A 144179-nucleotide genomic window follows, 5' to 3' on the forward strand; every position below is an offset into this window, starting at 1 on the left:
AAAATTTTACCACTAAATAAACATATAAATAAATAAATGGGCTACGTGGGGGTGGGAATCTTCTAGCAAGTGAGATCATGCTTGGCATTTGCAGGAAAAACTTGATGTCAGAAGCATCAGTGTGAAAAACATCACTCCTCCCTCCAGAAGAATTCAGGCTGCTTGGAGCTATAGATGTGGCCAAAAGAGGGCCCAGCTCTGAGGTCATTAAGTTACTGAGCACTTTTGATGGCTCACCAGGACTAGATGTAGGCCTTACCTCAGATATAAGCCCAACCCCTCCATATCCAGAACAGGAAGACCTCACAAGTTGGGACGTCATTGAGAGACAGTAGAAAACGTACCAATTTCATTGTGAGGATCAAAGAGCACACCCCGCCCACCCCCGCACCCCGCCCTGGTGTGGATGGTCTCTTTGTGAAAGCATTTGGTGAACGTTTCTGGAGCTGGCCACCCAAGCTGAGATCTCTGATGGTTTATTTTCCAAGGACCTCTCTCGGGTGGCCACTTTCATTCCCACCACCTGAATTCTCTTTCTGCAGCCCGGGCTACAGTGGAAACTGCGTGGGCTTTCCCACTAGAACACTGACCTTGCTGTGAAGCTCTCTCTGTCCGCACAGACAGGACGCCTCTCTCACGGGCACAGAGATCCGGAAAACTCACGGGCCGTCTCCACTGCAGTCATCTGGACACCCAGGCAAACAGGACACACAGGGGAGCATGAGCAGGTACGCTGAAGACTCTGGAAAGCAGGGCTGGCTCCAGACGAAATTTCTGGAAATCGAAGTGGCAAAGTGGAGGACTGCGGCAGCCAGGAACTGAGAAGTCCCGGAGGATTCGGAAGCAGAGGGAGGGAAGCTGTAGAATAGATGAGACCCACTGGAAGAGGCGGGCGAGAGGGCGTCCTTAAGAGATGACCATGGGAAGGTGGTCACAGCCAAAGGGCCCTGGAGCCCACGCTGGAGCCCAAGTTCACCCCTTCAAGACCAGGCCGGCTCTGCTGCACTCAAGCTCGGCAACCAGCTTTTCATCACCCCCCTTTGCCTGCCCGGCCAATCCCCAACTCCGCTCCAGGTGTATCACAATGTGACCCCTGTGACCTCACGCTCCCCCACCCCCGACCCCACCCACCTGTTATTTCATGGAGACACATCCTCCTCTCGCTGTCCCTGTGTCAGAGGCACCCACCAGCTTCATTCCTTATGCCCTTGGAGCCCTTCCCTCTCACCTAGCCGCCTCCACTGGTCCAGTGGAGCCAGATGTCTCAAGTTTTCAGACAGCTCATGATTGAGGCTCATTCCCAGGATGCTGGGGTGACTGGGCCCCAGGAGCCAAGCAGAAAGGCTTCACAAAAACACTGAGTGGGAAGGAGTCAGAGACTTGTGGCTGTCTGCTGTCCCGATTCTGCCACTGGCATTTCCCCCCACCCCTTTGAGGCACTTTCCCGGCCCCGCCCATGAGTTCGGAGGGTGACAGTAAATCAGCCTTGACTATAGCTGTGAGGAGTAGGAACCAGGAGAAACTGAGCCCCCAGGTGCGCGCTGGGCTTTGGGGAGGCGCAGCCTGGGGGCTTGGGTGTGGGGAGGAGAGGCTCTGAGGGCTGGGCTCCAAATTTGAGGATCAGGGCAACAGTTCTTCCCCGACAGGAATCAAGTATTTTTTTAATACTTGATTCTGTTGGAGAGCAGCCTGGATGGAATTAACATGCCACCTGGGGAGGAAAATTGATCAATGTCACGAGTGCAAAAAAAAAAAAAGTGTAGTCATTTTGTTTGACAACTTCATTTGATTATCCCAAAAAATAATGCATTGGACGCACCGATAAAGTGAGTGCTAATAGGGTGTTATTTTTCATTATCAACATGGTAAAACATATTTTTCACAACCTATTAAAGTCTTACTAATTGTCATTTTCTTACATAAAAGTACCTCTCTAATTCCTATGTTACTTACAGCATTTTTATCTCTACTACTGCAAAGTTTTCCTGTTGATGGGCAATTGCACAATACTTTTTAAATAGTTAAATCAAGCAAATATTTGAATTTTTAAAATGACATTCATTGGGCCGGGCGCGGTGGCTCACGCCTGTAATCCTAGCACTCTGGAAGGCCAACGCGGGACGACAGTTTGAGCTCAGGAGTTCGAGATCAGCCTGAGCAAGAGCAAGACCCCATCTCCACTTAAAAAATAAACATAGAAAGAAATTAGCTGGACAACTAAAAATATATAGAAAAAATTAGCTGGGCATGGTGGTGCATGCCTGTAGTCCCAGGTACTCGGGAGGCTGAGGCAGAAGGATTGCTTGAGCCCAGGAGTCTGAGGTTGCTGTGAGCTAGGCTGATGCCATGGCACTCTAGCCCGAGCAACAGAGTGAGACTGTGTTTCAAAAAAAAAAAAAAAAAAGGCATTCACTTTTGTCTGTCTTACCATCACTTGAGTGATTGATGACTAAGATGGCAAAGCTATCAAGAGTTTTTAAATAACAACCTTGACCAAACAAGAATTAATTACATTTTTCCTACCCAGAATTCCATGTAAAGCCAAATATGGTGCCCATCCCTCCTGAAGATGTAACAGGAGCCTCCCAATCCAACCATATGATTTCACTCAAGAATCCATTTCTAGGGATCTCAAAATGAATCCAAAAATGAAAAGCTATATCAATTGTAGGCTTGTTACGGAAAGAAAAAAGTTCAACTATTCTTGACCCAGTTTAAGAATTTGTTTAATGTTTGACCATCTTTGACTAGGGGGAGAATTTTAAAAGCCAGTCAGAGTGGTGCATGCATGAAGTCCCAACTACTTGGGAGGCTTAGACAGGAGGATCACTTGATCCCAGTAGCTAAAAGCTTGTAGTGCATCTTGATCATGCCTGTGAGTAGCCACTGTAATCCAGACTGGGCAACACAGTGAAAGAGTCTGTCTCTTAAAAAAAATTTACAAAGGCCATAAAACATTTGTTTGAAAAAAATCTATCAATAAATAGCAATTAGTTTCCATTGTGAATCATTGTTGTTAAAATGTCCATTTCAATCAATATACATTGACTTACGGTTTTGATGGTGTTTTCTAATCTCCATAATGCAGAGAAAAGTAGCTTCGGCCCATGTTAAATGAGGCCTTGACTTTGGATCTTTACCTGGCTTCGTGTCCTTAGAAATCATAGAAGAGCAAGCCTAAGCTTTCCTAGCATTGCAACAAAATAGCTCAAAAGAGAACAAATAACTGAGTGTTTTAATACATAAATTATAAGATGTTAGCTAGCTGATGTTTTTTCATCATTTTATTAGCTTCCTTTTGTTTTATTTTTCTGAGAAATTCACACAATCGGGGTCTAAGTGCTTCCCAGTCATGAAATTGGACTACTGGGTACAAAAAGAAAATGTTAAGTGCTTCTGAAAACCAGTAGAATGAGGCAAATATAAAACATTCTCATTAGTTATTACCAAAAAAAATCAGGTAATGTATCATTTAATAAGATGATAATGAAAGAGTGTGTATATGCAAGGAAAGATTTTTCAGTAAATATTTTCCCTTAATTTTTTTTGGCGGGGGGAAGTGGTGTTTATTTTAGTATTTCTCAATAAGTTGAAAAACATTTTATTTTAAATTTAATGTAGTAATTACAAGTTATACATGGTTTCCTTGTGGGGCACTGCTTTGCCGACTCATGTTAGACTTAATAAAAGAGATTGAAAAGCGCTATTCTATCAAGCTACAAAGACATGTCTCCATAATCACTGCAGATGCCTTGAAAAAGTTCTTACACAGTTGTTGTTTGCAAATTTCTGAGAGTTATAGAAAGAAGTTGCCTTCTGGCATTGTTAGAAATGTAATAATTTCTACTAAGAAAACATCAAATTCAAGTAATATGAGAGACAGTAACATAAATTATGTAAAATGATAGGGAAAATGAGGTTTTGGTTACAATATTATAAAACAATAAGATGCTTAGAAATTTTTTCTATGATTCTCCAAAATAAAATGTTAAAAATAGCATTGATACTGAATGTGTTTACCTGTCTTCTTTATTTGCAAGAACAAAGAGCATATGATTCTCTCAATAAATGCAGAAAAAGTATTTGATAGAATACAGTGCACTTTTATGAGAAAACCCCTTAACAAAATAGGCATAGATGGGACATTCCTTAAAAGTATTAAGTCCATATATGAAAAACCCACAGTCAGTATCATACTGAATGGGGAAAAATTGAAAGCATTCCCGCTTAGAACTAGAACCAGACAAAGTTGCCCACTATCTCCACTTCTATTCAACATAGTGCTAGAAGTCCTTGCCAGAGCAATCAAACAAGAAAAGGAAATTAAGTGTGTCCGAATGGGGGCAGAAGAGGTCAAACTCTCACTCTTTGCTGATGATATGCTCTTACACCTAGAAAATCTCAAGGATTCAACCAAGAAACTCTTGGAATTGATAAATGAATTCAGTAAAGTCTCAGGATACAAAATTAATGCACACAAATCAGTGGTATTCTTATATGCCAATAACAGTCAGGCCAAAGTCAAATTAAAGATGTAACACCTTTCACAATAACATCAAAGAAAATTAAATATTTAGGAATATATCTAATGAAGGAGACGAGAGATATTTATAGGGCGAACTACAAAACATTGAGAAAATGCAGAGGATGTGCACAGATGGAAATCCCTACCATGCTCATGGATCAGTAGAATCAGTGTTGTTAAAATGTCCATCCTACCTAAAGTGATCTATAGAATTAATTCAATCCCTATCAAAATTCCACCATCATTCTTTATAGATTAAGAAAAAATAATTCTACACTTCATCTGGAACCAGAGAAGACCTTGTATAGCCAAAACAATCTTAAGCAAAAAGAACAAATTGGGAGGCATCAGTCTGCTAGACTTCAAACCTTACTACAAGGCTATAGTACCCAAACAGCATGGTGCTGGCACAAGAACAGAGATATAGACCTTTGCAATAGGACAGAGATTCCAGATATAAAACCATCCTTATATTGTCATCTAATCTTCTACAAAGCAGACAAAAGCATACATTGGGGAAAACAATCTCTATTCAATAAGTGGTGCTGGGAAAACTGGATATCCACATGTACAAGATTAAAAGTGGATTCCCACCTCTCACCTCTCACAAAAATCAACTCACATTAGATAACAGACTTAAACCTAAGGCATGAAACCTTAAGAATTCTGGGGAAGAAAATGTGGGGAAGACTCCTTCAGACATCGACCTAGGTAAAGGATTTATGAAAAAGAGCCCCCAAAGCAATCACAGCAGCAACAAAAATAAACAAATTGGATCTGATCAAATTAAAAAGCTTCTGCACAGCCAAGGAAACTGTCATTAGAGCAAATAGACAACCTATGGAATAGGAGAAAATATTTCCTTTCTATACATCCGATAAAGGGCTGATAACAAGAATCTATACAGAAGTTAAGAAAATCAACAAGGAAAAATCAAACAACCCCATCAATAAATGGGCAAAGGACAGGAACAGAAACTTTTCAAAAGAAGACAGAATAATGACCAACAAACATATAAAAAAAGTGCTCAGTATCTCTAATCATCAGGGAAATGCAAATCAAAACCACAATGAGATATCACTTATCACCAGTGAGAATGGCCTTTATCAAAAAGTCCCAAAACAATACATGTTGGTGTGGATGCAGAGAGACAGGAACACTCATACACTGCTGGTGGGACTGCAAACTAGTATAACCTCTGTGGAAAGCAATACGGAGATACCTCAAAGAGATACAAGTAGAACTACCATTGGATCCAGCAATCTCATTACTGGGCATCTATGCAAAAGAACAAAAGACATTCTATAAAAAAGACTTCTGCACTTGAATGTTTACAGCAGCACAATTCACAATTGCGAAGATGTGGAAACCACCCAAGTGCACATCAATACATGAGTGGGTTAATAAAATGTGATATACATATATATATATATATATATATATCATGGAGTTCCACTCAGCCACAAAAAACAATGGTGACCTAGCATCTCTTGTATTATCCTAGATAGAGCTGGAGCCCATCCTACTAAGTATTCCAAGAATGGAAAAACAAGCACCACATGTACTTACCATCAAATTGGTATGAACTGATCAACACTTAAGTGCATACATCATAACAACATTCATCGGTGTCGGGAAGATGGAAAGGGGAGGTGAGGATGGGTATATTCACACATATTGGGTGCGGTGCACACCGTCTAGGGTATGGACACACTTGAAGCTCTGACTCGGATGGGGCAAGGGCAATATATGTAACCTAAACATTTGTACCCCCGTAATATGCTGAAATTAAATAAATGAATAAATAAATAAAAACGAAAAACTCTGAGAGGAGAATGGAATGATAAATGCCTCTGGTAAACACAAAAGTACTATAGAACCCCAATTGGAACTGTTCACCCATGGCTGCTTGGACCAGGGAGGGATTTGTAGCAAATGTTCATGTAGATCTGAACTTGAGGAGCAAAAAGGATTTGGGGAAGCAAAGATCCATGGTGGGAGGGCAGGTACAGGTGACCTTTCCAGAAGGACAAACATGTGAACTTGGACAGGTGTGTGTGCACATACCATTAAGGAGCCCACTTTCTCTAGAGCCCAGGCTTCATGAGGGGCAAAAGCAAGGTGGCAGCCAGGGGGGCAATGCCTGTGCTTCGTGTGCAGCGGATGCAGCTCTCTGAACACTTTGGAGCCGGGGAAGCACAATCAGAGGGTGGAGACAGCAGAGCAGTGAAGACGTGACTGTCCAGATCAGACCTATCTAGGGAGGGGCCAGCAAGGTGGGGGCTGAGGAATAAAATGAGTTTTCTCTTTCATTGATTGCAAGATCATTGTGAGAACAGAAAGCAGGTTCTTACACTCTTGTGTCAAGGTACAAACCCATCACCACCTCCTTTTTGTCTATAAAAGTATAGAATCGGGGTGTTATGTAATCACATAAGGTGAGTAGAGATCATATCACAATGAAAAGTAGCTGCTGACATCTGGCAGTGGCGGTGATGACGGTGGCAGTGGTGATGGAGATGATGATCACGGTGGTGGTGATGGTGATGATGTTGGTACGGTGGTGGTGATGGTGATGATGTTGGTACGGTGGTGATGATGTTGGTGATGACGATGATGGTGATGGTCGGGACAGTGACGGTGATGGTGGGGATGATAATGTGATGTTAGTGGTGGTGATTGTGTTGCTGATGGTGCTGACGACGTCAGTGATGGTGATGATGGTGATATGATGCTTAATGTCAAAAGCTGAAGCTTGTTGGGGCAGAGTGTAAGCGCCAAGCCTGAGCAGGTGCTAGTGAAGAGATTCCTCTGTCTGCAGAGTCATGAAATCGGGACTCAGGTGAATCTTCTCAGTCACTTCACCTTAAATGGGAAACTGACCATCACAAATGAATCACGTGTTCTTGTCCACCACTGGAACAAAAGCAGGCATTCCCTGACATTCATGCCTCTGACCCCCAGAGGTGACCATGAACAAAGAGAGAGGTAGCGTGAGAAAGGGGAGAGGGGAGCAAGAGAGAGAGCAGAGAGGAATAGGGTAGAGGGGGAAGAGAGGAGAGAGGACAGAAATCTGACTTGTCCATAGGGGTTTCCACACATTCACTGTCACTTGCCTCGGAAAGTCCTTGTCATCCCAGATGGTCAGTTCTAGGTGCCCCTCCTTCCTGGGGAGGGCCAGTTTCATGCATTTCTGCTATAAGGTTGGGGAGGTGGGGGGGGGGGGGAGCTGCAATAATGGAGGCTGCTGCCCTCTCCTGGTGTCTGCTCTGAGCAGTGACGCCCTGCATGCCCAGGCGGCCCAGAGCAGGGAGGAGAGCCAGGGAGGGGGGGTCTGCAGAAGCCGGTACAGCGCTCGGGGTGTGTGTAGTTGCAAAGCTCCTTCCTTCAAGGCAGACCCTGTGCCAAACCCAGGAGCCACCTTCAGAACCTGCTGCCCACACAGCAAGGCAGGAACAGAAGGTGCCTGGGAGGGCTGGTCATCTGCGGGTGACGGCTGCCCTCTGCTGGTCACTGTGGTCAAGTGGCAGACACAGGTGGAACCTGACAGAGAGGCTGCAAACATGAGCAGCATTTACAGGGCAGGTGGCTGGGGGCCCAGGGACTGTCCTTTAGCTTGTGGTCTGTCTGGCACCTTCAAGGATTCTTTTAGTGGCACTTTCATCTTCACACGTGATATTTCAGCCCATCGTCCTCCCCGTTATTGTGGGGCGGGGGCTGCTTCCTCCCTCCTGACTTCCCCTGAGACGCCCTCCCTCTCTCAGGGCCCAGCGGCTCACCTTCCCCCCAACTCTGACTGAGCCCTGTCGTCCCCCCCAGACACCCTCCATGCAACTGGCTGCAGAGAGTGGCTTCCTGTAATCAGTGCTCTTTTAGGTTAAGAATTGCTGGGGCTTTTTTTCCAATATGATTGTTTCATAACAGAAAGCCCAAAGTGAAGGGTGCCCCACCCTTCCCTCTAACAGGCCAGATGCAGGGGCTCATGCCTATGATCCCAGCACTTCCAGAGCCTGAGGCAGGAGGATCACTAGAGCACAGGAGTTCAAGGGTGCAGTGAGCTATGATCACACCACTGCACTCCAGCCTGGGCCACACAGGGAGCCCCTGTCTCTAAAAACAAATGAACAAACAATCTGACCCCTGTAGGTTGGATCCCTGGGTTGGCATTTGAGATCCAGCTCCTATACCCGCAACTTCCCAGGACTCCCTGAGAACACACTCGGTACCTCCCCAAGGCTGAGTCCTGACAATCTGCTCGTCCTCAAGTCTCCGGCTCAGTAGCTGTCCTGCCACTTGCTCAGGCCTAGGCTGAAATTTTGAAGGTTTGCTCATTCCTCCCTCTGGGCCTCACCCCAGCCCTCAGCGGGCCCTGCCCCACCGCCACTCCCACCATCCTGAGCCCACCCTTGTGCCCCCCCCAGCACAGTGGCCCAGACCCCGTCCTCTCTTTCCTGATCACCCCCAGTACCCTCCTGACTGTTCTGTACCCGCCCATTCTCGCTGACTTAAAACCTCTTTCCTCACCGTGGCCGTGCCAGTCTTTTAATAATATAGAGGGTGTCGTGTCCCATCCCTCTCAAACCTTTCAAAGGCTTCTCATTGCACCTGGGATAAATATAAACGCTCTGTGAGGGAGCGTAAGGTCCGGCGTGGACTGATGTCTGCTCCCCCAGCAGGCCCAGCCTCCTTCCTCTCTGGCCCGCTGCTCTCTGACACTCCAGCACCTTCCATGGGTTAAGATCCTCTCCACTGTTCTTTGCCAGAAACAACGCCCTCCTCAGGTTTCAGCAGCTGGCTCCTTCTCTTCCTTCTGACTTTAGCTCAGATGTCACCTTCTCAAAGTGATCTTTCCTGATGACTCTTTCTAGGTAGGATATGCTTTGGCTCCAAGCCCCTGGAAGGCAATACCGTATTCGTCTCATCCTGCACAATGTGCCTGTGCCTTGCCAATCCCTGGAATGTGGAGGACACTCACACACACAGGGGATGAATGTGCCCTTGTGGGTGTGTCTGAGACCTTCCCAGCATGGGTGGCACATTTCCATGTGGACATCTTGCTGCCAGCGCCCCTGAGGCTGTGACGACTCTGAGACTGTTTGTCAGAACTGCCATTGCCAGCGGTTGGAGTTGAGATCACCTTTGGATCTTTTGAAAAATAACAAAGCCTTGGAAAGAAACATCACCATGCAACTGGGGAGAGATTAAAAGTGGCCCTGGGGAAAGTGGCCTGAAGCACAGGATGTCCCAGAGGCAGAGCCCTGGGACCCAGCCAGCAGAACCTTCACCACCATCACTGTTACCCTTTCTTGGGTGCTTCCCTGTGCCAAGCAGTTTGCCAAGGACTCCTACACATCAGCATTGTTTCCTTCCCGTATCCCCAAATAGGGAGGTATACGTTTGCTGAGAACATAATTCCTGCCGTAATAGGCACAGTGATCTCCACCCTTGAGGAGGGGACATGGCTTAATAAGCTCGGGGGACCTGAAGGGCCTGCGTTCAAATTCCACCCTGACACTTTTGTTGCAGGTTCCTCACCTGCAAAATACGTTTCACTGGAATTGTTGGAGGATTCGTTCATTCAGTCAGTCAACTAATTCTTCAGTGAGCTCTGTGCTAGGGGCTGGGACCACAGAGAGAGAAAGCAGACAGTGTGCGCTTGTAAGGAGCAAACGAAGCACACACAGGGGCCCAGAGCATGACTGGTAAACACCCCCTTCTTTCCTCCTGGGAGTCTCATAAAAAGAGGGTGCCGTGGAGTAGGCTGCACCCATTAAAATGTAAGTAACTCCAAGGTGATGCCACCCCAGGAAAAAGCCGCCATGTTCTGAGCTCCTGGCATCGTCAGAAGAATTGTGGTGCTAACCCAGAGACCCTGGAGAAAGACAACAACAGGCTCGGGGCAGACCAGGAGCTGCTGAATGAGGGTGAGCCGGGCTCATTAGAAGACCAGCAGTGGGCAACTCTGACTCCCGTGGAGGGACTGGTGCCTGGCCATTTGTCCAGGGGCATGCGTGCACACGCAGGCTCTTACAAGGCTGTAGGTTATGGAGCAAACCTGCTCTATACATATTTTCTGACATATTTCTCAAAGCACAAAACTCTTTATGTTCATGGTGAAATCTAAAAAAATCCTTGCAGAATGAGAATGACTTTACAGGATTTTGCAAACTATTGTACACAGCACAAATGTTGTATGGGCTAATATATGTTCCTAATTTTCAAAAATTCCTTAAATAAATACATTGAACTTATCATCTACACAAAAGCCTCCTCTTGGAGATACCAATGCACATTAGAGTATTCATTAAAACACATAAAATACCTACAGTAACAAGCCTGATGAATTGTCTTCAGACTTTCACAGATGATTTTCATGCTCTTATACTTTGCTTTTTGGGGGATGGGGCTAACACCTATCAGCAGCCTTCAGAGATAATGTTCTGCAAAACTACATTGGGAAACACTGATCGAGAAAAATGTTGCACTTTCTGTGCATTCTAGTATTAAGAAAATAAGTCAATACAGTCATCCCTTGGTACTCGTGGGGGATTGGTTCCGGGGCCTCCGTCCAATACCAAAATCCACAGATGCTCAAGTAAGCAAAACAAAAGGGCATGGTATTTGCATATAGCTTATGCATATCCTTGGAGTATACTTTAAATCACCTCTAGATTACCTATAATAACCTAATACAATGTAAACGCTACGTGTATAGTTGTTATACTTAAAACTAAAAAATTAAAACTAGAGCACACCTCTGCCTCAGCACTGAGAACCCCACACCCACCCCACAGGCAGGGTCCTGTCGGGTCAGGTGGCTGCGACACCACAGAAACACAGCTCACGGCTGCCGGCTAGCACAGGATGCTGGAGGAAAGGGCCAGGTCATCTCCCCGTGAAGTTTCAGGCCAGCAAATCACTCAGAGTAAGTGTGCCCAGCTTCACACCCTGTCTTGTTTCCTTGGAGCAGGTGACAGGGTGTGGGGAGGCACGCGCTGTGGCAGTCGAGATGATGCCAGGCAGATTCTGAGGAGGGAAGACTCGTTGCATTTCCAGACGGTGTCCCATCATGCGGGACCGCCAGGTCCCCAATCCTTACCCTGCCTGCACCTGCCCTGCGTCTCTGAGGCTGCAGGATGCATGAGGGAGAGCAGGGACACTCGTGGACTGTTCTACATGTCATGTCAAGCACTAACTAGAGTTTAGTGTAAGAACAATTAGAAGCCTCAGGAGGCTTTAGGTCAAGAACCCCAATCTGATTTGCCACAGTGGGCTGAACGGCACAGGAGAGGCAGCGTGGACCCCAGTCAAGATTCTCCAGAAATAGTTCAGTCAAGAGAACCCACACACCTTCTCATAGCTGTGCCAGTGTGCACGACACGCTGAAAAGACAGGTAAGCGGGTTATATAGGACTTCCAATTTTACTGGCGGGAGAAATATGAGTGATAAAGAGGAAACATGATAGATGATAGAAAGATAGGTAGATAGATACGATAGACAGGATATATGATAGATAGATAGATAGACTGATTGATTGATTGATTGATAATGCCAGCTACCATTCACAGAAGTGCCAGCCCCTTCACAAATGTCACCTCCTTTGCAATGGCTGACAGCCCCATGAAGCAGGGGGGCACACTACTGAGGCACGTTAGAGCATTATTTAAAATGCTCTTTCTCTGTTCCCCACTCTCCATGGCAGAGTGCGCTTCTGCACCAGGTCACTTTGGCCTCGGCCATGTGACTTGCTTTAGCCAGTGGAGTGTTAGCAGATGTGATGTAAACCAAAGGCTTAAAAGGCATGTGCTCCAATTCACAATAGCAAAGATGTGGAAACAACCCAAATGCCCATCAATACATGATTGGATTAGTAAACTGTGGTATATGTATACCATGGAATATTACTCAGCTATAAGGAATGATGAAGATACGACATCTCTATGGTTCTCCTGGAGAGAGTTGGAACCCATTATATTAAGTGAAGTATCCCAAGAATGGAAAAACAAGCATCACATGTACTCACCAGAAAATTGGTTTCCCTGAACATCACCTAAATACAAATCTGGGAACGACACCAATTGGACATCAGACTGAGGTGGGGGGTGGGGGAGGGGATGGGGGTATGCCTACACAATGAGTGCATTGCGCACCGTTTGGGGAGTGGTAACACTTGAAGGTGCTGACTCGGGAAAGGGGGGGGTGGGGAAAAAAATATGAAACTGTTGTTTTTAACTTGCATTGTTCACTTAATAATTTATCATGAATATTTCCCATATTATTTCATATCATTGTACAAGAAATAATAAAAAAAAAAAAAAAGCATGTGCTCAAGTTAGCTTTCTCTCCTGTGCCTCTGCTGCTACCGTAAAGCACGTGGAAAATGTAGGCCGTTGGCCCTGAAGAAGGATGAAAACTGCAGAGCAGAGACAGCCCAGGCGATCCCATCACAGGCCAGCTGACTCCCCGCTGAACTGCAGACGTGTGCAAAATAAATGTCTTTTCCATACGCCAGTGAGATCATGCAGTTGCTTAACATACTGCCTATTGCAGTCATGACGCATTGATACTGGGAATCATTGCTCTTCCTCTTTCACAAATGAGGAAACTGAAGCCCTGTCAGATTGAATAACATGTCTAGTGGTCACGCCGATGTCTCTGGTCAGAACCATGGAGAATGGTCGTGCCACTAACCAAGACTGGGACACAGGTTGAGGGGAAGGTCTGTGGGCCAAAACAATGATCCCAGCACTGGACCTGCTGGATTGGTGGTGCCTGCAGGATGTCCAGGGTCGGTACCCATGGGCAGCCGGATGCATAGCTTCACCGTTTGAAGCCTGAGCTTGGTTGAGAGGGTTCAAGACTATTAGTAGTCAACACTACTGCAGTAAGAGAGACACTGAGCTCAATGCCAAATACAAGGACGAGCGGGGGTTACAGCCAAGGTGCAGGCTGCGCTGGGGGTAATGGGTAGAACTTGCTATGCAGAGATATGAAAGGTAGAGACTTGTGGTTAAACTGACAGAGCAGGAAGGGTTCTCACTAAAGGCAGGACAGGGACGTAGGCATCAAAGGTGGGGAATGAGGAATGTGCTCGAAGGGCAAGGGCCATGTGCTGTCACAGGTGGGGGGATTCTGGCTACACTGACCTAACAGAATTCTTTCCCCAAATGGGGCAACACAGCAGCCCTATAAAGACAGGACCTGGGCCAAGCTTGAGGCCCTGTGGAGAAAAGGGCTCAGAGGAGCCCCACTGAGGTTCAGTCAAGGAGCATCTTTGCCACTGGATCCTGCTCCTCTGGGCCTGGAAGGAGGGGCAGTCAGGGCCACAAGAGAGGGCAGGGCTGCCCCGATGGCCTCGGGCTCCAGCTCCAGCATTCAGCGAGTCGGTTCAGCCTGATGCCAGGCAGGAACAGGAGTCACTCTCCCAGTCCCTGCACTTTAGTAAAGGAACTGAAATCTAAGGTTGTACAAACAGTGACAGGGAAGTCATAGCAGTGACCGCAACGTGGATTTGGAAAGGAAAGTCTGACCGCCCACAGATGCCAAGGGCGTTGCTCAACCCCACTCAGAGCCACCTGTTTCCTCGTGGCCAGGGCTCCTGCAGCTGAGGCCCCGGGAGACAGGAGGAGCACCCGGGAGTCCTCTCTCTGTCTCCTCCATGAGGCTGTGCTTCCTCTGTCAGTGGCCCTGCTCTGCTAAATGCACTGCTTGAGAAAATAAATGGTAACTTGCAATACAGACTGATGAGGGCTGTTTACACATTGGACCCTGAGCGGAAACTTCCAAAAGGGTTCTCATTCCCCCCATGAAGTGCAGAACAATCAGATCTCAGATACTGGGCGCTGCACTCTCTCACCCCTCCTACATGGGCTGCCAGCAGGTTTCGCTGCAAGGATCATAGTTTCATGATGATATGGCCTCAACCCCTACCAGAGCCCAAATGCTTTGCCAACATTGACACATGGTCTAGAAGCATCCCCGTGTTCCCATGGTGGGGGGTAGGGAGCCAGGAGAAGGGCAGAAGGTGGAGGGTGTGTGTAAGGGACTGCAGAGCTCGACCCCAGCCACCTCCAGGCATTCCAGAAAGGGAGGCAACTGATCTTTGCATTTCCAGATGCCACCAGGACCTGAGACTTGCTCAGTCTGAGTTACTACCATAGACACCCCAACTATTAATTGCTCAAAACCTGAAGGTTCAGATTCACAACTCTTGGCCAACTTGATCTGACCACTTGGAACTTTAGGTGATGCTTTATGTGCTCGGTCATTTACTTCTGATAGTGTTTTCAGTATTAACTTGTTACTGCTTATTCATTGTAGAGAACTTCTGTCACTACTCACCTAATTTCTCACTACCATTTCACATTATGAGACCAACAGTCACACATAGCCCAGAGAACACGGTTTTCTCTGTCTTTACCCACCACAAGGGAAACGTGCTCCCCTCCTGGGAAGCTGGGTCCTCCAGGGTGCAGGGGTGTTGGAGGCCCCATGCTCTGTCCTGGGTCCATTGTTTCTCTCTGGGTTCCTGTCAGCTTGCCCTTGAAACTGTAGGCTACAGGAATCAGGGCACAGGAGTTCTGACATTTCTAACCCTGTGTAAATATCACTGCTGAAGCCTGCTCATCTCTGACAGTTCTGACCCCAGACACTGTTGTGTACAAAGCAGTCACCTCTCCGGATGTGTTCCATGCAGACAAACATTTGCCCAGCATCACCCAAACAGCCGGAGCAGCTGGTCAGCCCATCCTAACCTTGCACTTCTTATCACACCACACTGGATATGGCTCTGGTAGCTCCTGGGAGCATCCTGCACTGGTATCTGTTCTACCGGGATTAGGGATGTCTCTACACCCAGAGAGCTGACCCCTCCTGCAGCATGTGACAGTGTCCTAACAGAGCATGATGACGACAGGCAGATTCATCACGCATAGCAGCATGTGTTAGCATGGGAGCCACCCCTCCCAGCACACTCCCACCCACCCTGTGCTCCAGCTATTTGGGTGACCCGCACCTCCTTCTTAATGACGAAGGACAGGAGGACTCCTTGCATTTCAGCTTGCCCCCTGCACAACATTCCCTCCTATGGCTAGAACTCCAGTGGCGCAGGGAAGGTGAGGCCACAACAGAGAACCAACTCCCACCCTTGGGAGGTGACCTTTCTGCCGAGAAGCATCTGGCCGGGGGCCACCCTCTCTTTCCCTGCTCTGTGGATCTCCATTTCTCTCCTCGCTAACTACGAAAGCATCAGGTGCAGCCTGTGTGAAGGCCTCCTCTCCCTCAGGGAGCAGCAAACGCCATCCCTGGACACCTGGTGTATCCAGGAGGCTGCCGACTCACAGTGAGTTAGATGGTCCCCAGGCCTTGGACCACAGGGTCCCCTCTCCTAATGCTGAACATGAACACTCATCAGTAATGTGGGTCCCGCCTGCCGGATTCCTGCTGTTCCAGCCCCACTCATCGCCTGACCCTGCAATCACAGCAGGGCTGGGCTCACACTGCCCGGCCATCGCTCCTACTACTCCCAGGGGAGTCCTTCTGGCTGCTGTTCATGGGCCCAGTGTTTCCGGCAAAGTCTGCTGCCTCCACCAGGTGGTCACTGCCACAGGGTCACCTCCACGTGGGGTTGAGGGAACAAAGGAGCCAGCTCTCTGCTCAGAACACCCTTGCACGCTCTCCACTCCTGGGCCCATATTCAAACCCCACTGCACCATCCTGAGCTGGGGGCTTTGTTAGCCCACAGGGTGCCCAGCTGACCAGGTCCTCTCAGTCTGGGGAGAGAGAACCAGCGAACACGCTCATGAAACCACCGGGGAAGCTCAAGAGCCACGCTGAGCAGCGGAGGCCAGACCCAGCCGCGCTCACACTGCAGGATTCCACTCATGGAAGTGCAGGGACAGGCAAGGAAGCAAGTCTACAGGGCAGGATGGGTGGGTTGCCAGGGCCGGGGTGGGCATGAGGCTCGACTGCAGGGGCAGGCGGACACTGTCTGGGGCAATGCACATGTTCTAGATCTTGGCAGAGTGGTAACACCGGTGTATGCATTTACTGAAATTCCTCAGTCTGGACACATAACACGAGGCATTTTATTGGATGTGAATCGTACCTAATACAAGGTGATTTTTTAAAATATACGGAGTTTCCCAAGCAGTGCACAGAGGACCAGGGCTGGCAGCCTGGCACCCAGAGGGGAGAAACGAGAGCGGCCCATGTGCTCATTCCTGGGCTGTGGGCTCCCTTCACTGCCCCCCACTGCCTGCTGGGGGAGGTCTCCCTGCACCCTTCCAGCCCAGCCCCCACCCACAGTGTACTGTGAGGTTCCAGGACACGCCCCCCTCCCAGAAGAGGCCTTTGCACTGGCTGTTCCCTCTGCCTGGAGCTCTGTTCCCTGGTCCAGGCAGGACCCTGTCCTTCCAGGTCTTCCCTCCCTGGCCAGTGTCCAGTGGCCCCATGTCTCTCTGCCCCCTTCTATTTCACTTCCAACAGAGCATCTATAACTCTCTGATCTTAAGAATTACTCACTGTCCCCCATCCCCATCCCCCACCCTAAAGTTGGGCTGAGCAATACCACAGCCACCAGAAACCTGTAGCCGTGGGGTGCTTGAAACGGGGCCAGTCCAAATTGACACGTGCTCTAAGTGCAAAAAATATACACGAAATTCCAAAGACATAGTGCAGACACCCACAAGGATGTTAATTATCTTAGTAGCAATTGTTCCTGTAATTGGAAATAATATTTTGGATATCTTAGGTTAAATAAAAATATTAGCAAAATTACTTTCACCTGTTTTTTTTTTTTTTTTTTTTTCCTTTACTTTTCGAATGTGTCTACTAGAGAATTGAAAACTGTTCCTGGGCGCGTGTCACATCTCTACTGGGCAGCAGCTCTGCAGTGTCAAGTCCGTGGCTTAGTTAGCCAGGCTCAGTCCCAGGTCCTGGACCGTCCGGAGGACCGACAAGAAGCTGGTAAAAGGTGTGTTTATTGAATAATATCAAGCTGTGAAAGATGAACCCAGAGACCTTTTCCCAAAGGTTAGTTTCCTTATGTTTGGCAAGCAAGTTCAGAGCAGGGTGTGGACTGGGTGCCTCTGAAGTCACATGTTGCCCTTAGGACTCCCACACCTTGACCAAGTGCTCAGAGATAACCCTGACCTTGGACAACTCCAGGAGGCCAACACTTCTCTTTTACCCTTTTCTGGGGAAACAGTGAGGAGGTCATGTTGCTTTCACTGTCACCTCTCTGGAGACCAGGGTGACACTAGCTTGGGAGCACTGGGGAGGAGGGCCGGACTGGGGGAGTGGCAGGAGTGAGGGCAGGAGCAGGCAGGTGGCGAGATGGAGGAGGAAGAGGAGGAGCGAGCCAGGGGGCAGGTGGGTGGGGAGGCCCCAGCAGGGTAAAAGGACCGCAGCCTGCAGGAAGGCGCTGAGGCCTCAGGATCACACCGGCAGCTCCTCTGCAGCCCCAGCTCCTCGCTGTGCATCTGAGCAGACCATGGCCAGCCCTCTGCGTGTCCCATTGCTCCTGCTGGCCATCCTGGCTGTGACCCTGGCCGTGACCCTGGCCAAGACCGTGGCCAAGGGCTCCAAACGGGTGGGCGGCATCGAGGAAGCAGATGTCAATGATGAGGAAGTGCAGCAGGCGCTGGACTTTGCCATCCGCAAATACAACGAGGAGAGCAATGACGTGTACTACAGCGGAGTGCGTCAGGTGGTGCGTGCCCGCCAGCAGGTGCGTGCTGCCCCCTCCCCACGGGGTCCTGAGTCCCAACTGGCTTTGCCCCCACAGAGAGCATTACCAGCAAATCAGCACAGGCACATTCAATTATCTCATGCTCAGGCTTATTCAGATTTCCCTGACTGTCCCACTGATGGCCTTTACACCCGGGGACACACCCAGGCTCTCATCACAGCCCCTGCCCTGTCTCCTCAGCCTCCTCTAACCTGCAGCCGCCCTCACGCTTCAGCAGCCAGTCTGTTTCCTGTCCTTGGCATTTTCCTGGCGTCCGGCCACTTGTGGTCTAGAGACGGTAGCTGAACCTGCTGCCCCCTCAAGGTTAGATTCAGGTCATACTGTGCGCACACAGGAGGCATGTCCTCCTCCCTGGATGCCTCAGCAGGTGCCACTCGGGGAGCCTGGCCTCCTGGTCCTGAAGGTACATGCTCCCTCCAAAAGTCAAGCCTTGGGAGCAGCCCCTAGGGTGAGCGTCCTTCACCCTGAGCCCGGCAGACCACCACCCACAGCCACGGGCAGCTGAGTCCCTGCTGGGGTGCAGAGGACCACGCCTGAACCCTGCCCGTGCCAGCCGCAGCCTGGGCGCAGCTAGACTCTGGCAGAGGAGGAGGGCAGTCAGCATGGAGAAGGGGCCAGGAGGGGGCGTCAGGGAGGGCTGCTGGGCCCGAGCTTGCCCTGCACCCATTGCACAGCTGCCCAGAGGGACAGAGCAGCACAGGGTGGCATGGCACGCCAGCGTGTAGACATCCTCCCACCTACTCTCAAAAATTCAGTGAGTCCAGACAGCCCCGCTTCTCCTCCTGCACCCTCAGCTGCTGTCCTCTCCCTTCAACATGAGGTGGACCCTCGGTGCTGTGGTCTCTGCTGGCCCGCGCCTCTCCCGGGTGGCTCTAACTTGGAGTGAAGCACAAGACCCTGTAGCTCATTGGTCCTGGGAGCCCATTTGACAGAGGGGCAGACTGATACGGGAGGAATCACGGATCCACAGGGCAAGGTCTAGAGCCCTGATCCCAGAGCCCCTCATCCCATGCTGCTCCACAGTTCTGACAAGGCGTGTCTGGGGAAGGCCCTGTGCAGGGACAGGGGTCAGCTCTATTCTGTAATCTAAATGTAAATCATGCAGGTGTACAACGCGCTTGAGGAATATTGCCAGCAAATCACACTTAAAACAGGGGCATTCGAGAGCAGTCTCTTACTGGCCTAAAATCTCCGTGCGTGTGAAGCATCTCATTTCCGACTGACCAACGAGGGAATACACAGATCTGGGTAAAACAGAGACAGTGGGATTCTGTCGGGCTGTGCGCCAGTGGCTGCAAGTCAGCTGAGACTGCGTCGTCGGATGACAGCCCTGCTAGAACGGATCAGCGCTTCCTGCCTCTGGGCCGCAGTGAGCAGGGTGTGATGAACCCTTGCTCGGCCACGGAGGCCTCACTGGTGCTTAGACCACGCCTGTGCTCCCGGTGCAGGCACCGATTGTCGGCCCCACCCAGGCTGGCTGCCCAGAGCTGCGCCTGCCCTTCCTGAGTGCAGTGAGGGCGTTAGTCCCCGGCTGCCACTTCCACTTTCCTGCTGCATGTGACACCTCGGTGGAGTTGCTCAGAGAAAATAAGTTAGAAGGGAACACCTGGGGTACAGCACCCCTGCCAGCTGGGAGGAGCAGGTGGCTTGTATGGCCTGCAGGTGACAGTGTGGCAGCTCAGGAATGCAGGTGTGAAGCCCCGGGCACACCCAGTAACTCAGCAACAGCGAACTACCTGTGTGTGTGTGAAACTGACGGCAGTGCTGTAGGTGAATCCTGCTCTTGCACACGTGTAGGTCGTGGCTGGGATGAACTACTTCTTTGATGTGAAGATCGGCCGGACCACGTGTGCCAAGTCCCAGCCCAACTTGGACAACTGTCCCTTCCATGAGCAGCAGCGGCTGAGGAGGGTATGTGCCTGATGCGGGTCAGGGGCCCGTAACGCCCTGCAGAGGGGGACGTGTGTGTTCCTGTGATCCCGCACCTGTTCAGGAGGGTGTGTGTGTACACACAGAGGTGCGTGTGTGCATGAGTGTTTGCCAGCACAGGGAGTGTGGGGAAATGCACACGTGTCCATGTGCACATGTTGGGGTGTGTGTGAGGAGGTGTGTGGGAGTGTGTGGGGGGAGTGTGGGGGTCCATGCACAGATGCCTGTGGGTGAGGGGTGCGTGTGAGTTTACATAGATGCACACCTGTGTGCATATGGGGAGGAGGGGGAGGGGTGTGAGCACATGCCTAATTTGAACTGCTAAGAGGGCTTTAGCTCGGGAATGGGGGTACTGAGAGCACAACCCTGCCTATTCTGGGGAGCTGCCTGCTGTGCTGGAGGAATCAGCCTCAGAGGTGGGTGCCAGGGAGGGAGAAGGGCTTTGTTCAGTGCCAGCCTCGGCCACCTGAACACAGCCATGGCCACCTGCCGACAGCCATGGCCAAGCTGAGCAGATTAGAGGAAATCAGAGGCCTGTAAGTGGCCCAAGCCCTCCGAAGCTGCCCCCACTCACACATCAGCTGCTCTAAGGACCTGGCTGGTTCTTGTGAGGTCTCTGCCCTGGGGACAGCCACACTCCCCTTGTCACCCACTCCCCTCCTGACACCCCGGCTCTTTGGGGGGGGCATTTCCCCTTTCCTGGGGTCTTCCCTCTTGGCCCTCTTAGTGCTGGCCCAGAGGCTGGAGGTGGAGGGAGCGTGGGGGCAACGAGCTGCCTCCCCCACTGCCACCCTCTGGGCTCCTGTGGCCTGGCACAGGCTGCTCCTTCCAGGGCTGTGCTAGGGCAGGACGGTGGGGGGTCCCGTGGGCCAGGTGGGGGACACGACGCCAGCTGGTGCTCTTGGAGCCCTGGAGGACCAAGGAGCAGTCACTGCACAGTCAGGCTGCAAGTCCTGGGACTCGGCAGGTGTGGGTGGGGGCCGAGTGTCTCACCCTCAAGCTTGCTCACCGCCACCCTGACATCCCATGGCTGGGCATCTTCCCTTTCAACTGTAACCTGCACTGATTACCCCTCTCTCTTCCCTTTTATAGGAAAGGCTCTGCTCTTTTGAGATCTACAGTGTTCCCTGGGAGGATTCAATGACCTTGGTGAAATCCAGCTGTCAGAAGGCCTAGGGGTCTGTGCCAGGCTGGGCTGCACCCACCCCCTCTTCCCCACACCTCACAGCTCCCTGTAGTTCTCCCTAGCCCGGGATGGAGGCCCTGCCCTGGCGCAGGTCTCCTCTGTGCACCAGCACCGGGAGGGAGGCAAATGGAGAAGGCTTCGGAGGCCTTTGTTGATCAGCCACGTGGCTCCACCTGTTCCTTTCTCCCTACCGCTTCTCAAATTCGCTGGTCGTGGTGCACACGCTCTGCTCCTCCCTCCTTTAATAAAAGAGTAGCATTGGCTCCATCTTGAGTTTTTTCCCATCTTGGGGATGTGCACATGAGGAGGGTTGTGGGCCGTGTGGCAGCTCACGCTGTAACCCCAGTGCTTTGGGAGGCTGAGGTGGGAGGATCGCTTGAGCCCAGGAGATGGAGGTTACAGTGAGCTGTGATCCTGTCACTGTTCGCCATCCAGCCTGCGTGACAGAGCAAGATCCTATCTCTAAAAGAAAAGAAAAACACGGCCCTCAGCAGCCCCTTTGTGAAAAGCTCCTTGTCCTGCTGGTTCTAGACAGCAAATCAGCACCTGGGAGCTGGTAAGCCCATCAGGGACTGAGCGGCCACTTCAGGGATATATGAGTCTCAGAGCAGGGACAAGAGCAGCAGGGCTGGAGCCCAGGTGCTCGGTTACAGCGGCCCCTGGTGAAGGGGTCCGTGGAGCAGGGTGCCCAGGCTGCTGGCCCTGTTCCTGCGGTGCTCCCCTAAAGGACGTCAGACGGGGAGGAGGCCCTCAGCGGAGCTGGCCAGGCAGTAGATCCCAGCCATGTCTGCAGAGTTGGTCAGACCCCAGGGACTGACTTTCTCCCATCACATTCCCTAGAGACTAATAAACAGTGATTGATGTCCACTTTTTTGCCCAGAAGAATTTAGGTCCCTACATGAAAAGAAAGACTAAAAGGATCTGTGTGTATGTGAAACTGGTTGTGGGAAACAGCACCCAGAATCACAGACGGGAAACATCCTAGAGTGAAGGCAGTGCCTGCTCTGGTCCAACCCGGGAGTCGTGCCCTGCACTGGGACGTCATGCCTTCCACGGGAGGTCACGCCCTACACTGGGACGTCATGCCTTCCACGGGGTGGTCATGCCGTACACTGGAAGGTCATGCCTTCCACGGGGAGGTCACGCCCTACACTGGGACCTCATGCCTTCCACGGGGTGGTCATGCCGTACACTGGAAGGTCATGCCTTACATGGGGAGGTCATGCCCTATACTGGGACCTCATGCCTTACACGGGGAGGTCATGCCGTGCACTGGGAGGTCGTGCCCTAAGCTAGAAGGTTGTGCCCTACACTGGGGGGTTGTGCCCTAAGCTGGGAGGTTTTACAGTTACACCCACCAGCCCTTTCTCTGGACTTGGATTTAAAGCCAGTCCTTACATCAAGCTCCATGTTAGGGATGGAGAAGTTAATACACAAATGGGACTGACGTGCTGTAGGTTCTTTTTCCAAGAAGTACATTTTGGTTCACAAAGACCACCACCTAGGAGTCAGCATAATTCCCTGGAACAGTGGCTGTTTCCCAGCCCTGAACAGGAGGTGACAGTCCTACGATGCACACAGGGCTCACCCCACAGTGTCCATCCATTGGCTGTTTCAGGGCAGAGGGGTGCAGCCCTCAGGGCTGGTCCCCCTGGGGCAGGTTCGCAAATACCTTGCATGCCCACAGCTGCAGGGACCAAGGTCTCTTGCGGCCACTGCTGTGAACACTGAAGTTGAAATGAGAAAGGGGAGTCCAGCAAACAGCCCCCAGCCTGGCCCCTCACGTGCTGCACCAGCAAAGCCAGCGCTGGGAAGGTCGGGCAGGAAGACGGGGGAACATGCGCTTCCCTCCACGTCCACCTTGCAGGCAAAGCCTCTCAGCCCTGCCTTTATTAACAAAAGTCTTTGGGGGGAGGGAAGAGAAGCACCGCCCAGAGGCCTGGACACGGGAGGTCTGAGTCTGGGCGTGACCCTGGGCGGGTGTCGGGGTGGACGGGGCCTCATGGACTTAGTGATCCAGGCTGCTGTGGGGATGAGGGGCCCCAGGCAGAGCAGCAGGTGCTCAGAAGCCCAGGGGAGGGGGTCAGGGGTGAAGGCCTCCCTGCAGGGAGCTGCCCAAGCTTTGCCTCAGTTTGACCCAGGCAACTACCGCACAGACACAGTGATTTCCTCTAAACCTGGCACTTTTCTGATACAATTCTCCCTTCCTTGGGGAAGCGGGGGCTGTGCTCATGGCTCCCCCCACCTTCTCCCTGACTGTCTGCTCCCCAGGTGGGTAACAGGGGGAAGAGGCTGAGGGTGAGCAGGTTCAAGTCCGGGACTAAGCCAAGGGCACTGACTGTGTCCTGAAGCTATGGGGTCTGTCGCGTCATGTAAAAGAGGATCCTGAGCAGGTCAAGTTTGGGAAATATTATACCCCTTTAAGAGTTCCTTTAGCAAAAATAATGCCACAAGTCAGTGGCAAAAGATTGAACCTGCAGAGGTTAGAAACCCCCTCACTTCAACACAGACGAATCACTGGCAGAGGAGGGATGAGGCCATGGGAGGACTGAGAAGTCAGCCAGTGTGGTCTTTCCAGGGCGGGTGACACTCACACAATGACCCAAGGGGGACCCAGGTGCTGTGGGGCCTGAGGCTTATATGATTTAGCGGACTCTCTGGATGAAAACTAGCAAGTACTACCAACACAAAACTAGGCACATAAGTTAATGTTTATTTAGGAAGAGAAAATAAATCACAGCCCATTACACATTTTAAAATGCTGATAAATACTACAAGCATCACAAAATCCAGAAAAATAACATTTATTCCAGCACAATCAGGCTACCTCAACTAAATCTGTTGTCAACAGACTCTGGTTCACCGGCTTGTTGCAGTAAGGGAATACTCACACCATGGGACCGGGAGCAACTCACAGAGGGAAAGAGGGTCATCATAGGACTGGGGAAGAGACTCTGAAGCAGTATTTTGCTGGACTCAGAGCACCCCAGGGCTGTGTGTAAACGAGCCAGTGTTGGGTCTGGACACACAATTGTGCTTAGTTTTGTTTTGGTAATACTGTGTCAGTTTTCATCCACAGTTGAGGTAGCCTGGTTGTGCTGGAACAAATGTTATTTTTCTGCACCTAACAGATGAACTTTAAAATGCATGAGGTAAAAGATGATCAATGCATTCATAGTTATAAGAGACTTAAATACTCCTCATTTAATACATGACAGAGCAAGTGCGCAGAAGATCAGTAAAGAAAGTTTATTTGAATAACAAGATCAAAATTTTTGACCTAATTAACATGTCTAGTACACTCTACACAACAAGCAGAACACATTATTGTCAAGTTAACATACAGTAATTATCATTAAGGTAGATGGTATTTTGAGGCGTGAAACAAATAGTAACTAATTTAAAGGAATAAAAGCCAATGCAAAGTGCATTCATGGAGCCTGGTGGAATTAAACTATTGATCATAACCAATATATCTGGAAAATTCTCAAATTGTGGAAAGGCACTGACACACCTGTAAATAACCAATGGGTCAGAGAGAAAGTCTCAAGTTAAATTAATAATTATTTTAAACATAATGAATGTTAAAATGATACATATCAAAATTTGTGGGACGCACCAAAAAATTTGCCTAGAGGGAAATTCATAGCATTGCATGTAGATATTAGAAAAGAATAATGATCTCACAGCAGTGGCCTCAAATATTTCCTACAGAATCTGGAGGGAGAAGAACAATTTGAATCCAAAGGAAACTGATGAAAAGAGCTAAAAACAATTAGGGCAGAAAGTAGCAAAATTAAAAATGAGAGAAAGAGAGAAAATCAATGAAATCAAAAACCTGTTTTATGAAAAGATCAGATGAGAATGAATAAGAACAAAGAAAGAGGGTATAGATTACCAATAGCAGAAGTAAAAAAGAAGTTATTCATACACGCTCTACTATTATCACAAGGATAATAATTTAATACTACAAACAATTCTACACACACAAAATTGATAGCGGAGATAAAAAAAAAAAATTCCTTCAGAGACTCAAGACATACTACCAAACCTCACTGAAGAAGAAACAGATAACTTGAATAGATCTATATCAATTAAGAAATTGAATTTGCAAATAAAATCTTCCAAAAAAAATCTAGTCAGCAAAAGTTTTGCTGACTTCTACAGTATTTGAAGACAAGATAATTCCAGTTGTACACAATATTTTTTAGAAAAATAAAAGGAAACACTTCCCAACTCATTTTATGAGGCCAGAATTATACTAATACGAAAACTAAAAAATGGTATTATAAGAAAACTATGGATTAATATCAGTTATGAACAAAGATGAGAAAACATTTTTAAAAATTACCACATGGAATTGAGCTATCTGTACATCTCTCTATCTGGGATGACACATTATGAACAAGAAAAACAAGGCTCGTTCACTACTCAAAATTCAAAGTAGTCTACTCTATTTCACAAATCTCAATAGATGCGGAAAAAGAATTCAATAAAATGCAACATCCAGTTCTGGTAAAATCTGTCAGCAAATTAGGAATAAAAGAGAATTTTCTTAACCCAATAAAGGACATTTTACAATCTACATACTTAATAGCAAGGATTGAGTATTTTTTTCCTAAGACTAGAATCAAGCCACTCCTATTCAGTATTGTATTAGAAGACGTGCACAGTGCAATAAGACAGGAATAAGAAATAAAAGGCATACATATTAGAAAGGAAGAAATGCAACTGACTCTATTTGTGATTAGCATAAAGGTTTTATCAAAAACCTGCCATATTTACAAAAAGCCTCTATAACTAATGATTAAAATTAACAATGTTTTAGTATCAAAGGTCAATATACAATTACAACATATACAATATGCAATTATACAATAATGTATCATAAATGAACAGTTAAAAATGTTTAATTTACTATTTGAAATTAAATAAAAAAATGAAGTACTTAGGAATAACTCAAACAAAAGAAGTGCAGGATCTGTATGCTATAAACTGCAAAATGTGGAGGAAAGAATTAAGAGAAGAGTTAAGTAAAAAGAGGGGCATAAAGTACCCATGGATTCAGAGTCTCAAAATTGCTAGGAAGCCAGCACTCCCATTTGTATTTGCAGATTCACTGCACCACATATGAAAATCCTAAAAGATTTCTATCATCAAGCTAATTCTAAAATATATAAAGGCAAAAGAACTACAAAAGCCAAAACACTTCTGAAACAGAACAAAGTTAGAAGACACAAACTACCCGATTACAAGGCTTGCTATTAAGCTACAGTATTCAACATAGTGTGGTTTTGGGAAAAGTCTAGACACATAGACCAACGGAATTAATAGAGATTCCCTAAACAAACTCAAAGAAATACATTCAACTGACTTTGATAAAGGTGAAAAGACAATTCAAGGAGAAAGAACAACAAACTCTTCAATAAGTGGCACTACATTAATCTGATCTCCCTATACAGGAAAGTGAACCTTGATACATATTTCACACCTTTTACAAAAATGGACTCAAAATAGACCACAGAACTAAGTGTGCAATATAAAAATATAAAATAACGTAATATATTATAGGAGAAAATAGACATGACTTTAGGCTTGTTGGTGAGTTTTTTAGCTAAAACACCAAAAGCATCAAAAATACACTGAAAAAGCAGATGTTATCAAATTTTAAAATGTTCACACTATGATAGATACTGTTAAGAAAACAAAAAGCTAAGACAAACTGGGAAAATATGAGAAAGTCACATGTGTTATAAAAGTTTTTGTCCAAAATATATTTTTAAAAGTCCTTAAAACTCAACAATATTTAACAAGCAATCCACCTTAAAATCAGCAAATTTGAGAGCATATATACCTCAAAATAAAATAGATAAATGGGAAAAAACACATGAAAACACTTTCAGTATTATTTATTAATAAGGAAATGCAAATTATAGCCACAATGGGATACGATTATACCCCATTACAGTAAAAACCCTGTAAATACTGAATGCTTGGAGGATGTAGAGCAACAAAGATTCTCATTCATTGCTGGTGGGAATGCAAAATGATATGGCCACTTACAAGGCAATTTGGCAGCATTTTACAAAGTAAAACATATTTCTATCTTAAGGTTCAACCATTACACTCCTACGTATTTACCAAAACATAAAGAAAAAAGTTCACATAAAATGCCATAGGCAACCATTTCAGCAGATTTATCCATAATTACTAATACCTGAAATCAACCAATAAAGATTTCATTCAACAGGGGGATGGATAAACAAACAGTTGTATCAATAACATGGAATACTACTCAGCAATAAAAAGGAACAAACAGTATGTTAATATTAGATCAAGTAGACTTCAGAGCAAAACACAAACACTAGAGATAAACAGGGACATTACATAAAAATGAAAAGGACCACAAATAAGGAAAACATAACATTATATTTTTAAATGGATACACCAAACATGGACTTTAAATACAAGAAGCAGAAACTGATAGAACTGAAAAGAGAAATAGATAAAAACACAATTTTAGCTGAGGACTTCACCACCCCACTCTAGTAATCTCCTAGACAGCAGATCAACACAGGAGTAGAAGTGAATAATGCAATCAACCCACATTACTTGATAGTTATAGAACAGTCCGCTCAATACCAGCAGAATAAACTTTTTTTCAATAATTGATGATGAATTTACCAAAATAGACCATAGTTTAGGTCATAAAATAAACACTAATATATTTAAAATAATGGAAAGCATACAAGTATAGTCACTGAAAATAATGGAATGCACACAGCAATTAATGAGAAAGACAAGAGGAACTCTCTGAGCACTTGAGAATTAAGCAATCCTCATCCAAGCCAGCCATGGGCTGAAGAAGAAGGCTCAAAGGGAAACAGAATACGTGAAACTCAATGAAAATGAAAATATAACATATGAAATTATGTGAATGCCACTTAACTAGTGCCCAGTAGGATATTTGTAGCACTAAGTACTTTACATTATAAAAAAAGGAAAAGCTCAAATCAGTAGTCTTAGCTCTTGTCTTCAGAAACGTAAAAAAGAAGAGCAACATAAACTGAAAATGAGAATGAGGATGAAACAGTAAATGTAAGAATAGTTACCAATGACATGAAAAAACAGGAAAGGAATAAGGAAAATCAATAAAACTGGAAGTTAGTTCTTCAAAAATTATAAACAAATCAAATCAACAAACTTCTAGCAAGAATGAGAAAGATTAAAAGAGAGAAGAAAGGGATCACTAATATCAGAGATAAACACTAAATATCACAGCAGACCCCTTTAATAATTTGTGAATACTACCAAAAAATGTGATGCTCATCAACTCAACTAGGTATAAGAAATGGAACAATTTCTGAAGAACCACAAATTACCCAAACTGAGCCAATATGAAATAGAGAGCCTCAGTAGCTCTGTAACTATAAAAGAAATAAATAGAATTTGTAATGAAACACCTCCCTCTCCCCCAAAATCTCTAGGCCTAGACGGTTTCACTGGAAATTTTTACCAAACATTCAAGGAATTAACATCAACATTACACAGACTCTTCTAGAAAATAGAAGAATAAGGTCACTTCCCAAATAGTTTTATGAAGCCAGTATCATTCTGACATCAAAACCAGATAAAGATAGTAAAAGAAAAAAAGAAAAAGAAATCAATAGACCAATATCGCTCATGGACTTAGAAATAAAATCTGCACCCCCAAATGTCAGCAAATTGAATCCATCAAGTATATAAAAAGAATTACACACAAGACCAAGTGAGATTTATTTAAGATATCATGCTTGGCTGGTTCAGCAATTCAAAACTCAAAACCAGCCACTGTTAGTGATCAATGCTAACATCACCAGTAACAGGACAAATTAGATTGTACGTCATATGCTAGGATACAAAGAGAAGACCACAGGATCACTTCTGTGACACTCTCTTAAAAAAACACACGATCTAAATCTAACTGATAATGAAACATCACAAAAACCCAACGTAGGGACATTCTGCACTACTGGACTTTACTTTCAAAGGATTCAAAGTCATGAAGGTCAAGGAAAGACTGAGGAACTGTTCCGGACTGAAAGAGTTTTCAGAGACAGTACAACTAAATGCATCCATGCATCCAAATGGGATCTGTTTGCTATAAAGGACATTGCAGACAAGTAATAAAACTGGAAAAGAATCTGAGGATTACATGATAGAATGTATTCGTGTTAACTTTCTGATCATGAAGGTTGTATTGCAGTTATGTAGAATGTCTTGACTTGTAAGAATACTCACTAAGATTATCAGGGTGATGGCATAACATCAGCAATTTACTCTCCAATGATGCAGGAGAAAATGTTCTTTGTACTAAAACTTGCACTTTTCTCTAATTTTAGGAGTCTTTCAAAAAGTTAATTAAAAATATACAAATGAATGGACGAATGAACAGAAAAAGTGAAAAGACTTATTAGGTAAACTTTATTTCTCCAGGAAAAAATAGCCATATAAATCAGTGCTTAAAATTAAAATTATGTAAGTTTAATGGCACTATAACAATTGTAATACCTCCAAACATTGACAATGACCACACTACTAGCATACAAAATGATATCTGTCTAAAGCTAAATTTTTTTTTTTTTTTTTTTTTTGAGACAGTCTCGCTCTGCTGCCCAGGCTAGAGTGCTATGGTGTCAGCCTAGCTCACAGCGACCTCAAACTCCTGAGCTCAAGTGATCCTCCTGCCTCAGTCTCCCAAGTAGCTGGGACTACAGGCATGTGCCACCACACCAGTCTGAGTTTTTCTATTTTTCGTAGAGATGGGGTCTCTCACTCAGGCTGGCCTTCAACTCCTGAGCTTAAGCAATTCTATCACCTTGGCCTCCCAGAGTGCTAGGATTATAGGCGTGGGCCACCATGCCTGGCCTTAAAGCTAAATCTATCAATCACTAGCTTTAGACAGGTACCATTATATCTGTCTAGTATAGTGAAATATCTGTCTGTATAGTGACAAAAATTGTAAAATAAAAATCGGCCATCACCTTTATCAAAAAATCCCAAAGCAACAAGTGCTGGCCAGGATGTGGAGAGATAGGAACACTCATACAACACTGCTGGTGGGACTGCAAATTAGTGCAACCTCTGTGGAAAAGAATTTGGAGATACCTCAAAGAGCTAAAAATAGAAATACCCTTTGCTCCAGCAATAGCACTATTAGGCATCTACCCAAAAGAACAAAAGACATTCTATAATAAAGACATCTGCACTCGAATGTTTATGGCAGCTCAATTCACTATTGGAAGGATGTGGAAACAACCCAAGTGCCCGTCAATTCATGAGTGGATTATTAAAATTTGGTATATGTATACAATGGAATATTACTCGATTATAAGAAACGACGGTGATCTAGCACCTCTTTTATTTTCCTGGATACAATTTGAGCCCATCCTCCGAAGTGAGGCATCAGAAGAATGGACAAATAGGCACCACGTGTACTCACTATCAAATTGGCACTGAGTGATCAACACTATGGTGCTCACATGGTAGTAATATTCTTCAGGGATTGGGAGCTTGGGGGTGGGTAAACTCACAACTAATGGACATGGTGACCATTGTACGGGGGAAAAGGCATGCCTCAAATTATGGTTTGGGTGTGGCCAAGTCATAACATGTAATCAAAATGTTTGTACCCCCATAATATCCTGAATTAAATTAAAAAAAATCAGCCATCAATTTACTCCAACCAAGTATTGCTGAAAATTTGGTTGTTTGGCTGCTTAAACACCTGACAGGCCAGGCATGGTGGCTCACGCCTGTAACCCTAGCACTCTGGGAGGCCGAGGCAGAAGAATTGCTTGAGCTCAGGAGTTTGAGACCAGCCTGAGCAAGAGTGAGACCCCATTCTCGCCCTGGACATAGATGATGAAGCCAATCAGAGACCACAAGGCAGAATAAATCTTTAACCACGGCATTAATGACTGACAATATAAAACTGAAAATTTTGAGCCACTGGCAATGGTTACTCCTTTGACATGAATCCAACTCATTGGCCATCACTGTTAAATTGCTCGTAATTTCTACTGCTTATAATTCAATATTTGATGTCACCCTCTTTATCATGTAAAGTTATAAAAATGGAAGAGCAAACAAAATTCTCAAATACATTTGTCTCAATTCCAAGGTAAATATTAGCTATAAGTTACTAGAGATTCTAAGAATATTTTAAGTTTTATAACTACTTTAAATGGTTTAAAATTATAAAATAGTAAATTATGAATTATTTATTCTAAAAGCTTAGTCCAGTTACATTATTAAAAAAAGAAAATGATGTTAAATCAGAAATTTAGATTTCAATCTTTACATACCTGTGACTGGTTATTTTCACTTTCTTCATGCCTTTCTTGCCCATCCTCCAATGTCACTTCTAGGTCTTCCTCTGCTAACAAATCCACACATTGAGTTAAAATGGACTACTTAGAAGAGTGAGGTAGAGCAGCAATAATCTAAGCTTCTGTTTGAGTGTGAACATACTGAAGTCATCTGAAATCCTCCCAAGTTTCCTCATCAACTCCAAAATCACCTTCCTAACTTCTTTCTTTCCTCCCTCCTTGCCCCCTCACAATCCTTCTTCCTTCACAACAGTCATCTCGAGATCTGTGGTCCTTATTCTACCCCTTCTACATTTTTTGATGTATTATTCCCACCGCATCTTTCCTCTTTATTTAGCAGTAGTATCTAAATTCTCTAATTTCTCCTTCCTCATCACTTGCCTCATTCCCCTCTGGCTACAAACAGGCTCAGACATAAAAAATAAATAAAGAATGCTTTCCCCTGATCCTGTAATGTCTTAAACTGTTATCCAATGGCTCCTCTTCCAGATTTCTCTAAAAGGAAGTCTATACCCAAGGACCACCGGCAGGAGCATCAACTCAAAACTTATTAGAAATGCAGAATCTGACTCAGAGTGTGCATTTTTAACAAGGTCCCCAGCTGACTGATGAAAGTTTGAGACGCTCTGGTCTACACTGAGTTTGCTTCCACATTCCTCTGCCTGAACTGACCCTTTTGGAATCTAGCCTCAAGTTCCTCCCTATCATGTGTCCCAAACTGAAACTGCATTACAAGTCATAATGTTTCTAATGTGCTGCTATCAGCCTCTGTCCTCCCTGATCTCTCCACAACTGACCCTACTCTCTTCTTCTTTCCAATGCTTTTATTTTGAGCTGTATAATTTTATCCTATGAAGTAACACCATTTCATACCACACTGAATTACACACATGCATGACTGACCAGATATGCTTCTATTCCTCTGTAGGAGAGAAAATGTAGTTCTGCAGGTTCAGGTGCCTCAATCCTTCATGCCTTCCCAACAGTGAGGGAGATGAGAAGAGTGAGCAATGTTTGCTATATTTCTCTGACACACTCTGGTATTGGAAGCTCACTTTCTATTCATCCCACCTTTCTAACACTTTGCTCTTCCTTTTTCTGAAGAATTATTTTAGTTGACCACCCTCCATTACATATGCCTGCTTCTTGATGCTGGATGGTATTTTTTGGATTTTAGAATATATCAGTGCACATGTTTTTATTTTTCTTTTTTTTTTTCTTTTTTTTTTTTTTTTTTTTTTTTTTTGAGACAGAGTCTCACTCTGTTGCCCAGGCTAGAGTGAGTGCCGTGGCGTCAGCCTAGCTCACAGCAACCTCAAACTCCTGAACTCAAGCGATCCTCCTGTCTCAGCCTCCCGAGTAGCTGGGACTACAGGCATGCACCACCATGCCCGGCTAATTTTTTCTATATATATGTTTTTTTAGCTGTCCATATAATTTCTTTCTATTTTTAGTAGAGATGGGGTCTCGCTCTTGCTCAGGCTGGTCTCGAACTCCTGAGCTCAAACAATCCGCCCACCTCGGCCTCCCAGAGTGCTAGGATTACAGGCGTGAGCCACCGCGCCCGGCCTAAATGACTTTCTTTTAATAAAATATGGTTCTTACCTTCTACTTGTCCATTGGCTGTATTTTCTTGTTTGTTAACTTCAAACCCACATAAATCACTACCATAATTCTGTGGAGGATTCGTGGAGATACTCTCTTAAAAGTAATATCAATAATGAGTTTTAATTAAAAAAATAACAATGAATTCCATCAAGATTTCCTAATCACATTCTTAAAAATATCTGAATTTCCTATTTTAAAATCAATTAGATTTAAAAATAAGAGAAGCATGTATTGAAAATCAAAACATTTCAATAGGGAACCTCACATATGTTATCTAGATCAAGCTTACCTTTTATCTATTTATGGCTATTGACTCTGGAAACCAAGAATGGATGAGAAAGGGAGTATATTCACAGACAAAATATTAATGGGTATGCACATTTCAACAAGGAAGTAACTTCAAAATACCTAACTGTGCTTTGCAATCCCCACCAAAAATAACAGAGTATTTAAAAAATATATTTAATATACTTACTGTAATAATTAGGTAATTAAATATTTAACATAATTTTAACTATAGAAATTTTTAGTGTTAAAATAAGATACTTAGCATGATAAGAAATATTAGAGTATGTCGAGTTCAGGATGAACAGCTCATTTAACAAGCTGTGCCATTTTGGAAACAAGGGCTTGCAAATATCTAAATATTTTTTAATAAAATTTTTACTAATAGTATGAATGGTTGAATAAACTGAAGTAGTAAGAAAAACATTTCTTTATGTCATATTTCAATAAAACCAAGCAAATGTTAGAGATGTATAAAGTAAAGCAAGCAAACATTAGAGATACGCAGAGTAAATCTTTCTCAATGAAAAAAAACTTCAAAAAAGAATAGCAAGCCTTAATAAATAGGGAAGAATAAGAATATTTATTCATGAGGCATCTGAAATGTGCTGGACACTTATTTGCACATTTTTTCCTATACTTAATAACAAAAATGAGTAGGATGGTAGTTATCCCACTTCCTGGTCATTCCAGGATGTTAAGGGTAAAATGAAGAGATGTGATCCACTGATCTCTCCGTCCAGAATGTCCTCCTAGACTTTTGCATGGCTGTCTCCTTCTCTAGTCATGTGAAAGTGGGCAGCTAAAATGTTACCACCCTCAGAAAGATCTTCTCTGACTACAGAATTCTACTCCCACTTCCATCCCCATCCTAACTACAAATTACCTCAATATTTTCTAAACAAACCGTTTCTGTTTTATTTATATGCAGAACTTATAGTGACCTATATGTCTTTGTTGTTTACTTGTTTTTCTGTTCCTACCCCTATAGCATATTCCCTCATATTGTATTTTCAATGTCTTCCTGCCCAGTATGTAGTTGGTACTCAATAACAGACTTTAATCAATGGCGAACCATTTAAAATCCCATCAGGAAGGTCTCAAGCATCAAATCACTATATTCCTATAGGACATCTTGAGTAATAGTCTGCCCAAACTTAACATAACCCAAATTAGGAATCCATATGCCTGTTATAACTTCCATTCTTTTCTTAGCACTACTGCCTTCTGTTTTGCAAAAAGTACTTTCAAGGTTTATTAAGTCAGTGAATATCAGTGTAAACATTTGGTCCTCCATTGGTATAAACACTCTCCAGTTTACAAAATGTTTTCACATTTCTTACCACATTTGTTCATTACACATTCTTAAGGAATAGATGTCAGTACCATGTTTCTGAAGAAGGTCCCTGATATCTGAATAGAATAAATCACTACTTTCAAGATTCCATGGCTAGTAAGTGACAGTACCAGGACACTAACATGTCTCCCACTCAGTGCTGGTGCCGCTGTGCAGCAGCTCTTCTCTTTCCACAGTTGTCACCTTAATGTACAGTGTCATTATTTTATACTTACACTAGTACAAACATGGGTGCCACAAAAATATCCAATGTGTTCTATTTTTTAAAATGAATTCTACTTACTAAAACAGCACTAAACCAAACTGTTACTATAGTCCTATATATTTACTGTTCCCATACCTTTCCTTCTCCTGAAATGTTGCTTGCAGATCTATACCTGACAACCCAATTACACTAACACCTTCAAGTTATGGATATTATCTTTTTATGTTCCAAGTTGGAAAACGCAATAGTCCAGATGGTTTCTCTCTGAATATCATTAGGACTTTTACACATCCAATGATTCATTTGACCACAGGTTGACCTCGAATAATTCTTTAGATTATAGATAAACATAACATCGGAACCCAAACTGATTCCTGTTCTAAGCCTTATTTTTTTGCACTATACTATAGTAGCTTCTTAAATGAATCCCACAAATGAGCAGAGTTGTACTATGTAATAATAATCACCTTTTTAATTATGAGCTGAAAATATAAGAAAATAATTTCTTATGGGCATATGCAGAGGTAAGAATGTAAAGTCAAGACATCTCCTTTTAGGTTTTAATATCATTTGATACTTATATTTTAAAATAACAACAACAATAGGCAGTACCTCCAAATCCTGAGGTGATTCTGCGTCTTCATTTTGTCCAGGTCCCAATGCAGACATCTTGCCTGTAACATGTTATTCACAGATACATTCATGGGAACATTTTTAATGTAAATTTTAAATTCTTATACAAGTCTATCACCATTCATTTTTCTTTCAATAAAATAAAATTAATAGCAAAAATAATTTCAAGGTTGAACTAGTTTTAGGAAGAAAAATTAGATGGTATAAAGAAAGACAGCAAAAGAAAAATATTTAAAAGAAATGGATAATATATTTGGGTCTACATACTTTCAATGTTTTTTTCATGATGGCATTTAAGGATCAAACACTGTCAGAGGTATTCACTAACTTACCACTTCTGTTATTTGTGTGCACACATATGAAATTTACATTATTTTTTTTGCTCTCTTGGAGCATTTTCAATAAAATAATACCAATACCATTTTCCTTTTGTCCGGATGCTGGCTTTGTTGCTTCATCCTTTTTTTTTTTTTTTTTTTTTTTTTTGAGACAGAGTGTTGCTTTGTTGCCCTGGCTAGAGTGAGTGCCGTGGCGTCAGCCTAGCTCACAGCAACCTCAAACTCCTGGGCTTAAGCAATCCTACTGCCTCAGCCTCCCGAGTAGCTGGGACTACAGGCATGCGCCACCATGCCCGGCTAATTTTTTGTATATATATATATTTTAGTTGTCCATATAATTTCTTTCTATTTTTAGTAGAGACGGGGTCTCACTCTTGCTCAGGCTGGTCTCGAACTCCTGACCTTGAGCGATCCACCCGCCTCGGCCTCCCAGAGTGCTAGGATTACAGGCGTGAGCCACCGCGCCCGGGCCCGTTGCTTCATCCTATTAAAAAAAAATCCCAACTTCAGAAAACATTGCACTTATTATTCCCTCACTCACTCACTCGCTCAGTCAGTCAGTAAGACAATAAACATTTACTGTGTCTGTCAAATCATAGGCACTATCCTGGGAGACGCTGAGAAGATTCAACAGGAGGTTGAGATGCATGAAATGTATGAGATATATGAAATCAGACAAACGAAAGAAAGACAGAAAAGAATAATTCACTGCTTCTACCATTAAAGTGAATAAAGGACAGTAAGAGTACAAAGGAGAGAGCAGTGAGTTCTACCTGGGAAGCACAGGAAATGCTGCAAAGATATACGGCCATATTATGAAAGACAGACAAAGAGATGGAAAAGGACATGAAGGGTTTTTAGACAGGGCAGTGTGAGAAAAAGGATGACTATTTGTAAAACGTACTTAAATATACTAAACTGGGTAGAATTAAATAATGAAAACCTACACAGAGCTCTGAAATTTTGAAAATGAAAACAAGAGGAGGAAAAAATATGATTCAATTTTTCAGTTATACCTTTTAATATTTGAATGATATGAGATACAATAGCATTAATATAAGAAAATATTTATTTTTTGAATATTATGGTAATATGCACTTTTAAATTGAACAAAAAAATTTAATTCTAAAATTCCAATTTAAGATGCTGCAAGAAGATTATTTTTAAAATTAATCTTAAAATTTTAAACTGTAGAGGAGAAATGCTTACGTGATGCAGAATTGTGAGATATTTCTAAGTACTACCATCATGTAAGAAAGACACATAAAATCCTCCACTAAATTTCACATGGTTTTCTTACTCCCATGTAAGCAACATACTCATAGCTCTAATTTCATATTTACATTATATAAGAAGGTAGTTAAAAATTGGGGATATCATCTATTATAAAGAACATAAAGCTATGATTATCCAAATTGAAGATTTAAGAATCTTCAAACACATCTACAATTGTCAATCAAGCCCCAATATTCCCATGAGGAGTGGAGAGAGGACTACAAAAGCAAGTCTACAGGATTTCTGAGTTTTACAGATGAACACACATTTATGTGCAAAGTATAACAACTATCAATACTGAACTTGATAATGCTTCCTGAGAATAATATAAAATGTCCCCAATGCTGGAGATATTTTTCAAGGTAAAAAATCATCTTCCAGAGATGACTGTGTATACTCTGTTGGCAAGTGCCCCTTCTTTATAATTCTATGATAATAAGTAGGTTATTCTAGAGAACAATGATCAATTATGATTGCATTCATGTGATGTATACATATGTGTGTCCATTATATGGAGAAATTATTGGCACAAGATAAATCAGAATATTTCCAGAAATAAATAACTGTTACCTTTATTTCTTCAAGAGGGTTAGTTCTTATTTAATGGATACAGATTAAGAACCTCCTTCATATAACCAGAAATTTTAATTTTGATTAATAAAAAATCAAATAAAATACTTATTCCTTTCTCTCACTCTATTCTCAAACAGATCTAAAATGGCTGTAAAGATTGAATGAAACAGTAAGATAAATTAGTTAAGTAAGTTATGGATACACAAAAGACAAGTTAGAAACCTTAAAGAAGAAATGAAAGAGTCAAAAATTAATAATTCATAAAAATCAGATAAGGCCTAAAATATATTTCACTTTGCATTATCTGGAAACACGGGTTTTACTTGATTAAACATAAGATATTACTTCAATAATTTTTTTAAAAAATGATGATTAATTTTTTCCTTTTAAATTGTTTTTTAATTGATATATAAAAGATATACATATTTGAAGGGACATATGGTTTGATACATTCATAGAATCTTAGTGTAACTGGGATATGTGACATGTTAAATATTTGTCTTTTCTTTATGGTAGAATCATTTCAATTATTCTCTTGTAGCTATTTTTAAATGTACAATATATTAATTTTAATTATAGTCATCCTTAACTTTTCTTTTCTTTTTTCATAAAACCATCTATAAGTCATTCAAAAGAAATCGGGCCTCTTTTTCATTGCCTTTCTTTTCTTAATTTGCATGAAAATAATTTCTAACATATCTTATAGAGAGTTGCTGCTCTCATTTAACTCATTTCTGTTGTCTTTTCATAATAATCTCTGTCATCTTGACTCTCTTATTAAAACTTTGTATTCATCTTGCCCTTTGTCAGTGAATTTTTCCCTTTCATCCCCCTCCTCATTTCCCTATTTGTTGAGCTGTTCTTTTGGGTTGCTTTATAATTCTTTCCTTCCACAATTTCTAGCGTATGAATGATTTACTCCCCTCAACTTTTACAAATCCCAATCCTGTACATCCTTCCTTTTGTTATTACATTTGTTTTCTATTATGGCCTTGAGGAGGTCCATTTCTTTATAGTATTTTTGTCTGCATTATGAGGATGAGGAGGTATATTAAAAAATATGTAGAAGAGAAAAGTTTTTTAAATCATAACTTGCCTCTGTAAGGCCACAGTTCTCCAATGACGGAAAGGAAGGTTTCAGACGAGCCTCGGGTGATGGAAAGGAAGGATGTGAAAAGCCCTGAACTTTGGCTGATGTTGTAGGAAAGGATTCAAACACATCTTCATTTGGATGATCACAAATCTTGTCCTCAAACACGATTCCATCATCTGTTCTCACAGTACAATATTTTGCTTCTACTACAGTAAAAAGAAAGTAAAGAATATATGAAAATATTTGTAATGAACAATCGGTGAATAACACAAGAATAGGTTATTTTCAAATAGCTTACAGTTTTCCCCGGATCGCTGAGAAGCAGTAATTAAGTTTGTTAAGCTTCGTTGTGGAACATCCTAGAACAAAAAACAATAGCTTTAAGAATAATAAGTATCAAATTGGTAAAATAATTATAACATTGACCATTACTATATGATCTAACACAAAGAGAAGGGGATTTGGAACCACTCGGATGTAGATTCAACCCTCAATTCTGTCATTTACTAATCTACATCTTCTCATCGGGTGCAGATTGTGAAAAGATGATACAGATGTCTTCAAAATGTTACTCCCTTTACCCATACTTGATTCTTCTACAAATACTGTAATATCCATTAGATTATATTCTTAACCAAAACAGCCTAGGACAAAAATGTACCTAGTCAGCTTAGAGGATTATTAAAATAACTATCAAGATACTTAATCAATTTTCAGTTATATTGTGAAATGTGTTTGTATGATTCACATTTGGACGAATTCTCTCTTGCCAGGGAAAATGTTAGAGTTTGGTTTTTAGTAATAACTTATTTTAATAGGTTGGCTTTGCAAATAGTATAAATCACTTCTATTATGTTTGTCAAAATGCTAAAGATAAATTATTGTATAGATTCAGGTTCTCCCAAGAAAGAGAGAAAAAATAAAAATAAACCCTGTGAGGCAAAGATTGTTGAATGAAAGCCACAAAGAGCTACTGAATAGAAAGCTTTAAATACGATGACAATGAAGACAGAGAGGCGCTGAAAGGATAGACAACCGAGGAAAAGTATTCTGCAAGGAGAACTTTAGGCTGGGGTAAATCATTTTTAAAAGGTGGAGGAGGAAGAAGAAACAAACAAACAAAAAGAGACATGACCACTCAATCGAGTATGTGCTTAAACCATGGCAGAAAAGGGAAAATAGTCTGTATGATAAGGCACATGGAGAAATATATATATACATATATAGATAGAGGTATATAACAGAGGTTTTAGTTCAGAGTATATCCATAATAAAACTTCTTAGTATTTACAATTTATTTTTGTATATATTTCTATAGTAAAGAATTTCATTTTCACTCTCTGGCTGGCTGCAGAGGCGGCCGGCAGCTGGCGCTGGCTGAGGCGGCGGCGGCGCGACCGGGATGGGACCGGCGCTGGGGCGCAGGAGCCGCGGCGGCGGAGGGGGCCGCGCAACTCGGGCCAAGCGCGGGGCAGCGGGCGCGGGCGCGGGGCGCTGAGTTCCGGCGGCCCCCGGCTCCCCGGCCGCGCACGGCCGAGCCCAGGAGAGCGCGCAGAGGCGCAGCCGAGGAAGCGGCGCCGGCGTCTGGGGAGGGGCGGCGCGCTGGGAGCGAGCCATGCCGGACGCCCGGGCGTGGCCGCCGGGGGCTGCTCCCGGGAGCCGCGGGCCGGCCGGGGCCCGCGAGAGGACCAGCCCCGCGCCGCGCCCACCGCGCGCCGAGGACTCTGCCGCCCCCGGGCCGGGCGCCGCCGCTCGGACTCCTGCTGGCGCTGACTGCGCTCCGGTGCCCAGGTAACGCGTCCCCGGACCCCATCCCCGACCCCGGCCGCCGCGCACAAAGTTGGCTCCCAACAGGCAGCTTGCGTCTCCTGGACAGATCTGGGGAGACCCTGGGAACCCAGGAGTCCTCTGCTCGTTGCCTTTTGCCCAGCGCGGGAGGCCGCCTACCTTCTCCCCCAAACCCCAAGCTTCCCTGCGGACCCTTTCGGGGCGCACGGGGGCAACCGACCGGATGCGCTCAGCCTCTCCAGGAGGGTGGGGACGCGCCTCCAGGCATCTAGCCCCCTCCCCGCCCCACCTTGGGACAGCATCCCCTCAGGCCCCGGTTCCTGCGGGGTTTTGCCCTGGTAGGGTGTTGGTGGACCCCTTTTCCCGCTCCCAGCTGCCCGCGGTCGCATAGTTGTGCGTTCCCGCGACACCTGCGGGGCCCCAGCCTTGAGGTCCTCTCAGCGCTGTTTGCCCTTCCCTGTGCCCCGCGGCCCTCCCCTGCTTTCCCGTGGCCTCTCCCCCAAGGTTTTCCCCTCCCCAATGGCCTGTCCTTGGCCAAAGTGGAGCCCCTCTGCTCGCCTATTGGAAACGCAGGCTGCCCCAGCGCCCTGACCCCAAAGCGGGCGGGAGAGGATAGCGGTGGCCAGGCAGCCCCTGGCGCGCCGGGCCGCGGGGAACGCGGTGATGCCCAGAGCCACTGCCTGGGTACCAGGGAGCTGGACTCCCTCCTGACACCAGCGCAGCAGTCGCCAAAACCTAGCCAGTGGGGAAATCAAAATAGTCTGGTATTTTCTGTCTCCGATGGATATTGGAGAGCTTTCTACCACCTTGATGTGGCTACATGTTGGTTCTAGAGGAAGCTCATCCTAAAATGACAGTTCCTCCGCTCCCCCCCACCCCAAGCAGTGGAGAAAATCCTAAAGGCTCGGATGAACCAGGCAGTCAGGAGTAGCATCATGTGCATTTGAGATCTCCGTTCTCCAAACCTTTCAAAATCAGGACCCATGATTTGGGGAGCAGGTAGCTTTTGCTTTAGAAGATCTCTCCCCATTTCTTTAACAAACCACACAGACAGGTAGAATGCAGTAGAAAAATAAAACTTTAACTTTTCAGCTTTAACTATCTTGGTAAGGTTGCAGTTAGGAGCAAACCTTGCATGTCAACTTGATGTGTGATGTATTTGCATGGAAAGAAGTAAGTATTCCTTTGAGATGCCCTTAAGTGACCCCAAATGTTTAATAAAACCTTTGGCTTGGAGAGGGAAAAAAAAAGAATTTAATTTTATTACCATAAAATAATACATTAAATTATTGAAACATGGTCATCTTCCACTACCTGGAAGCTGTGACATTATTACTACAGAGATAAAAAATCAGAAACAGAAATATTCCATCAATTTTGTACTTGGAGAAAAAACTAGTAATCAGAATTTTAAAGATTAATGTATAGTTTTAAAAGATATTTTTTAACAGAACTTGTGTTGAAGATAACAAAAACTTAAGGAATTTTAATCTAAAATCCTAATCTAAACTTCTAGTTGGAGAATGCTAGAAAATAATTCCCTTTCCTATTTATATGTTTCTAATTTATTCCTTTTTATGACATATTTTCTCATAATAACTGTCCTGAAGTTATACATTCTAATTATTAAAAGGGAACATAAATTTAAAATATATTTTAGAAATTTAATAGATTCAATTATTAATTATATTATGAATATTATATTACTTCTAAGATTCCTTTATAATATTAATATTCTAACATTTTATTCCACTAAAATTCATTTATTCATTTATTCACATCCAAAAAATATTAAAATGCTTCTTACAAGCAAGATTGCATTCTACATACTCCAATACACACACAAATATGTTTCCTAACTTCTAGTAGCTCATAGTAATACAGAAGCTATAAAGTTATTATTGAAATAACTAGGAAAAACATGGAGTGGATATAGGTTAGATGGCTGACTAGAGACATCAGAAGCCAGATCATCTCAAAAAGAAAAGAAAGTTTCAGGTGAACTCAAAGCCCAGGTGATCCATCTTTTGCTCCTCCCCCCACCTCAGGGGGGAGCAGGGCCCAAGCAACCCCTGGGAGCTACATGACCCCTCCCAAAGCTTAAGGCATTTGTATACCCTACCTGGGGGACCAGAGCCTACCATGGGCACAATAGATTAGCTCAGTAACTGGCTCCTCCACACAAACTAAAATCAATGCCAGCAGGAACCACACCATAGCTAAACACAGTGCCTTCCATCTCAAGCTATTAGGGAGCAGTGGATTCGTACCCACAAGTACAATCCACCAGCTTGGAGCTTAAGCTGGGGGACCAAACTCCCTACACTCCATTGGGAAGAGGTGAAGACAACAAGTCAGAGGTAACACAAGTGGTTCATCAAACTTGTATAGAATGGTTTTCTGTGACCAGTTTTCTATTATAAACATAAAATGATGATAGGGAAGTCATTGCTAAATTTTAAGAGAAAATACTGTATGAAATTAGATTCAGAGTAATAAAATTAATTTCACATGAAACCACTTTACCTTGGTATTGACACTGAAGTCTTCATCATATGATGTAGGTCGTAAATCATCAATATCCATGTTGCTGGAAATCCTTTAGAGCAAAAATGTACAACAAAAAAAAGTGAGTTCATCTCCGTAAAATAAAAACATCTGCAGGGTTATATCCCAATGCACCCACCCAGAAACAATAAAACAAGGTGAAAGGTCAGTTATGTATATACTAAATAATGTTTCTTGATATAATTATTAATAAAATTTGGTCTCTGTTTTAAGAAACATTCCAGTTATTTACTTCTGTCTTCACCTCTCACAATCTATGAAATATTCAATGAAGACTTACTGTTAGTTTCATAACAAATATTGACAGCCAATATATTGGCAAAGCCTGAGTATAATATGTCTTCACAAATTGTCTATTCACCTAACGACTGGCATAACTTCTCTTACCTGAACTGGAAGACAGAGGTAGAAAACAAGGTAGAAAAATATGCTGTCCCTTCTCCATTACATGTCTCTGTTTCAAAGACTAATCTGTATCACTCAGAAAATTGGCAGTCTTGCTTCTACAGGAAGGAAAGCACCTAAGAAGGCCCTATTGCTTCCCTTTACTCTAAAACCATACAGGGAGTCCCCTGAAACATTTGAAATGTTTGAAAGATAAATGTACAAAAGTCAAAGAAAAATTTATATGTTGTTATTGGGGATATTCTTTCAAGAAAGAGTACAAAATAAAAAATTATAATATCCAATTATTTTGCCTATATAGGTCCAGCCTTATGCAGTTCTATATAAACTAGCAAGCCCTTAAGAAACCTTAATAGACACTCAGATACTCAAGCAGAGAGACTACTGGAAAAAAAGAATCCTGGTAGTCATGCTTCTATTTCCCAAAGTACTATCTAAGTATCTTCCTTCCTATGGGCTCCCGATTCCAGATCCCTCTTCTGCAGGGCTCCATGGCAGTCTCCACCCTTTCAATCTTCAGTCTAATAAAGCACAGGTTCCTGAAGAAATAGGCTCAAATGACCAAGAGCAGGAACCCCCTATTTCCTCCCTCCTGATAAGCAGGCTAAACGGAGTCTCAGTCATCCTCTCCCAGGATAGTCATATTACCAGCTACCCCAGCTCCAAGACTGATTTCCCAGCAAATCTTACCCCTGCTGTGCTCTACATGTACATGGGAAGGACATCAGTGAAATGGGAAAAAAGGCAGAGGTGAGGGGACACATGCCATGGGCCACAGATCTATGTAATTCAGCAACATCTATCCCCCTAGTACTCAAGGGGCTGCAAGCCACCCCTGTGTAGGTTGGAGTGGAAGCAAATGATACCGCATTCCTATCTGCTACAGAGACTCGTCCCAGTGGCTCAAATTCTTTTAACGTCTTTTGATAAAAACTTCAAGTTTGCCAGTTCCTCCAATAAAACAAACAAAAAAGCAGCAACCTGTTCAGAACTCCCTTGAACCCTCTATTTTAATGTGCCTTGCTAGATAAATCCCAACATCCTTACTCATTCATTCGTATGATTTGTCTTTATCAAACTTGTCAGAAGCCCCAATATTCTGATCTCTTTTCTTAAACCTGTATTTCTCTCCAACCCAGCATTGTTTTTCTTCAAACTTGGCCTTCCACTGCTAATTCCACCCTTATCCACTGCCACGGGGTTCAGCAGCTAATTCCTTTCTTATTCTCTTCCACTGGGTTCACTAGACCCACTCCTCCACCCCTTTCTATTATTAAAACACTCATCTACAGGATGATAAAGAAGGAAGAGTACTGGGCTTTGAATGAAGAAAGATGAGTTCAAATCTCATTTCTACCACTTACTATATCCAAATAAATCACTTAAATATCTTTGGGTTTCAAGCTTTTGTTATTTACCAAAGTAAAAAGTTTCAGGTGTGCTATCTGAACAACTACTTGACCAGGATGTTAAACACATATTAAAGTACCAGAGGATATTTTTATTATCTCTAAGATTCCTTAAAATCCTGAATTTCTATGTGCTTTGGATTCTCTGTGTGGAAAAATGGGGAATATTTAACTGGCAGAAATGAAAAAAAAAACACCAATAAAAAAACAAGAAATGCAAAGTAGAAAGCAAAAAATATATATATTAAGACAAAATTATAGAAAATCATGGAAGAACAAAAAAGACTCTAGAAAAAAAATAATAAAAGTTCGTTGGATTAGGCAGGGATACCAGCCTAATGGGAAAACCAAAGGGGGAAGTCATTAACTAGAAAAATCAATTAGAAACAACTTCTAAATAGACACTAAGTATAATTAACATAACATGCCCTATATGTAGCTATCCTTCACTTACAGTAAATAATTCCTCTCTAGGACTTGCCTGATCTTGCTTATGTAAAACCTATGGTCCCATGGCCACAGTGAAGTGAGATCTGCCCTAAAACATTTGATGTTAAAAACAAGGACCACTGTAATTGCCAAATACGTCAGGACAAGCTCTTGGAATAACCAGACTTCTAAGAAAAACTCTTGATGAGAATTAACATATAACTAAATCTGACTTTCTGAATTGATCTAATTTGTACCTGTACCTTGATCCCAATACTGCACAGGTTTCTACTGATCTATGCTAAGGGGCAAGAAAACAGATTTGGGAGCCAGGCAGGCTGATAATCAAACTATGGTATCATGGGGCAATTAATTAACTTCTTGGAACCACAGTTGCTTAATTAGTAAAAAGTAATAGCATGGATTCTTTGTGAAGCAGTTGTGATGACTGTAGATGATATAAAATGTTAAGCACATAATGTGGTGTGTAGCCCAGAATAGAACACTCAAATATTAAGTTATTTTCTCTGCATTCCCTTAGTTAACATACAGTTTTTAAAAATCTACAAAATCCTACCTGATTGTACAGTCTTCAGAAATTCCATCCACTATTAAAGAAAAAAAGTAAAGTATTTTTAAATCAACAGTAGACAAATACAGAACATTAAAAGCATAGAAGAGCATAGTGTTATGTGCCTGTAATCTCAGCTACTTGGGAGGCTGGGGCAAGAGAATCCTTTGAGGAGCCCAGGAATAAGACCAGCCTGAGCAACACAGCAAGACTCCACCTTCACAAAAAATAAATAAATAATGCACACGTCTGTACATGTTTTAGACTTTGTACCAAAATAAGAAAAAGACTGATGCTTTGTTACAAGGTATTGTTTTGGGGTCATACCTGGGGACTATACCAGTATTAATATTATCTATATTATTGGTAGGCAATTAATGCATTAGTAACTCTTGCCTCCCCTCCTTTCATTTTATCAAATGTAAGGAAGACTGGAATTTATCAAAATTTTGATACCTACAAGTGAACTGCTGTGTACAATAATCATAATCCCAACTGAAACCTACCAGAGTGACAGAAAATGGTCTCACTAATAGAATCAGTATTACAAGAAGACAGTGTCAAACTTAAACAGCATGATTTGTGGACTAACACACTGGGAGCTATAAGAACAGAGCATAGAGCAGTCACCCTTGTTGCTCTATATTCTCACACCACAACAGCAATTATCAACACAAAAGACTTCTGTGACCAAATGTGGTGGTGGTGCAGGGGGTTCCCCACAAACAGTCAAGCAATTCATTCTGCAGGAGACACCAGCTGAGATTCCTCTGATTCAATCCAACACTATCTCCATGGAGATAGCTTCAGATCCCATGGGTTGAGGCTCAGTCCCCAAGGATGGCTTTTTCACACTCTGGTCACAAATATGGGCCTCCAGAACTTCTGACTGATCACATTCAAGCCAAGCTTCCTGCAGTCTCCTCTTTGCGTTCCCCTAATTTCCTAGAACGGCTCACAGAACTCAGGAAAACATGTTCCAAAAATTATGGGTGAAGAGATGCATAGGACAAGGTATGGGGGAAGGGGTAGGGTGAGTCCATGACCTCCCAGGGCTGCCACCCTAGAAGAACTTCCACATATTCAGCTATCTGGAAACTCTCTAAACTCAGTCCTTGGCTATTTATGAAAGCTTCATTACAGAGATATGACAAATTAAATCACGGGCCATTGAAGATCAAGTTATCTTCAGCCCCACTCTCCTCCCTGGAGGTTGGAGGTGGGGTGCAAGTCCCAACCTTCTAATCCTGCCTTGGTCTTTGTAATGACCAGCCTCCATCCTGCAGCTACCTGGTGGCTGCCAGCCATCAGTCAATCCTTCACACACAAAAAGATATCACTTCGGAGAGTCTAGAACAGTATGCAGTAGATCCATCATCTCTTATAAAGCTGCCTTTGTCTCCCAGGTTAACTCCCATCTATCCCCTATATGGAGGGTCAGCAAACTATAGCCCACAGGTCAAATCAAGCCTGCCATATGGTTTGTAAAACAAAGTGTTACTGGAGCACAGTCACGCCTATCTGTTTACATATTGTCTATGACTGCTTTCACACTACAATGGCAGGGTTGAGCAGATGTGAAAGAGATAACATGGCCTTAAATATTCACTACTAGGTCCTTTACAGACAAAGCTTGCCCATGGCTGATTTAGACCATATACAGAATGCCCTAAAACTCAAATCCAATCTTCAGACTCCCCTGCTCAATATTCTTCAATGAATCCTTACAGCAAACTTTACTGGCTGCCTCCCCAGTATCCATTCCTCCTTCTTTCTTGCTGAAGAAACACAATTCTATTTGGATATTTATCATCCCAATCCCCCTCCATGGGTCCACAAAGAGAAATAATTATTCTAAGCTAATCACAGTAATTAAATCTGTTTCCCAGTGACTGCTTTAAAAATGAGCATCTGGTGTAACCCAGATGATAAAATGTTACCGGGAGGCCACTGCATCATTCTGAGTTTTCTCCCTAGTTACAAGAAACATATGAAGAAGTGCAGCCCTTCCCACCTTTGGATATTGTCTTGTGAGAACATCATGTTTGAAACTGGTGCTAATTAGCCAACCAGGAAAGGAGACATAAGCATAACGCTGCCAAGAGCACCCCCAAAAAAGGGACAACAAATGGGATCCTGATGACATCACTGAACCACCAAAACAACTTGGTTCCTATTGTTTCAGCCACTGTTCCTTAGGTTATCTATTACTTGCAGCCAAAGGCATTGAACCTGAGAAATTTCCCGTGGCCTAAAGGGTAAGATTTATTCATTTCTATAACATTAAAAAGTCTTCCACAATCTTGGCATAGCTAAGTGTTCGTCTCATTCCCGACCACTCCCATTTTATGCTTTTTGCAAAAGCAAAACTGAACTGCTCACACACCCTGCAAAGTTCACTCATGCATCTCAGATTTTGCACTTGCTGTTCCTTCTGCCAAACATGCAATCTTGTTAGATGTTCCTTCTGCCAAGCCTCATTCTTCTGCCGCTCTACCTGGCATGATTACCTGACATGTTGCCCAATTTTTTAAAGCACGAATTCCTTGCCATGGACTCAAACTGTCTGGCACATATTTAACGTGGTGAGTACATAAGAAATGATAGTTATGAGCTCACAGAGGGCATCAGACACATAGTAAACACTGAATAAAGTAATAAATAATAAGAATGACAATAAAATATAAAGCTTCTGAGTGTATTTCTTACATGTTTGTATTCTGTAACATTACAAAAATGCTTATTGCCTAAAAGACACTTGATAGTTATTTGTCAATTGGGCAAGGAAATAAATGAATAAAAATGATTTTTGACAATTTTGTTGAAAAAACACAGAAATTATATAGATACAGCTGTATTTTATTATGAGAACCCTAAAGACTGAAACTGCATCTATCATAGTCTCCTGCAACTTGCAAAACCTAACTTATAAAAGTTCTTTGATAAATACATACTAAATTAAAGGTGTCATCATACAGTTCAGATTAGGAGGTGCTTTAGGTGTCACACCTACATAGCATAGCAGCATTTTTGTTATTGTGAAATGTTTTTGGACTTTTCTTACAATTTGTTAAGCCCAAAATTAGTCTATTGCAATACTGACTATGATAATCTTTTGGCTAATGGTAACAGGGTATCCTATTCTGATAAAATTACTGTTATGACAATTATCTGGCAGATAGAACAATATATCTTGTTTTAATGAAGTAAATGTATCTCTTTCAGTTTCAATTTATGGGTATGAAGTCGATAATAGTGAGACCATGTTAGCATAAAAACGTGTAAGATAGCTTGTGCTTCTCAACAAGGAATTTCATTTCTGACTTCTGTACTCAGTATCTTTAAAAAATAATCTGCTGTTCACACTGGCACACACTGGCCAAGTTTTACAGTTCTTATTGCTATTTGTTTATGGTACCAGAAATCTATTGTTGAGTTCCCAGTTTTAAAGATAGTTACTTTCTTAGTGACAGGAATCGCTATGTAATACCCTTGATCGCTGAACAAGGATTTGAACTGCAGGGGTCCACTCATATTTTCTTCTGCCTCTGCCACACAGAAACAACACCACCAACTGCTATTCCCCTCCTCAGCCTACTTTGTGTGAAGATGATGAGAACGAACACCTGTCTGATGATCCACCTCCACTTTGTGACTAGTAAATACAGTTTTTCTTCCCTATGATTTTCTTAATAATGTTTTCTCTAGTTTTCTTTATTGTAAGAATACAGTATATAATACAACATATAACATACAAAACATGTTAACTGACTGCTTATGTTATCAGTAGGCTAGTAGTAAAGTTTTGGGAGAGTCAGAAATTATACACAAATTTTTGACTGCACAGGGAATTGGTGCCCCTAACCTGTGCATTCTCCAGGTCAACTGTAATTTATATTCATTTCTGAGATATACAAATATAAATAACTCATTTTAATAAGATGTCCAATTTATTATAATGTGATCACAGAGGAACCATATAACATATTAACTTTAAAACCTTTTTTTTATTTATTCAAAAATATCATAGAGCATTTTAGGTACCATAATTAAATGAAGACTCTTTTTAGACAATACTGTTTGACATTATAAACTCCCTACAACTACCTTATTAAGTAATTCTAAATTCTAGACGACTAAGAAATAAATTTTAAAAATACACATGCAATTTACAGATTGACTTTTTAACTGCTCTTCTGTGCTCAAAACTTCCTTACTCTTAATTTTTTATCCCTGGTAGAACCACCAAGAATAATTCACTATTAGAAGTTTTACCTGCATTGCTATTTTGAGAAGGGTTGTCAGGTATCTTTTCTTCTTTATATTCTGAAGTTTGGTGGTGAATGCTGTGTATAAAAATGTAATAAATAATATTACTATTTTAATGCTGATATGAAAACATTTACCAAATATATGAAATTCTCAAGAGTATTTCAACAAAATCAGAGCTAATATCAGAACTTTAATTACCCCATACACTTCAAATCTGTAAGCTCTGCAAAGTTCTTATTAAGCTTCTAATTAAAGAATAAAAAGGTGAGGTGAAGTCCTCATGAAGTGTGGGCAGTATAGTTCAGTCAACTAACTACAGTACGCTGGACATAATGAAAAGTGTCCTGAACGTAAAAGAAGTCTTAGCGCTATAACCAACAGTTATTTGTTCATCGATAAGTTGCTTTTCTTAGGCTCAACATCTTTAAGACATGAGGATTTTTCTTCCTTCTGTCAGTATTAATAGGTTGTCATATATATTTGATATTAATAATACAACATTTTTGCAATGCTTGAAGAAATAGTGAAGTAACGGAATATTTTGTTCTTGAATTTAATTGCTGATATTACTTTAGAATCCCAAATGCAACTCATTCTGAGGCCAGGTATGGTGGCTGATGCCTGTAATCCTAGCACTCTAGGAAGCCAAGGCAGGAGGCTTAAGCTCAGGAGTTCTAACCCAGGCTAAGCAAGAGTAAGACCCCATCTTTACCCAAAACAGAAAAAGTTAGCGGGGCATAGTGGTGACTCCCAGCTACTCAGGAGGCTGAGACAGGAAGATGGCTTGAGCCCAGGAGTCTGAGGCTGCTGTGAGCTAGGCTGATGCCACAACACTCTAGCCCAGGCAACAGAGTGAGACTCTGTCTCAAAAATAAAAAAAAATAAAAAATTTAAAAAACCCATTCTGTATTTTTTCCAGATGTTGAAGTTTTCAGAAAATGTTATTAAGCCCTAATTTTGATTATTAGTTGTCCTATTCTTTGTGGCTCTTAATTCAGGGTATCTCAGCTATTTTATACTTTGTAACAAAATTTATTAATAAATATATTATATCCTTAAATTAGATAACATAAATGTCCCCCATTACTGACCTAATCAATCACACCAAGGGCAGAAAACTAATAAATGTCAAGACCTGGCTTGGACTGCTACTGTTCCTTCTCCACCTACTCAAACTCTGAACCAGCAGATCTTTGTTGGCATGATGCTTACTCTCCATGTTTCTCTCCAAGTGACGTGGAAAGCAACACGTTACTTTTATTTTTTTCTAAGTTCAATGAAGGAGATGCTAGTTAACATTTTCTCATGTCTGAGGTAAGTACCAGCAACATATTTGCATGATAACATTATACATGTCCAATACTCAACTCCACTGTCATTTCATAGATCACTTTACATAATTTTCTTTTTAGTGAAAATCACAATTTTAATATTGGGTGACACCTGTTTTGCTTTGACACACCCTGTTTCCTTGGAGCTAGTCAGCAACTAGTCTAATGATGTTCAAAGGACTGCACAAAATATGAAATGCTTCATAAATTTTCATGCCATCCTTTGGCAAGGATCATGCTAATCTTCTCCATATTCTTTAAATTTTATTGTATGTGCTGATGAAGCAAGCACAAAGCCCTACATGGACACTGATGAGTCATGGATGAGGCTTGGCCCCATTAAATCCAACCAACCTCCTGTTTATTTATTTATTTATTTATTTAATCAACAGAGGAGCCAGTCAACCAATTAACCTACTTTAGGCTCAGAGAATTCTGTTGACTGGCTTCCTTGTGTGGTGGAATTTGAAAATATTTAATACACTTGAGGTACAGATGCAAGTATTCATAGCTTGGGAGATTTTCACTGTGGAAAACAGATCACTTGAGGGGCCAACTACAAGTTTGTGACCATAACTCTGCATAAGGATGAAATGTAACTTTCCAGTACCTAAGAAAAGGCACCACACAGGGGGAAAAGGGGGCTTAGCACACAAATCCAGTAGCAAAGAAGAAAGGAAGCTCTAATATCTTCCTGCAACAATATTTGAAACTCTCTGACTATTTAGAACAATCCCAACTATTTGTTAGAGGGAAGACAAACAAGGGCATCAAAGGATAACTTACCAAGAAGATCTAGGCTAAGTCTAGCCTGAGATGAGGGCACCATGTGAGGTTTTGAGTGTGGAGGGAGGGCCATTTTGCTCACTGTGTGTGTGGCTATAGCTAGGAGGCCCAGCTGCCAGACCAGGGTACTGGCGCTTTAGGAACAATGGTGGAGCATATGTGCCTATGCACATGAACTCAAAAAAGATGTGACATTGAAGGCTAAGTAGGAACCATGAACACTGAGGGATGTGAATCTGTAAGGGCACCCTGGTTGCAAAGGTCAATCATTTCCAGATAGCAAGACCAGTGTCAAATGCAATGATAGAATCAAAGGAGGCAATAGAATGATTGAAATGTCCTTTCATTCCCCTCCTTCTGACTTGTAAAAATGGCGGTCTTCTTTGCACTTAGAGAACACTTTAATTTCTTCAGAAATTCAAGGAGAAGGCTATAGGAGATAGCCCCTAGGAGACAGTACAAAATTTTCTGTTAACTAGACACTTCGAGACCCAAATAACTAATTAGAAGAATCAAATATGTCACATGATTATTATCCCATGCTGAGGGGTTATTCTTCTAATGAAATGGAAAACATTGATAGCACTAAAGATAAAGGTCTTAAAACTCCCGAAATAAAGAATTCTGTACCTATTACTACTTTTAACTACTTTAGCCTTTTGCTTGATTTCTGACTGATTAATTGGACTAACTCACTGCCATTCCCATACTACCTGAAACACACTATGAAATTTCACCTGATGTATGAGCTACAAGACTTATAATTATTTTAAACCTCAGTTTAGTGTTAATTAGTCTTTTAATGTAAATACTTACTTATTTAAACCACTAGCAGTGGGATAATCTTTTGCAGCCCATCCAAAGATATCTTCATGAAAAACATCAGTGTCTTGCTCAAGAAGAAGAGTGACTATACTTGGTGATTTACAATGTGCAGCAAGCGTGAGGGCTGTTCTAAAATAACAAAGAGATAATTTCATGCCTAGGAACTTTAATAAAGTTACTTAAAATGCTAATTTAATATATATTACCAGCTGAATATTTTGCCTGTCGGTGTAGAATTAACCGTTTACATGTACTAACTAACTGGCACAAGCATCTTGGATGCTCCAGTGTTCATCTTTATAAATTACCACCAAGGTTAAAAGGAAGGGACAAAAAGGTAGCCTTTTGTCTCATTAAGGTATGGCATAGGAGAAGTTGGTCATTCTTTGCTGAGATCACTTATCTAAAGTAAGCAAGGTATTAACTGAAGTACTGTCCTTGTCTTCCTTATTTTGATATCATGTACTGTAATTCAAAGTCAACTAGGATCAGTTAAATAAGAGCTATCTGCAGGCTTAAAACAATAACATCAATAATAATGATAAAAATAGTAGTCATATTAGTTTCAGTTAATCATGCTGATGAGCATGCGCTGGGCTCTGAATTCAATGCTCTACATATAATCTTACTTGTACACAACCATCCTGGAAAGGCATATTGTTATTCTCCTTTTCATATTAGAATACACATTTGGTGATAAATAGTGTTCCCAAGGTCACACACCTAGCAAGTGGGAAAGCTAGAATTTAAACCTGGTCTTATGTGAATGGAAAGCCTCTTTTCCCTTTATCATCCACTTATGGCTTATCTTCTTCATTAAAGAAAAACGTTATCCAAATAAAGTTGTCTTTCTCCCTTTTCTCATAACAATTAAAAAGAAAAAAATCAAAATATGTTAGAACTAAAAACTGATGAATAAAAACTGATTTATCAATTAAAAAACTGATGAACCCACAGTATCTACTTATAGCAATTAATAATCCTTTAGGAATCACTTAACATCAATATTCTTCAAAGAAAGCAACTTAAAGCAAAGAGTTATCAAAAAGACAAAATCACTTTCAACTTCTATTTATGTTTCATATAACATCTTTGAAGGAAAACTCTAGAAGAAGAAGTTAAAAAATATTATAAAAGTGTTAAGAACTTCAATATTGAGGCATAAAGTGAACTAAAAGTTAAAGTCCACACTTTAAGAAAACTAACATGAAACCTCTTTAGCTGATATAAGATCACATGATCAAAAACATCAGATTAAAAACAACAAATATCAGTCATCATTATAAGAGATGATGAATCCTACTGCATACTGTTCTTTAGGTTGTCCAGTCCACGTAGTTGCTTTTATACCTAACTGATGATTTGTGTTGACATTTGTCACTCTATCCTCCCAAAAATTATGTTAATCTTCTTGTTCTTTTAATACTTGTGACTTGAGTGACTCTTACTATCCTAAAATAACATTCACATTTTTTAAAGAAAAAAGCACTAAATACTATACGTTTTCATTTTATCTACTGCATTTACATTTGCATTCTTCTTTACCAAAAATTCTACCATTTCCTCTTTTTTTCCACTCACAGCAAGTAAAAGTGGAGTGAGGTGATCCTGTAATACAGCAAAATTGATTTATCATTTACAAAATTTCATATCTACCAATTGAACTGAAAATTTGATGTAAGATCCTATGAACTTAAACATATCACACAGAAAGTAAATGAAAGGTAGTTTCATCCTCTCGCCCCTCTGTGCTTTCCCATGTGCTGCTCCTTCCCTTAGAAACTCCCCTCCTCTCCCTCTCCACACCAGCTCCTGCCATCTCCAAAACTCACTTCAAACATTTATGGGTTCCAAGAATCTTTGTTTCTATCACATTTACCATGGTATACTGTACTTATTTTATTGTTTTCCAGCCAAACCAAGAACTTCTTGCTGGCCGGGCGCGGTGGCTCACGCCTGTAATCCTAGCACTCTGGGAGGCCGAGGCGGGTGGATCGCTCGAGGTCAGGAGTTCGAGACCAGCCTGAGCAAGAGTGAGACCCCGTCTCTACTAAAAATAGAAAGAAATTATATGGACAACTAAAATATATATATACAAAATTTAGCCGGGCATGGTGGTGCTTGCCTGTAGTCCCAGCTACTCGGGAGGCTGAGGCAGGAGGATCGCTTGAGCCCAGGAGTTTGAGGTTGCTGTGAGCTAGGCTGAAGCCACGGCACTCACTCTAGCCCGGGCAACAGAGTGAGACTCTGTCTCAAAAAAATAAATAAATAAAAAAAAAAAAAGAACTTCTTGCGGGCAGGGGTTGTATCTTTTATCTCCACATTCCCAAACCCTAAGATGTAGTAGTAAATGCTTCAAGTATTTTTATTGAATTAATGATCTCAATTATTATATCTACAGCAATGTTTCTTAAATGACATTACAGAGAGTATTTATTTACCATAATTAAAGACTGTACCCCAACAGACAGATTCTATGACCACCTATGCTACAGAAAGCGTGCAAAGCTGTGTATCATATGTCCAGTATTAAAGAAATCTCTCAAACTTTGCCTCATCTCTATCTGACAATACTTTTTCTGGCAAAGAACATGTGAAGAACTAAATCTTCAGAGATACAGTTTTGAGAATTTTCCAGTAAATGTGGAGGTTTCCTCCAGGTGATACAAACTTGTTCTGATTCTCTTCTAACAGTGGTGTAGGACCCCAGGTGCCAATGTCAGGCACTCCTTCCCCAAATGGGTCACTAAGGAAATGGGCTCTGAATAAATGAACTTCAATTCCTTATTATTACATGGTCCATGTTGTTTCTCCTGTGACAAGATGAAAGATGTTTATCTTACCTGTTAGAAGGCTCAGTATGACTTTTCTCCTCAACTATAATGACAATCCTGGGATGCTAATGCATATCTACTTTATTATACTCCACTTGTATTCTGATTTACATTTTAATTGGTACTTACAAAGTTATTTTTACTTTATGCAAAATATAAATCAGAAATAAAAATATAACGGCTTATCGATAAAAGTTCTAATAGTGATCTATATGGATTATTGCTAGCATAATGGAAGCCACTAAATCATTTGCACTTTGCAGGGTCTATGCAGAGGAGAAAGATGTAATGTTGTCTGAATTATGCACAGCCTAGCCAAAGGTAACCATGGGTAAACTAGAAAGCTTATAGGCTTTCTAATAGGAGGGTGATTATTTATGGTATATATAAAGAAAAATGGATTTTCTAAAAAAGAACTTCTATATTCTAAAATTCAACCATATTACTAATAGATTAACATATAATATAGATGACATACATTATCAACAAGTATAAGCTATCTTGAAAACTTTGAAATCATTTCAAAATATACTACAAAACAAGATTTCTCCTCTCAAATGCTTATGTAGGCAAAGTAGGTGACCTGAACATGGAAGCACCTAGGTGGGCACAGGAGCAAACTGGAGAACATACACCTTGTATAAAGGGGGAAGATCCACACAGCACAGCAAACAGTAATATGAGCTCAAGGGACAATAGGTTTGATTCTTTGGGGAAGCCTGAAACCCAGGTTCTTTCATGTCTCCTAAATTTTACATGTGGACTCAATTTATGGAGGCAAACTAAACCTATTTATGGGCTGCATTTTGACTATAGTCCTTGTGTTCTAAAATTTGCTAAAGATGTTTCCAAATAGTTGTGCATAAAGCACATACGTATATGTGAAATCTTTCCTTTCTTTAGTATCATAGGTTTTACCAAAATACCAAGCCCTAACGTGTAATAAAAGTTGCTGTTAAGACTCATCATACCCACTTCAAGAATTTTTCAAACATCTGTTCATTTACTGTCCATTTGTGTTCATTTTTCCCAGATTGTTAACCAAATGGTTAACTTATGTAGGGTTAGGCTTAGCTCATAGGACTGATAAAACTAGATTATTAAAAGAATTCGTATCTATGTTCTTAGGAACTTCAAGTCTCTCAGTGTTTAAAACTGCCATCCTCATTATGCCAAAGCTCTAAGAACTTAACAGACATACAGAGATAGTCCTTAATACAACTGTACCTGAATAAAAGGTTCAGGATTTGCTATCATTCTAATTGAGAAAACCCTGCTTGTAGTAAACATTTGTTGAACTAATCCCCTGAATGTTAACAAAGAAATGTGAAATCCTGAAAGGTCCCGCTTCTACTTATTGAAAGACTGTCTATAAGCAAATTTCTAAAGACTCTCTGAATGGCAGTAAATGATTGTTAAAGAGAGGGAAAAAGGTGTTAGTTTATAAGCTGACATATTACCAATGATATTCTCTTGAACTGCTCAACCACAGAGCAAGAGAAAGGCAGATAAAGTCAGACTAATATTATTAGAAAGGAGAGATTTCAAGGAAGTAGCACCTATCAAACTCCAATTTTTCTGGAGATTTCTTCAGTTTTTGAAATATGGGAATATACATATTATATTTATTTATTCAGTGGTTCTTAAATAGGAGTGCATCAGAATCTCAAGAAAAATTTTTTCATTGGTTAGAGAGAGCATTTCATTATGTTGCACAGGTGGGCTCAAACTCCTGGGCTCAAGTGATCCTCCTGCCTCAACCCTCCAGAATAGCTGGGACAACAGGCATATACAACTGCAGCCAGCTTTGAGGAAATCTGTTTAAATATATATGTCCAGGCCTTATTAGATTTACTAAACCAAAGTCTTCAGGGATTAGCAAAGACTTGTAGATTGTTAAAAAATTTTCCCAGGTCACTGTGATATACAACTCTAGCTGAGAGTCAGTGGAGGAGACAATCACTTCAGTGTCTTATCTCTCTCACATAGCCAAGTCCCTTTATCATTTGGAGATCTGGGCAAAAACAGGAAATAGTAAAACATGGAGTTATTTACTGAAAACTCCATTTAATTTTACTGCACAGGGTTAGAACAGGGACTAAGAAACTCAAAATACAACTTGATTTTGCTTTTTATAAGCTCTGGATCTCCCGCCTTCCCAAGAAATTCTAGTAGAGTCTTGTCTAAGTGGCTATTTCTGCAAGAGTAGGATAAGAAGTCAGTAGAGTACTTATTCTTCCCTCTTCTGAAGTCTTTCCCACATCATCACCACCTATTCACTGCCAATCTGGTTTCCTCAGAGTCCCCCTAAAACTAATTTCTGGGCAAGTTTACAACTCACTAACACTCTTTCCCAAAATGAGAATTATTTTCCTGAAAACTGAAGAGCACTTTTTCTAGACATATAAACTGGGAACAATCAAACAAATAAACATACAAAAAACATCTCCATTGTATTTTCCCTAAATTACTTGATTTCCAAACTGGCCAGCATATTTCTGATTGTTCTCTTTTTCCCTTTCCATTTTTCTCTCTTAAGACTTGCCAATTAGAGATAAGTCACTTTGATATAAATCACATTTTTAGGGAACTTGTCAACAGCAGCAAGACTTCCATTTGCTGTATAATGCTTTAGATATGAGTTTTAAGATAAAGCCTACTTCCAGGGCATATTTGGCATCCCTGGGTTGTTTTATACTAATTAGAAAAAAAAAAAAAAAACTTGTTTGAAAAAAACTTGAAAAAACAAGTTTTCCTTTAACACATGCAGGGTTTTCACAAATATTAACCATGAATGTATAAAAGAAAGCTGCATCTTCTAATGTTTCTTTAAATGTTTAAATACTTAAAGTAAAATCTTAGACAATTAATTATTTCAAACTATTTTCATTCAGGGAATATTTGAGCTTCCAAATATGGAAAATTGATGGTCACCTATGTCAGTGTTCTGTATTTTGAAAACAAAGTTGGTTGATCTATACCTTGTTTATTGCTTCTATATTTGCACCATGTGAAAGGAGTTTTTCTGTGATTGACAGGATCTCATGATAGACAGCATAGTGAAGAGCTGTGTTGCCATAGACGTCACTGTGATTTGGATCCGCACCACGTTCTAACAGGATGGTGGCACACTCCTCTTTCTGGCATTGTACCGCCTATCAGTATCAGATCAAGAAATACATCATAAATTCTAGGAACTCAAAAGAAACATTCCACAGATTCCACCAACTAGTTCTGTTTAAATGAAATAAATTTATTCTTATTGTGTGTATTGAAATCAAATCCATCTCATACTGAAATAGATGGCTGCTACATACCTTAATCAGAGCTGTCCTTTTTTTACTGTCGGGGACATTGAGCTTGCATTTTCTGTCCACAAGGATAGTAACCACTTTTGGATAGCCACTGGCACAGGCCAAATGGAGAGCAGTCCTATGAAAGTGAGAGGGAATTTTAGGAAATTGTAGTGCACTATCTTAAAATATACAGTGATTCAGGTAACTGTAAATATTAAACAGCATGTTATTCCTCCACCTTCAAAACAAATATTTAATTTTCTTGTGAAGAAAGTACAATATTTATTAGCTCCTATTCCTACTCCATTAATAAAGGAGCAGCCTACTTGAATAGGAAGAGCTTGGCTTTTGGAGTCAATTCACCTTGGGTTTGCATCCTACTTTAAGCTCTATCAATTACTAGCTATCACCTGGCCTTTTCTGTGCCTCAATTTCCTCTTCAATAAAATAGGCACAAAAAAATAGTAGCTATCTCATAGGACATCACTGTGATGCTTAAATGAGAATCTGTACAAAGTATTTTGAACAGTTCCTAATGCAATTAATAGCTCAATGATTGTTAGATAATATAATTATTGCTACTATTAAACAAAGACAACATTTTAATTAAGTAAAATGACACAATTATACCTTCTTTGTGAGTTTTTTTTTCCAAGACTAGAGATAACATTGTATTTCAATGATGCTAGGGTGCTCATTTTCTCACATTTTAACATCACTGATACTGGAATGGTACTTTTTATTCATGACTTATTTCAACTATCATGGACAGCATTTAAAAATTATCTCGTGATAAACAAAATAATGGGGCATCACACAATGAATGGTGCCCTACATTAAGTGAAATATGGCATCCACAATAGGTCTATGGCAGTTCTAGTGATATCATTGCCATTTATATAAATTTCAGAATCCCATTACTGGGCATCTACCCAAAGGAAAACAAGACATTCTATAAAAAAAGACATCTGCACTCGAATGTTTGTTGCGGCACAATTCACAATTGCAAAGATGTGGAAACAACCCAAGTGCCCATCAATACAGGAGTGGATTAACAAAATGTGGTATATGTACACCATGGAGTTCTACTCAGGCACAAAAACAATGGTGATCTAGCACCTCTTGTATTATCCTGGATAGAGCTGGAGCCCATTCTACTAAGTGAAGTATCACAAGAATGGAAAAATAAGCACCACATGTACTCACCATCAAATTGGTATTAACTGATCAACACTTACGTGCACATATAGTAGTAACATTCACTAGGTGTCATGCAGATGGGAGGGGGGAAGAGGAGATGGGTATATTCACACCTAACAGGTACAGTGTGCACTGTCTGGGAGATGGACACGCTTGAAGCTCTGACTCAGGTGGGGCAAAGGCAATATATGTAACCTAAACATTTGTGCCCCCGTAATATGCTGAAATAATAAAAAAAATGCTATGATAAAAGGAGGTTGAAATAACAAAAATTTTTTTTATTATTTTATATCATCTTATTGTTATGGTAGATACAGAATTGCAAGTTACATACGTTGCCCATGTACCGCCTTTCCCCCCAAGTCAGAGCTCCAGGCGTGTCTGTTCCCCAGGTAGTGCGTGTTGCACCCATCATGTAGGTATATATCCCTCCCTTCCCCACACCCCCTTCCGGAGTCAGCACCTTCAAGCATTACCATTCCCCAAACGGTACGCAATGCACTCATTGTGTAGGCATACCCCCATCCCCTCCCCCACCCCCCACCTCAGTCTGATATCCGATTGGTGTCGTTCCCAGATGTGTATTTAGGTGATGTTCAGGGAAACCAATTTTCTGGTGAGTACATGTGATGCTTGTTTTTCCATTCTTGGGATACTTCACTTAATATAATGGGTTCCAACTCTCCAGGAGAACCATAGAGATGTCGTGTCTTCATCATTCCTTATAGCTGAGTAATATTCCATGGTATACATATACCACAGCTCACTAATCCAATCATGTATTGATGGGCATTTGGGTTGTTTCCACATCTTTGCTATTGGGAATTGTGCTGCTATAAACATTCGGGTACATGTGTCTTTGTTACAGAATGACCTTTTTTCCTTTGGGTATATGCCCAGTAATGGGATTGCTGGGTCAAATGGCAGGTCTACTTGAATCTGTTTAAGATACCTCCATAATGCTTTCCACAGGGGTTGCACTAGTTTGCAGTCCCACCAGCAGTGTATGAGTGTTCCTGTCTCTCCACACCCACGCCAACATGTGTTATTTGGGGTTTTTTTGATAAAGGCCATTCTCATTGGGGTTAAGTGATATCTCATTGTGGTTTTGATTTGCATTTCTCTGATGATTAGGGATGTTGAGCATTTTTTCATATGTTTGTTAGCCATTCTTATATCTTCTTTTGAGAAGTTTCTATTCATGTCATTTGCCCACTTTTTGATAGGGTTGCTTGATTTTTTCTTGCTGATTTTCCTGAGTTCTAAATAGATTCTTGTTATCAGTCCTTTATCTGATGTGTAGTATGCAAAAATTTTTTCCCATTCTGTATGTGGTCTGTTTATTCTCATGACTGTTTCTTTGGCTGTGCAGAAGCTTTTTAATTTAATCATGTCCCATTCATTTATTTTTGTTGCTGCTGTGATTGCCTTGGGGGTCTTCTTCATAAATTCTTTGCCTAGGCCAATGTCTGTAAGAGTCTTTCCTACATTTTCTTCTAGAATTCTGATTGTATCACGCCTAAGGTTTAAGTCTGTTATCCACTGTGATTTGATTTTTGTGAGAGGTGAAAGCTGTGGGTCCTGTTTCAGTCTTCTACAAGTGGCTAACCAATTCTCCCAGCACCATTTATTGAATAGGGATTCTTGTCCCCAGAGTATATTCTTTCCTGCTTTGTCAAAAATTAAGTGACTATATGAGGATGGTTCTATATTTGGATTTTCTGTTGTGTTCCACTGGTCTGTGTCCCTGAACTTGTGCCAATACCAGGCTGTTTTAAGAACCACGGCCTTGTATAGTTTGAGGTCTGGCAAATTAATACCTCCCATTTTGTTTTTGTTGCTTAAAATTGCTTTTGCTATACGGGGTCTTCTTTGATTCCATACAAAGTGTATAATTATTTTCTCTACGTCTGTAAAGAAATATGTTGGTAATTTAATAGGGATTGCATTGAATCTGTAGATCACTTAAATAACAAAAATTTTAAAACCAAGTAATTCTTACTTTGATTTTCAAATAACTTCAAAGCAAAGGAAACCCAGGACTCAAATGAATAGGTATGTCTCCTTTATTCAATATTTACATTTATATAATGTGTGAGAATCAGATATTTTCAATGTTTAACATTAGTATTTAATACTGTTACAAATTTTAAAAGTTAAAGCTCATCTTTTATAATTTTCTACCTTCAGAAATGCTTTCATTTGAAAGGAGTGAGGAAAAGCTTTAACTGAAGTTAAGCCCTAATACTCCAATTTTAAATATCTCAATTACTCAGGCTGGTCAGGTAAATAGGAAGTTTTTAAGGATGGATGTGTCCTAAAACATAGTACAATATGTCTGTGACTGCTACATAATAGGTATTCACATTATGTTTGATGAATAAATGGATTGAAAGGATAGAGTTGAAAAGTTCAATATTTTTAAAGAAAACTCTTTTTTTTTTTTTTTTTTGAGACAGAGTCTCTCTCTGTTGCCCAGGCTAGAGTGAGTGCCGTGGCGTCAGCCTAGCTCACAGCAACCTCAAACTCCTGAGCTCAAGGGATCCTCCTGTCTTAGCCTCCCGAGTAGCTGGGACTACAGGCATGCACCACCATGCCCGGCTAATTTTTTCTATATATATATTTTAGCTGTCCATATAGTTTCTTTCTATTTTTAGTAGAGATGGGGTCTCGCTCTTGCTCAGGCTGGTCTCGAACTCCTGAGCTCAAACGATCTGCCCACCTCGGCCTCCCAGAGTGCTAGGATTACAGGCGTGAGCCACCGCGCCCGGCCAAGAAAACTCTTATAAAGTGATACCTCTGTAATACTAACAATCATTTATATTTGCTATTTTTCATTTTCATAATTATACAACTAAAATATGATTAATCTGAACTTTTTACATATAAGTAATAAATATATGTGCAACAAATAAGTAATATATAAGTAACAATAAGTAATAATAATAAATATATATGTAATTAATAAGTAATATATATGTAACATATAAGTAATAAATATGTATGTAACAAAACAGATGCACATTATACAAATGTATATATAATAAAATCTTCAGGCACAGATAAAAAGATCCCCTTTACTTCTGAAAAGCTAAAAGTTGGCAGAAGATTCCAATCCACAAAAAAATTAACAATAAATTAATACAAATGAAGAAATTATTTCTGTCTCTGCAAGACTCACATTACTGCTCTTCCCAGGGATTATGTCATTGATAATAAATTTTTACTAGGACTTTTAAAGCATACATGCTAATTGCAGAAATCACAGATAAGAAAAAGGAAAAAAAATTCACTTATAATACAAATACCCAGATATATCAAATTTTATCACATTTTGTACAATTTTCAGCTAACACAAGACCACAGTGTTTGTGTATATGTATAATCAAAATAATTTTTATTCTTACTTGATATACCTAAATATTCTTTTTTTTTTTTTGGCTGGTCAAGTGGAGCAGTGGGAGTGGAGAAGGAACAAAGGAATCTGTAACTGGTTGTGATCAATTAGTTGTAAACACCTAAATATTCTTTATATGTCAGCACACAAACGTATCTATGCCACCTTCTATGGTCACATATTATTCCATCCTGCGGACACAACCAAATTGGTTTATAAAATCCATCCTATGTGTTCCTCTTAATACATTATTAGTTTAAGAAGTGTTGAGAAAAACAAATTGTATGATCTCTGTTTCTTGAGGACATTTTAGTACAATGGAATTCATGTGTAAAGGGCATATATGTTTTTTAAATGTGTAGTTACAGTTGCCTCCTTAGTGCAGTAGGCAGCGTGTCAGTGTCGTTAAGTGCACAGTTGCCACCAAATTGTCTATTTGAAAACAAATCAGCAACATAAACTATAAGCACCAGTATAAATATTTTCAATTTTTAATATTAGTATTTAATATCTTCATTCTTACAAACTTTGTGACTAGATTAACAGTATCTCATGCCTCTTTTAACTTAAAATCCTTCTCTTACAAAGGACAGTATTTTTTTCTATGTGTGTAGGTCACTTGTACATCTGCAAAAAATGTACTTTGCCCAATTTTAAATTACCAGTCAGTTTTTTTTTTCTTGTTTGATTTGTCACCATTATCAAGTTCTAAATTCTTTCCTATATTTGGGTGTTTCTGGATTTTCTATTCTGCTCCATTCATTTATCTGTCCCTGCAACTGTTAATAAATGATTAATTTGTGGAAATTAATAGCACATTTTGAAATCTAGAAGAGCAAGCCTTCTTTACTCCATTACAAAAATTTTCTTCATGTCATCACAATAGTAAAAGAGAGGTACCATGTGTAACTCAAAAATTTGAAAACCTTGCCGGGCGCGGTGGCTCACGCCTGTAATCCTAGCCCTCTGGGAGGCCGAGGTGGGAAGATCACTAAAGGTCAGGAGTTCGAGACCAGCCTGAGCAAGAGCAAGACCCCATCTCTACTAAAAATATAAAAGAAATTAGCCAAACAACTAAAATGTATACAAAAAATGAGCTGGGCATGGTGGCACACGCCTGTGGTCCCAGCTACTCGGGAGGCTGAGGCAGGAGGATTGCTTGAGCCCAGGAGTTTGAGGTTGCTGTGAGCTAGGCTGACGCCACTGCACTCTAGCCCGGGCAACAGAGTGAGACCCTGTCTCCAAAAAAAAAAAAATTCAACACCTTAATACTTTTATTTGGCTTATGTAAAATTGATAAATATAGAAGGAGCTCACATTTTCAGAAAAATGAGTCTTCCTGTTTAAGTCTATGGTACCACATACCCACTTCAAAGTTTCCTTCTAAGTTCCCTGAATAAAGGACACAGTCACATAGATGTACATTGACATAAAATGGATATTGAATTTCATGCAAAGATGTTTTGGCCCAGAATTTGATACATTATGTGAATTATTACTCTCATTATGTACCTTTCTATAACATATATAACAATGTTTTAAAATGTGTACATTAACAATAAAACACCGTATATACTTGTGCTAGTTAAGTAGCTAAAATTGGCAAGAAAGTGTCCTAGAAGGGGAATCATGAGTGGACGGGGAACCAGCTGAAGTTTTGTTTTTGTGCTGCTGCCCATGAAGATGGCCTTGGCGCTGGACGCCTCGAAGGTTTCCACGGCCCAGGTGCTGCGGAGCCCGCAGGGATGACAGCCGGGCGCCCTCGCCAACAGGACTCTGGGCTCCCGCCAGTCTGGGAAGGACGTTTCCCCCACACCCGCCAACGGCACCCAGGCCCGGGATGGCCGCTCCATTACCTCTTCTTTCTATCTCTGGCATCCAAGGCCTTTTTCTTCAGTGAAAGGATCCACTCCAGTTTCGCTAAGTCACCAGCGCTGGCAGCTTGGTGAATTTTGCTGAGATCTTTCTCCCGGATGTGGTACCATGGCTGCAGGAAGGCGCTGTCACCAGCCTCGCCTTCCGGGCCCACCCTGATCTCGCCATGGTTGCTGGAGGGGCCGGAGGGCGGCTCAACCTTGTTTCTCCCTAAGCCAAAGATCTTCCTCATGGTGGCGGCTTCGGGCTTTGGAGGAACCTCAGCTCACCCCCACTTCCCACCCCACCCTCTTGCTTATTCCCCACCTGGGGAGCCCAGTACAATCAAGGCAACCCGATCTGACCACGACCTCCAAGGAAAATCTCGGTTTCTGATGACTGACAGGAATAAATTGCCAGGAAGAGCCAAGCAGCACCGAGCACAGCCAAGCCCAGCCAAGCCCAGCCGTTAAAGCAAGTGCGCATGCGCATCATAATGTGATGTCACTGCGCATGCGCACAACTGCCAACGGACAACTCGTCCCCTCCACGAAGCTCCTCTGGATGTATGGCCAGTTGGGGCTGCTCCGTCCCCACTGCCTGCGTGTCATGCACCTGCGCGGGCTGGCTGGGCTCGCCCCGGGCTGCCTCAGCGTCCCCCAGTGCGCCGCCCACCGGGCCTATGGGCCAGCAGCCCTACTGAACACACAACCTGTGCCTGCTCCTCCTCACCCAGAGTCCATAGCCAGGGGCTTCCAGTGCGGGGCCCTCGGCTGCCACTGGGGATTGAGGCTGAGCAGCCCCTCCCCGCCTCTGTGCAGCCGCACCTGCCTGACTGTCCAGCAGGCTTGGCCGCCTCTATGGCAGGTGGCCGGTCTCTCTGCTACTGGCATGGGGGGCTTGGAGGTTGCTGAGCCGCTGCTGCCCGCTCCCTTCCAGTCTGAGCTTTGGGCAGCCAGTGAGCTTAGAGAAGTGCCTGCCATAGCTGATGGCCAGAGGGACTCCCTGGACCCCTCCTTCAAGCACGCCCTGTGGCTGGCGTCAAAAAGGAGAGAGCAAAGGTGAAGAAAAGTACATTGAGGTGGTGATTAACAAGAACATGAAGCTGGAACACAGTGTTAACTCCTGTAAAACAGTTCCTTAAGTTCAACTTTGTGGGAAACTTTTGGGTCCACATGGCAAGTTTCTGAAGCGTTTACAAGAAGAAACTTTGACAAAAATGTCCATCCTTGGAAAAGGTTCCATGAAAGGCGAAGTGAAGGAGGAAGATTTGAGGAAAAGTGGAGAAGCAAAGTACTTCCATCTCCATGTTCTGTCATTGAAGTGCCTACAGAAGCTTATGCCTGGATGACACATGTTTTGGGAAAACTCAAAAAAGTTTCTCATCCCTGACTATAATGACGAGGTGAGGTAAGTACAGCTCCAGGAATTAATACATTTGAATGGTGGTTCAGAAAATACAGATCTTCCAGTGGTTGGAGGGAAACCAGCCTTGGATACAAGAGATGTACCAACCCCAGCAATTACCAGAGGAAGGGAGAAGTCACAGCCCAGCTGGTGGAGTTCGTGTACCAAGAGGGACACCAACTCCTAGGAGAATCCTTTCCACTCCAAAGCCAGTGAGTTGCAAAAGAGGACTTCTCACTCCAAGATCAAGAGGAGTGTCCCCAACTGGGTGGAGATCTCCACCACCACCCCCAATATAAGAGAAATAAGGACAATATGACTAAGAGGATGGAGACTGCACTACTTACGATGAACAGAGTTGCGATTCCTATGCTAACGGCTACAGCACCCCAGCCCTAAATTGTGCTGATTACTATGTTATGGGCTCAGACTCTGTGGGGAGACTTATGAATCTTATGGGCAAGAGGAGTGGAGTGACACAAGGGACTTGTTCACTGGAACAGGGAAGGACGTGTTTACAGAGAACATCCATTGGCAGATACTGATTGTACTGTCTGCTACTGTGAAACAGCCAATCTCCACAGGTCCTGAAATTGTTGAAAATGATTTCTTTCCTCTGAACAATCCCTTTTTAAATGAATAAAAAATGCATAAAACCTGAATGAATGGAACTTAAAACTACTTTGGTGAAGCATCATCCTTTGCAGAAAAAAAAAGATAAAATTTTGTTATTTTCAGTCTGTCTGAAAGAATAGGTTATAAAAAGAAAAACAACAACTTTGGTTAACTAGTGGTAAAAAGATGAGCTCCCCTCCCACTGATGCTGATGCTGGGTGGCGGAAAAAGGCACAGTCATCCTGCTGGGGGAACACGTATGCATGGGTGACAGCCAGACAGACATCTCCAGGCAAACACAACTCAGGGACCTGCAGCACTTCTGCAGGGCTGGTTGGGGATACTGTTGGCATCAAAGAACATTCCTGAAACATGGGGCAGGGCCTCAGGGGAGCTGGGCTTTTCTGAGGAGGTCACTTAGTCACTGTTCTAAGACTAGAGTTACGCTTGAGGGTAGAAGGAACCCACAAAAGTAACAGAAGACAAGTTGGCTGCCTTGGGGAGATGACTGGGGTTCTACCCAGGGGGCTACTCAGGGAAGGCTTCCTGGACGAGGTGATGGTGAGACATTGAAGTAGGATGACAAGGGGAGGACACTGCAGAGGGAGGGCAGTTCAGAGGTCAGAAGACCAGAGTAATAAGAGAACACGCGCCGCTTCTCTCTCCGGGCTGGTGTGGAGGTCTGCAAGAGAAAGCACCATCAGACGGGCTGTCCCCACGGTATCCTGGGCTGCCTCCTGGAAGTGTGGCTCTGGGATGGAGGGAGGCGGGAGGTGCAGCCTTCTTCCCGGGGGGCGACTCAGGGAAGACATATGCCCATCTGAACAGCACAATTCTTTAGGCCAGTGGTAGCCAAACTTTTGATCTTGCTTCACCAAGAGTGAAAAATTATTGTAAAAAAAATATAACGTACGTTATACTGTATTTAAAATATATATTAAGATATAAATGAAAAAACAATGAGAAGAAAAAAATGAGTGCAGGTGGTTTGGGTATTTCCTTCTTGTGCCCCAGCAGGGGGTCCTGAGCACACCCACTCTGGGACTCGCCAGGAGGCCCTGTGCCTGGCCTGCCACTGGCCAGGGCCATGGGGCGCTGGGAGAAGCCTCGGCCTCTCAGGGATGAGGGAGTTTGCCTGTTAAAATTGGAGATGAGTTCAGATGATTTCCATGAGGTAAACCACGGCTCTGATTGGGGACCCTATGTCAGCAGTAGCCCTGCTTCTGCCTCCTGTGCTCTGTTTGTGACCATGTCACCTGCCGGCCTCTCCACCTCTTCGGGGGTAAAGGCAGGGGCCAGGGGGGACCATTCAGTGTGTGTCAGGCTCACAGGGCATGGAGGAGCCGTCGGAGCGTTTGGGGCTGGAGGAGGTGTCTGGGGGTGGCTCAGAGGGTGTCCTGGTCTCTGGAGTGAAAGGAGCTGCTTAGGACGCTGTTCTGGCAACTCAGCCCTGAGGGAGGGAGGGAAGTCAGAATACCAACAGGGACTTGGTGTTCTTGACCACGGGGGAGGGGGGAGGAAGAGAGCTTGTGTCCTGGGCCTGTAGGGGCCCTGGCCTTGGCCCAAGGAAGTGCCAGTTGGCCTGAGGGAGAGATGCCCAGACTGCTCTGTGCGGCCAGCTCCCCATCCACGCTGAGGGCTCTCAGCTGAGCCCAGACTTGTGGTGGGGGTCGGTCAATGAGAGGTTTTCAGGTGCACCTGGAGGGCTGGGTCCCACCCCTGGAGTTTCTGACTCAGTGGGCCTGGAGTAGGGCTTGTGAATGTGCCTAACAAATGTCCAGGTGATGCTGCTGCTGCTGGTGCAAAGGCCACCCTGTGAGGACCACCGGGCTAGAGGAAGGCAGAGTGCAGAGCCATTTGTGTGTGAGAGGGAGAGGCTGCTGGAAACTGCGGGCCAGGTGAGCTGGGGGCCCTGAGGATGCTGGACGCCAGCCAGGGCTGGACAGAGTGGGGGTCCGTGGTCAGCGCTGGACAGAGTAGGGAGCTATGGCCAGTGCTGGACAGAGTGGGGGCCACAGCAAGGGCTGGACCGAGTAGGGGGCCATGGCCAGGGCTGGACAGAATGGGGGGCTGCGGTCAGCACTGGACAGAGCCTAGCAGTGAGCCTTTTTAAAAGCCCCCTGGGTGCTATGATGTGCAGCCTGGGCTGAGAACTACTGATGCCATCGAAAGCACCAGACTGTGTACGTGAGGCCACATTCTCATACATGATCATACAAAGCTGCATGGGACAGTCCCAAAGCATGGGCACAGGCCGCTGTCTCCAGGTGACAGGAAGAGAAAAGATGGACCGGATTTGATGGGCAAAACCAGGAGGACAGGAAGGTGAGCAGGGGGAAGTTCAAGGTTTATTTAGGAAGGCAAAAGGAGTCCAGGTTGATTTGTCTTCTGGAAGAGACGTGGTGATTGGGACCAGGTGGTAGACTGGGGGGTCCCTGTGACTTGGCCTATTTGCCCTTGTTGCGGTTGGTATCTGCTCAGGGAGACCAAAAAACACTTATCTGAAGTTCAACCCTGTCACGTTGCTGCAAGTCACCACCCACACACGCAGTGTCCAGGAGACCTTCAGCAGGGCTTGCCGAATGAGTTGGTGGAAAGCTGGTATTTGTTTTACTGACGTGGTCATGTTTATCCCCCAAAGAAATTTAGGGCTGTTGAAAAAGAGAGAGGACTATTTCCATTGCAAGTAAGAGGGGAGGTAGTAAAACTATGACACATGGAATATCCTTCCTCCCCAGACAGGTTCTGGGTGGTTAAACCCTTGATAACATTCTCAGCTCCCTGCTGAGACCCTGTGCAGCACCATAGTCTATGTGGTCTAGGAGCCTGACAGCTCATTGTCCAGTTCACTGAAGTGCCAGTGCATGCTGGGTTTCTGGAGCCCTGTGGTTCCACAGAGGTGCCTCAGGGTCTCGCTGGGTGAATGAGTGACCAGTTAGGAGCAGTCATGAGACCTCACCCTTCCTTCCATCCAAGGCTCTCTGCTTTATGTTTTGTATTAATTCCTTAACTAAGAACTCTTTTGATAAAGTGTTCCATTGTTAATACTTCAAAGAAAAGTCTGAACTCAGCCTGGCATTCATGGCTGTAGAATTAAACACATATCTAAATTTCAAGTATCATTTTAAAATATTTCCCATTACTATGTCAATCCACCAAAATTTTACTTATCCTCAAGATCCAATTTGTAAAAGAAAATAAAATCTCAGGACCCTCTAAATTTATTATGCTAAAGGGAAAGTTAGATCTGGAGAGCTAGTTACAAAGCATGTTTTCAATTCTGCTTCTAAGATTATAGATTAACTCTCTTCCTCATTGTTCTTGTTCTGTAAATGATTGGAAGAGACCAGAGACCAGACCTCCCCCTTTCCAATCACTGATCTTTGTTATAGATTAACTTCCTCCTTTATTATCCTCTACTTCAGATCAGATGGCCCCCAAGGGCCCATGACTGTTATGTCTTCCATGTGGAATGTTAAATATACCTTTCCTGAAAGAAAAAGACTATCTGAACTAATCAGGTCCTTGTAACTTTGCATTAAGCCCTACACAGAAAGATGTTGAAATTCTGTTAAGCCTCCCTACGTTTTGTCTGTATAAATGATCCCAAACTTCTATACTTAGGAACACTGACTTCCATTCTTTGGAATCTATGCTTTCAGGTGGCTGGTCTTAAATTTTGTGCTTGAATAATCTCTGTCTCTCTTTTCTTTTCTTTTTTTTTTTTTTTTTGACAGGGTCTTGCTCTGTCACCCCAGGTAGAGTACAATGGTGTAGTCATACCTCACCGCAACCTCAAACTCCTGGGCTCAAGCAATCCTCCTGCTTCAGCTTGCCAAGTAGCTGGGACTATAGGCGTGTGCCACCACATCCGTCTGATTGTTTCTATTTTTAGTAGAGATGGAGTCTCTTGCTCAGGCTGGCCTTCAACTCCTGAGCTTAAGCAATTCTACCACCTCGGCCTCCCAGAGTGCTAGGATTATAGGCGTGAGCCACTGTGCCCAGCCATGAATAATCTTTTCTCTTTAAACTAGATTCTGACCCTTTATTTTAGTTTGACAAGACTAAGCACACCTTTTCCATAAAGTTCTTTGGACTCTACCATACAGAAGCATTTTCTTCCCACTGAACGTCCAGGCATTTTGGGGTACTGTCTCGTGTACTTGACATTTCTGCCACCTGTGGGTACATTTTTTTCTTTCTTCCTATTATGTCTATCTTAGTATTTTTTCATGGTGCCCTTGTGCTACCAACAATGATGGGAGGTTAGTGTTTGTGAGATGACCTTAAAAAAAAATTAACTAAAAACTCTCTACCCCATCTTCAAAGGGAAAGAGGAAAGACGGAGTTTACAAAAGTACATATACTTATGAGGTAAAAATAAATAAGACTTTTTCTACCTTTGGTACTGGCAGAATAGCTTATTTCAGACCAATTCTCCTAAGAAAATTTTTAAAAATATATATAAAACACCTGTTTGAATAACAGAGAACTTAATCAAGGACTTAGGGGGAAAAAAGTCTGGAGCGAAGGAAAATCCAGATGGATGTTCTCCACATTTGGTACAACATTTCCCCTAAGGGCATTTGCCCCTTCAAAAGGTACAGCTGAGAGTCTGATGTTATGGTATGAATGGTTATGTCTGCCCAAAATTCATATTTGAAATTCTAACCCCCAATGTAATGGTATTACCTATGGTAACTACCTTCTACAATAAAAATAATTCCTCTTTGGAGTATGGTAGCAGCATCAAGAATTGCAAATTTTCTCTACAATTTTCAATTACAGTATCTACTCTTTTTTTTTTTTTTTTTTGAGACAGAGTCTCACTCTGTTGCCCAGGCTAGAGTGAGTGCCGTGGCGTCAGCCTAGCTCACAGCAACCTCAAACTCCTGAGCTCAAGCGATCCTCCTGTCTCAGCCTCCCGAGTAGCTAGGACTACAGGCATGCGCCACCATGCCCGGCTAATTTTTTCTATATATATTTTTAGCTGTCCATATAATTTCTTTCTATTTTTAGTAGAGGTGAGGTCTCGCTCTTGCTCAGGCTGGTCTCGAACTCCTGAGCTCAAACGATCCGCCCACCTCGGCCTCCCAGAGTGCTAGGATTACAGGCGTGAGCCACCGCGCCCGGCCTACAGTATCTACTCTTTAAAAAAAAATAACCAGACATGCAAAATAACAAGCATTGCTAAGAAATCAAGAGACAAACAAACAAAAAAAAACAGACTCTCAGAGGATCCAAATATTAAAGTTATCAGATGTAACATGTACTTTAAACTATGATTAGCATGTTTGATAAATGACAAGATGGGGAATATCAACAGAGAATAGGGAACTATAAAATAATAAAATATATAGAAGATTCAGTAACAAAAATTAAAATATCAATGATTTAATATCAGATTATATAGACCTGAAGACAAAATTAGTAAATGGACTATGGGTCTAAAAACTATCCAAATTGAAGCAAAGAGAAAAAATATGAAAAATAGAGAATAGTACAAGAGACATGATAAAAAGAGGTAGCATGATAGTAACTGGATATCCAAAAGAAAAGGAGAAAAAGCATGAGGAAGAATAAATATTTTAAAATAGAATGGCTAATTTCATAAAATTGATGAAATATATTTCAGATGCAAGAAGTGATAAAGAACCCCCAAAAAAGTAATACAAAGAAAAACTACAGGAAGAAAACTTAAGTTATATTCCTAAGCATCAAAGACAATGAGAACATCTTAAAAGCACAATAGAAAAAGGATATTGAACTTTGAAGAGTAAACATGATTTATATCTGACTTCTCAACAGGAATAATAAAAACCAGAGGCAATAGAAGGATATTTTTGAAATGCTGAAAAAAATCACTGTCAAGCTAGAATTCCATACCTACCTAAAATATACTTCAGGAATAAAACTGAAAAAAATGCATTTTTAAATTAACAAAGCATTACTAGATAAAAATTTTAAAACCTAATAGCATTCACAATAACATAAAAAAAATTCAAATACTTAGGCCGGGCGCAGTGGCTCACGCCTGTAATCCTAGCACTCTGGGAGGCCGAGGCGGGCGGATCACTCGAGGTCAGGAGTTCGAGACCAGCCTGAGCAAGAGTGAGACCCCGTCTCTACTAAAAATATAAAGAAATTATCTGGCCAACTAAAAATATATATAGAAAAAATTAGCCGAGCATGGTGGCGCATGCCTGTAGTCCCAGCTACTCGGGAGGCTGAGGCAGAAGGATTGCTTAAGCCCAGGAGTTGGAGGTTGCTGTGAGCTAGGCTGATGCCACGGCACTCTAGCCCGGGCAACAGAGTGAGACTCTGTCTCAAAAAAAAAAAAAAAAATCAAATATTTAATACTAAATCTAACAAGATATATACTGTCTCTATTCAGGAAACAAAATTAAAATCTTCCTAGAAAAATAAAATAAGACATAAATAAATGGAAGAATAAGCCATGTTCAAGGATTAGGAAACTGAATAAGTAATGACATTATTTCTTTGATCAATTGTTTCTATGCAATCCCAATGGAAATCCCAGCAAGTTTCTTTGTGGATATCGATGATCTGATTATATGGAAATGTAAGGGCCTTGCATTTGAAGATGGTCTTATCTTTTAAAAAGTAACAATGTGGAAGGATTTAGATAACTCAACGTTAAGACACATTATAAAGCTACGGTGATTAGGCCAGGGTGATGTTTGTGCAAGAATAGAATGCAAGGCCAGTGGAACAGAAGAGAGTCTCCCAAACAGACCTACATGTCTATGGGATGCTTGATGAAGGACAAACCTGAGTGATCTTTCATGAAAGGTACCATGACAATTGGATATCTATTTGGGAAAAATGAATTTTGACCATTAACTCACACTCTACATAATGAAACAACAAAATGTGTAAGAAATAAAAAAGAGAATGTATCCATTGGAGTAGGGCTTCTTGTCAAAGCTGAGAAGCACAATCAGAACACAAGCCTGACGAGAATGGGGCTTCTTCCAACACTCAACCCAGAGGCAATTGAGGCCCCGGTTATGGGCTAGATCATGTCCCCAGATTCATATGCTGAAGCCCTAATCCCAGTATCCAAGAATGTGACTGTATTTGGAGATGCGGCCTTTCAACCAGTGGTGAAGTTAAAATGGGGATGTTGGAGGGGGCTCATCCAATCTGACTGGTGTCCTCACAAGAAGGGGAAATCCGGACACACACAGAGACCCCAGGGCTGCACACACAGAGGGAAGGCCATGTGACGGTGCAGCAAGAAGGCAGCCATCTGTAAGTAGGCCAAAGACAGAGGCCTCAGGAGAAGCCAAACCTGCTGACACCTTGGTCTTGGATCTGCAGCCTCCAGAACTGGGAGAAATAAATTTCTGTTGTGTAGGCCACCCAGTCTTTTGTTACAGCAGCCCTAGCAGACGCATCCAGCCCTAGAGTTCTATGTCACACGGAATGGCTGTAGCAATTTTTGCCTGAAAATATTTTTAGTGCTACCTAAAGTTCATCTCTCTACAAAAATACAATCATGTGTCCAAATCAGTTAAAAATAACCCAAACTCAATAACTATAAAAACCCACAACTGGCTGTACTGTGTTGTTACGTACAAGCCAGTGAAATGTAATTTAGACGCAACAACTGTTGGGACCCACTTTACTCAGCCCCTGATCTCCAGGTAATGGGGGACCATCACAGGATTCAGGGGGTTGGTCACATGAGAGACAGAACGCCTTATCTAGATGAAAGGAAAGGATAGCAGAATTCCTGGGCATCTCAAATCGCACCGTCTGACCATTCGAAGGTGACATGGTGTGGGGGTTGAGAGAGGAAACTGGGAGTCAGCCAGACTGGGTTCAAATCCTGATTCCGCTACTAACTGAATGTCAGAAGTTATTTAAATGCTCTGTGCCTCAGTTTGCATGTTTGTAAAACAGGGATGGTGGTAGTTGTGCCTGTTTCATTGAATTGTCATGAGGATCACATGAGCTGGTATTTGGACTGCACTTAGCGCCTGGCATGTGGTGAGCACTCCTATGGCCTGCTGAGATGAAACCTGCTAACTCAGCAGAGATCTGGGGTCAGTCCTCTTTCGGGGGCGGGGCTGGGAGGAGCCCCCATTGGAGCTTAATATGTATGATGCATGTGGTTCCTGTGTTATCCACTGTGAGATTATCTAGTTAATTCTGTTTGCACAGTGGACTGTATGCAAATGGATCCCATAAAAAAGACCATGAGAACACCACACCTTTGAAATGGAGAGGGGTGAAGGGATCAGCAGGGAGCCATTGGCCCAAGGAGCCTGGAGCTGTACTTGCAGCTCTGCCCTGATCCTAGGACTAGGGACAGACTGGGGAGAGCGGGCCGAGGCTGCTGCCCCCAGAGCAGATGCAGCATGTCAGCCATGCTGGACAGTCTCAGAACAGGGCCTGGCCCCCGTCAGCTAAGCCAGCTTGAGCAAGTGGCTCAGCCTCTCTGCACCAGTTCTCACACCCACTCATTTGCTTGCTGGAGTCCTTGCTCAGCATCAGTGGGAACCTGGATGCCTAGGAATTCCCTCCTTTCCTGCTGGACACACTTCCCTGCTCTCAGAAGGGAGGAGGGAGCTTTCTGTAGTACCTTGAGACATGGGGGACACAGAACACCTGTTAAACCTCTGGCTGGCTTCCTCCCTCATCTAGACAGGGAGGAAGATGGGGCTCGAAGGTGCCCTGGTCTTGGGGACACCACCAAACACTGGTAGAGCTACTTGGAAGATGGGCAGGAGAATTCCTAGGGTGAGCAGGTGCCATGCCATACTTGTGGTCCAAGCTCAGTGAGGGTGTTTTGCTGAGTCCCTGGCCTGAGCCTCAGGGATGAGGGCTGGAGGGTAGAGCTGAAGCTGGGAAACATCCTGCAGTCTCACCTGCCAGACACTCAGATCTAGCTCTGCAGGGGATGGCAAACACATTTCTGTGGGCCCCTCAGCTCTGCCTTGGGGCAGCAGAAGCCGGGAGGGCAGGGTTTACAGTCCCCTCATGCTTACCACCCGGGCTCTGAAAAAAAGGTGCCAGGTGGGCAAAGAAAGTGATCAAGGTCCCCTGGATACTAGTGGCCTGGATGACATAGGTGGTTTTCGACAGAAGAGAGAAAAGCACCAGGCAAACAATGGCAAGCCCCTGGAATCTTCTGACAGCATCTGCCCTCTCCTGCCCAAGACCTGTATTTCTGCTTATTACTAGGACGATGGCATTTTTAGACAGTAGTCTCTATCTTCCTTCTTTTCTGGCAAATTAATAAATCTCTCTTTCCTTCTCCTCAAACCACTTGTCCTCATTTTTTTGATGTGGCCCTGGGGACAAGTGCTGAGCTTTCAGTAACATTTCCTCTTGGTTGCAGGGGGCAGTCGCCAAGGTGTGAGGTGGACACAGGTTGGGTTCTCCACTGCTCTCTGGGCAGTAAAAACCCACAGCACAGGGGGTCATACCGAGGCCTGTGGAAGGCAGGGTCAGAACAGTGCCCAGACTGTGAGGGACCTGTGTCCAGGGCAGCCTGGGATTTTCTACTGGCCAGGAGTTGAGAGGTCTGGACCTTAGTCCTGGCCCCACTTACTTTGTTTATCTGTCAGTCAGTCTCTATCTGAATTGCATTGGGTGCCATGTCCATACACATATATAAGAAGTACAACTTGGGTCACACAGTTTTTGTCTGCTTATGACAATTACACATTTTTTTGCCTGAGTGGGTCCTGTGCCTCTTTCACACCCACAGGCAAAACGCAGGGCTTTTACACAGTGGGCACTGCTCCGCACACAGCTATCTCCAGAGACATGGTGTCTGGGGTTGCCTGGGACCTGGCGTCTTCACTTCAGAGGTGCCAGGTGGACAGATGTAACCAGCAGCACATTGCCCACACACCTGTCCACCTCTAACCGCCAGGGAGAGGGGAGAAGTGAGAAGCCCAGGAAGGAGGGTCCGGTTTGAGCCCTGAGCCCCTTGCCCTGGCCCTGGAGGGAAGCCCACATGGGTTTCAGTTTTCACTGGGACCCACAGACTGAAGCACTCTTGCATGTGCCCCAGGGGAACACAGGAATGTGCCCTGAGTAAAGAAAAGAGCTTTTATCTGAGGAATGTGAGTCATTTTAAATTATCAGGCCCAGAGAGGCAGAAATCATGTCCCTACTCCCCTCATTTTGTGGTATAGCTGTATATTCATCTCTTGGAACTGCTTGCTATTGCCACAAGTAGATCAAATTAAGCTGATAATACCCCTCAGGCACTATAACCCACAGCCTATAGCTTAACAATGTATAGCACTCACTAATCAAAGTTATCTCTGTAAACCAATGAAAATTTCTGACAAAAGACTTCGTATCAGCCCACTCCATCCCCCATTTTTGCCTTTAAAAACCTGGTTGTAACAAAGCCCAAACGGAGCTCATAGCCAGGGTCACTTGGGTCTGAGTCTTCTTGGCAGATGTCCTCACTTTGGCCAATAAACTCTTAAACTATATTTTGTGCCTCAGCCTCTTCCCTTTAGGCCGACGGCCCACATATACAACAGAACACAGTCAGGCACAGGATACAGGGCAAGAGGCTGAGACACAGGCCCCAGGCCAGCACGCGATGGATTCCAGCAAACCTGTCCACCAAAGTCGCGGAGCTCAGTGCAAGAGGAGTAGGACTCGGCTGCCAACAGCAGGACAAACCCTCCTGGAGAGGTCAGGAGGCTGTGCTACGCTTGCTGTGGAAATGACGGTGGAGGGGACAAGCAGGCGTCTCATCTGTTTTCTATACTGTTTCCAGGGATGCCCCAGGCCTGCTGGGTCCCCAAGGGCCTAGGCCTGGGCGCCCAGGCAGCCCTGAGTCTAATCTCCAGCTCTGCAGCAGGAGAAAGCAGGAGAAAGCAGGCTGGAACTACAGATGAACTTCTGAGCAGAAGGAGACCCACCTCCAAAAAGAGCCTGAGGAACCCTCTGCTATGACTTCTTAATGCAAAGAACTTGCTTTGAAGCAGGTTCACTTCTGCACGGAATATGCGGCAGCCCCTCCGTTGATGACCCTGCGCTGTCTAGGGGAATCGGGAGTGTTTGACTTCAGCAAGTGCTGGGACATTCTCAGGCCAGAGTGCCCTGTGCCCTGTGGCTCTCTCTGGGGGATGGGCCCAGAGCCACTGTGAGAGGCAGGGAACCCTCACCTAGCCCTGGAGGATGTGAGCCTCTGACCCCAAGTCCAAAGTTCTTCCTGTGACTTCTACTCCTCCAGCGAGAATGTCCCTCTGTGCAGATGAGGAAGCTGCGCACACATACCAAGTGGGTGTAAGACACTGGTGGAATTGGGTGCCCTAAGGCCTAAGCTCTGGACATCCTGTTTAAAGGTAAACCAGTTGATTACAAAAGCTTTCACAGTGCAGGAAATTTACAATTAGAAGTAGACGGGAGGATTGTCTGCCTTTCCCCCGCTGTCACCTGGAAGCACAGAGAATCGCCTGTAAGGAGCTTCCCCACGTTAAGGCTGAGACTGAGCACAGCTATTTTCACTTCATACTGATCCTCCCTCAGTTTGAATGCATTTTGCTTTATATATGTGAGTGTGTGTGTGACTGTACACATATGTGAAAACATAAAATAAAAAATAAAGCATGCCTGAGCTAACTGTCCTGGCTCTCTTTACCTCACGGTCAGGCTTTTCCCTCGCTCCCCAGGTCTGGCCAGCCCCTCCCATCTGAGCTCGGGCTGCAGGCCTCTGCCACCCACAGTGCACCTCCCGGCTCTGTGACCCCAACCCCAGGTCCTCTTCTGGCTCTGTGGCCCCTCCTGGCTCTAAGTCCTCTCCTGACTATGAGACCCCCCTCTTAGCTCTTTGACCCCTAAGGGCTCTGTCACCAATCCTGGCCCTGGGTCACTGTCTAGCTCAGTGTTCCCTCCTAATTCTGAGGCCCCCCCATGACACTCAGGCCCTTCCTGCCTCTGTGCCCCTCCTGGCCTTGGGGCCCCTCCCTCCTGGCCCTGAGGATGCTCTCGGACCTGAGGCCCTTCCTGGCTTTGTGGCCCCTCCTGGCTCTGTGGTCTGTCCTGGCCCTGTGTCCCTCCTGGCCCTGAAGCCCCTCCTAGCTGTGTGACCTCTCCTGGCTATGTGAACTCCCCCATGGACATGTGTCCCTGCCTGGCTCTGAAGTCCCCCCTTTTTGAACCTGAGGCCCTTCTAGACCCTGAGAATCCTCCTGGCCCTTAGACCCCTCTAGACGCCATGGCCCATCCTGGTTCTTTGTCTTCTAATGGCTCTCTGTCCCTTCCTGCCTCCAAGGTCCCTGCTTGCCCCGAGGCCCCTTCTGGCTCTATGACCCCTCCTGGCTCTAAGGCCAATCCAGGCTCTGTGTCTCCTCCGGGTCCTGAGGTTCCTTCTGGCTCCATGACCCCTCCTGTCTCTGAGGAACCTCCTGGCTCTGAGGTCCTTCCAGGCTCTGAGACCCCCACCTGACTCTGTGAGGCCCCCTATGGCTCTGTCGCTCCTGGCTCTGAGGCCCCTCCTGGATATTTGACCCCCTTCTGCCTCTGTGTCACCTCCCCAGCTCTATGACAACCCACCCCCACCCTCTTGGCTCTGAGGCCCCTTCTGGATTTTATTGAATATTAATATATTTTACTGTAACTTCCTGCTATTAGCTACTTGAAGAATGTCCTTAACCAGTATAATGCACCCCAGCACTGAGGTTGGCCTGGCTGCTTCTCCCTAGGGCTGCAGTGGAGACCCCAAGCCTACCTGCAGGAGGCAGTTTCAGGAAGGGTCCCAAGGCAGTGTGTCTTTTAGGTGATGAAAATTTACATAAAATACATTAACTGCATTTAGACAATGCAAAATTATGGTTAAGTTCTCAAACATCCTGCTATAAACAGAACCCAACCGCCACAGAAAAAGACTCTGGGTAAATCATTACTTACGTCATTACTTCTGGTCACACTGCTACCCCTACAGGGATCCTGAAGGCCCACCTGGCTACTGCTGGCCAGATTCCCAGGGGGACAATCCAGACTCCTCAGGAACACACAACAGAAGACAGTGTTCCTCAGCTTTTTAAAACTCATGCCCACTTTTGTGGCATGAAAAAACAAGCCCTCCTCCTTACTTGAAATTTTGAAATATCCAAGTAAATTATGACTGTAAATCCACCAAAACACGGTTCTTCCAGAACTCAGCCCCTACCGCTTACACTGTGAGGAATCGCCTTTCGAGGACTAGTTCAGGGTTTATTACAATGCAAGCCCGGGGGACGGGCCAGGGAGGAAGGCAGATCAAAACCATGTGCTGGGGCTGCCAAGCCCCCCCTTGGGAAACGGCCACACCTGGACACCCAAGCAGGGACGCGGGTGGGAGAGGGAAAGTCAGCCTTCCTCAGGCCCCCCCTACAGGGACAAGGACAAGTCCACTTCTCACCTTGTTTAGTCAGTCCCACCGCACAAAGGACACCACAAGGACACAACAGACAGCCCACAATGTGGGACACTCCACAGGGCAACTGATTTGGTTTCTGGGACAAATCAGTGGCAGGGGAATAATAAAGCAGGAGACTACTCTAGACACAGACCGTGGAGACAAGGACAGTGAGTCACTCATATGAAACCTGCTTGGCCACTGATCCAAAGAAACCAACTGTAAAAGGCATTTCTGAGACAATCCAGAAGGTATCACTACAGGTTGGCTACCAGATAATCCCAAAAATGTGTTCACTTTGTTAGAGGAAGGATAATGGGCATTGAGGTTATATAAGAAAATATCCATTTTATGGAATTACCCCACCTAAGTAGTGGTGAAATTATATATCTGAGATTTACTTTAAAATACGTTAGCAAAGAAACAAAAAGATAAATGAAGCAAATATGGCACAATCTTGATAATTGTTGAATATGGGTGATGGGGTTCTGTTGCATCATTCTCTTCGTGTATGACTGAAAATTTTCATAATTAAAAAATGTAAAATAAGGAGTCAATTAAAGTAATCACAGCTTTCCTCAGCTTCCTGAAGTTATGGAGACAATTGCTTCTGGCCATCCTTTTCAACAACAAATGCTTGACATTCACATGCAACATCACAAGTTGGTTTACAAGCTTGGAAATGTTCTCCCACAATTTTAATTCATGGGGTTGCAATCCATTTTGCAAAACAAAACTGTCAAACGTAGAAAGCTCTTGGGAGAGAGGGAAAGAAAAAGAAAGAAAGAAATGAGACACTGTTGCTACCAGTTCCTCACACAAATGAAATGAAGCCTAAACTGTTTCCCCAGGTGTCTGAACAATTTCCAGATTGTCTTAATGTGGGAGCTCAACACATTCCCCCTTGAACAAGGGAATTGAAGCTGGCTGCAAGTACAGCCTCTTGATGCAAAATTTTAAATATGCATGACAGTTTTCTAGAGAGTATTCAGCTTTCTTTGGATTTTCAAAGCAATCCATATCCTAAAAAGTTAAGAACCACTGATCTTAATTGAAGAGGGTTTGAAAAGAAACTGACCGTATGGAAGCTCTGCCCATGGGTTGTTTGTTACAAGGAAAGCTTTTTATTTGACAACATCTGAAACTTTTGGAAATGTTCTTGCTGGATCCAAAACAACCTGATTGACAGTCTATCTCCAACACCTGCAAGCACACCAAACAGCCTGGCCCTACAGACGATACAAGGTATATCCACCATAGGTTCTACTCGCACCACCCAACCCTCCACTCTGAGGCGCGACTGTCCTGGGCAGGAGAAGGGCCAATGAAGGCTGAACGGCAGCTGCTCGACCGCACCAACCCCGATACAACTTCACAGGCCACGGGAGAATGGGATCCTCCATTCCCAGGCCTAAGTCCCTGCGGGAGATGCTAACAGAATAAGTAAAACAATGTGTTGACACAAACATTTATTTTTTCTGACGATGACCAAAGTCAGCAAAAGAGACAACAAAACTTCAGTACCCTAGAAGTCCTCCTGGACTGAATAACAACCTATCAATGTCTGGGAACAGGGCTGGAATGCCTGCATGAAATCATCTCATAATCTCGCATCATCCCAGGATAGGACGGTGCCTCTTGGGACTGCATGAATCTTTCAATAGCTACCACACTTTCTCATCCTTTAAGTTAGGACAGACAGATTCTCTCTCACCAAGAATATCAACTGCGATGCTCTTTTACTCTTACAGCCTGCCAGGTGGAAGGAGAGAGCAGCATCATTCAGTGTGAGGTAAGTGCAGAGTCCAGGATGTTGGCTGAAGGCCTCCCCAGAAAGGACTGGAGAGTGGAAGGGCTGCTCACTGCTCACATCACCGCCCACCACTTTTCTTACCTTAGTTGAGAGGTTTGAAGGACTGTCTAATCCAGAGAACATTAGAACCCACCGTGAAATGAATCACTGCCTTTAGGTATCTGTGAAAAACCATTCTCTAATAGCATATGTGTTTCTCTGTTAAGGGCTATATTCACATCAGCGCCTGAGCCTCAGAAAGAATGCATGTTTACACTCTGTACTCTCCAACGGGTAATATTTATCATAAAAATCTAAAACATATTCTTCAGTCTTGAATCCAAACTTCTGGTATAGCAGCATGGCGGGGTTGCTTGCCGAGACGTGAAGGGTTACATCCTTGCCCATGCAGGTCTGCCAAGAGTGGAAAAACACAAGATGAAAATGGAAAGGCCTGAAGGAAAATGAGTAGGTGAAGAAACTCTTAAGTGTGGGTAGGTAGTTAATCAGAGAAATCAGAAGCTGAGGCTGAGACACCACAACACCTAGCAACAGCTGGAAAATGAATGGTGTTTTGCTGCCGATCAAAACGTTCACAAGATTAAGAAAAATGATAGCATTCTGGGCGTTTTTGGTTTTCTTTTTTTAAAGCAAAGGGCCAAGGGAGATATATTTTATTGCCAATTTTATTATTTTATTTATAATTCAATTACATTTAAATATGTCAAACACCTCAATACCCAACACTATAACAACTTTGAAGAAGCAAGGAACAAAGTTAGTTTTGTTTTTTTAAACTAGATGTTATCTTATAACCTCTCCAAACTTGTAAAAATTCCCTTCCTAGGCCAGCTAGAAAAGATGCTAAGCTATATGCACAAATATAAAATGTTACAAATTTAATTATCAAACCTGAGGACCTTATATAGACCTTCGGAGTTCCAAAATCAACCCTCCATTCCTCTAAAACTGACAGAATTAGCTTCTTAGAACTGAGATTCTGTATTCAGCATTGGCCTAATCTTAAGGGAAAAGAGTAATAATCATTCTGTCAACACAGGGCAAGTTCTTAGATGCTTTTAATTAGCCACACAGAATAAGGAATCCCAAAAGTCATACAAATTAAGGATTTATTTTTTAATGAGGAAGGCACTGAAATACTGAAGTTGATAAAGTCCTTGGGATTTATAATCCACGGTTCCCCTAGGCCTCTGTTTAAGAACTCCTCTGTCAAGGGCCATCTGACAGCTACCTTCTTTTCTCTGCTTAACTCACACTGTGTATCCAAACACATTTTCAGGACAAAAGAGCACTACTAGTATATCAAGGACAGTCCGGGTGTGGTGGCTCATGCCTGTAATCCTAGCACTCTGGAAGGCCGAGGCAGGAGAATTGCTTGAGCTCAGGTGTTCAAGAACAGACAAGAGCATGTGGTGAGTTTTTAAAGCAAACTTTGTGGGGTGCTATTAGTGTTCTTTAGATTGCAAATATACACGGTCTAACATGGCCAACACCAAGTACTACTGATTGAGCACCTCCTGTGTTTGGGCCCTGGGGTGTATGGGCTGGCTGGGGGCAAGATGCCCACATACAAAGATGAATGACCCCTCCAACCACCCAGCAAACCTTCAGTAAGGACTGACTCTGCGCCAGGCCTTGTATTTGGCACCAATGACACACACATATTAAAGTACCATCCCTGCGCTATCCTCAGGCCCTTACTGGTAACAGATAAGGCAGAAAATTCTATAAGCACTCTGCTAGGACAGAGAGATGAATACAGAGTAGAGATCAATTCTATGGGTGGGGTGGGGCAGAGAAAGGGGGGTGTGGTAGAACTGACCAAGATAGTCTCAGGAGAAAACAACAACACAAGGTAGCACATACTAATTACCCAGTGAGTGATTCACATAGTCACAGCCTGAGGAGAAAAAACAGAAAGTTTCTAGGAAGATGGTTCCCAAGGTTCCTGCCAACATTTGGGAACTATTAAGCAAATTTCATTCAAAAATTAGAAAAACAAGAATTTACCATCTCTATCCTCTCTTTAAAAGGAATCTTACCCACATAATATACAGTCCTCCATACTAAATGGCTTCTTGATAATAGTTACCAGAAAAATTCTGGGGGAAAAAAATCTTTGCTTTTTTTTCATGTTAGTATATAAATATTAATATATATTTTCTTCAAGGTGATACAAATATAAACAGATGAATTATAAATCATTATTAGAATCAAGTCTTAGAAGGTACTTATCAGCTTAGCTTATACAGTGATAGTAAAAATGAAAAACAATCAGCAATAATAGAATAAGTACTACTTTTTTATTTTTTTGAGACAGAGCAGAGTCTTGCTCTGTTACCCTGGGTAGAGTGCAGTGGCATCATTATAGCTCACTGTAACCTCAAATTCCTGGCTTAAGGGATCCTCCTGCCTTAGCCTCCTGAATAGCAGGGACTACAGGCACGCACCACCACACCCAGCTAATTTTTCTATTTTTTTTTTTTTTTAGTAGAGACAGGGTAGCTCTTACTCAGGCTGGTCTCGAATTCCTGAGTTCAAGGGATCCTCCTGCCTTGGCCTCCCAGAGTGCTAGGATTACAAGCATGAGTCACCATGCATGACCCATACTACTTATTTGATAAATGTTTACAAATACCTAAAAAAAGTAAAATCACAATTCTAATCCCACTTGTCAGAGCTGGACGGTGATGATTCTAAAAGTAGCAGCAGTTACTAATATGGATAGTACACATGCTTTAGGGTCTTCCTTCTGTGTTTTCTCATTTTATTTATTACACGTTTACAAACTGGTCTCTTTGAAACTTGGGTCTGAATAATCACACTTTAGAGGGTCAGAGACTTCTGTCTGTGTGCTTTAATAACCTCATAAATGGTGATGACTGGCTTTCTTTCACAAGGCAACCCATTCCCTTGGGCCAGGCTGAGAAGAACTAGCTCAGCTTTTATTCCTCCTCCAAGTCTTTCAGGTGAACCCAGAGGCAAAATGGTAAATCCTAAGCACGACTTACCTGAATCAGATGATAGATCATAAAAGTTGCAATCCCAGCTCTTCTCCATTCAGGATGGACAAACAGAAATGAAATGTAAGCTTCATTGTATTTCACATCGGGAACCATGAAGCCAAAGGCAATGATGACTTTTTTATAAAGGACAACAACACTGAAGTCTGGGTACTGCAGGCACTCAGACAGGTCGATGCCTAAAGAAAGGAAACAACCAGAGAGTCAACCTGCGTGCCTTTTGGAATCAATGAACACCAAGCTGTTCAGTCTGTACCTACAGCTACACCTGCATGCTAAAAAAAAACCCAAAACCAAAATTGGAGACAAAGTATTACCATAGATACCACACATTCAGATCATGAAAATAAAAATGAATTTTAAAAATACTGAAATTAACATAGTCTTTCCTCAGTACAAATGTTAAAAGAAGAGAGGCAGGACGGGTGGGCAGTAGTGCACAGGCTCACAATTGGACACACCTGGCTTTGAACTCGGCCTCCTCTACCACATGTGTCACTTGGCACATTTCAGAACGTTTCAGGGACTCAGTTTCTGCAACATACCTAGGCCTGACAGAGTTGGGGTAAAGACCTCCTGGGAGTGCTCCTGTCATGTTCTTTACCCCATACACACACAATTTATAAGCTTTCGCAGGAATGCTACCTTTCACAATAAAGAAGTAGAAAATGATTCCATGCATAATGTATGGAAGGCATCTAACATAAGGGCAGGAAGCAGAGATGCTCCCAGAATGTTACTTTGGGCCCAGTACCGCTCCTAAAAGAACAAGTACTCTGTCACCACATGCACCGTTACATGATTATCAGACAATAAAGATGCCACATCTCGGATCTTGATGAACTCTTTTATCTAATATCTGGAAGACATGTATTATTTCCTTTAGGCTTCAAAGTAGTGTGGGAAAACAGATCTATAAAGAACATGTTTATATTTACCAATTAAAAGGTGTCTTTTAATTAATGCCTTTGCTCTTCAGAGACAATTTTGTTAAGGCTGATAAAATGACAAGTCATATTGGGTTTACTCTTATTCTCAAAGTCTGTGATTGGGGTATTTGACTTTATTTTTTTAATTTTAACAATATATTTTATTTAACCAATATCTAAAATATCACCATTAGTATTTGACTTTTTAAAAACATCCTTTGGCTAGACTAACACTCTCTAAGGAACAGCTAAATAAACAGAACATCAAGAATTATTAAGCCAAAAACAAAAGTGTCCAAACACGCCCAAGCTACTAGTCTGTGTATCTTTGATAGACATTACCTGGTATCTAAATATATGTAGAAGCAAAACAGGATGAATCTTTTATTCTGAAAGCAGAGACAAACAGGGAAGAGAAACAAAAACACTGTTTATTACTTTAATTGCTGGCTTCTTTTTGATTTTAGGAAAGCAAGAGGTATTTATATTTTAATATTTCTATGTTAGTAGAGACTAACTGAAATCATATGAGTAAAGGTCTTAGGTCACATGACATACACTAATTTTAAGAAGTACTAGAATGAACTACACAGAAAAATGATCTGCCTGGTTTGGAAGGGGGAACATACCAGGCCAGAAAAACTCCTGACACATAGAGTTGATGGTCGGGATGTGATTTGGCCGGACGTAGCAGTAATCGAGAGGCGCGTCAGGCTCCGGTGTCCAGTGAGGGTCACTCCTGTGCAGGTGGCAGCGAATCTGTGACAGGAGCTGTAGTTTGGGTGGCTTTGTTTCATAATCACGCCTCCAGTATCACAGAAAATAAACAAATTTAAGTCAAGAACAATACCCAATATCATTCCTAGCTATTTGACTAACATAAACTCTTTGATCTGCTTGAAATTTTAAACTAATTGGCACTGCTTTATATGCGAGCTAGCTTGAATATAGCTGTAAATTTTCCTGGTATGAAATCTAAAATTTACTAACATTCACCAGGTCAAACCCCTCTGTACCCACCAGGGACTATACTAGGTGCCTTCAGGAACAAAGTGAGGAAACAGAAACAGCATCGAGTTCAACCTGAGGAGTGCTAAGACACAGCGCTGCATCTCCAGTGCCACTGGAGGACAGAAGAGGAGACATCCAACTTTGCTGGGCAGCTGAAGAACACCAGAGACAAGGTGAGCCTGGAGCAGGCTCGCAAACTGCCTTTCAATGTGTTTGTCCAGGAAGGTAATGCCAAGCGTGAAGGGTCAGGGCCATTACGGAGCTGCAGAGCAACTGTGGTGCAACGAAGGCAACAGTGGGCCCACCCAGCCACAGCGCCAGACACTGCTAGGGGCCTCTCTAGCAAGCTCAGCTTCCATTTCACTGCCTGGACAATGAAACTCATTACTAGAAACTGTCTCTACATCTAGGCCAGATATAGACTTGACTATCTTTCCCACATTTCATTTCACAGGCTACCCTAAATACACACAACTTTAATATTTAAAATAAAACAATGATTATGATAATCACAAAGAAATCTAACAGTTAACTTATTCTTGCTTTTTAAGTTTCTTTCAAGGGACCATCTTTTCTGCAAAAAAAGTACTGTTGAAACAAGCAAAGGATGAAACTGGCTCTCAGTTTTTGGTCTTTATTCTCTCCAACAGGAGAACAAAGCACAGTAGCCGCAATCATTATCCCTCATGACACAGTTTATATCACACCTCTTCTTCCTCATATACCTGATATAAGGTTTCAAGATCCGAGAAGTGTAAGGGCTGACAATACTTTGGTCCACAGCCGTATCTTCTGATCCCACCAAACGATACAAAAACTTGGTGGTCTGGTGCCGAAATCCTTTCCTGGACGGCAAGGCAGTCTGTGTAAAAGCAACACTGGTTATATAGAAATAAAATTACTCAGAGGATTGGTTAATTTCTGTATATAATTAGTATGATATTTTTATGTGGCCGAAAGGTCTTTTTGCATTGTTTAGAAAGCTCAAGCTTCAATACAAAGTTTCTAGGCACCTTTGCATTAAACTAAATATGAAAAACTAACCCCAGTTGTAATAGCCTAAAAATCAAAATAATTTTTAAAATTTTGAAGTTATTTAAAAATGTAACTCATTTAAGTGAGCAAAATGCAGGACTGAACACTGGATTTACAGCCTCTGTAGGCTTTATTTTGTCCATATTATACCTTTAACCTCTTCACTAAGTATTAACCAGCACTAGTATCAAATAGGTGGCATATATGGGTCATAAAATCTGGCCACTCTATTATCCAAAGAACCATAGGGGCCAATTACTGCTGTGCCTGTATACGGGCTTTTTGAAATACAGCTCTTTTCCAATGAATAAATTGGACAAAACTGGGAGTGACGTAGATTATCATCCCTAAAACAAATTTCAACAGCAGAGAGACCCCACCAGAGGTTCAGTGAGGATGTGGCATTTGTTCCGTAGGAGGGTGTCCTAACAGAACTGGTGGATTCCATGCATTTCCTTTTGAACACCAAGAGCTGGACTGAAGGTGTGCTGTTCTTCAATGAGCGCCGCTCTAGGGCCCTCAGTCATGTAGTAACAGAACATGTGCAATTAGGGTTTTATAGCAAAGAACTCAGATGGAAGATTAAAGGGAAAAGGCACATTTATAAAGTAGTTTGCCAAGGGTTGGATGAAGTTTAGAAACCTGAGTTGTTTTTGTAGAATTAGTTTGCTCTTAACCCAGAAAATAACTTTATTGAAAGAAGAGCAAGATTCCTTCCTTCACAACTTGTTCTCATACTTTCCCAAGCTGGACACCAAAATTTTCAAAAGCTAATTTTGAAATTCTTCCAAGGCTTAAAATATCAAAGTAAAATTCAAAGCTGTAGTATATACTTTTCGAACATGGCCACTAATAATTCCTCCCACCCCTGTAGGTATGAGTAGCTCCTCATATCAGAAGGCAGAGTCAATTTCCCCTCCCCTTGAATCTGGGTGGGTCTTGTGAATGGCTTTGACCAATCAGAAAGTGGCACAAGTAACATTCTGGGACTTCCAAGGTCGTAAGACAACCAGCAGCTTCCACATTCTCCCTCTCGGAGTCCAGGTGCCATGCTGTCCCAGCTAGGCCAAGGCATGACTAGAGGCCACATGGAGACAGGCTCTAGAAGAAGAGAAGCTCTCCCAGTCATTCTAATCCCAACCCAGTTCCCAGGTGAATGCAGCACACAAGTGACCTCCAGCCCACGGAGTAGAAGAACCACCCAGCTGAGCACAAAAAATCCACAAAATCATAAGAAACATTAAACAGTTATTGGTGTAAGCCACTAAGTTTTAGAGTGGTATGTAATGTAGCAACAGATAACTAAAACACCAGCCACTGAACTACTGGTGCACAGAATGCTCTTTCTATCTGGTTAATGTCTCAAAGTGAGTCCTGAGGACCTCCACTGATATTATACAGATCTCCAGATCCCCAACTTCTTCCCATCTCTCTGCTCTCACCCTAGTCTAAGCCACCCCAGGCTACCTTGGCCACCTCACTGCCTCCTGCTGGCCTCTCTGCTCCTACTCTTACCCCATACATGGTCTCCACACAGAAGCCAGATTCTTCCAGAAACACAAATTCACTTTCCTTGATCAAAACTCCTACATGGCTTTCCACTGAATGTTCAGAACACAACCCAAAACTCTTCACCCATAGCCTGCAGGATCCTGCAGGCTCTGGCCCCTGTTATTCCATGCCCTCAATGCCTACCACCCCATTCCTCTGCCATCACCTAGTCCCAGCCACATACACAAACCTTACTCCTGCCTCAGGGCCTGCAGCCCTGACCCTTCTTCAGCCTGGGTCCTCCCTATGAATCAGGACTTAGTTCAAGAGCTACCGCCACAGAGAGGCTATCCTGACCTCCCAGCACAGAGGGGTGCCCCTGCCCTTCACTCACTCACCTATGGCACTCACCCTGCATGAGTAATGCTGTTTGCTTGGCGAGCTACTTACTATCAACTCCCTGCTCAAGGATGTCAGCTCCATAAGGGTGGGGACCTTCTCTGTCTTAACTCACTGCAGTATCTCCAGCTAGAATAGTGCTTGGCACATACTAAGTACTCAAGTTATGTCTGGTGAATGACAAAGTGGTGGGGAAAAAAAGCATCCCAAAGTCAAATAAGTATGGAAAATGTTAAATGAGTTTCTCCAAACTTCTAGTTAAATAAATGGAGAGCTAGGTGGGCCGCTGGGTCCCGTGCCAAACCCAACCTGGGAGATACCAGATGTTGAGAGGGAAGACAGAACACAAGGCTGGAGAAAGCTCAGAGAGGTCAAAGGGCGTCAGGTACCAGTGAAGCAGCTGAGTGGAGAGAGCAGAGAAAGGAGACCCCACAGATAGAGGTCCTGGGGGTTCCCTGCGAGGCGAGGTTGCCTGATTATGGAAAAAGGTGAGGACCAAAGTGGATATGCCCAGAGCCTCCCATTTTACTAAACTTGCTGAGAGGGTCACAAGCTAGGGATTAGGCTTTTGCTCTTCCCCTCAGGTAAATACTACCAGCAAAGGTAGCTGAAAACACTGAGGGGATATGAGCTCATAGGAGAAAAAATTGAGACTCATAAATAAGGAGTGCAAGGAAGCAAAAGAAGGATAACAAACCAAACTGTACAGGAAAAGACAGAATTAATATACCGAACAGACAAGAATTTTTTTTAAAGTATAATAAATAGTCATCAGGGAAGTACAAATAAAAACTACAATGAGATACCACTGCACACCCACTCAGATGGCTATCATCAAAAGACAGATAACAGCATGGAAAGGATGTGTGGAGAAACCAGAATCTTCATGCATTGCTGGTAGGAATGTAGAATGGTGCGGCCACTTTGGAAGACACTTTAACAGTTCTTCAAAAAGCCAGTCATAGAGTTACCATTTGACCCAGCAACTCCCCTCCTAGATCTACATCCAGAGAAACAAAAACGTATGTCCACACAAAAATCTGTATAATATATAAATGCTGAGAGTAGATTATGTTCATGGCCAAAAGGTGGAAACAATCCAAATGTCCATCAACTGATGAATGGATAAACAAAACATGGTCTATCCATACAATGGACTATTAAGCCGCAAAAAGGAATGAAGTATTAATACTAATATATGCTACAACGTGGATGAATCTTGAAAACATCATGCTAAGTGAAAGAAGGTGATCACAAAAGGTCACATATTATGTTATTCCACTTACGTGAAATGTCCAGAATAGGTACATTTACAGAGGCAGGAAGAGATAAATGGGGGTGGGGGTGGAGGTGGGGCTAGGAGCAGAGGGTTGAGCAGTAAGAGCTAACGAGGTCATGGTTCCTTTCTGGGATTATAAAATGTTCTAAAATTGATTATGGTTCCACTCTGTGAATATACTAGAAACCACTGAATTGTACATTTTAAATGGGTTAATTGCAAGGTATATGAATTGTATCTCAATAAAGCTGTTACAAAAGAAAAAGATAGTAATAACTAGGCTCAAGGTAATGGAGGAGCCGGGAGACTGGAATGGGTTGCTATGAAGCATCTCACATTCATTAGCAGATATTGAACACATGATCACAGAAATAAATCACTCAATTAGTGATGTTAGGGACAGGTCAAGGATTTCTTCAAAAAGGCAAAGGAAGAGAAGTAATGTTGCCAATATCCATATTAAGAGACCAGAAGAAGAGGAAAATAATAAAGGACGAATATATTTAAAGACACAATAATGAGGAATTTCCCAGATTAAAGCAGCACATTAAGAGCAATTCTGGTTTCCAACCTGGTGTATAAGGAGCTTAGACATCATTACTCCATCCTAACTAGTAAAAAAAAGGCTAAACTGAAAAACCCACAAGTCAGACACTAAACCACATACCTGGGAAATTCAGAGAACACCAAGCAGGATAAATGCCAAAACAAAAAGAAAACAAACAATAAAAAAAAAAAAAAATGAGGCCGGATGTGGTGGCTCACGCCTATAATCCTAGCACTCTGGGAGGCTGAGGCGGGAGGATCATTTGAGCTCAGGAGTTCAAGACTAGCCTGAGCAAGAGTGAGACCCCGTCTCTACTAAAAATAGAAAGAAAAAAAAAAATTAGCCAGTCAACTAAAAATAGAAACAAAAAATTAGCTGGGCATGGTGGCTCACGCCTGTAGTCCCAGCTACTTAGGAGGCTGAGGCAGGAGGATCACTTGAGCCCAGGAGTTTGAGGTTGCTGTGAACTAGGCTGACACCACGGCACTCACTCTAGCCTGGGGGCAACAAAGCGAGACTCTGTCTCAAAAAGAAAAAAAAAAAAAAAAAAACTGGAGTCAATCCTCTCAAACCCTACCACTGCTTTATCAACTAATTTTATGTAATATTCTAAATCCTTTGTTGCCATTTCAACAATATTCATAGCATCTTCACCAGGAGTAGATTCCATCTCAAGAAACCACTTTCTGGCCAGGCGCGGTGGCTCACGCCTGTAATCCTAGCACTCTGGGAGGCCGAGGTGGGCGGATCGTTTGAGCTCAGGAGTTCGAGACCAGCCTGAGCAAGAGCGAGACCCCACCTCTACTAAAAATAGAAAGAAATTATATGGACAGCTAAAAATATATATAGAAAAAATTAGCCGGGCACGGTGGCGCATGCCTGTAGTCCCAGCTACTCGGGAGGCTGAGACAGGAGGATCGCTTGAGCTCAGGAGTTTGAGGTTGCTGTGAGCTAGGCTGACGCCACGGCACTCACTCTAGCCTGGGCAACAGAGTGAGACTCTGTCTCAAAAAAAAAAAAAAAAAGAAAGAAACCACTTTCTTTGCTTATCCATAAGAAGCAACTCCTTATCTATTCAAGTTTTATCATAAGGGTGCAGCAATTCAACACCTCAGGCTCCACTTCTAACTCTAGTTAGAATACTACTTCCACCACATCTGCAGTAACTTCCTCCACTGAAGTCTTGAATCCCACAAAGTCATCTGTGAGAGTTGGAATCAACTTCTTCCAAACTCTGTGAATGTCGATATTTTGACCTCCTCCAAGAATCACAAATGTTCTTAATGGCATCTAGAATGGTGAAATCTTTCCAGAATATTTTCAATTTACTTTGCCCAGATCCATGACAGGAATCACAATCTGTGGCAGCCACTGCCTTACAAAATGTATTGCTTAAATAATAGGAACTGAAAGTCAAAATTATTCTTTTATCTATGGGCTGTAGAATGAATATTATGTTAGCAGATATGAAAACAATACTAACTCCTTATACATCTTCATCAGAGCTCTTGGGTAACCAGGTGCATGGTCAACGAGCAGTAATATTTTAAAAGGAATCTTTTCTTCTGAGTAGCAAGTCTCAAAAGTGGGCTTAAAATTTCAGTAAGATACACTGTCATCCAGATTTTGTTGTTCCATTTATAGAGCACAGGCAGAGTAGATTTAGAATAATTCTTAAGGTCCCTAGGATTTGCAGAATGGTAAATGAGCATTAGCTTCAACTGAAAGTCACCAGCTGCATTAGTCTGTAACAAGAGAGTCAGCCTGTCCTTTGAAACCAGACATTGACTTCTCTCTTGCTATGAAAGTCCTAGATGGCATCTTCCAATAGAAGGCTGTTTTGTCTACACTGAATACCTGCTGTTAGTGTAGCCTCCTTTACCAATGATCTTAGCTAGATCTTCTGCACAGCTTGCTACAGCTTCGACATCAGCACTTGCTGCTTTACCTCGCACTTTTATGTTATGGAAACAGCTTCCTTTCTTAAACCTCATGAACCAACCTCAACTAGCACCCAGCTTTTCTTCTGCAGCTTCCTCCTCTCTCTCAGTCTTCATAGAACTGAAGGGAGTTAGAGTCTTGCTCAGGATTAGGTTTGCTTAAGGGAATGTTATGGCTAGTTTGATCTTCTATCCAGATCACTCAAGTTTTCTCCATATCAGCAATAAGGCTGTTTTGCTTTCTTATTCATATGTTCACTGGAGTAGCATTTTTAACCTCCTTCAAGAACTTTCCCTTTGCATTCACAACTTGGCTAACTGGTGCAAGAGGCCTATCTTTTGCTCTATCTCAGCTTATGACATGCCTTTCTCACTAAACTTAATCATTTCTAGCTTTTAATTTAAAGTGAGAGACATGCCACTCTTCCTTTTACTTGAACAGTATGTAGCCATTTCAAGGTTATTAAGTGACCCAATTTTAATACCGTTGTGTCTCAGGGAATAGAGAGGCCCAAGAAGAGGGAGAGAGACAGGGGAACAGCTGGTTGGTAGAGCAGTCAGAACACTACAACATTGATTAAGTTCCCTGTCTTATATGGGCATGGTTCATGGCACCCCAAAACAATTACAACAGTAACATCTAAGATCACTGATTACAGGTCACCATAACAGATATAATAATAATGAAAAAGGTTGAAATATAGTGAGAATTACCAAAATGTCACACAGAGATACAAAGTGAGTACATGCTGTTGGAAAAATGGCGCCAATTAGACTTACTTGAGGCAAGGTTGCCACAAATCTCCAATTTGTAAAAAATGTAATGTCTGTGAAGTGCAATATAGCACAATAAAACAAGGTATGCCTATAATTATGATTAGCATGTTAGGGGCACTAATGGACGGAGTAGGCAGCATGCAACAGCAGATGGGCAATTTAAACGAAGAGATGAAAATTCTAAGAAAGAATAAAGAAGAAATGCTAGAGATCAAAAACACTGTAACAGAAATAAAGACTGCCTTTGACAATGGGCTCATGAGTAGACAGGACACAGCTGAGGAAAAGATACACTGAGCTTGAGGATATATCAATAAAAACTTCCAAAACTGAAAAACAGAGGGGAAAAAAAGAAAAAAAATAAATGAAACAGACTACCCCAAAACTGTGGGACAACTACAAAAGGTATAACGTACACATAATAGCAATGCCAGAAAGAAGAGAGAAAGAAATAGAAGAAATATTTGAAGCAATGACTGAGAATATTCCCAAATTAATGTCAGACACCAAACCACACATCCAGGAAGCTCAGAGAACACCAAGCAGGATAAATGCCAATAAGCATATAAGAAAGATACTTCTGACTAAAAGAGCAGAGTTGACAAGCAAGATAAATAAGAGCAAAAAACACTTAAAATGTACTAACTAAAGATCAAAAAAAAAAGAAAATTTTGAAAGCTTCCTGGAGATGGGACAATAAAACAAGGAGGCCACCCACAAAGAAGTAAGAATCAGATTCATACTAGGGCTCTTGGGATCAATATTATATGTAAGATGATAATGAAGTTATAATTTCAAAATGTCTAAGGAACAACAAAAATCACATACAGCTACGTTATTTAAATGCAAGAATGAAATGAAGATATTCTTAGGCATAGAGGTTTTCAAAATTAACCTCAAAAAGGCCATATTTTACAGAATTGTAAAAGTAGTCCAGCAAGAAATTGATCTAGGAAGAAACAATAAGAAATAAGTATGAATAGTTAATTTAGTAAAGTTTCTGTCACTTAAGCAACACAAAAGAAAGAAGACGGATGAGAGAATGCAAAGGTTATTTTTTGTTTGGGGGGATGACTACATGATAATAAAAAATTACAGACATTAAACTAAATTATAGACATTAAATTTTAAAAATAGAGACAAATAACTGTCTTAACTTAGGATCTATAAAAAAAACAGAATGTATAATTTTCTTTATGGTAAGGAATCAACATCACATGGACTGTTTTCTCTAAGCATGATACAATCTGATTAGAAATCAAATTAATTACCAAAAGATAGCTTAAAAGTCTCATATATCTGAAAACTAAAAATCAGAACTACATTATTTTTAGGTTAAAGGGGGAATAATGAGAAAAATTACAAAGTGCTAAGTACTAATTGGTAATAAAATCAACATCATTTCAAAAGTCTTAAGTCATAGCTAAAGTAGTAATTATAGAGAAATTTATTAGTACAAATACATTTTTCAGAAAACAAGAAAGAGTATGGATTGAATAAATGTATTTACAGCTGTACCCCTGTGTAAATACATTGAAATTTATGCTAAAATTCCAGGTTAAGATGGGGTTAAACACATAAGCATCTTTACTACTTTCCAAAATCCTACTAAAACTACAGAAAACGACTTAATTAGAAACAACAGTAACTGCTAAGCAGATGGACAAACAGTAACTGATTTAATGCCAAAATCCAAAACTGGCTTTGGGTGAGGTGAGAACTAGCCCAATCTATATTGCAGAATCCTGCCAAAACCCAGGTGGCAGCACCAGATTCCGCTGGAACTGGGAATAAATGGGGCAGTAAAATAAAGAGCAGGAAAAAGCTGTGTGAAAAGCACACAAACTAAAGATCTAGAAATTTAAAAATGCCCGTATCCCTCAATTCCCTGCTGCTGGGTGGCTGCCCTCCAGAAGTCTGGGGGTCCTTCTCTAGAGAAAGTACAACAGGGGCTCTGGGTGGGGCAGCTCACATGAGCTGAGGGGTGAGCACCTTACAGGCTGAATGCTAAAGTCTCTCTTCTCCTACTTGGCAACTAGGGTTGTGAGACCGGAAGACTCTTCCCTGGGGACTGACTACCCCAAAAATGTCAGGGGTTCTCCACAGAGGACTCACCTAGATAATGTGGCTGGGTATAGAATTCTAGGTTCAACCTAATTTCCCCTCAGAATTTGAAAGCACTGCTCCGCTGGCTACCTGCTTCCAGGGTTGCTGTTAAGTTGGCTCTCAACTTTACCTGATGCTGGCTTGGGATTTTGGCTTTAAGTCAGGGTCTTTTCAGGATGTAGGTCTCAAGTTTTACTTCCCATGTAGCTTTCCTCAGGAAGCCATTAAGAAAGTGCTCCACAAAAACAAGGGAGTAAACCTACAAAAAGGTATAGATGGGCCACAGAAAACAGGAGATCAAATTTAGAGGAAGGCACATGAATCTCTAGTGAGAGGAGTTCCCAGGGCCACTGCAGAGTTTCACATACAAAGGGTGCCCAGTCCAGACTGGGCAAGTGTGAGCCAATGGGCACATCTACTGAGGCTATCATCACCAAGTCCCTGCTGCCACCAACCACTTCTAAACCCAAGGAGCCATGGCCCAAAATCTCATCTGTGCTCAGCTTGCCTTAACCATGCACTGGTGAACCTCCATGCCCACTCCCTGGATCAGCTGAGGACACTCACTCCACAAATACCTGCTTTAACCTCCTGCAAGCTGGAAAGAAGCCACGTCAGCTCAGGCAGGAAATGCAGAGGATCTCCTTCTGCCCAGATTTCTGCCACATTTCTGGTGTACACTACAACCCTGATGCTCAGAGCCTTATGTTTCCTAGGACTCCCTAATGACCTTGGCCGCTGCCTTCCCCAGGAGAGGATTATGAAATCTGAAGCCAGAATGTGATTATGTTAGTTTCTTGGTGCTACAGGAACAAAGTACCACAAACTGGGTGGCATAAAAGAATGGATATTTATTATCTCATAAGTCTAGAGGCCAAAAGTCAGAAATCACTGGGCTTTCTCACAGTGGGCAGGGCTGTGCTCTCTCTCTGTATGCACCAATGGAGAATCTGCCCCATGCCTTTCCCTGGGCTTGTAGATGATCACTAATCTCTGCCTCTGTCTTCACAGGGGCTTTTCCCCTGTGTATCCATCTCTGCATCTCTTCTCCTCTTCTTTTTTTTTTTTTGAGAGTGAGTGCCATGGCATGGGCCTAGCTCACAGCAACCTCAAACTCCTGGGCTCAAGTGATCCTCCTGCCTCAGCCTCCCAAGTAGCTGGGACTACAGGCGTGAGCCACCATGCCCAGCTAATTTTTTGTTTCTATTTTTAGTTGACTGGCTAATTTTTTTTTTTTTTTCTATTTTTAGTGGAAACGGGGGGGTCTCACTCTTGCTTAGGCTGGTCTCGAACCCCTGACCTCGAGCGATCCTCCCGCCTTGGTCTCTGAGATTGCTAGGATTATAGGCGTGAGCCACCACGCCCAGCCTCTTCTCCTCTTCTTATAAAGACTTCATGAATATTGTATAAACTGCTCACCCTACTCCAGTACGACCTCATCTTAATTATACCACAAAGGCCCTATTTCCAAATAAGGTCACATTCACAGGTACCAGGGGTTGGGACTTCAACATATCCTTTTGGGGGACACTATTTTGGGGGACACAATCCATAACAATGATCCAAGAAGACTCTTTAGCTCATCTTCTCTGGGAAACTTCATCTAACAGTGGCAATTTGCTTACACAGCTAGATTTGTGCTTACTACTCAGTTTTTTAAAAAAACTAAAAGTATATTGTTTAGGAATATATACATTAAAAAAGCAAAGGAATAATTAACACTAAAAGTTAAAGAGTGGCTCCCTCTAAGGGGAATAGAAGTACACATGAAGACTTCCAAGGTCTTTGTAACACTCTATTCCCCAGGAGATAGATAGTTTGGCATGTATTTTATCAATTCTATACCTGTATTTCTGTGCCTTCTTCTATTTGTATGACACATTTACAATTAAAAAATAAAGCCTAGGCACTATACAGACAAACCCACAAGAACAAAGAGCAGGTGAACAGATGACTGTAACAAAAGCATATGAACACGTTGGCAAATTACTTTTTTTAACTTTTTATTTTTCAAAGTCCCTGTTTTTGTTTTTGTTTTTTGAGACAGAGTCTCTGCTCTGTTGCCTGGGCTACAGTGCAGTGGTGTCATCATAGCTCACTGCAACCTCAAACTCCTGGGCTCAAGCCTCAGGCCTCCTGCCTCAGCCTCCCAAGTAGCTGGGACTATAAGGCACACGCCACCACACCCAGATAATTTTTCTATTAGTTTATCGAGACAAGGTCTCACTCTTGCTCAGGCTGGTCTTGAACTCCTGGCCTCAAGCAATCCTCTCGCTTCTGCCTTCCACGGTGCTAGGATTACAGGCGTGAGCCACCACACCAGCCACAAATTACTTAACAGACCAAAGAAAGCTGAAACCTAAGCTGGTGGTGAAGGAGCAAAATGATTTACAAAACACAGCCTAAGGAAAGCGCAGCAATCAGAGGTATCAGGTACTATGGAAGCTGAGAGTGGACAGTAGGACTATGGGTTAAGAGGCTCTTTAAGAGGTTAAAGCCTCCAATTATACCACTACACCAATTACACTGTCCCCGTGCAGTAAATGATCTTTCCCCTCATGGGCAGAAGACTGGACTTTCTGGAGAGGATCAAGAGGGAGATTCTGCACACAGGTAGTCAAGGGTGGGAGTACTATTCTGAAGACAGGCAGATTCAGAAGTTTACTTACTTAACTGTAGGCTCCTGGCCCCTCCCCACTTGGCTCCTAGAATGCAGGATGGTTAATACTGTACTTCCCAGGAAAGATAGGAAATAGGAGGAAAAAAGAAAATGAATAGGATCCATCTAGAGTAGGGAGCTTGGCAAACTATAGCCCACAGGCCAAATCCAGCCCATTGCCATCCTAGTAGATAAAGTTTTACTGAAACACAGCCACACCCATTCGCTGTGGCTGCTTTCCCATCACAACAGCAGAGTTGAGTAGTTCCAACTGAGTATGTGGCCTGCAGAGCCTAAAATATTTACTATCTGGCCTTTTACAGAAAAAGTTTGCCAACCCTTGGTCTACAGGGCCCAATATCCAAACAAGGGAGTTCTAAAATGAGAGAACAGAGAAAATAGAAGACAGGAAATTAACACTTTTCAGAACTCAGGAAGGAGAGTTTCAAATTGAAAGGGCCCACACACCACATGCCCAGCACAAGGAAAGAAAGAAGCCCCACATATGGTATATCACTGAGTAATATCAGAACACTGGCAATAAAGATCCCACTAGTGTCCAGAAAAGAAATAAAAATGTGCAAGGACTCCAAACAGGCAATTCACAAACAACTAAGAAACCTAAAAAATGTTTAACCTCACCTGTAATCAAAGTATTGTAAATAAAAACAAGATTTCACTTGTAGCCTTTTGATTAGCCAAACTTAAAGGCAGGTTAGTATTAACTGCTAGCAAAGCTGGAGACCTGTTGTTCCCCTCAGTGGGAGGGTATATGCCGGCAGTTCTGAGCGGAATTAATTGTTCCCAGGAGCATTCACAAAACTTGGGTTCCACTGACACCACACTGATCCCCTGGCTGCTACTTCTTTATGTTGTCCCCTAACTACATAGGTGTTTATACCCCTTCAGATCCTGCTCAGCACAGCATACAGTACATTGTATGTCCTCAACAAATCTGCCAATCAAAGCTACGACACACACCATGTCCAGCTACCCACAGAGACTGAGAGCTATAAAGAAAACTTCTAGGTTATATCTTGAACGCCTGAGGGAAAAGAAAAGCCCAGATGTATTAAGGAATATTTATACTCAACAAATTCAAAAAATAAAGCCCAGTAATTTTTGTATTTTTCTCCCTTGCTCTTTTCTTCTCTCTCCCCAAATTACTCAAAATTTTAAGTCACAGCATAAACGTGTCTACTGCCTGGTGCTGCCTGCCCCATCTCCACCACTTCTGCCCCCAGCAGATTTAGAGCATGTGCACATTCACCTGGTATCGGTCAAGGATTCTGAAGTCCTGGCAGGTAGTTCGGTACGTGGCTTGTCCAGCTGGAAGCCTAGAAACTCCTCCTTCTTTGGCTCCATAAATCCCATCAACTAACAGAAGAGCAGCATTAACAACTTGATCCAAGTCAAAAAGTGGTAATCCCCTGTCCCTTTTCGCTTGTCTGACAATCAGTTTCCGCTTCAGTCTCCGAGCTTCTGGTGTCATGGCAACAGCACTGGGACAAGCTTCCAGCCTCTTGAGGAGCAGCTTTTCCTCATAGATGCTCACGGGAGTATACTTGGGCCCTTTGGGTTTCGTGTCCTTCTCTAGTTGAGGCTTCCTCTTTTCTCGAGCCCTCGTTTGCAAAGATGTGTTTGAATCTGTGTCTTCGCTGTCCATGTCCATCCTGTCGGGCTTTTCTTCCTCACTCTCTACCTCCTGCTTTATCTGTTCAGGTCCTCTGACCTTCTTTCTGCCCCCAACCACTGACCCAGAAGCTGCTGCCCCAGCCGGGGGTGGGACATACTCCATCCCTGGGTCTATGACTCCATCGCCTTCCATCTCATCATCATCTGCGCAGAGCATAAAACAGTGTCATCAACACAAGGAAAGAAGAAATGCAGAGCACACAGCCCACGGATGAAAACTTATACATTTACATCATGGCCCATACCCAAAATAAAAGACCAAAGCAAGGGAAGCCTCACCATGAAACAAAGCTTGTGGGGGCATCACATCTGGAATCAGATCTGCTTCTGAAAGCAAGCTAGGTGTGGCAGAATGAGAGGCCGGCGTCCCGGGGGCAGAGAAATCCAGAGATGGAGAAGGAGATGGGCTTGTCAGTGGGGTTCGGTCAGAGGAGCTCAACGATGAAAAGTCAATCACTTCTCCTTTTTCAAGAATCACATCTGGCCGGCGGCCACGGCTTATAAATTTTACAGGGGTAGAAGACGTGCTCCTGTCAAGAAAGCCAGCTGCTTCCTTCTGGGCTCTTCTAATGTCTTTAGCTTCCTGAGTTCGAGATCTTTTCTCTTTTAATTCCATGGCAGATTCCACAGGATTCCGACTTGCCCGTTTTCTAAGTCCCTCAACAGTAATGATTGGATCTAGAGTTGGTTTTGAGGCTGCTAAAAGAGAATAAATACAGGTTGAATAATCCCTTCTCCAAAATGCTTGGGACCAAGGACGCATGTTTTGGATTTCAGATTTTGGAATATCTGCATTATACTTACCAGTTGAGCATCCCAAATTCAGAAATCTGAAATCCAAAATGCTCCAGTGAAATTTCCTTTCCTTTAAGCCACATGTGGGCACTCAAAAAGTTTCAGATTTCAGAGCATTTTGGATTTTGAATTTTTGGATTTGGGATGCTCAACCAGTATCTAAATTTTAAAATAACTACTCAACTTGAGCTTCACTTGCTAATTATAGTGAGCCTAGTATCATGTTCACTATAGAGAAATGTTCAATGAATGCCTTAAACTAAATAACTTAAATATCGCTTAAGGAATAAGAAGTTATAATGTATAATAAATGTAAACAAATACTATCTTTTACCTACTGGAATTGATAAACATTAAAAGTTTGGTAATGCTCAGCAAGAGTATGGGGAAATGGACATTTTCATTTCTTTTAGTATGACATAAATTTTATAACAGCTTCTTGGAGGATAATTTGGCAATACTAATTAAAATTTTGAATGAATATGCCCTTTGATACAGCAATTGTTTCCAGGAATTTATCACAATTTTCACATGTACACAAATTTGTGCAATTATAGCATTGTTTAAAATAACAATAAAAGGTAGAAACAACCAAAATGTCCATCAATAGCCAAATGGTTTGATAATTTATCATACAGCCATATACTGAATGCAATAAAATAAAATAGATCTACATGTACAGTTATGAAAAAATGTCCAAGTGGTGGGAAAATGGAGAACAAGTATTATAGTATGAGTCTGTTTACACTTTTTTAAAAAAAATAAGAAAATGCTTACATATGCAGAGATCATTTCTAAAAGTACCGTAAAAGACAACAGTGGTTACTCTGGGAAGCGAAACCGCAGGCAGAGGGCCAGAAAGGGTAACTTTCAGACTTTATAGCCTTAAATACTATTTTATATTTTCTGAATTTTATTTTTAAAAATTTAAAAGTTCATTAAAACTTTTTTGATTAAAAAAACAGATTAATGTGTGATAGTAAGGAACTACTGCTAATTTTTTTAAAATGTGAAAGTAATATTAAGTTTAGGCTGCAAAAAGGAAAGCATCCTTATCTCTTAGAAATACATACAAAAATATTTAAGAAGAAATGTTGATGCCTGGGATTTCCTTCTAAATAATCCATGGGTAGGGATGGGTGGAAGGCAGGGGAAAGTACTGGGGATTTAGATAAAAGGAGACTGTCAGGAGTTAACTGTTAAAGTGAGGTGGAAGGTATATGGGAATTCATTATATTATTCTCTTCACCTTTGTATGGTTTGAAATTCTCATAAAAAGTTTAAAAACAAAAATTAGATTGAAAACACCAAACGTTTCAGATACCAAAGGAAATTTGTAAAACCGGTAACTTGATGTTTTTATATAGTATTTATTTACAGCACACAAAGACAAGTATCACCCTAAAACTGCCAAGCAGAGTAGCTCCCGAGAGCCCTACGAGCTAGGCCTGGTGAACGCAGGACTGTCTCTGAAGCTCACATCTGCTTGGCTCTGGTGTACCCAGCACCTTTTGCACTGTTCTCACAACAGTACCTTTTACTTTCAAAGTAGAGGCAGACAACTTCTCTCCTTCAGGTTTCATTGTTGGAGGCCTGTTATGAACAAGTTTCCACCATCCCGGTTCTCCAAATTCCTGAGCACCAGAACGGAAGTACATGGGACTTCCCACGCTGAGGCAGCCTGCTACTGTGCTCCACCAGGTTGAAGTCTTTTTCCTAAAGAGTTTAAGAATTTAAAAATTACTGGCACTTCAATTTGATCATTATATAGAAAACACACTCAATGAATACTCTCTGTAACTCCTAGGGTGTGATATGCCATAGAACCTCCAACTGTTGAAGGAACAGAGTGCAAGAGTCAGGAGAGAGGCTCTGGAGTCTGCCTGGCTTCAAATCCTGGCTCTACCACCTTCCTGCTGCTTAATTTTTTCACCTGTAACATCAGGATAATAGAACTTACTTTTCAGGGTTGTTACGAGGATTAAATGAAATAATACAAAGAACATAAAATACTTCTCATGCAATCACCATGATTATGGAATTCTACAGGCTAAATTTAATTAAGTTGCTTTTATATGTGAATTAAACAGAGCTCTCAAGAAATAAAGTAAACAAGAAATATAACTCCAGGATTGGGCATTTTGTGATACAAGTTGATCATCGGCCCTGATAAATAGCTCATTTTACCCAAGGAACCAGATGTATCTCTCAGGTCTGTTCCTACCTGCCCTGATGTACTAGAGTGGTAACAAAACTACATGGTATGTTCCACAAACAGGCATATACCTCACAACAAAGTAACAAAACACGCAAGCTGTCAACTATTCAGGATTGAAAATTCTTCAAGGCAAATCTTCTATTTCCCCACCTTGAAAACATAAAGCAATCACCAGAAATTCTAAAAAACAGTATTTCACAAGAAAGCCAGTCTAATAGTTGGAAAATATTGCTAGAAAGGCAAGGAAAAGCATTCTGAGAAGAAAGATGTACTAGAAGGCACAGAAAAAAAAAAAAAAACTTTAGTAGGCATGAGCACTCTCTGAGATGGGGAGAATGACACCTTGGTTTCCACCCCCAACCTTTTGGTTCCAGAGCCCCTTTCCCACATTCTCACCCTTTTCTAACCTTTCCAAATGCCCTCCTCTTACTCAAGGGATGAGATCAGGGTAGAAACCATTCTACTTGCTTTCTCACCCCCACCCATCAGCAGCTACATGACATGTGATATCCAACAGAATGAATGCAGAAGCAGATAAGGGAATCCAACTGTCTTCTAGAAGCTAATCATTAAAGAGATTTGCAAAAATAGAAAACATGGCACTTGTCTTGCTATTTTTTGTTTCGGAAAAATATATATTTTTTCATAAAAATATGTTAACATGAAATGGATCAACTCTTTTTTCTTTCGTTTCTTTTTTTTTTCCTTTTTTTTTTTTTTGTATAGGTGGCCAAACGCAAGTGTCTGATGGGTTGACTATTTTTAAAATGAATTAATATTTATAAAATTAGTTTTAATTTCTAATATGATAAATATCAATAGCTATACCTAAAATAAACAAAAGCTATTAGGGGTCCTAGATCATGTTTAAGAGTATAAAAGGGTCCTGAGATCAAAAGGCTTAAGAACCACTCTCCTTCATGTATCTTTTTTTTTTTTTTTAATCTTGTTTATTTTTTTTAGAGACGAGGTCTCCATATGTTGCCCAGGCTGGTCTTGAACTACTGGGCTCAAGCGATCCTCCTGCCCCAGCCCTCCCAAGTAGCTGGGACTACAGGTATGCACCACTGTACCTGGCTTCTTCATGTACCTTTTTAGAAGGTCATGATTCACAAGAGAAATCTCCTATTTTGCCCAACAGACAAAGGGAGCTTGCTTTTCAGTTTCTCAAAAACACTGACAAAGATGGAGGCAATCCATCTAAGGATGAATAAACACAAGGTAGTATATATAGATACAACAGAATATTACTCAGTCGTAAAATTAAAGGAAATCCTTAGCACTCTGGGAGGCTGATGGGGGAGGATCACTTGAGCTCAGAAGTTCGAGACCAGCCTGAGCAAAAGCAAGACCATCTCTACTAAAAATAGAAAAATTAGCTGGGCATGGAGGTGAGCGCCTACAGTCCTAGCTACTCGGGAGGTTGAGGCAGGAGGATCACTTGAGCCTGGGAGTTTAAGGTTGCTGTGAGCTAAGCTGACACCACGGCACTCTAGCCTGGGCAACAGAGTGAGACTCTGTCTCAAAAAAAAAAAAAAAATTAAAGGAAATCCTGTCTTATGCTACAACATAGGTAAACCTTGAGGACATTATGCTGAGTGAAATGAGCCAGTCACAAAAAGACAAATACTGGATGATTCTACATATATGAGGTACCTAGAAAAGTCAAATTCATAGAAATAGAAAGTAGTTAGAATGATGACTGCCTAGAATTGGGGGGAGGGGAAAATGGAGAGTAGTTTACTGGGTATAAAGTTTTCAGATCTGCAAGATGGAAAGAGTTCTGGACATCTGTCAATCTATATTCAACAATGTAAATATACTTAATAGTATAGCAGTCCCCAACTTTTTTGGCACCAGGGACTGGTTTCATGGAAGACAATTTTTCCACGGACCAGAACAAGTATGCGGCCAAGGGGTTGGGGACTGCAGCCTAACACTACTGAACTATACACTTAAAAATAGTTAAGATGGTAAATTTTGTTATGTTTTTTACCACAATAAATAAATAATAAAAAGACTGTCAAAGACTTAAAAAATTTTAAAAACCAATGTGTTATTTAGAGTGTGCTCGTGCATTGAAGGTGGGAATATAAACTGCTGTATACTTTCTGGAGGTTCCTTTCATAATATATATATCAAAACTATGTGTATCCTGTGACTCCACAAATCTTCTAATCACAAAAATACAAAAGATGTATGCACAAGAATATGCTTCACAGGTTGACTTATATGGAAGAAAGCCATACATAACCCAAATGTTCATAAAATTAGCAGCCAGTGTTATAGATTTAATTGTGTCCTCCCAAAGATGTTGAAATCCTAACCACCAGTACCTGTGAACGTAACCTTATGTGGAAATAGTGATCAAGTTAAGATGAGGTCATCAGGTTGGACACTAATGCAACATGACTGTTGTCCCTATACAAAGGGGAAATTTAGACCCAGAGAGAGATGTGTAAAGACGGAAGACGGTGTGAAGACACAGGAAGAACACCATCTACAAGCCAATGAACACCCCAGGCTAATGGAAGCTAGGAGAGACGCATGGAATAGATTCTCCTTCACAGTATTCAAAAGGAACCAACCCTACCAACACCTTGATTTCAGATATCTAGCCTCCAGAACTGTGAGAGAATAAATTTCTGTTGTTTAAGCTATCCAGTGTGTTACTTTGTTAAGGCATCACTAGCAAACTAATATAGCTAGCTAAATCATAGCACAGACGTACAACAAAATACTATTTGTATGGAACAGAATAAATCTATTGCCAGGGCATATGCGAATACTGTATTTATGAATGTCTCAAATAGTTTTTTCCCCAAAATTTTTATTGAAGTAAATTATACATAACATTTACTATCTTAACCATTTTTTAAGTGTAGAGTTCAGCAGTATTAAGTCATTCCCTATTGTTGTACAACCATCACCTTCCATCTTCAGAACTCTTTTTATTGTACAAAACTGAAACTCAAGATCCATTAAACAGTAACTTCCAATTCTACCCTCCCACCAGGCCCTGACAACCACCATTTCTGTGTCTATGATTTTCACTATCCTAAGTACCTCAGATAAGTGGAATCATATAGTATTTGTCTTGTGACTGGCTTATTTCACTTAGCATAACATCCTCAAGGTTCATCTATGTTGCAGCATGTGCCAGGAATTTCCTTCCTTTTTAAGAACGAATAATATTCTATATTATTAATATATATATATACACACACACACACATCCCGCATTTTGCTTATCCACTCATCTACTGTTAGACACTTGGGTTGCTTCCATATTTTAGTTACTATGAATAATGCTACTATAAACATGGATATATAAATATCTCTTTGAGACCCTGCTTTCAATTCTTTTGAGTATATACCCAGAATTGAAATTGCCAGATCATATGATAATTATATTTTTAATTTTTTGAGGAACCACTGCACTGTTTTCAACAATGATTGTACAATTTTACATTCCCATCAACACTGCACAAGGGTTCCAATTTCTTCACGTCCTCACAACAGTTGCTATTTTCTGCTTTTTCATAGTTGCCATCCTAACAAGTGTGAGGTGGTATCTTGTTGTAGATTCAATTTGCATTTCCTAATGATTAGTGATTTTGAGCATTGTTTCTCTGTCTATTCAATTTCTTTCCCCATTTTTACAATAATGGGGAGAGGTACAGCAATGGTTGCTGTCTCTTTGCACCTCTGTGATCAGAAGCAGCAATCAGTGATCAGAGCACCAATCCCTGACATATGGAAGACAGGGTTCTTTTTGCCCACCCTACATCCTACAAGCTGTGTGAATACTGCTCTAGGAACACAGGCACAGCTCCCTCCCTAGGGCCTCATGGGAGGATGGGTAGCTGCTACTGTGCTAAGAGCTGAAATTGACCAAAATTAACCACAGTTTACTGTCCAAGCCTTCCCCTGAAGTTGTAAGCCTTCATTAGACTCCAGAGTTCCAAAGTAGTTACATTAGTCAGAATCTGCCAGTACAAGTGTTGTCCAGGTAGGAAGACATTCCTAGTGCTTTCTACTCTGCCATCTTCCCAGACTCCTATAGTTTTCTGAAGTGTAAATACTATGAATGTATTCTATTACATTTCATCAATTCTAAGATCTATTACCTTCAAGATACACCATTTTATGTACAAATAAGAGAACTAGCTACCAATTAAATTATGACATTCCATCAATTGTAAGATATGTGCAGCTGTCAGAGATGTCAAAATTTGAAAACTTGTGCATCTTAAAATCAGAAAAACATGGTAATTGGAAGAAAGTATTCAAACTGTACTTCACTAGTCAAACCTGTACCTTCTGGAAGAATTCAAGGCCAAGATTGTAAAAGCACACACAATGGCAATTAATCTATAATAATTAAGCTTTCATACTTCTTTTTTTTTTTTTTTTTTTGAGACAGAGTCTTGCTCTGTTGCCCAGACTAGAGTGAGTGCCGTGGTGTCAGCCTAGCTCACAGCAACCTCAAACTCCTGGGCTTAAGCGATCCTACCGCCTCAGCCTCCCCAGTAGCTGGGACTACAGGCATGCACCACCATGTCCGGCTAATTTTTTTCTATATATATTTTTAGTTGGCCAGATCATTTCTTTCTATTTTTAGTAGAGAAGTAGTCTCGCTCTTGCTCAGGCTGGTCTCAAACTCCTGACCTCGAGCGATCCACCCGCCTTAGCCTCCCAGAGTGCTAGGATTACAGGCGTGAGCCACCGCACCCAGCCAGCTTTCATACTTTTTACCTTGTTTCTACAATGGTACATAAAATTATTTAGGTTAGCCCTAAATAAACCTTTATATATTTACATTTTTGTTTTCAACACTTTCAAAATGCTTTATGATTATATTCATAAGGAGCATGCATAGTTTCTCTCACATTATTCCAAGATACTTTATATTCTTTTTATTTGTATTATAATTACCTGGTTTGTCATGTACAGAAATGTGACTGGTTTGTAGGTATTGATTTTCTTTACCAAAAAATTTACTAACTTCTCTGATTATTTTTATGATATATTTGTATTCTTTTGATGTTTAACATACACATCATGATAATCATATTTTGAGAATAAGGATTGTTTTTATCTTTTTAGTGATTATACATTTTGTTTCTTTTTCTTGCCTTATAATTCTAATAGGGACTCAAAATACAATTTTGAGAAGTGGTCATGGTCATCTTTGTCTTCCTCCTGATACTAAAGGGAACATTTTCAAAGTTTCAGAGTTAGTTATGATGTTTGCTGTAAGATTTTGTGGTACTTGTTAGGTTAAGAAAGATCTAATATACTCCTAATTACTGAGAATTTTTATCCTATACAAATTTTGAATTTCATCGAATGCCTCTGCATTCATTGAATAAAAAATGAAAAGGGTAGAAGAAAAAATGCTAAAATGCATTTTTGTTGCAAAAATTCTAAACAACATATTAGCAAGCCAAATTATGAATTATAAAAAAAGATAATATATCATGAGCACGTTGGGATCATTTTACAAACGTAACTTTAGTTTATCATTTAAAAATTAATCAATATAATTATTAATAGTTATATCAACAGATTATAGAACTCCATATATTTACATTTTAATAACACATTAAAGGCATAAAAGAAAAACCTGTGAACATCCAAAAAAGAATGTGTTCAAATTTAGAAACTCATTACACAGTATACTATTCTCTTAGATTCTGTGACAAATCAGAAATGGCTAACATTTTTAATAATTTAAAGTATGTCCTATGGATAGAAGAATTAAAATCTTTAGTAGCTAAGAAAAAAGTTTAACTTAACTATAAATGCTGTTCACAGACAGCTTCCCTGGGGTATAGTGATCCTGTAAACATTCATACACAGAGACGTCTGAAAAAGTGTTACCTACGTAGGGTGAGTGGTTTCAGGTGACTCTTCCAATCACTGATGTTTAAAGTGGAGTTCCCAAAGTGAAGAATAGCACTGTGGCAGGAAACCAGGTGGCAAAGAATCACAGAGTGATTTCTAATTCTCTTTCACTCCTTTTGGTTAGATCAAGGAGAAAGTTTATTGCTTTACATTCTCACTAACACTTGAAACCTCCCTTTTTGACCGACAAAAAAAAAAAAACCTCGGATTGCTTTTACATGCCATGGGATCCAGCTACAATTTAATAGCCTTGTTTTATTTTTAGTGTATTTATTATTATAGTTACATTCTATTTATGGCAAATGATATGGGTTTCCCATTTACCGTGGTGATGAGAAGTTTCTTTTTAAAATAAATGTACTTTTTTTTATTTAAACAGGAGATTAAGTAAATAATAATTCAGGTGATACACCAATGTGGCCAAAAACCACTGGTTTAATGGTTAAACTACACAGAACCTGGAGAGTAATTAATGCCTTGCATTTGAGTGTTAAAAAGAAAAAGCCTTAGCAGCTAAGGCTCAGCTGATTCCTCTCAGAACATGCTCTAGAAATGAACAAATGAAACAAATGAACAACTTGTTAAAATCCAGCAATATCCTTAAAAACAGGCAATTTTAATCAAATTTCTTCCAGAAGATAATCCACTAAAAAGAACTGCACTGAGAGTTCATGAATACATTCCAAGATCTAATTTTATCAGTTTTTTCCCTTTCTTATCCCTTATAAATGGGGTATATTAAGTTCCATAAATAGCACTGAATCATTAAACTAAAACAACAGATTTTATTTCCTCATGAGAAAGAACCAGTTTTAGTGTCAATTCTTTTCTTAGCATCACTAAATAACTCAAGAACTAAAACAACCTCTTTTGTAAAAATGTGCTGAATCTATTCCACGTTTTCTCCCAAAGCCTTCAGAAGGTCACCCCTCCTTTCAGCTGCCCTTTGTACTCTCAGTAACATGAGCAAAGCTGTGATTTCTCAGCATCTGAAGAAACAGAGGCTGTGGTGAATTCAGAGTGAGGACAGGTACGAACTTCTTGCTCTGACCTGAAGTAATCAGAGCCTTTGACATGTCTTCACTGACCTAATTATGCAAGACTTATGAATCTCTCATGGGACTTCAGACAAAACTAACAATCAGAATCTCAAACAAAATTCACCAATGTAATAGCAAACTCACTAGTTCCTAATAGCAATAAAAATCTTGTTGGATCCACATGGACCTTTAGCTAAAACATATGGTCTCAATGTCTGCGCAGTGGCATCCCTAAGTCTGATGAACCAAAGCAGCAACCATGGAGGAACGCTAGCAGTGAAATCAAAGCTCAGTTATGAAAACAGTAAAACAGTAATTAACAAATAAACCAGATGCATATTAATGTGCCTAGACTTTGCTAAGCAATATGAAAATACCAAAAAATAAAAACTACTTCCAGAGTTAACAAAAGCTACTAATAACACAAGACTCCACTAAGAGCAATCTAAATGAGTGCAGTCAGTAACTACCATTATTTTTCTTCTCCTGACCTCCTATAAGGTATTGAATTTTTTTTAAAAGAGATAGGATCTTGCTATATTGCCCAGGCTGGCATCAAACTCTTGAGCTCAAGTGATCCTCCCCACCTCAGCCTTCTGAGTAGCTAAAACTACAGGTGTGCATCACCATGACCAGCTTAAAAGAACATAATAATCCTATCTCCTCAATTAAATAGTTACTTATCAAACTTTTCTCTATTTCTTAACATTCTAAGAATCTCTTCAAAAACATCATGCTCAGTAGAAACCAACATTATCCTCTGGAAGTAGAATGAGAGAAGTATGGAAACCCACACTTTTATAATAAGTATACACTGCCACTTCGATTTTTCATAAATTTTTTTAACTTAAAAACATTTTCTGGCATTCAAAAATTCTTTGTAAATGTCACAAGTAAATACTCTAAATCTCTAACAGGGCTACATTAGGCTGTCTCAAATCTTGTACACTTTGTTCTTTAAATATTCCTTCAAGTATAATATTTTTAAAAATCACCTTACCTATTCCCTAGTAAAAAAGTCCAATGTTTCTCAATAAAAGCACAGATATCTTCTTTCCACCTGAAATAGCCTTGACGTCCACTTCCTTCCAGAGACAAGTTGTACATTGCCAACATGACAACCTGAAACACAAACAAAACAAGGGCTGGGAGAACAGTGTGATTAGGGATGTTAATCTTGAGGGGGAAAAGTTTGTTCTGTTTTATATTCCCAGTAGGAATAGGGTACAAGGGGTGTATAATATCGTGGAATATTAGCAGTGTAGAAGTTTACTTCCTTTTTTTCTTTCATTAGGCATTACTAATCCACTTAATTCTGTGCAGTTGTTCTGTAGGTGTTACATATGCAGGGCTGATGTGTGCTTGGACTGATGGTTACAACAGAGTTGCCACTCAATCAGTTGATAAACAGGCATTGTCTCAAACACTGTCCCTACCCTATACAATGCAGCCCTAAAGGAAGGGCTAACTACTTGGCCAGCAGGTGCCCACTTCAGCCAGCATTTTCTGACTGATGGAGCTACCCTTTATTAAATATTTTTAAAATGACCCCTGCATATTTACTTCTCTAAGGTCTTTAGAGGGTAAAATCAAGATTCTCTAAATTTTGGAGCTGAAAATGTCAGACGCCATCTACTCAGTGATTTAGCCATTTTTAACTGTAGAAACCTTTCTTCAAATGAAATCATCATTAGACATGAGGCAGGGAACTGAAAGGCCTGGCCACTCAGCCCATTCTCAGAAGGCACTAAGACACCCCCAGAGCTGTGTGCAAACTCCTAATCTAGTCCAAGCTTGTTATTTTACAGAGGAGGAACTCATGGCCCCAAATGGGGAGGTATTTTTCAGAAATATAAATAATAGATGCTCACTGTAAAAGACTTCAGTAATACAGAAAAGAGCAAAGGAGGAAGGAAAAATCACTTGAAATCCATCAAGAAATTAATCACTTTTAAAATTTCAGTGACTGCCCTTTCAGACATCTCTCCTTGCATCTATATTCATAGAGATGTTTTATTTATGTAATTTTTTATGTAAATGGACAAAACTATAGGAGCTATTCAAAACCATGTTTTCAACCTAATAAAAATCATGACTTATTTTGGGGCCAATGAAATTGAAAAGGAAACAGAGAATCCAGAAAAGAATCCTTAATCCTTATTTGTAAGGTGCATCCCATAGCTGTTACGAGTCTAGTAAATTGCAGTTAATGCCCCGACATGTGTTCACAGCATTAAATCCCCAATGGTCCTGTGGGAAGGCCCATGACTATGCCACACAGACAGGCCCGGTAATTCTGATGCTTCTTCACTAGCCGAGTTCCAATTTCCCCCATCCTTAAACTTGTAATACTTGCAGTCTACCACACAATTAACCCCATGAACAGATTTTTCAAATGTGTTTCACTTATTTTTGTATCAGGTCTATACCAGCCAACAAAATCTTCCTTTTAACAGTTAATATTCTGGGGAGTTAGTGTTTAATGGGTATAGTTTCATTTTGCAAAGATAAAAATGTTCTAAGATGGACGGTGGGGATGGTTACACAACAGTGTGAATGTATTTAATGCCACCAAACTGTACACTGAAGAAATGGTAAATTATGCTATGCATATTTCATCACAATTTGAAAAAAGTTACTGTTCAATAAATACTTTAAGAAAATTACCAGCCTGAGCAAGAGCGAGACACCATCTCTACTAAAAATAGAAAAAATTAGCAGGGTGATGTGGCACGTGCCTCTGGCTGAGGCAGGAAGATCACTTGAGCCAAGGAGTTAGAGGTTGCAGTGAGCTATGATGACGCCATTGCACTCTACCCAGGGAAACACCAGTGAGACTGTTGAAAAGGAAAGAAGAGGAGAAGAGAGGAGAGGGGAGGGAAGGGGAGGAAAGAGAAAGAGAAAAGAAAGGAGGGAGGGAGGGGAAAGGAAATGAAAGGAAAGGAAAGGAAAGAAAAGGAGGGAGGAAGGGGAGGAAGGGGAGGAAGGGAAGGAAGGAAGGAAGGAAGAAAGGAACTTAAGACGGCGTTTTGCCCCATCTCAGATTCTGAGAGTACCTCAGAAACATGTACTCACTGATAATCTCAGTGGTAGCTATTTGTCTGTTATTTTATTTCTAGTACTTTCCTTTATATTTGAGATATTTCATGACTTAAGTTAAAATTCACATTTTTATTTGAAAATAACTTTTCATCACTTAAATTTTCTGTGCAAACTATATACTAATATATAAAGGACCTGTTTTTTCTCCTCTCATGGAATCTGTGATCTAAACGAATGAATTTCATTTAGTTTTCTGCTTTCATGCTACTAGACCAAGCTCATCAGTAATGAGGCCAGCATTGTGGACCGATGTATCGCCAGGGCCTAGCTCTGGGCTAGCAGACACTCAGTGTCCACCAAAGAACACCTAGAAACATAGTGAGCACAGATCATGGTATCTTTATTTGTGACGTAAGAATGAGTCCCAGGACAAGAAGGTAAAAACTCCCTATCCTTCCCAAATGCTTTCTTTTTTTTGGAGACAGGGTCTTGCTCTGTCACCCAGGCTGGTCTCAAACTCCTGATCTTAAGCAATCCTCCCACCTAGGTCTCCCAAAGTGCTGGTATTACAGGCATAAGCCACCATGTCCAGCCCCTTCCCAAATATTCGATAAAGTTTCTCTTATACATAAAACTTGTTCACAAGGGTCACCAAGGAGGTAGAGGACACAGGAAGGGGCCTTTCAGTCAGGAAACCAGACCTCTTTACCATGAGTATTTTATAATACAAACAAAATATGATTTTGTGTACAAGCATTTCTGCTTATACTTTGGTAAATCAACAAATACAAAGTTTAAAAAGACAGAAAACCCACATTCCAATACACTAAGTATTTGGAGACATCAATGGAGTCTATTCAAGACAAACTGATTCTCTTTGAGGTCTTCAACGAAAGATGGGCTTTTTTCAGACACAACTAGAAACACTGGTCAGTAGTTTGCCTAGAACCAGATGTGTGTGATCTAAGTTATCGCTTCATCCTACCAGGCTATTATTCACCATGTGTATGTCTTTTGGAAGTGATAAAATAATTTGCAAGTTATGTTAGTCTAATTAAATATGCAAATTAAACATATATATATGTATATATATATTCAGAGCAATAATAGGCAGATGCCAAATTGCTTTTAAAAAGAATCTCTACAGAAAACTCAAATTCTTGAAAATACAACTTACACATATTTGCTCTTCTTCCATTTTACAGCTTTTATGAGAAACTACTTGCAAGTCAAATACAAATCTGCCTGTGTGCACATATAACAATACTCTCTTAATATTAATATGACCTTGCCCAGACACAGTATCCCATGGATACTTTGAGATAAATATCCCAATTACAACATTCATAATACTATACCCTCAATACAAACTTCCCTTCATTTTCTACTAATATAATTTCAGGCATGTCAAAAAAGGCTTCCTAAATTCACCACTGACAGATTTCATTAGATGTCCTAATAAAGCACTGATAATTAAGATAACAGTCTAAGGCTGCTAAAGCAACTACAATTTACAAGGAACACTATAAGTGGCTCACATGGTATTATCTAAAATCTTCTCATTACCCTGTTTATTTTCTTCAAAGCAAAAAGGGCTATGGATAATTATCCTATTTATGTTTATTATCTAAAATAAAAGTTCAATGTCAGTTGCCTTGGGGCAAGGGCCTTAGCTGGCTCCTTCACCACAGCAGTCTCCACACCAGAATAGCACCTGGTTCATTATAGGCATTCAGTATTTGTTCAATGAATGAACATAAAAACTAAGTAATACACAATTCTTCTTTTTTTTTTTTTTTTTTTGAGACAGAGTCTCACTCTGTTGCCCGGGCTAGAGTGCCGTGGCGTCAGCCTAGCTCACAGCAACCTCAAACTCCCGGGCTCAAGCAATCCTTCTGCCAGAGCCTCCCGAGTAGCTGGGACTACAGGCATGCGCCACCATGTCCGGCTAATTTTTCATCTGTTTTTTGAGCTTAAAAAATATACATACATTGGTGCCTCATTATACATATTATACATTATTACACATATTAACATAAAAACAAAACCAAAAAAAATTAATACAACCTGGGGATCAGTAAAAAGCTACTGTTTAGGCTACAGTTGGCTTAAACTCAGGTGTCGGTATTGGAGATGGTTAAAAGTGAACATAAGTATTTACCAAACAAAAAATATTCAAACATCTGAGATCAAATGCAGAAAAGCTGGGTTATGTTAGTTTTTGCAATCAGTCACATTACTTCTTCTAAATCTATTTTCAATGTAGCCATCTTTACATTTTAAAAAATGGTTTTACTGTTCTACAAATGGCAACCAGAAAAATGTGAACTTCATTTTCAATTATAATCAGAGCTTGTTATTACATATATATGAAATCATGTGAGATTTTCAAGAATCTCAAACCCAATTCACTAAGTTAGCAGCAAGTATTTTTCACCAAGAACTCCTTTCTCCACATAATCGGTAGCCAATTTTCATTGTGAAATAAAAAGTGCCCCTCACAACAATGCAAAAGCCCATACATGTTTCTCACTCTCGATACTCATTCGGACAAATCCCTTGGAGCACCACCCTCATGAACTCTAGAGAGCTTTTTACTCACTTGCTGCCATGTCAGCTTCAGCCTTTCGTACTGCTCCTTGCCATCTGCTGAGCAATCGGAACAAGTAAATCTAAAAAAATTATCACCCTTGAGGTAACTGAGCTGTTCCCTCAGCTGACCTAGGAGAAAAACAAAAAGTCACATCATAGGTATCTAGAGCAGTGGTAACCCAAAGATCTAATCAGTTTACCAACCAGATTTCCCAAGTTTCCCAGGCTGTGTTTATTTGTTTGTTTTTCAGCCAACCCACAGAGCAGGCCTGTGGTGAGAAAGGGAGTAAGGAAAGATTTTTATTCTTCTAACATCAAGTGTATGCCCACTAGGATCTGTGGTTAACTTTTAGGAGAAAGGTTCTGGAAAAGCAGGTATTATTGCTCTAACTGGATTTTCCATCTGTCACATTCCTGACTCCTACAGGCAGGTGTCTTCACACATTCTTTCAAGTATCTGAGCTCCCACCACATGCCACCCAATGGGCTAAGAACCAGGAATATAACTTTCAAGACAAACATGGTGCCTGCTCTCACAGGTTTACAAGAAAACAGGTAATCACAACAGCACAGCAATTCTCCATCCTCACTCTCCATCAGAATCACCCGAGGAGTTGCTTTTTGTTTTTTAAATATGCCTATGTCTACCCTAGACTAAATGAATCTCTCTCTTAAGCAGGGCCTAGGCCTCTGCATTTTTTAAAGTTGCCCAGGCGATGCTGAAGCTCTGTGAGGCATGAAAACCACAGGAGCAGAATGTGTATCACAGGGCAGTGTGAGGGCACATAAGAGGCGTGCCCAACCTATATTAGGAAGATGGGGGGACAGATTAGAAATTGGCCAGATGAAGAAGGGTGCCTGTGTGTATGGGGAAGGGCATGGAGGCTGTAGAGATGCACATTCCAGAGAGGAAACAAAAATGTGCTAAGTCCTAGGGATAAGAAAGAATTGCTTGTGGAGAATAAAAAGTTTGCCCTCACCGCAAAGTTGTCTATATGGGGATAAAACAGGCTAAAGTTAGCAGGGGCCTGACCACAAAGGGAGGTTTATAATTTATCCTGTGAGGACAAAGGAAAAATCATGAGATGTTCAGGCAGAACCCAGAATTAACAAGCAGAAAGAGATAGCTCAGAAGCAAAGACCAGCTAGTAAGTAGTAAATTCTAGGTTTGTTTTCTGTGGTTACTATTAATTTGAATAGTTGAACCCCTTTTAACAAAAACATTTCCACATACCAGAAAATGACCCATTTCACAATAACATATATATAAATTTCTCTTAGTTACAAAATCTATACTCAAAGCATTCGAGTACATATGTCTTTACCAGTCTCTTGCCTAATGGAAAAATCCTGTTTTGGTATGAATCCTATGACGGCTGGCAAGCCATGCTCCTCAAGAGCCAGGAAGTTAGCAGATGCAAATATCAAGATTGAGGCAATGAGGGAGCCTGTGTGTGTGTCCCTTGCCAGCAGATAAAGGGGACCAGCAAATAAGAAAAGAGACTCATCCTTGAAAAGGGCACAAAACACCTTCCGTCTGCCAACTCTGACCTCACTGCAGTTTAAATAGCAGTAGTTTTCCATGTGAGTTAACTAAAGGAGTAATTTTTATGAACTTGAACATTAATTCTACACTGAGACTAGAATTTGGCCCCAAATCTATAATATAATCATGTTAGAAAAATGTGGCTAATTCTTTAAGTAACACAGGATTTCCAATTTTCTTATTTTTATTGAGTTACCATCAAGAATGTTAATTTGCCAATGTAACAGAAGTTGACAATTTTTATTAGTACAAATGTGTCTGTTTTATATAAATTTATAGCTGATCAAGTAAATAATAAATATAATTGGCCTTTTATTTACATCTATTTTACATTCATGTTTCTTTCACAAGTTAGAAAAACAAACCTTCACACAGGAATTGACAAATCAAAGGAATTGAGAAGCTCCTTACTGGCTGGTATCCATTTTTGGCACTTGTCACAGAAGTAAGACAGCTGCTCCTCCATCCAGGACACATCTCCTTCATCGCTGTTGAGGGAATCCCCACTCTGGTCATGAGATAAGTCCACCGATGCCTGATCCTCTGATTCGACAATCAGGAGGGTCTCTCCCTCCACTTCCCCCTCCTCCAGCCCTTCCGAGGTAGATGTTCTGGTGGCTTCATCATCGTGCCGACTTATCAAACTACTCAAGTGGATGTTACTATCCATCCCTTCCTTCTCACAAGTCCAGAAGTGTTTTTCAGTAACAATCCTAAGCTCTGGACACTGAACTTAAAGGGGCTTCTACCAGGATCACACAGACAGAAACTCTTCAGAAGAGTGTCTGCCCACACCTTTACTCAGACATAAGGGATTTATAAACCAGTAATTTAGAATATATGATCCACGGTCCTTTATTTGATCAAATTTTAAAGGACAGTGACCAAAAAAAAGGTCAAGATGTCACTAAGCTATTCTCCATCAACACACACACACACACACACACACACACACACTCAGTGTTGTCTGTCCCACTGATATTTCGTATTCAATTCATGTTTTTTGAGATCCTTTTGCCAATAACATCTTCTCTCTTTCTGCTTCAAGTTGCCCAGTCAAAATAATCTGTTCTTCCAAAAGACGAATGTTTTCTTTTTTCCGATTTTGCCTCTCAATGTCTCTGATCACTCCGTCACGAAGCCTCTAAAAACGTAAGAAACAGATTTCAGTAACACCCAGAACAGGTGGTTCCCATCCTTGTGCCATTCAAATCCAAGTAACAGTGTTACCAAAATACACTTAAAACTTCCAGATTCCAAATACCCAATTACTATTTTAACTTTCTGTACAAATGTAAAATGTAATAAAATGCAACGAAGAAGCAATCAAATAAATTTGGCAGTGTGCAGTTATTACTGAAATGACTTCTTACCATATTTTAAGACATTCCTGAACATTTAGTACAGAAAACTTAATGTGAAATAGCAAAAAAGAAAAAGCTGGCACCATGTTGAACTTTAAAAGTTTAATTGATATTTGATGCTTTAAAAATCTGACAAAGCCAGGCGTGGTGGCTTGCACCTGTAATCTTATAGTCCCAGTTACTCAGGAGGCTTAGGTGGGAGGATCACTTGAGGCCAGTTCATGACCAGCCTGGGAGATACTGTGAGACCTTGTCTCAAAAATAAATTAATTAATAATAAGATAAAATAAAAACTGGATGAGTTACTATGGCAGCACTGTGAACTACTCTCCTGTTAGCAATTATCCTAGCTGAACAATAAACATCGAGAGAAAAAAAAAAGATTACTAAAATCTGAACAAATTATTAAGGATACAATAAAGAACCTGGCTTCTTCTAGCATGTAAAGTGAAAAAGTAAAAATCATACAAAATTATTAATCAACTATATAACAGAGGCTGGGCACTGTAGCTTATGCCTGTAATTCCAGCACTTTCGGAGACTGAGGTGGGAGGATCACTTGAGCCCAGGAGTTTGAGACCAGCCTGAGCAACACAGCAAGACACCATCTCTACAAGAAATTTTAAAATTGGTTGGGCATGGTGGTGCACACCTGTAGTCCCGGGTACTCAGGAGGCTAAGGCAGGAGGATCGCTTGAGCCCAGGGGTTCAAGGCTGCAGTGAGCTATGACCACAAATAGAGCAAGACCTTGTCTCTTAAAAAAAAAAAAAATTACATAACAGACAGAGAAAGAAAAACAAAGAATACTACTACCAGGGGTAAAAACAAAGACCCATCAATGGTAGTTACCTTGATAAGCACTAAAAAAATCAAGTAAAGAATGCCAAAACGTAGAACTGGCACCTAAGATGAGAGTTTTAAAAACATGGATTCAGTCATTACTGGTAACTAATATTTTAAAGTTTATAGCTCACCAAACACTCTAAAGTTTTTAATAGTGACCTTATGAGGTAAAATTAATAACAGTAGGGCCCCACAGCCTGGGTATGTTTGGTTTTCTAAAAATTATCATATCTATTTTTTAAAACTCACCTAGTACCTACTTGCTGGACCTCCTGCAGGCCTATAGCTTCACTCACTATTATGAGAGAGCTGGGAAATTTAAGAGTCCTGGGACAGCTGAAACCCAATTTTCTTGAACCCTGTACCCCTGACAAGATCCCCAGAGGGACAAACACGGAGGTGCTTATTTCAGTCCTCTCATCCCTCGGGTCTTCCTGTCCTGTGCTCCTTGTGCTCCGTGACATACCTACATACCCCCCCCACACAAAGCCCATACCATCCACTGGAGTCATTCCTTCCACACCCGCCTCCCTGATCCTACCCTTCCCTCTCAGAGACATTAGCATATGTGTATAATCTGGCACTCCATCCCATCATTTGAGATCTTCCTCCAGGTTTCAATGTCTATGCTGATTGCCTCACACATCTTTCCTGTGACTTCTACTTAACTACCTTATTAACCACTCCTCTTACTGGCTACTAAACTGCCTCCTTTACTATAATAACTTCCAAAGACCTCTTCACTATTCTAACCTCTTCACAACTCTAACACCTAGAACTCTGGCTCCTCATATAGCACTACTTGGTTTTTGCAGGGTTACTGTGAGGATTAAAGATGATGTATATAAAGTGCTTAATATAGTACCTAGCATATGGAAGACAGGAAACAACAATCATTATGTAATTTCTTGCTTCCTTGAACCTTCTGATAAATCTACTGTGTCAATCAAATTTGTCCTATTTCCCGTTGCTAGAATGTAAGCTCCTAATGAAGGACTACAGGTAAAATAAGTGCAGGTTATTCTGGTCAATCTTTTCTTCATCTCTAACTTCCAAATAACCACTTTTTCACTCTTTAACACAGTGGTTCTCAACCCTGGCTGTGTGTTAAAATCCACTGGGTCAATTTTAAAACATACCTACGCTGGGCCCCCACCCCCAAGAGACTCTGGCTTAATTTGTATGGGGTGGGGGCCAAGGCTTAGTCACACAGCAAAAACTTCCCAGGAACACCTGACCAGTAGCTAGGGTTCAGAACCAAGCTCTAACGCATCCCTACCTAATTCTCTTCAAAAATCACTGACTTCACTGACCTCAGAACTACATCTGACATACCATCCTCTACTCCATCTCAAGTTTTCTCGGGATCACTCTCTTTTCCTTTTCCTCCTAAGAAGGGGAAGTCTCCGGTCTGCTATTACAAAAGGTACCCTCTTAGAACCACACTTTAAACCCAAATCTCCAATCTCTTCTGTGCCCTTTTCATCAGTCATTCCATCCCCCTCCTCAAAATTCTTTTATCATCACAGGCTGGGAACACCCAGGACAAAGACCTCATCTACTTCATCTCTGTATACCAAACACATAGCACAGCCCAAAGCTCTGGAAAGGCAAATCAAGACAAGACTGTTTATTCTTGATTCATCCAGTTCATTATTTCCACCCTGGGCAAACTAGTTTCAACCCCAACAACTGTCAACGTGCTCTCTGAAAGCTCACCAACGACCTACTTGCCCGTTCTCACACTCAACATTCAGCATTGTTGTGAATCATTTATAAACTCTGGAGCAGCTTTGTTTCTTTCTCTTTGTATTCCCCAAGTACCCAGTGAGGTACCTGGTCATACAGTGGTCACAAAACGTTTGCCAACTTGAATAAAAAAGAAAATATCAACTGGGAGAGACAGAATAGATGGGCAGTCACTGATCAGTGAGTCACGTATATTTCCAAAAATAAAAGTACCAAAAAGAAAATCTGGAGGCCGGTATCGTTACCAGAGTCTACAGTTTCCATAGCAAAGCGTGCATTTAAAAAAAAATACAAAAGGCACGGAGGGTGGGTATAAGGGCGCCTCCTTTATCACGGGATAAAATCATTAGCACTTAAACACATTAGACTTTGGCCTCAACCTTGGGCCTGGGGGTGGGGAAGAGGCCAGTAACTTGCTGAAAGCACCCCAAGGAAAGCCCTTGCCTGCCTTCTATCAATACTTTCTAAAGGCCCAAGTGAGAAGCTGAAAGGTCGGCTTCACTGCAGACTGGCTGCGACTTGAAAACAGAACCGCTGGGCACCCCAAGAGCGTGCGTTTGCGGGAGCCGCTAGTAGAGGGGTTACCCTGGACCTCCAGGCTGCACACGCCGCGGAGAGCCGCGGAGGCCAGGGCCCAGCTGGGCGGCCGCTGCGCCGCAGTCACAAATGCGTGGCGGCGCCGGGCCACGCAGTCGCCGGGCAGAAGAGAGACTGAGGAGAAAAGACACAAGGAGGAGTGTGCGAACCACGCGGACAGAGACCACAGGAGGCCCGAGGCCGCCGCCGCGCACTGGCCAGGAAGAGACGGTCACGTGACACCGACCTGCTGGTCCTGCCGCTGCTTCAGGTGCACGCCGGCCACCGTGGCCACCGTCAGCAGCACCGAGAGGCCCAGCACCACCTTCGAGCTCCTCGACATCCCCGCGCCAGCAGCCGCGGCCTCTTCCTCCCGCCAGCCTGAGACGCCGGGGTCACCGCTGAGTGCGCAGCGCGGCCGGTGCGGGCCAGGCTCGACCCCTCGAGCGCAGAGCCCCAGCCGTCGTGTGCGCCGCCCGCCGCCGCCAGGCTCGAGCAATCGAGAACCGAGCATCGAGCGTCGCTCCTGCTTCGTGGGCGGCAGAGTTGGAACATCCCCAATTCTAATTCTAGACAGCTCCGGCCCGAACTAGCCCAGCACCTTGTCAGGGTAGGAAGTTCCATGGCCTGAGCCAGCTCAGCGTCGCCCCGCACCCCGCGCTCCGGCGGCAGGGGATAGTCTGAAGGGCCGGCATTGCCACGAAGGTACTATGCTGAACCCATCGCACACCAGTCTTTCTGAGCGCCGGGCTGATCCAGATGCTTTGCCCAAAACCCTCTTCGCCCAAATGCAGCCCCTCATTGCCCATTTGGCGGGGCACGTGCCACCAGGAGATCGCCTAGTCGGGCAGCTTCAGAAACGCGGGTGGAGTCCTCGTGGAGTTTTTGGTTGAGGACCCCTAATTAGACTTTGTAGACGCGGTCACTTGCTTTCTCTTCATCGCTCTGGGGCCACTGGTCAGGCTCTGATTTTTCTAAAAATTAAAAAGCCTTCTAGCTAAAGAGTATGCTAACTGGGCAGCAACACCTCCTTGTCTCCTGATAGGAAAAGCGCTTAGTGGTGGGTCAGGAAATTTACCTTTCCCCTGTCGTTGCCGCTGTAATCTTTTGAGATCACTTTTACGCCCTTGGAGCCTCAGTTTCCGTGCTAGTATTACAAGATGCCTTATGCCCACACTACCAGGAAAATAAATGATAGAATGAAGAAGTGCGTTGGGAATAGCGTAAGAAATTGTGCAGGGCATCATTTTCACGTGTCCCTTGGGTAGAAAGAGGCCTGGCCTCTCCCAGAAACCTTTAAGTATCTGATAGAGCAGCCAAAGAAGAGAACGATCATTCAATCGTTCTTTCCCTCTGGAATCCACAAGGAACTAGCTTCTTCCGATGGAAACAGCTACAAACGATATTGATTAGGAATAGGTCTTGGTTAGCCTCACCCAAGGGCTTCTCCAACATTCATCTCTCTCATCAGAAAATAATGTCGGCCGGGCGCGGTGGCTCACGCCTGTAATCCTAGCACTCTGGGAGGCCGAGGCGGGTGGATCGCTCAAGGTCAGGAGTTCGAGACCAGCCTGAGCAAGAGCGAGACCCCGTCTCTACTAAAAATAGAAAGAAATTATATGGACAACTAAAAATATATATATATATATATATATATATATATAAAAATTAGCCGGGCATGGTGGCGCATGCCTGTAGTCCCAGCTACTCGGGAGGCTGAGGCAGGAGGATCGCTTGAGCCCAGGAGTTTGAGGTTGCTGTGAGCTAGGCTGACGCCACGGCACTCACTCTAGCCTGGGCAACAAAGTGAGACTCTGTCTCAAAAAAAAAAAAAAAAGAAAGAAAGAAAATAATGTCAATATTGTATTATTATCATTAATAGAAGAAAAGGCCGGGCGCAGTGGCTCACGCCTGTAATCCTAGCACTCTGGGAGGCCGAGGCGGGTGGATCGCTCAAGGTCAGGAGTTCGAGACCAGCCTGAGCAAGAGCGAGACCCCGTCTCTACTCAAAATAGAAAGAAATTATATGGACAACTAAAAATATATATAGAAAAATTAGCCGGGCATAGTGGCGCATGCCTGTAGTCCCAGCTACTCGGGAGGCTGAGGCAGTAGGATCGCTTAAGCCGAGGAGTCTGAGGTTGCTGTGAGCTAAGCTGACGCCACGGCACTCACTCTAGCCTGGGCAACAAAGTGAGACTCTGTCTCAAAAAAAAAAAAAACTTAAAAAAAAAAAAAAAGAAGAAAAGAGCTGTTAATCCTTTAAGTATAATGTCGACTGCTGTAAATTTATGAATCATTGTTAAAAATAATGGCTTTAACTGACAATACCACATGTTGGCAAAAAATGTAGAATAGCTGGAACACTTTGCACTTTTGGCATGAATGTCAGCTGGAATCACTTGTCCTCCGTGACCCAGCAACTTCACCCCCATACACAGACCTAGCAGAACTGCATGCATAGGCACACAAAGAGACATGTAGAAGAGTGTGCATAGTCACACAACCACAACAGGCAAAAACTGGAAACCACCCAAATGTCCAGCAGGAGACTAGACAGCAAATTATGGTGTTTCCACACGATAAAATCCCATAGTCTTGAGAATGAATGAACTGTTGATATACAAAATGATGTGTGAATTAATCTCACAAATGTAAGGTTGAGAGAAAGAAGTCAGGCTCAAAAAAGTGTTATCTGCAAGTACTCACCATCAAATTGGTTTCACTGATCATCACCTAAGAGCACATTTAGGAATAACATTGATCGGGTGTCAGGCAGATGTGGGTGGGGGAGGGGATGGGTGTATACATACATAATGAGTGCGATGCGCACTGTCTAGGGGATGGACACGTTTGAAACTCTGACTCGGGGTGCAGGGGGGGGGGCGGGCAAGGGCAATATACATAACCTAAACTTTTGTACCCCCACAATATGCTGAAATAAGAATAAAAAAAGTGTTATCTGTATAAATTCCACTTACGGAAGTCAGCATGGTGGTTACCTTGTTGAGGGAAGCGAGAGTATTTGCTGGGAGAAGGCATGAATGGGGCTTCAGGGATGCTGGTATCATTCTGTTTCTTGGTCTGGGCGCTGGTACTGGATGTTTGGGAAAATTAGTCCAGTAGCACACCAAGCTGTGTGCTCATATCTACATGTATGATATATGTCTATACAAAATCATACATAAAAATACAAACAGAAAAATATGGCTTTACATTTTACCATCACTTCTTGTATCAAAAATGTTTTTTTCTCTATGATGACTGTCAAAAATTGAAGAGATTATCATTTAAAATGTCTTGATCAGGAACCACGTGCAGGAAGTATTTTCAATATAAAACTTGATATTAAAAAGTTAGACTCAGGCCGGGCGCGGTGGCTCACGCCTGTAATCCTAGCACTCTGGGAGGCCGAGGTGGGCGGATCGTTTGAGTTCAGGAGTTCGAGACCAGCCTGAGCAAGAGCGAGACCCCATCTCTACTAAAAATAGAAAGAAATTATATGGACAGCTAAAAATATATATATAGAAAAAATTAGCCGGGCATGGTGGTGCATGCCTGTAGTCCCAGCTACTTGGGAGGCTGAGACAGGAGGATCGCTTGAGCTCAGGAGTTTGAGGTTGCTGTGAGCTAGGCTGACGCCATGGCACTCACTCTAGCCTGGGCCACAGAGTGAGACTCTGTCTCAAAAAAAAAAAAAAGTTAGACTCCAGGAAGCAAGCTCTAGTTTTTCACTTAAAAAAAAGAGTCACAGGCTGGGCATGGTGGCTCACGCCTGTAATCCTAGCACTCTGGGAGGCCAAGGCGGCCGTATCGTTTGAGTTCGAGACCAGCCTGAGCAAGAGCGAGACCCCCGTCTCTACTAAAAATAGAAAGAAATTATATGGACAACTAAAAATATATATAGAAAAAAAAATTAGCCCGGCATGGTGGCACATGCCTGTAGTCCCAGCTACTCAGGAGGCTGAGACAGGAGGATTGCTTGAGCCCAGGAGTTTGAGGTTGCTGTGATCTAGGCTGATGCCACAGCACGGTAGCCTGGGCAACAGAGTGAGACTCTGTCTCAAAAAATAAATAAAAAAAAAAATCACAGACATGTTATCAGAAAATTTTACACAAATTTGATATTTAAAATACTGTTTTTATTTTTCTTCTCATATATCATGTATTATTGTTTTTATTTTTAATTTTTATAAGAATATCATATATGGAAAATGTAAATAATTATTATCCACAAAGCTCCATTTAGAATTATTCGAGTTCCCTCAAGGTGATCCTTTTGTGTTTACCAGGGTGGGACAAAGATTAGAAAGCATGGCTGATTTAATACAATTTGCTTTTTAGGCCAGAACACACAAAGCTTGTGTATCTGCCTTTATTCTAGTGTCTTGATACCCTAAGATACCCTAGCTCTGCCCCTCTCAGCTTTGGATTGACCCAGATGTGCCCAGAGAGACCACTGCTCTCCTGGAGGGGACACTGAGTGTACCCACATCTCTGCCATCAGAGTGAACTTACCTCCAAAGACAAAACTATGAAGCTGACCTCATTAAAAACCTCTCAGTGGCCCTCCATGCATACAGGATAAAATCCCAAACTCTTTAAAACAACATATTCCCCCATCCTCCCCTTCAGCATTCCCTAAGTAAGAGGAAACATCACAAAAGAAGTAGAGTCGGAGGTCCGGGGCTTGGCAAAGAATTAAGAAATGAAACTGAAGTGGAGGGGAATGCAGTCATCTCCCTGTGTTTAAACAATGTAGTCACACAATCTTTGTTCCACCTTCACTCACACAAGGGTGGGGACTTGAAAAATGCCTTCACCGCTGAGTGTGTGATTTGGCTTATGTTATCTGGGCTTGAATCACGGCCAGGTCCTCGTGGCTCTTATAGGAGAGCTGGGTTTCAAGTCACTTCTGTCTTAGGCATCCGTAATCATTAGTACGCTAGTGGGAGGTATTAACAGGGAGACATGGGTTTAAAGTGGAATAGACTATGGGCGCGAATGTAACAGGTGAGGGCAGAGGCATAAAGCAATGATTAGAAGTTTGTATGGGGCGGGGCTGAGAGAAAGGAGGCAAAGCAGGAGATTTGTTTGGGAAGGAGGTGGAGTATGTCTGCTGAATTGGCACCAGTGACCAAACTTCCTGTAAATGTGTCAATCTCAGCACAAAATGATTACGGAAGTATCACACTACATGGCACCTCATAAAGCACCATTATGACTATTTAGAAAGCAAACAAGGAGGCTTGCCTTGTGTGTGGCCCTGTAGTAGGCTTTACAGGCTGTCAGTGCAATGAAGTCCCATCTTCAGGCTGAGGCACTAAAACCAGCCATCAACATATAAGGCAAATGTCAAAAATAGTTAAAACTACCCTTGAAAATCCCTTTGGAAGGTAGCATATTGAAGAAAGTAGTCATACTCTCAGGAAGGCCAAAATAGCCAGTTTTTCCTCCAGTCCTGGAGTTAATCAGTGTGAATTCAATGCAGTATCTACATAACTACAATAATTTGAAATGCTGCACTGGAGATTTGTCTCTTCTCACCCATTTGTTAATTTATTTAATCGGTTGTTTATATCAGTATGGACTCATGTACACTTATTTTGTACTTTGTGTTATAACACAGTATTACATTATTTTTTTGCTCAGATAGTTCCAGCTTTGGCCATTGAAAGCTCTTTTGGTTGGCTCTTGTGTTCCTTTGACACACCCCCATCAACGAGAGTTTTTCTTTTTTAACACTTCCTTACTTTCTGGCACTACAAGATGCACCAGCCTAATCTTGTATATTTCCTGCCTCAGTACTAGAATCAAGCATTTCTCCCCATCCGTGGTTCTTTTTATTGAAGAATGATGTTATTAATAGAAACCAAGATCTAGGCCCTTGATGTGCTTGTTGCTATTGAGGTATTGTTTCTTTTAGGCCCTCTCAGCTGACAGAGAAAAGAAATATATGTGCATATGCTAACCTGTTTATATACACATATCTACAAGTATTTCTATATGTAATCATCTATATTAAGTAAAACGAGTTATTACTGATGTCTCCAGCTCTCGTTCATTACATGAATTATTCTAGCCTTCCACTTTTTTGTAGGTAAATTTCTACTCCAACAGTGAGAAATTGGGCTTCTAGTATCTACCATCCATTTATATAATTGTTCAATTCCAGTATACATGTATACTCAGGATTGTTAACCTAAAGTCCTGTGGGAAGCAACTTTATCTCCTAGTGTACCACGCTTTTGTGCAGTTCCTATTGCTTTTAGTGTTATAGATGTCATTCATTCCAAAGTTACTAGCTCAGCATCTTTTGCCCCACCCTTCAGTGAGGTTGTCTCATACATTTGCAATACAGTTAGAGTCTCTTATCACAGCTTGCACTTTTTCCTAGGATGTTCCTGAGCATATTTTTTGACACCATTCTGTAAACATGATGGAGTCAGCATATATGCCCTCTTCATGATACCCAATTATAGGGATTATATTGTCTTTTTTTTTCTTTATTATACCACCTGCTATGTTCTGTATTTTTTCATTTATTTGTTTACTGCCTATCTTTCCATAATGTAAATGTAAGCTCCATGAAGGCAGGGTCTTTGTCTTGTAGACTGCTGCAAATTACCTGCACCTAGAACGACACATAGCACCTAGCAGGTACTCAATAAATATCCACTAAATACTGAATCAAACTGACACTCTAAAATTTGAGCATTAACTCTGAAAAATCTCACGTCACTCTCTTGTTTAAGCCTGGTAATAAACCCATCTTGTCTACAGGATAAAGTCCAGCAAAACAAAGCACGCATTCCCCTTCAAAATCTGACCCTGACTACTTTTCGAGCCTCATCTGTTACCACCCACTCCCAAAACCCCACCTCCAAATACTTCAATATATACATACACCTCCAAACTCTGTTGATATTCAGTCACTCGCTACTCTCGAGACATGTTCTTTCAATCATCCAAGCTTTTTTAAAGGACTTTCCTTTCCCTGGAAAAATCTTTATTCCCCCTTATCTCTTACTCGTTCTCCAAGGCCCGATTTAAATACCTCCTCTACACATCCTCCCAACTCTCTCTGGACAATTCCTTCCTCCCTGTGCTTCTACATGTACTATAAGGAAGGTCCTTAGGAACTGCTATCACCCTGTATCATATTCATTTGTTCCTCGTTCCTTTCCCACACTCCTGAAGTTCTGGAGGTTAAGAACTGGGTTTTAAATCTCTACCTCAGACGCCTGCTGGATGGAGACTTCGGGCAAAGGCGCCAGGCGAGTCCTGTGGACACCATTCCATCCCATTTAGCGGTGGCCCCATCCTGGCCCTGTAGCCCCACAGCCGCCCCCTCTTCACCCCTGGGCTGCAGGCCAGTTTTCCCGAAACCCAGGCAGGGGAAAGGGCAACAGTCAGCCAAGAGCAGCCGGCCCTGGACCCGCGGGCGACGCGAGCAGGTGACAACGGGGCGGGGCCAAACCACTGGGGGGGACGGGGGGGGCGGGGGGAGCCCTGCCCCAGGTTCTGGCCGTACCTGTCTCACCTTGGCCGGCAGCTTGCTCCAGGGGTAATTATGCCGGATGTGGAACTCCACGTCTATGTTCATGATGCCGGGGTCAGGGCCGGCGGCGGTGGCCGAGACCCTGGCTGAAACGACGCCGCCCGCCCGCCCTCGGCCTGTCATAGGAGCCCGGGGGAGGCCCTGCGCCCCACACTGAGGAAGGCCCGGGCTGCCCCATGGCCAGGGCTCCCGACAGCTCAGCGCGGCCCGGGCCACCAGGCACAGGAGCAGCGGAGATCGTGGCTGGAGCGTCCGAGCAGGTCCAAGTTTCTTCCTAGTTTCCGATTATATTGTCTTTAACCTCTACCTTTATGCCTTTAAATATATTTATATATTCATACCTAATGGGTGTGGTGCACACTGTCTGGGGGATGGTCACACTTGGAGCTCTGACTCGGGCAGGGCAAAGGCAACATATGTAACCTAAATATTTGTACTCCCATAATATTCTGAAATATAAATAAATATATTTAGACCTCCGCGCTTGATTTATCAGCTTTAAATAATATTTTCTGGCCACTATCTCTAAACATTGAGGAAATCAGCATAACTGACCTGCTTCCCCTCCTTCTGTCTCTTTCTCACTCGATTTCCATTGGCTTTTATCACTCCTTCACTGTCAGAGTTTATAATATTTACATTTTGTTCTCTAACCATAATTCCCACATTTGTTTTATTCTTAGTCACATGTTTAGATGGATTTGATGGCCATTACCAGCCCCTCAGTATCTTTTCTCCATTTATCCTCTATTAAAATCTTTAAGAAAGGGCTTTAGAAACTGTATTTCCTCAATTTTTTTTCTTGAGACAGAGTCTCACTCTGTTGCCTGGGCTGGAGTGCCATGGCGTCAAGCTCACAGCAACCTCAAACTCCTGGTCTTAAGTAATCCTTCTGCCTCAGCCTCCCAAGTAGCTGGGACTATAGGCATATGCCACCATGTCCAGCTAATTTTTTTCTATATATATATTTTTAGCTGTCCAGATCATTTCTTTCTATTTTTAGTAGAGACAGTGGTCTTGCTCTTGCTCAGGCTGGTCTCAAACTCCTGACTCCGAGTAATCCTCCCGCCTCGGCCTCCCACAGTGCTAGGATTACAGGCAGGAGCCACCGCCCCCGGGCTGTATTTCCTGAATTCTTGCACATTCAAAAACATGTTCATGTTGCCTTTGTGCCTAAAGTACAGTTTGGCTGAGTGAAAATCTCTTGGGTCATACTTTCTTTGCATGAGGACTGTACTAACTTTACTCATCTGTCTTCCAATGTCAAATACAGGTGTGGAGACTTTGAGGCAAGGCTAATTGTTCTCCTTTTAGTTGCTTTGCTTGGTTTCCTGGAGCATACTTTATCTTTGAAGTCCAATAACTTTACTAGAATATGTTTTGGGGTCAATTTTCCTTGGACATGAAGTACCCATTCAATTCTTAGACTCTTACTTTTGTCTCTCTGGAAGAAAATTTAAATTACATCTGTAAATATATTTTCTGTTCTATTACTTCAGTTTTCTTTTTCAATAACATGAATTATGTGTGTATTGGATCTCCTCTGCCTGCCTTTCACATTTGTCATTTTCTTTCTAATCCTTTTAACTGATCATTTCAACTTTGTTTGCTTTCCTTTCTCAGCCCTATTCAATAGGTCTCTCACTTCTGCAGTGTCTGTTCTAGTCCTGCAAAGGATATTTGGCAATAATTTAGGGCATGCTTTTTGAAATTCCACTTATTTTTCAATGCGTATAGCTCATCTTTCATGTTTTTTGTTGTTACTGTGGTAAAAAACACGTAGCCTAAAACTTACCATTTTAACCATGTGTGAGTATATAATTCAGGGGCATTAAGTACATTCACGTTGTTGTGCAACCATTACCATTGTCCATCTCCAAAACTTTTTCATCTTCCCAAATAGAAACTATGTCCATTAAAACATAGCTCCGTTCTTCCGTGGTTTGGGATTAAAAAAAAAAAAAAAAAAAAAAAAAAACATAGCTCCCCCTTCCATTCCCCCTACCTCTAGCCCCTGGGAAGTGTCATTCTACTTTCTGTCTCTATGAGTTTGCCTATTCTAGGCACCTCATATGAGTGGTATTGTACAATATTTGTCCTTTTGTGTCTGATTTATTTCACTTAGCACAATGTCTTCAAGATTGATCCACATTGTAACATATGTCAGAATTTCCTTCCTTTTTAAGGCTTAATTATATTCTACCATGTGTATATACAACATTTTGTTTATTCACCTGGTGATGAATATTTGGGCTGTTTCACCCTTTGGTCCCCAGTCCCCAGGCTGCAGACCAGTACTGGTCTGTGGCCTGTTAAGACACTGGGTTGCAGAGCTCCGCTGCCCTGTCCCCTCCCTCCCAGTCCGTGGAAAAATTGTCTTCCATGCAACTTAGGAACGGAGGTGGCAGGGGTACACAGCAGGAGGTGAGTGCAGGCAAGCAAGCATATTTAAAGCCACTCCCCATCACTCGCATCACCCCCTACGCCCCTCCCCCCATCTGTGGGAAAATTGTCTTCCATGAAACCGGTCCCTGGTGCCAAAAAGGTTGGAGACCACTGGTTTAAACCTTTTGGCTATTGTGAATAATGCTGCTATGAATGTTGGTGTGCAAGATTCTATTTGAGTCCCTTTTTCAATTCTTTTGGATATACAGATAGCCCTTGAGTTATGATGGTTTCACTTACGATTTTGCAACTCTACAATGGTGAGAAAGCAATAGGCATTCAGTATGCTCCTTGATTCATGATGGAATTATGTTCAGATAAACCCATTGTAAGTTGAAAATACTGTAAGTCAAAAACACACTTTCAGCTTATGGTATTTTCAACTTTCTATGGGTTTATTGGAATGTAAATCCACGAGTGGAATTGCTGGATCACATGGAAATTCTGTATTTAACTTTGTGAGCAATTCCCATGCTGTTTTTCACAAAGACTGACCATTTTACGTTCCCACCAGCAATGCACGAGGGTTCCAATTTCACCACATCCTTGCCAACACTTACTATTTTCTCGTTCTTTCTTTCTTTCAATATCCATCCTAATGGATGTGAAGTGGTATGTCACTGGGGTTTTGATTTGCATTTCCCTAATAACTAGTGAACTTTTCATGCACTTATTGGCTATTCATATACCTTATTCGGAGAACGTTTCAGTCTTGCTCATTTTTTAATTGGATTATTTATTGTTGTTGAGTTTTAGATGTTCTTTATATATTCTGGATATTAATCTCTCATCAGATATATGATCTGCAAATATTTTCTCCTTTTCTGAGAGTTTTCACACTCTTGATGGGGTCCTTATGTACACAAAAGAATTTAACTTTTTTTCTTTTGTAATTAAGATTTTAGGGCTGGGCGCGGTGGCTCACACCTGTAATCCTAGCACTCTGGGAGGCCGAGGCGGGTGGATCGCTCAAGGTCAGGAGTTCCAGACCAGCCTGAGCAAGAGTGAGACCCCGTCTCTACTAAAAATAGAAAGAAATTATATGGACAACTAAAATATATATATATACAAAAAAAAAAATTAGCCGGGCATGGTGGCGCATGTCTGTAGTCCCAGCTACTCGGGAGGCTGAGGCAGGAGGATCGCTTAAGCCCAGGAGTTTGAGGTTGCTGTGAGCTAGACTGACGCCACGGCACTCACTCTAGCCCGGGCAACAGAGTGAGACTCTGTCTCAAAAAAAAAAAAAAAAAAAAAAAAAGATTTTATTGGTTGTGTTGAGGATTGATATACAGGCATTTCAGGTTATACACAATTCTTTTTTTTTTTTTTAGAGACAGAGTCTGGCTCTTTTGCCCTGGCTAGAGTACCGTGGCATCAGCCTAGCTCACAGCAACCTCAAACTCCTGGGCTTACGCAATCCTTCTGCCTCAGCCTCTCGAGTAGCTGGGACTACAGGCACACGCCACCATGCCTGGCTAATTTTTTCTATATCGTTTTAGTTGTCCAGATAATTTCTTTCTATTTTTTAGTAGAGATGGGGTCTTGCTCTTGCTCAGGCTGGTCTCGAACTCCTGACCTCGAGCAATCCTCCCGCCTCGGCCTCCCAGAGTGCTAGGTGTACACAATTCTTAACATACATACCAAAAATCTAAAAAGCCATGTAGTACAGTTCTTTGTTAAATATTATTCCAGTGAATTTCCAGCTTAAAATGTGGAGGCAAATCTTCCTTAAGAGGATATCAAGTACCAGTTACATAAGTCCCACCAAGTCAAAATTTAATATCATATATACTATTAATACACACTCAAATTTTCAATCTTTCTCAGCACATTGAAGAAGTTATTAGGAAAATAGACTACCACAACCAAAGATGTTACAGAGTGCACACAATTATACAGGGAGAGCCCTAATCAAGGCATGGTTTTCTTCAGGAAACAATTCTACTAAAAACAACAAGGGAATGGAAATAATTTAAAATGTTCAAGGCTTTAAATGTGGTGCTATGGCTCCATGCTGCCATTTAGTACGCTTTGTACTACAGAGTATGAAAACTATTAATACCTCCCACACCAATCTATGGAATGATAACCTGACACCTGAGACAGTCAACGCTTCCCGTAATTTAATATCCCACACTATTTTCTGGTTGTACCAAAATATAAAGAACTAGCAAGTGATTTCACCTCTTAAAAAAAAAAAGAGAGGCCGGGCGCGGTGGCTCATGCCTGTAATCCTAGCACTCTGGGAGGCCGAGGTGGGCGGATCGTTTGAGCTCAGGAGTTTGAGATCAGCCTGAGCAAGAGCGAGACCCCATCTCTACTAAAAAATAGAAAGAAATTATATGGACAGCTAAAAATATATATAGAAAAAAAAATTAGCTGGGCATGGTGGTGCATACCTGTAGTCCCAGCTACTCGGGAGGCTGAGACAGGAGGATCGCTTGAGCTCAGGAGTTTGAGGTTGCTGTGAGCTAGGCTGACGCCACGGCACTCACTCTAGCCTGGGCAACAGAGTGAGACTCTGTCTCAAAAAAAAAAAAAGAAAAGCATTTACACTTAAAAAAATGGGATGAGACAAGATTCTCTCCTTTTTAAAAATGTTTCTAGAGCTACTAAAAAACTTGCATTTATAAAATAGTCAATAAAAATATTCCTCTGGATTGTACATAAGGGAGACAGGAACCATTGATAAGACCTGGTGTATGACAGTAATCAGACGTGGCTTTCTCTCCTGCTTCATCAGAGGCTGGATGCTCCTCAATTTTAGTCTCTCTTCAAGTTTAGTTTTCCGCAGGTAAATCTTTGCACTCTTGGTTAGCCACTTCCGTCTGTTTCCCCTTTGCTCCCTTTTTCCCTTTTGTTTGCACATTTTTTGGCTGAAGATTTATCCTCTGCTGCTGCCTTTTTTTTGGCTTCGTTTCCACTTTTGCAGGAGCAGGTTTAACCGACAACCACGCCAATCTCCTCTTGGTCTCTTCCTTCACCGCGCCTTCTGCTGACCGGACCTTCCTCGTGGGCACCTTGGCTACGTGACGGATGACTGTGGAGCCTTCATGAATCTGGGCTGCTGGCCACTGCCGCTCCCCACACCGCCCGAGCTGCTGAGACCCACAGAGGGGATGGTGGGAGAGCCAGATGGAATTCAAGATTTAAATTTTGATAAAATCCAATTTATCTATTTTTTTTCTTTTGTTGCCTGTGCTTTTGGTGTCATGTTCAAGAAATCATTGCCAAAGTAAATGTCATGAAGCTTTCCCTGTTTTCTTCTAAAAGTTTCATAGCTTTAGCTCTTATGTTTAGTTCTTTGATCCATTTTGAGTTAATTTATGTAGCATAAGGTAAAGTCCAACTTCATTGTTTTGCACGTGGATATCTAGTTTTTCCAAAAACATTTTTCAAAAGACTATCCTTTTCCCATTGAATAATCTTCCCAGACTTGTTGAAATCAATAAATCATATATGAGTTTATTTCTAGACCCTCTATTCTACTCCATTGGCCCCTATGTCTGTCCTTACGCCAGTGAGAGCCACACAGTTTTGACTACTGTGGCTTTTGTAGTAAGTTTTAGAATCAAATAGTTTGAATTTTCCAACTTTGTTCTTTTCAAGATTATTTTTGGCAATTCAGAGTTGATATTCCATATGCATTTTAGAATGGGTTTTCTATTTATAAAAAAATCATGCTGGATTTTGATAGAGAATACATCGAATCTGTGTATTACTTTGGATGATGTTGTCATCTTATCAATATTAAGTCTTCCAGTCTATGAACAAGAGATGACTTTCCATTTAATTATGTCTTCTTTAATTTCTTTCAGAAATGTGTTGTAGATTTCCATGTAAAAGTCTTTTGCTCTTTGGTTAATTTTTAAATATTCTATTATTTTTGATGCTGTTGTAAACAGAATTCTTTTCTTAATTTTCTCCTTGGATTGTTCATTTTAAGTGTATTTATAAATGCAACTGATTTTTTTGTGGGTTGATTTTGTATCCTGTATTGTTTAGAATGGGTTTTCTATTTATAAAAAAATCACGCTGGATTTTGATGGAGAATACATAGAATCTGTGGATTGCTTTGGATGATGGTGTTATCTTATCAATAGTAAGTCTTCCAATCTATGAACAATTACCCTTAGACTGGGTAGTTTATAAAGAAAAGAAATTTATTTCTTGCAATTCTGGAGGATGCAAAGTCCAAGGTCAAGATGCTGGCATTGGTGTCTGGTGAGGGCTGCTCTCTGTTTCCAAGATGGCATCCTGTTGCTCTGTCCTCATGTAGTGGAAGGTGGAAGGACAAGAGAGTGCTCCTTTCAACCTTGAGAGCTTTTGTAAGGGTGCTAGTCAAGAGGATATAACCCTAATGACTTAACCACTTCCCAAAAGCCATACCTCTTAATACTGTCGCATAGAAGATTAAGTTTCAAAATGAATTTTGCAGAGGGCACCATCATTCAAACCATAGCAATGGTCTTTATCATATTGAGGTAGTTTCTTTCTGTTACTACTTTGTTAAATTTTTTTTTATCATGAAAGGGTATTGGATTTTGTCAGATGCTTTTTCTCTATCAGTTGAGATGATCGTGTGGTTTTTGTCTATTAATGTATACTACATTGTTTGATTTTCATATATTGGACCATCTTTGTATTTCAGGAATAAATTTCACTTGGTCAAGGTGTATAATCCTTTTTAAGATATTGCTGATTTCAGTTTACCTAGTATTTTTTTTTTTTTTAGGATTTACCGTCAATATTCATAGGAATATTGGTTTGTTCTTTTTCTGTAGTGTCTTTTCTGGTTTTGATATTGGGGGAATGCTGGCCTCATATCCTGAGTTAGAAAGAATTCTCTCTTCTTCAATTTTTAGGAATACTTAAAAAAAGATTGGTGTAAACTCTTTTAAACATTTGGTAGAATTCACCAGTGAGGCAGTCTGTTCCAGGGCATCTCTTTGTTGGGAGATGTTTTATTACTGACTCAATTTCCTTATTAATTATAGGCTTATTCATATTTTATATCTTTTCATGATTCACTCTTGGTAGGTTGTGTATTTCTAAAAATTTGTCTGTGTCATCTAGGTTATCCAATTTCTTGACATACAAATGTTCATAGTATTCTAATTATTTCATTTCTTTAAAATTGTTAGTAAGATCTCCACTTTCATTTCTTTTTTTTTTTTTTTTTTTTTTGAGACAGAGTCTCACTCTGTTGCCCAGGCTAGAGTGAGTGCTGTGGTGTCAGCCTAGCTCACAGCAACCTCAAACTCCTGAGCTCAAGGGATCCTCCTGCCTCAGCCTCCCGAGTAGTTGGGACTACAGGCATGCACCACCATGCCCGGCTAATTTTTTCTATATATATTTTTAGCTGTCCATATAATTTCTTTCTATTTTTAGTAGAGATGGGGTCTCACTCTTGCTCAGGCTGGTCTCGAACTCCTGAGCTCAAACGATCCGCCCACCTCGGCCTCCCAGAGTGCTAGGATTACAGGCGTGAGCCACCTCGACCAGCCTCATTTCTAATTTTAATAATTTGAGTATTGTCTTTTTTCATCAATTTAGCTAACTGCTTGTCAATTTTATTGATCTTTTCAAAGAACCAACTTTTGGTTTTGCTGATTTTCTCTATTGTATCTCTAGTATCAACTTTATCTCTACTCTGATCTTTATTATTTCCTTTCTTCTGCTAGATTTGGCTTTTGTTTGCTCTTCCTTAAGGTATAAAGTTAAGTTATCGGTTTGAGATCTTTCTTTTTTGTTTTCTTTTTTTTCCTGAGACAGAGTCTTGCTCTGTTGCCTGGGCTAGAGTGCCGTGGCATCAGCCTAGCTCACAGCAACCTCAAACTCCTGGGCTCAAGGGATCCTCCTGCCTCAGCCTCCCAAATAGCTGGGACTACAGGCATGCGCCACCATGCCCGGCTAATTTTTTCTGCATATATTTTTAGTTGTCTAGATAATTTCTTTCTATTTTTAGTAGAGACGGGGGTCTCGCTCTTGCTCAGGCTGGTCTCGAACTCCTAACCTTGAGTGATCCACCCACCTCGGCCTCTCAGAATGCTAGGATTACAAGCGTGAGCCACCTCGCCCGGCCTGGCAATTTCTTAAAATAAGACAACAATGACGTTTGCCACATCGGTTGACTCTTTTTATCGTAAAATATTTCTCTGTAGCCCGCAGTGCTGTTTGATAACATTGTACACACAGTAAAACTTCCTTCAAAACTGGAGTCAGGGCCGGGCACGGTGGCTCACGCCCATAATCCTAGCACTCTGGGAGGCCGAGGCGGGAGGATCACTCAAGCTCAGGAGTTCGACACCAGCCTGAGCAAGAGCGAGACCCCCATCTCTACTAAAAAATAGAAAGAAATTAGCTGGACAACTAAAAATACATAGAAAATATTAGCAGGGCATGGTGGCGCATGCCTGTAGTCCCAGCTACTCGGGAGGCTGAGGCAGGAGGATCACTTGAACCCCGGAGTTTGAGGTTGCTGTGAGCTAGGCTGACACCACACCATGGCAACAAAGTGAGACTCCATCTCAAAAACAAAAAAACAAAAAAACAACTGGAGTCAATCCTCTCAAACCCTACCACTGCTTTATCAACTAATTTTATGTAATATTCTAAATCCTTTGTTGACATTTCAACAATGTTCTTAGCATCTTCACCAGAAGTAGATTCCGTCTCAAGAAACCACTTTCTTTGCTCATTCGTAAGAAGCAATTGTCATGAGATTGCAGTAATTTGGTCACAATTTCAGGCTCCACTTCTAACTCTAGTTCTCTTGCTGTTTCCACCACATCTGCAGTGACTTCCTCCACTGAAGTCTTCAATATGTCAAAGTTATCTATGAGGGTTGGAATCAACTTCTTCCAAACTCATGTGAAATTTGATTTTTTGACCTCCTCCATGAATCACAAATGTTCTTAATGGCATCTAGAATGGTGAATGCTTTTTAGAAGGTTTTCAATTTATTTTGCCCAGATCCATCAGAGGAATCACTATCTACGGCACCTATAGCTTTACAAAAAGTATTTCTTGAAAGTAGAAATTACTATTTGATCCACAGGCTACAGAACTGATGTTGTGTCAGTAGGCAGGAAAACAGCATTAATGTCATTGTACATCTCCATCAGAGCTCTTGGGTGACTAGGTATATTGTCAACAAGCAATTATATTTTGAAAGGAATCTTTTTTTCTGAATAGTAGGTCTCAACAGTGGGTTTAAAATATTCAGTAAGCCATGCTGTAGACAGATGTGCTGTCACCCAGGCTTTGTTGTTGCATTTCTAAAGCACAGGCAGACTAGATGAAGCATTCTTTTTTTTTTTTTTTTTTTTTTGGTCTCGAACTCCTGACTTCAAGCAATCCTGCCCCCTCAGCGTCCTGAGTAACTGGGACTATAGGCATGAGCCACCACACCTGGCTAGATTTAGCATAATTTTTAAATGCCCTAGAAGTTTAGGAATAGTACATGAGCATTGGCTTCAACTAAATGCCACCAGCTGCATTAGCCCCTAACAAGAAAATCAGCCCTCCCCTTTGAAACTTTGAAGCCAGGCACTGGCTTCTCTTCTCTAGCTAGGAAAGTCCTAGATGGCATCTTCTTCCAATAGAAGGCTGTTTCATCTACATTAAACATCTGTTGTGTAGTGTAGAACAAACTTCATCAATGACCTTAGCTAGATCTCCTGGATAATTTGCTGCAGCTTCTGCATCAGCACTCACTGCTTCAACTTGTACTTTTACATTATGGAGAGAGCTTCCTTCCTTAAACCCCATGAACTAACCTCTGTTAGCTTCAAACTTTTCTTCTGTAGCTTCCTCCCTTCTGTCAGCCATGATAGAGTTGAAGAGAGTTAGGGCTATGCCCTGGATTATGCTTTGGCTTAAGGGAATATTGTGGCTGGTTTGATCTTCGAGACAGACCACTCAAACATTCACCATATCACCAATAAGACTGTTTTTCTTTCCTATCATTCGTATGTTCAGTGGAGTAGCACGTTTAATTTCCTTCAAGACCCTTTCCTTTGCATTCACAACTTGGCAACTTGTTTGGTACAAGAGGCCTAGAGTTTGGCCTATCTCAACTTTTGACATGCCTTCCTCACTAAGTTTAACCATTTCTAGCTTCTGATTTACAGTGAGAGCTATGTGACTCTCTTCACTTAAACACTTAAAGACTATTGACCAGGCACAGTGGCTCATACCTGTAATCCTAGCACTCTGGGAAGCTGAGGCAGGAGGATTGCTTGAGCTCAGGAGTTTGAGAATAGCCTAAGCAAGAGCAAGACTAACCTGTCTCTACTAAAAATAGAAAAATTAGCCAGGCATGGTGGTGTGTGCCTGTAGTCCCAGCTACTCAGGAAGCTAAAGCAGGAGGATTGTTTGAGCCTAGGAGTTTGAGGTTGCTGTGAGCTAGGCTGATGCCACGGTATTCTACTCAGGGCAATGGAGTGAGACTCTGTCTCAAAAAAAAAAAAAAAAAAAAGAATAAAACAAACAAACAAAAAAAACACTTAGTGGCCTTTGAGGCTATTATAGGTTTTCTAACTGGCCAAATTTCATTATGGCTGTGTCTCAAGGTATAGGAAAGCCCAAGGCGAAGGAAAGAGGTGGGGGGGGGCGGAGAAAAAGTCAGAGACTTAAAGGATGAGAGGAACTGGATGCCCTGTTGCTGACTTTGAAGGTGGCAGGGGTCTTGTGTGAAGGAATTCTGGAGGCCTCGAGGAGCAGAAAACCACCTTCAGCTATATGCCAGTAAGGAAATGGGGACTTCATAACTACGTCCACATAGAAAGAACTGGATTCTGCTAACAACCTGAATAAACTTGGCAGCTGATCCTCCCCCACAGTCTCTGGGTAAGAGCCCACCTTGGCAAAAACCTTGATTTCAGCCTTGTCAGAACTCAGCAGAGAACCCAACCCAGTCTGTTTAGCTGACCTATATAGAACTGTGAGCTGCTGTCTGGGTGTCCTTTAAGCCACTAAGTTTATGGTCATATTTTACACAGCAATAGAAAGCTAATATAGCATGTAAATTGTGTGACATTTAGTAGCTACATATTAAATGTTAACTATTATTATAATTTAAAAAAAAAAGAGGTGGAGAAATGGCTGGCTGCTGGAGCAGTCAGAACACAAAACATTTTTTGATTAAGTTTACCATCTTACATGGGTGTGGTTCATGGTGCCCCCAAACAATTACAATAGTAACATCAAAGATCACTGATAACAGATCTCCATAACAGATACAGGAATAATGAAAAATTTGAAATATTGAGAGAATTACCAAAATATGAGACAGAGACACAAAGTAAGCACATGCTGTTGGGAAAGTCGTGCCAATAATCGTGCTCAATGCAAGATTGACACAAACCTTCAATTTGCAAAAAATACAATACTAGTGAAGCACAATAAAACAAAGTGCAATAAAATGAGGTATTCCTGTATTTTGCTCTTACATATTCGTGTCTTTAGATCTAAAGTGCATCTCTTATAGGTATATAGATGGATTTTTTTTTTTTTTTTTTTTTAAAAACATGAGGTCTTGCTCTAGTGCCCAGGCTAGAGTGTAGTGGTGCAATCATAACTCGTTGCAGCCTCAAATCCTGGGCTCAAGTGATCCTCCTGCCTCAGCCTCCCTAAGTAGTTGGGACTATAGATGTGTACCACTATGCCTGGCTAAATTTTTTATGTTTTGTAGAGACAGGATCTGGCTTTGTTGCTCAGGCTGGTCTCAAACTCCTAGGCTCAAGATATCCTCCCACTTTGGCTTCCCAAAGTGCTAGGATCACAGGCATGATTTTAGGTGGGGGGCTAGATCATGTTTTTTTATCTATTCTGCAAATCTATGACTTTTGATTAGTGAGTTTAATCCATTTATACTTACAGTAATTACTGATAAGGAAGGATGTACTTATGCCACTTTGCTATTTGTTTTCTGTAGGTCTTATAGCTTTTTTCTTCCTCGTTTCTTCCATTACTGCTTTCTTTTGTGTTTAGTCGATTTTTCTGTGATGACATATTTTGATTCTCACATTTTGTTTAGTGTATATTCTATGGATGTTTTCTTTGCAAATATAATGGGATTACATGGAACACCTTAAAGTTATAATTATACAGTTTGAATTGATAAAAATTTATCTTCAATCACACAAAAACTCTACTACTATGAAGCTTCCCCTTTTATGTATTAATATACATAAATACAATTTTGTTCTTCATACAATTTTACTTCATATAATTGTACTTCATACAATTTTGTTCCTACTAACATAGATATA

The 144179-nt window shown here is 41.9% G+C and overlaps 4 protein-coding genes, 1 non-coding gene and 1 pseudogene across 9 annotated transcripts; 2 read left to right on the forward strand and 4 right to left on the reverse strand.

Annotated features, from left to right (window-relative positions):
• Positions 1-17896: 17896 nt before the first annotated feature.
• LOC138400969 (cystatin-C-like) lies at positions 17897-21646 on the forward strand. Its single transcript, XM_069496152.1, has 3 exons — positions 17897-18255; positions 20074-20187; positions 21298-21646. The coding sequence occupies exons 1-3, from the start codon at positions 18019-18021 to the stop codon at positions 21379-21381; spliced, it is 435 nt and encodes a 144-aa protein (XP_069352253.1). The 5' UTR covers positions 17897-18018; the 3' UTR covers positions 21382-21646.
• Positions 21647-22038: 392 nt separating this feature from the next.
• On the reverse strand, positions 22039-66346 carry LOC138400685 (putative ankyrin repeat domain-containing protein 19). Its single transcript, XM_069495740.1, has 8 exons — positions 66096-66346; positions 59664-59778; positions 59328-59501; positions 55014-55120; positions 53504-53641; positions 50574-50644; positions 40466-40996; positions 22039-22112 (listed from the first exon to the last, which is right to left on the reverse strand). Exons 1-8 carry the CDS (start codon positions 66344-66346, stop codon positions 22039-22041), a joined length of 1461 nt encoding a protein of 486 aa, XP_069351841.1.
• LOC138401285 (U6 spliceosomal RNA) lies at positions 52087-52193 on the reverse strand. The gene has a single exon (XR_011236448.1). It is a non-coding gene; the product is annotated as a U6 spliceosomal RNA (small nuclear RNA).
• Positions 66347-66606: 260 nt separating the features above from the next.
• On the forward strand, positions 66607-69542 carry LOC138400686 (KH domain-containing, RNA-binding, signal transduction-associated protein 3 pseudogene; annotated as a pseudogene).
• Positions 69543-82973: 13431 nt separating this feature from the next.
• KAT14 (lysine acetyltransferase 14) lies at positions 82974-120033 on the reverse strand. 5 transcript variants are annotated; one of them, XM_069495459.1, is made up of 10 exons: positions 119775-120033; positions 117828-117946; positions 113184-113305; positions 104551-104732; positions 102501-102917; positions 101797-102365; positions 89019-89155; positions 87912-88021; positions 86342-86532; positions 82974-83723 (listed from the first exon to the last, which is right to left on the reverse strand). In XM_069495459.1, the coding sequence occupies exons 1-10, from the start codon at positions 120031-120033 to the stop codon at positions 83550-83552; spliced, it is 2280 nt and encodes a 759-aa protein (XP_069351560.1). In that variant the 3' UTR covers positions 82974-83549. The 5 variants fall into 5 exon arrangements, with proteins under 5 accessions (XP_069351560.1, XP_069351558.1, XP_069351561.1 ...); XM_069495457.1 differs by having other exon boundaries at positions 87912-88087; XM_069495460.1 differs by having other exon boundaries at positions 87912-88087; positions 89106-89155; positions 102501-102920.
• A 324-nt stretch (positions 120034-120357) lies between these two features.
• Positions 120358-124332, reverse strand: PET117 (PET117 cytochrome c oxidase chaperone). The gene is made up of 2 exons (XM_069495461.1): positions 124144-124332; positions 120358-120507 (listed from the first exon to the last, which is right to left on the reverse strand). The coding sequence occupies exons 1-2, from the start codon at positions 124237-124239 to the stop codon at positions 120358-120360; spliced, it is 246 nt and encodes an 81-aa protein (XP_069351562.1). The 5' UTR covers positions 124240-124332.
• Positions 124333-144179: the final 19847 nt, after the last annotated feature.

Source organism: Eulemur rufifrons, chromosome 20 (genome assembly GCF_041146395.1).
Source record: "Eulemur rufifrons isolate Redbay chromosome 20, OSU_ERuf_1, whole genome shotgun sequence".
In the NCBI taxonomy this organism is placed as follows: Eukaryota; Metazoa; Chordata; class Mammalia; order Primates; family Lemuridae; genus Eulemur; species Eulemur rufifrons.

What these genes read in the sequence shown, in the direction of transcription:
- LOC138400969 (XM_069496152.1), top strand. Translation starts at nt 18,019, where the DNA reads ATGGCCAGCCCTCTGCGTGTCCCATTGCTCCTGCTGGCCATCCTGGCT. An exon ending in TGGTGCGTGCCCGCCAGCAG is followed by an intron (nt 18,256 to 20,073) that starts GTGCGTGCTGCC and finishes GCACACGTGTAG; the next exon opens with GTCGTGGCTGGGATGAACTA. An exon ending in AGCAGCAGCGGCTGAGGAGG is followed by an intron (nt 20,188 to 21,297) that starts GTATGTGCCTGA and finishes TCCCTTTTATAG; the next exon opens with GAAAGGCTCTGCTCTTTTGA.
- PET117 (XM_069495461.1), bottom strand. Translation starts at nt 124,239, where the DNA reads ATGTCGAGGAGCTCGAAGGTGGTGCTGGGCCTCTCGGTGCTGCTGACG. An exon ending in AGCAGCGGCAGGACCAGCAG is followed by an intron (nt 120,508 to 124,143) that starts GTCGGTGTCACG and finishes TTACGTTTTTAG; the next exon opens with AGGCTTCGTGACGGAGTGAT.
- KAT14 (XM_069495456.1), bottom strand. Translation starts at nt 120,033, where the DNA reads ATGGATAGTAACATCCACTTGAGTAGTTTGATAAGTCGGCACGATGAT. An exon ending in ACTTTTTTACTAGGGAATAG is followed by an intron (nt 104,733 to 113,183) that starts GTAAGGTGATTT and finishes TAAACTCTTTAG; the next exon opens with GAAAAAGACTTCAACCTGGT. An exon ending in TCAGGAGTTTTTCTGGCCTG is followed by an intron (nt 86,533 to 87,911) that starts GTATGTTCCCCC and finishes TCCTTTCTTTAG; the next exon opens with GCATCGACCTGTCTGAGTGC.
- LOC138400685 (XM_069495740.1), bottom strand. Translation starts at nt 66,346, where the DNA reads ATGAGGAAGATCTTTGGCTTAGGGAGAAACAAGGTTGAGCCGCCCTCC. An exon ending in AAAGGACAGCTCTGATTAAG is followed by an intron (nt 59,502 to 59,663) that starts GTATGTAGCAGC and finishes TGATACTGATAG; the next exon opens with GCGGTACAATGCCAGAAAGA. An exon ending in TTCTCAAAATAGCAATGCAG is followed by an intron (nt 40,997 to 50,573) that starts GTAAAACTTCTA and finishes AGATCTGTCCAG; the next exon opens with GAGACGCAAGCTGCCTGTTG.